The sequence below is a fragment of the Candoia aspera genome, chromosome 17 (genome assembly GCF_035149785.1).
Source record: "Candoia aspera isolate rCanAsp1 chromosome 17, rCanAsp1.hap2, whole genome shotgun sequence".
Classification (NCBI taxonomy): domain Eukaryota; kingdom Metazoa; phylum Chordata; class Lepidosauria; order Squamata; family Boidae; genus Candoia; species Candoia aspera.
In genome coordinates, this window is record NC_086169.1 from 9,750,935 (window position 1) to 9,872,552 (window position 121,618).

At 51.9% G+C, this 121,618-nt stretch overlaps 3 protein-coding genes across 5 annotated transcripts; 2 read left to right on the forward strand and 1 right to left on the reverse strand.

The window, feature by feature from the left end:
* The first annotated feature begins 242 nt into the window (after positions 1-242).
* Positions 243-13,184, forward strand: LOC134506803 (solute carrier family 22 member 6-B-like). Its single transcript, XM_063317158.1, has 10 exons — positions 243-653; positions 3,850-3,953; positions 5,254-5,408; positions 6,536-6,704; positions 7,478-7,601; positions 7,857-7,969; positions 8,217-8,431; positions 9,365-9,473; positions 10,250-10,453; positions 13,043-13,184. Exons 1-10 carry the CDS (start codon positions 243-245, stop codon positions 13,182-13,184), a joined length of 1,746 nt encoding a protein of 581 aa, XP_063173228.1.
* A 6,737-nt stretch (positions 13,185-19,921) lies between these two features.
* On the forward strand, positions 19,922-72,544 carry ATG2A (autophagy related 2A). 2 transcript variants are annotated; one of them, XM_063317264.1, is made up of 42 exons: positions 19,922-20,241; positions 25,311-25,470; positions 25,638-25,790; positions 26,683-26,788; positions 27,571-27,724; positions 27,877-28,005; positions 29,233-29,329; positions 30,677-30,844; positions 31,360-31,502; positions 32,301-32,376; positions 34,482-34,737; positions 35,833-35,983; positions 36,547-36,648; positions 39,392-39,559; positions 39,656-39,893; positions 49,653-49,755; positions 49,904-50,066; positions 50,382-50,524; positions 51,567-51,718; positions 51,938-52,095; positions 53,282-53,432; positions 54,710-54,903; positions 56,210-56,290; positions 56,510-56,616; positions 57,029-57,121; positions 57,896-57,966; positions 58,714-58,790; positions 59,917-60,087; positions 60,280-60,406; positions 60,770-60,978; positions 61,925-62,154; positions 63,146-63,281; positions 64,528-64,725; positions 65,502-65,603; positions 66,365-66,449; positions 66,704-66,836; positions 67,581-67,653; positions 69,357-69,439; positions 70,035-70,156; positions 70,270-70,424; positions 70,625-70,777; positions 72,152-72,544. In XM_063317264.1, the coding sequence occupies exons 1-42, from the start codon at positions 20,071-20,073 to the stop codon at positions 72,386-72,388; spliced, it is 5,979 nt and encodes a 1,992-aa protein (XP_063173334.1). In that variant the 5' UTR covers positions 19,922-20,070; the 3' UTR covers positions 72,389-72,544. The 2 variants fall into 2 exon arrangements, with proteins under 2 accessions (XP_063173334.1, XP_063173335.1); XM_063317265.1 differs by having other exon boundaries at positions 60,280-60,397; positions 72,152-72,543.
* Positions 72,545-75,886: 3,342 nt separating this feature from the next.
* Positions 75,887-93,986, reverse strand: LOC134506889 (inositol-trisphosphate 3-kinase B-like). 2 transcript variants are annotated; one of them, XM_063317269.1, is made up of 8 exons: positions 93,877-93,986; positions 90,301-90,788; positions 82,200-82,284; positions 81,401-81,614; positions 79,084-79,288; positions 78,889-78,990; positions 77,990-78,061; positions 75,887-76,932 (listed from the first exon to the last, which is right to left on the reverse strand). In XM_063317269.1, exons 2-8 carry the CDS (start codon positions 90,688-90,690, stop codon positions 76,693-76,695), a joined length of 1,308 nt encoding a protein of 435 aa, XP_063173339.1. In that variant the 5' UTR covers positions 90,691-90,788; positions 93,877-93,986; the 3' UTR covers positions 75,887-76,692. The 2 variants fall into 2 exon arrangements, with proteins under 2 accessions (XP_063173339.1, XP_063173340.1); XM_063317270.1 differs by lacking the exons at positions 90,301-90,788; positions 93,877-93,986 and adding an exon at positions 89,402-89,520 and having other exon boundaries at positions 75,895-76,932.
* Positions 93,987-121,618: the final 27,632 nt, after the last annotated feature.

The following is a 121,618-nucleotide window of genomic DNA, read 5'->3' on the forward strand; positions in this document are numbered from 1 at the left end:
TATTTATAAAAATAATAAAGGTGGGATATAAAATAAATAGAATAAATAAAATAAATAACACATAAACACACACACCCTGTTCATGGCTGCTTTCCCATCCGCTCCCCATGCCAGGGGGTGCCCGGTCAGCCGCAGCTTCCTGATGGTCATTCATTAATCCAAGATCCCTTCTCCATTTCCTCTCCTTGGTTATAAAAGGGGTACTTTCCTTGGGAGTAAAGGAAAAGAAAAGCTGGGCAGACATGGCTCCTGCGAAGGGTCAGCGCCGCCTGTCCCTGTGTCCAGGGCCTCCTGTGGCCACGATCCCTTTCGGGGACCTGCTGGAAGAGGTTGGTAGCATGGGCACCTTCCAGATTTTCTCAGTGTTATTCCTCTCGCTGCCCGTGCTGTTCCTCGCCAGCCACAACCTGGTGCAGAATTTCAGTGCGGCCTCTCCGGAGCACCGGTGCCGCTTGGCACACCCAGGAAACTTCTCCCAAAAAGAGTCTCTGGTGCCTCTCGGCCAGGACCTGAAGCCGGACAGCTGCCAACGCTTCGCCGGGTGGCTGGCACCTGACTCAAACGACACCTCGGGCAAGGGTGTGGAACTGGAGCCGTGCCTCAATGGCTGGCAGTATGACCACAGCACCTTCACCTCCACCATTGTGACTGAGGTATGTTCTGGGGTCACCTCTCTGTGACGTGCGCGTGCGTGCGCACACACACACACACACACACACACCCTGCTTGCCCCAATGGAGAAGTGTTGCGCTGGGTGAAAACCTTTTCAGAAAGTCCTAGTTATCCGATTCTCCCTCCAAAGGGCTAAGGGTGCATCAATGGTATTTCCACGCTCTTTTACATTATGCCCCTCATGGCCCTGCGAGGTAGTTTGGGAGAATGAAGCTGGCACAGAGGACCCACTGAGATTCAGGGGTGCCTGGGAGTTTGAATCTGGGTCCTGCTTTGTCCATCCTGGGCTTGGCATCACAGCAATGCTAGAAATCCTGGATCCCTTGAAAACAGGGCAGGGTTGAGACCATGAGGGCAGGTACAGGGGGGCAGAAAGCAGGGGGGGGGCACAGAGATATGGCAGAATAGTCCATCCCTGACCCTCAGCAGCTTTGGAAATAAGATGGGGGATCCATGGGGCACTCCCACAAGCTGGGGAGGGGGGAATTCTAATTTTCATGTATTGTTTTGAGATTTCTTCTCACAGCGGTTTATTATGGTTAGATTTTGGCTAGGTTTATATACAAAAATCATGGTAGCATCTAGTCAATCAGAGCTGAACCCACAAAGCTAAGCAAACAGGGTTAGTACCTGGAGGGGGGACCACTAAGAAACCCTGCCAGTGAAGTTGAAAGCTTCTGGAAGATAAAGGCAAATCCCTTCCATTTTGCTGCCAGTAAAACTACAGGAAGTCACCAGGAGTGGAACTCAGCTTGGGAGATTTATCTTTAGGTTCACACAACATGCTAGATTAGGCTAATCTAGGTCAGGTGGTTCATAATACTGAACTGTTGTGTGAAGCAGCTAACCCAGCATTTCTCAGCCTTGGCAACTTTAAGATGGGTAGACTTCGACTCCCAGTATGCTGGGAGTTGAAGTCCACCCATCTTAAAGTTGTCAAGGCTGAGAAACATTGGGCTAACCCCTTCTCTTATAGTTAATTGCCATTAGTTTGTTAACAGTTATTATGCATTCTTAACATGAAATGAGTAAGAATATCCCAAGATATTCTGCAAGAGAAATCGTAAAAGAGGAAAAAGTATAAGAACTTGCAAATCAGTGCTAAACAAATAAAAGTTTTCTGTGGTACACTAAAACTAGGCTACACATTCACCTCAATCAGTGACAGGATAACAAAAGTACAGATTGCAATTGATTGGTTAATCTTCCCACAGTGTCTTTTAGCTTTATGATTCTGTGCAGGGGTGTCCTCAGGGCATGGTCAAAAAAGTCAAGATGGCCACCCCAATGCTGCAATCAAAGCTCCACCCACTTAAAATGGGCAGGGCTTCAGTTCCACCATGGTGGCTGCCATGTTGCCTTTTTTAACCATACCCCAATGACACCCCTGGTTCTTTGTCTCAACATGTTATGTATATAGCTTAACTGAGGTATGCTAACCCAGGTTTAGCGTCCTGTGAGAATCCAGCCCTAATTCATTTCTGTTCCACTGAAGCCCTGTGTTTTCTTAATGAAGTTCAAGGGTTGTTCAAGGGGTTGTACTATATAATGTTAGTTACTAAATTCACCCACTTCTAAGGTGGGCCCTGTACTTTGAATCACAGTTTGAGCTAGATTTGTACAAGACATTTTTGACTGGACTGCTGCAACACACTCTACATGGGGCTGCCCTCAAAGACCCTCTGGAAGCTACAATTGCTCCAGAATGTGGCAGTGTTGGCAGTTATGGGTGCAGTTCGGTACACCCATGTAACACCAACACCTTGTGTATTGCTCTGGCTCCCTATCAGCTTCCGGATGCAGTTTGTCAGCCTTCCCATGAAACCAAAGCAGATGAGCTAATGCTACTTTATTATAAGGCTACGCTAACAGAATCTTGCAAGTCTGAAACTATAATCCTTCCGCTGTCTCCTTTGCAGCCCGAGAAGCTAGGGAGGGTCCCCTCTGAGCCTCTTTCTCCTCCCATTATGCAGCTGTGGGCTCAGTTCCCTCTTATCTGACCGTTCTCTTGGCTGCGTCTTTTGGCCCCGTCTCCCAAGATCTTTCCCACGTGCCATCACAGAGGGAGACACAAGAGTGCCAACCATCAGAGAAAGAAACGAGAAGGGATCTGAGGGAGAGTCTAGATGACCTCACCCACTTCAGGTTCTAGCTCCTCCAACTGCCTGCTTCAGTCCCACCCACTATGGGGCAAGATACCCCCTCCACACACACACACACCAGAACAAGCCTGTGGGATTGTGACTCCCAACAGAAGAACGGCTGTTTATCCCACCCAGCAGGGACGGACGTAAGGGGCTCTGGGACCCCAGGAGGTAGGGAGCTTATTCTCAACACCTGCCAGCCTTCCCAGGTAGACCAGGCAGGAGACACAACCAGGTGAGCTAATGCTACTTGAGTGTAAGGCCACATTGACAGAATCCTGCAAGTCTGAAAGTACAAATCTCCCGCCGTCTCCTTTATGGCCCGAGAAACCAGGGAGGGCCCCTTCTGAGCGTTTTTCTCCACCCATTATGCAGCTGCGGGCTAAGCTCCCTCTTATCTGACCGTTCCTTTGGCTGCGTCTCTTCACCCCGTCTCCCAAGGTTTTTCCCACATACATCACACAATTTGAGGTCCTGGTTATTGCTTATGAACCGGTTATTTGTGGGACTGCCTCTCTGTAAGGACATCTGCCTGTCCTACTTGTTGTAAGGGGGTAGGCATGCTTTGGGACGCCTCGTTGAAATGGTGCCACCTTTTTGGACCACGACAGCATGCCTTTTCAGTGGCGGTCACCTTGGAATGGTCCGCCTGATGTTTGGTCGCCCTGACCCTGCAGATGTTTAGGAAGGCCTTAGAAACACGGCTATTTCCCCCCACCTCCCCAAGTTTGGGGGCCCGGAGGAGGAAGGTCCGATCAAAAGAAGGTCTGAATGTGAGCCAGCTCACCTATCGTTGTTATTATTATTATGACTGACTGCTGTTTTTCTCTCAGTCGTTTCTTCACACTTCCCAGAGTCATGTTGTTTGAGGTGGGCGGCTGTATAATTTCTTTAAATAAATACCTGAATTTTCCCAAAGCCGATGTGGGTTAACAGCGGCCAAGTCGAGCCGGTTGCATGAATGTTGCCCCCGGCGTGTTCATTAAGCTGGCGGAGCGTGGTTGCAGCTCTTTCTTCTTCCTTGCCCTTGCAGTGGGACCTGGTCTGCAACCTGCAGCCCCTGAAGAGCCTGGCCCAATCCCTCTTCATGGCGGGGGTCTTGGTGGGGGCCTTCATCTTGGGAGATCTCTCAGACAGGTAAACAGCCTCATCTAAGTCATATTTCTGGGTCCGCAGCTGGAAAAATCTTCCTTTACTTGAACCTGCCAGTTGCCCTCAAGGCGGGACTGGGCAAGCCTACATTTTTTCCCCACCAGCTGACCTTCCATTTGAAGGAGAATTTGCTTTTATTTTAGATTTTTTTATCCTGCCTTAATTATTTTTATAAATAACTCAAGGCAGCAAATGTACCTAATACAGGTAGTCCTCGCTTAACGACCACAACTGGGACTGGAATTTTGGTGGCTGAGCAAAGTGGTCATTAAGCAAATCCAACTCGATTTTATGACCTTTTTTGCAGCTGTCGTTAAGCAAACCATGTGGTTGTTAAGCAAATCATGCAGTTCTCCACTGATTTTGCTTGTCGGAAGTTGGCTGGGAAGGTCGAAAATGGCGATCACGTGACCATGGGACGCTGCAACGGTTGTAAATGCAAACTGGTTGCCAAGTGCCCGAATCATGATCATGTGACCGCCGGGATGCTGCGGCAGTCCTAAGTGCGAGGACCAGACACAAGTTGGTTTTCCAGCACTGTCATAAGTCTGAATCATCACTAAACAAATGGTCATTAAGTAAGGACATTAACCTGTATTCCTTTCTCCTCCTATTTTCCCACAACAACAACCCTGTGAGGTGAGTTGGGCTGAGAGTCACACAGCTGGCTTTCATGCCTAAGGTGGAACTAGAACTCACAGCCTCCTGGTTTCTAGCCTGGCGCCTTAACCACTAGTGTTTCTCAACCTTGGCAGCTTTAAGATGGGTGGACTTCAACTCTGGCTGGGGAATTCTGGGGGTTGAAGTCCACCCATCTTAAAGGGGCCAAGGTTGAGAAACACTGCTCTGAAACAATTCAAAGCAATCAGTTTGCCAATCAACCCCTCTCCCTGACACGACATCAGTTTTTTGGCATATTCTTCCCTTTGGCACACCCAGGCTTCATCTCCTTATGGCAAGCCCTGTAGCACAGGGAATTCTGTGAGACAGAAATTCCACAAGGGGAAGAATGCAGCTTGCCCAATCTGGCTAGGAATACCGGTTGCAGAATTCTGCAAGACAGGAACGCTGGGGATAAAGAATGCGTTTCACATAATCTGGACATTGCAGTTCAGCCTGTCCAGAAGGGGCCAGTTTGGCTGAATAGAGGCAAGGGTGGGGTTGATTTTAAAGAGGTTTTTGACCCTCGCCCTTCCAATCACATGCAAGATTAATCTGGGGCCCCCGGAAACTGGGATCTATCAGACACATCCTAAGTCTGCTTGTAACCCTCTTGACCATACAGATTTGGACGCCGGCTGATCCTGATTTGGTCGTTGCTGATTGTGGCCGCCATGGGAACAGGAGCGGCCTTCTCAAATAGCTTTCTCGCCTATTGCATTTTCCGCTTCCTGAGTGGCATAGGGATCTCTGGATTCCTGCTGAATTACATTTGTCTAAGTAAGTGCTGCCTGGACAGAACAGAAAGCGGGGCATGCAGGAAGAGAGGGTGATGGTTGGATAAATCCGTGTTTCTCAAGCTCAGCAACTTTAAGCTGGGTGGACCTCAGCTCCCAGAATTCCCCAGCCAGCGTGGAATCCTGGGGGCTGAAGTCCACCCATCTTAAAGTGGCTAAGGTTGAGAAACACTGGGATAATGAGCTGTATGAACGTTAAATGTTCAGTGGGTTAAATTATAGGTTGGCAACTGGCATCCCTAAAGCCACCTTAGTCCTTGGCCCCGTTTCAAAAACTCCCTGCAAAAACTCCCTTCTCCAGCAGCTGGGAGGGAAAGGTGAGGAACAGAAACCAAAAAACCAGAAAAACAGCAAAGACAGAAAGTTAAGACTGCAGTTTTTACTTGGGATCCCAAAAGCTGTACAGTCGATACCCTTTGAATCAAGGCTGGAGTTTTGCATGCCAAACCACATTGGACCACTGGGCCTAAATTAGATTTGCAGTGAAGGGGCCAGTTCCTCCTCTTAGTACATGTTTCCCCAAATCATCTCCTCTCTCCCATCCTCATGACATCTCTCATCCACCGCTGGCTGCAGTGTGTCTGAGTTCGCACAATAGGCTTGATTAGACTCCCAGGCAATTAGTTTGTGGGCCAGCATGTTGTGGGAACCCACCCCTGGCCTTAGCCTGTGGGGTTGCCACTGCTGTACTCTTGTTTGCCGCGAACAGTTATTTTATTACTTAATTTAATTTAGGGACCGTTTGACTCCAAATGACTATGGGCAGCTCACAATAAAATACCGTGAAAACTAAGACTGACCAAAACAAGATGTGATTTGGGCATAATATATCACGAAACCAAAAATAACAGACCCAAGTGGCTTTTTATCCCACTACCTACTTTTTCCCAAGTTAGGGGGTGGTTTCTCAGGGTTGTACGATTACTACCGAACAGCCCCTGGAGGCTGGATTTGAACCTGGATTCCTGCAATGAGCAGGGGTTAGGCTGGTTGGCCTCGAGGGGACCATCCGACTCTGAACTGCATTTCAGAAAGCAGTAAGCCAGACATTGGTCTCCCTTGCTGGGGGCTGGAATTCAGCTTGCCTTCCTCTTCCTCTTCCTCTCCCAGGTCTGGAATGGGTGCCCACCAAATACCGGGCCGTGGTGGTGTCCATCCAGAGCTACTGCAGCACAGCTGGACAGGTGCTCCTGGGAGGCTTGGCATATGCCATCCGTGACTGGCGCTGGCTACAGCTGGCCATCTCAGCCCCATTCTTCGCTTTCTTCGCCTATTCATGGTGAGTCCCTGGTCCTGCCTTCAGGCCAGAACATTAGTTTAGCAGCAAGGAAAGCAGGCCCCCATGTCTTTCCAGATGTTCCTGGAGCATCAGGTCCAACCTCCCCAGGGCAGTAAGTGGGTTGCGGGTCCTGCCCTACGTCCCAGCCTGCTTGCTAGCTGAGTGGTGTCAGTGCTACAGGAGAGAAAGACTAGAGAGTCCTTAACTGTACAGGTACTCCTCAACTTACAACTGTTCATTTAACGACGGTCCAAAGTTATAAGAGCCTTGGAATGGGTGCTTTATGGCCTGTAAAGTACTTCCAAGTGTCACAAAACATCGCACCACCCCACTGCAGTCACATGATCACATTTTGGGCGCTTGGCAACTGGCTCGCATTTACAACCAGTTGCAGAGTCCCGCAGTCACGTGATCGCGTTTTGCGACATTTTTTGCCATTTTCTGGCAAAAAAACGCCCATTGGGGAAGCTGGATTGGCTTAATGACTGCAGTAATTCACTTAACGACCCGTAATTCATTTAATGACTGCCATAAAATGGTCATAAAATCGGGTCCGGTCACATGCTGTCTTGACTTGCGACTGCGACGACTTACAATGGAAATTCCAGTCCCAATCGTGGTCGTAAGTCGAGGACTACCTGTATATGCTTTTTAAAACAATGAAGCGGCTCAGCCTAGCCAACTAGGTTTCCCCGCAAGGAAAGCAGGATAGGACCAGGATCATACCATACCCCCATAAACAATTTCAAGCCCAGTCTGGACCTTCTGTTCAGGTGGCTTCCAGAATCGGCCCGGTGGCTCCTCATGAACAACGAGCGTGAAGCCGCCCTGCGCAACCTGAAACACGTGGCCAGGATCAACGGGAAAGCCGCTGCAGGGGAAGCGGTGGTGCTGGAGGTGAGGAGCAATGGGGTTTCCCCTGGCATTTGGGGCATGCCCCATGGCCTGCTCTCCATTCCCTTCCCAGTACGTCTCATGGATGGATTGCTCTGCACTGGCGTTTCTCAACCTTAGCAACTTGAAGATGGGTGGACTTCGAATTCTGGGAGTCGAAGTCCACCCATCTTCAGGTTGCTAAGGTTGAGAAACACCGCTCTACACGCAAAGGCTGCTGTGTCCATCCCTGCATAATCTCCTCCTCTCCCAATGCAGATGCTGGAGACGCAAACAGGCAGTAATTCTCCAGGACGGGGCAATCACTCGTGCCTGGACCTCTTCCGCACCCCCGGGCTGAGACGCATCAGCTGTTGTCTCATGCTCATCAGGTATGGTGAAGACGCCCTGGGGCAGAAAGCGGGGAGGAGGGTGGATGAAGTAAATCAGTCTTCTCCAAACAGGTGTCCTCTCAGATGGGGAGGATTGCAACTCCCATCGTTCCCAGACAATGAGGAGGCCCCCCTCCTGGCACCAGGGGGCAAAAAGGAGTGGTGGAGGTTCTGCTAAGCAGAGTTCTTGAGCTCGGCTATCGGACTCCAGGCGGCCATCTTTTAACCAGGTGTTCGTCCTTCTCAGCTTCTCCATAAACATGGCCTACTTTGGGCTCTCCATGGACCTCTCCATTTTCGGCCTGAACGTCTTCCTGGTGCAGCTGTTCTTCGGAGCGATAGACCTGGTGGCCAAGATGGCGTGCGCCTTGCTGCTCAGCTACGTCGGCCGGCGCATCATCCAGGCCATTTCCCTCATCCTTGCGGGAATGTTCCTGTTGTTCACTCTTCCTGTCCCTTCCGGTAAGAAGAAACAGGAAGGTGTGCCCATCTTCAGGGCTCTCCTAGCAGTTGTATTTTGCTCACCTTGAGCTACGTCTGCAGGAACGGGACCAAGGGGCTCCTGAGTGTTTGTAAGGGTAGGACCGACGGCCCTGAGTGCGCTGCAGCAAAAGCGCCTAGAAACCACCTCGGATGGTTCTGTATAGTTTGGCTGGGAGGAGATTCCCCAGCTCCCTGCCCAGGATGGCCCTGCATTTGCTTTGGAATTGCCAGTTCGTTCCAACTTTGGTTCATTCTGAAATGGAGGCCAAGAGGAACAAATGTCCGTGCGCCCCGTTTATTTCTTCTTCGTCATTTATTCATTATTATCCCGTGTATTATTTACCTGGGCCGCTGGGGAGTGAGGAAGTTGACCCAGTGAGACCGGGGTCCTCCCTGCTTCACATAAATACATAAAACCACCATTAAAATAGATCAAGAACAATTATGATTGGAGTAATTATGGCGATGGCCCAGAAGTCACTGTCCCGATGGAGCCATCACTTTACGCAAAGCCGGTAACCACGAGTCACCGACTTGGCTCACAGAGCATGCTTAAAACAGGACCAAACCAGTTGTCCATGGCCACTTTTCTTCAAGAAGGGGGAAATTATAAGAAAATTCACACCCCACAAACATAAAAACCAGGTGGAGCTTTGATCCCACTGTCATAACCCCCATCTTGGCTTTTTTTGACCAACCCTGCAGACCCCCTTGGTTCTGAATCAAATATTCTGCAATGGTAACTCATCTGGGCCCTGGACTTCAACTCTCAGAATTCCCCAACCAGGGGAATTCTGGGAGTTGAAGTCCACCCATCTTAAAGTTGACAAGGTTGAGAAACCCTGCCCTAAACGCTTAGGGACATGTTGGAAGAAAACTAACCAGCTCTCAACCCACCCCCATTTCTCACAGAGATGTTGATGGTACGTTTGGTCTTTGTGGTGCTGGGGAAAGGATGCTTAGCGGCGTCTTCCATGTGCCTCTACCTCTATGGAGGGGAGCTCTTCCCAACGGTCATCAGGTAAGCAAATGGGTGGAATATTTGGGGGGGGGTCACCCTTGGAAGCCAGGCCAGCTTCCCCTTTCAGAGCCCGCCTCTCTCCCTTTCAAGATCAACCAGCTCACAATTCTCTCATCACGGTCATGATCAAGCTGGCAGGGGAGGATAGGAGTTGTAGTTCAACCCCCTGGAGGGCATCTGCTTGGCATGTCCAAAAGAATCGGTTTAGAATTGGGGGGAGACCTAAGCTTGAGGCACGCAGGGGCTGCATTCATACAACACACTAGACCAGTGTTTCTCAACCTGAACAACTTTAAGAGGTGTGGATTTATATTCCCAGAATTCCCCAGCCAGCATGGCTGGCTGGGGAATTCTGGGAGTTGAAGTCCACACCTCTTAAAGCTGTTGAGGTTGAGAAACACTGCACTAGACACATGGGATGGGCTTTTTCTGTAGTTCTGTGTGTGGAGGAAACCCAGCCCTTGCCTGGGTACGTGTGATCTGCAGCTTGTGTGAAGCTAGACTGAGGATTTTATTGTTCTGCAGACCCATCCGGTTGATAACTGTGGGCTGGGTCACTCAGCCTAGCCTACCCCACAGGGTTGCTGTGCAGATGAAGTAGGTGGAGGTGGGGAAGAAAACTCCTGGTGCCATCTGGAGCTTTTTACCGGAAAGAGAAGGTACAGCAGTAATAAATGGGTAGGCAAGCAAAGGAGTCAGCCAAGCTAGCTCAGGGCAAGAGAACATGGCGGGAGCAATAGGGGGGGTTAAAGATCTCTGTGTTTTTTCCTTCACAGGCAAACGGGCACCAGCTTCACCACAATGATGGCCCGCCTGGGTGGCATAGTAGCCCCGGTAGTGTTGATGGCTGGTGACTACCAGCCTTTCCTGCCCCTGGTGTTGTTTGGGGTCACGCCCATCATTTCAGGCATTTCTGCCATCTTCCTCCCTGAAATGTTTAACGTCCCTCTGCTGGACACGGTGGAAGAGGTTGAAGAAAGGTGGGTCTCCTTCCCCCTCCCCATCTGCATCTCATCCCCTTTCTCCCTCATTCTCGTTCTCATTCTCCATCATCTCCTCCATCATTTCCTCCTTCATCTCCATCTCCTCCTTCATCTCCTTCCTCCGTCATCTTCATCTCCACCTCCTCCCAACCTCTTCAAAACAGCAGGCAACAATTATACCTAACCAGAATTATTTTATGAGCACTGTTTCAAAAACGACTGGGACAGTAGCAGATACCTATTTTCAATCCTTCCTACTGCTCAATAGCCCTACACTGTTTTTATTATTTCCCTACTTTTTAAAAATAGTTTTTGTACTGGTGAATTGGCTGATCCCAAAAAAGGTACACCAGACCTAATTAGTCTTGGGATGGGAGACCACTAGAAAATCCCAGGGCTGGAGGCTGGACCGTGAAGTTAAGAAAACATCCCGTAAGGAGGCCGTGGTGACCACTTCCATTCTGCTGCCATGGAAACAACAGGGACGGGCCCATGAAATCTCCAGGAGCCAAGCTCAAGTTGCAGATTGGCTCATCTTTTTAATCTGTGCAAAGAACTTTGGCTGTTGGGCAGACTGGAAACAGCACTATTAATATGCCTAGTAAATACCCATCTAGCTTGGTTTAGGCAACCCACATCTTCCTCAGCCTGGCCTCTCCAGGCATGTTGGGACAGCTGCTCCTTTCACCATGCTGGCTGGGGATGATGGGAGATGCAGTCTCCACGTCAGCAGGGCACATCAGCCTGTGGAAGGCCGATATCAAACACGGCCCCTTGTCTGTGGCTTTTTCGGCTGAGCCAGAGCAACAGCTGCGATGCCTTTTGTCTTTTTGCAATTTCCTGTTGCCCGTTGGTTCCTTTCTCAGCAGAAATCGATTTGCTGTCACCTTTCTTTTTGCAAAGGAGCCTCCACCCTGCTCGGGTGGGGTTTCCTTTCCCAGCTACGCTTCTCGCCTCCCCTTCATTCCTCTCGCTAACTAAATCTGTGGCTTTTAATGGCCTTTTAACATCTGTCTCCCCAGAGCAAGATGGAAGTCTAAGGCCATCCTCGCAGAGATGCCGGAGAAGAGCCCAGCTTGCGTCATTCAGTCAACCCGCCTTTGAGTGACAACGAATCAGGATCTGGGATCTGTCTCAAGGTGGACTTTGCAGGACCCTGAACATAAGTCCAGTCCTGCTCCATGGGCAACCATCTGCAATTGGGCCCTTCCAGTGGGTTAGCAGGTGGCCAAGATTGCTAAGCACCCATATCCTTCGAATGAAAAGAAACAGAAATAACGGTGGCATTTGCAATGGAGAAGGACATTTGAGGCCCAAGATGTTCTTCTGGCATCTTGAAGCAACCGGACTCTCCTGGTGGTGGTTCTCTCTCCTCCAGGAAGCCAACTTGGCTTCCATTTCAGTGCCAGGCAATCATGGCCTCTGAATTCTTAAAACGATGATTTTAATGCTGCCAGATGCGTTCTAGCGCAGAGATCGGTGTGTGTGACTAGTTGTGGGTCCCTAAGGCGGTGCCCGCACACCACCCTCCTCACCCCTACCTTTGTCCTGGCTAGTTCTCCATCTCGGTTGCTCCGACATGCTTTCAGCGCCGGTCATCTTGAGCACCAGGGGGATGCTCCGAGCCCTGGGGAGAGGCAATACTGGGCGATCTGGTCTTCAACGAACAGCAGAGGTGCTGGAAGCATTCTAGGGAAAATCTGGGATTCTGCAAACGCCGAAATGTGGGGCGACTGCTGGAAGATTCCCTGCAGGCTGTGAGCCAGTGTCGGTGAAGACACAAACGTCTCTTCCCGTCTTGCAGGGCAGAGGCCCCAGACTGCCTGGGGGCCCGCCTGCCCAGCTAGTTTTGAATGCTATTTATTTGGTGTCTTTTCTAGTGGAATGTCAATCAATAAACAGTGGCGTATGTTTTTTCTACTAAAGGGGTATCTGGAATTTTTGGGAATGTTGTGCCGAAGTGAGTTTGACCCTGACTGAATCAAAAGGAGATTCAACCTGGCCAGCCTTACCCAAAACTCTCCTATTTCTTCCTGTACCTGGTACCTATATCTGTCACTGTATTTTGTAACTTCATACAGGTGGTCCTCACTTAACAACCTTTTGTTTAGCGACGGTTTAGACTTACAACGGTGCTGAAAAAACCAACGTACGACTGGTCCTCACACTTATGACTGTTGCAGTGTCCACGGGGTCACGTGATCATAGTTTGGGGGCTTGGCAACCAGTTCGCATTTACGACTGTCACAGCATCATGTGGTCATGTGATCACCATTTTTGACCTTCCTGGCTGGTCAAAATCAGTGGAGAACTGTGTGGTTCGCTTAACAGCCATGGCGATTCACTTAATGACTGCCGCAAAAAAGGCCGTAAAATCAGGTCAAATTTGCTTAATGACCGCTTCGCTTAGCAACTGAAATTCCGGTCCCGATTGTGGTCGTTAAGCGAGGACTACCTGTAATGGTAGAGGATCACCTCCTTTTCTTTCATGTAATCCCCCACCTGAACAGGGAAGCCTTTAAAGGCTTCCGGACCAACATGGGGCTAATCTAGCCACCCAATCTTCCCTTGGCCATTTGCCAACAGTGGAAACTTGGTGGGAAACTTGGCGGAAAATGCCTCCATGTCCTCGTCCTTGCTTAATGCACGGGCAGAGAACTTCTGTGGGAGGCTCGATTCGCCTGGGAAGGACGAATTCTTCAACTGTTTCTCCAGAGCGGGTGGCTGACCCCGAGGACTGCAAAGCGCTTCCAGTGCAAATCGCTCCCTTCTGTCCTGGCTTGTAAAAACAAATTCCACTTTCCAACCTTCCTTGGCCGTTTTAAATGTCCTGGACATCAAGTTCCGTTTGGTCTTGTCTTTGCCATCTCGCCCATGTCTTCCAAACTCAAACGCAAGCTTGCGAGGCTAGGTTTCGGTTCCAGAACAACAGAGGTGGGATGCCCATCACGCACAAGACGCCAATGGGGTGGTTTCAAAGGACTGCAGTTCCCATCTATGTTTATTCCTTCCAACGAGGCTTGACTAAACCAGTTAGCCTTGGTGGTTTTCTCACACCTCCTGGTGCATCCCCATCAGAGTGCCTTTGCCTCATCCAGGTCACATGGAAACAATCTGGTTTTTTGGGGGATGGGGGAATAATACTTGGTGGACTTTCCTTTGAACTCATCACTCTGAACCTTTTCTTTCTTTTCACCTTCATGGCCAACTCTGAGTGGGTCTCCCACACACCATTGTTCATGCAAGTCCAGTTCAACCCAACGCCTGCCATGAAGTACCCATTACCACGCTGCACTGATGGGCATTCGTACACTGGTGCGCCAGTCATGGATAAATGTGGCTCATTCGTGGTCAGTCATGAATGAGGGTGGTTATGGCTGAAAAATATCCTGCCAAAGTGAAACGAACAGGAAATATCCATTCCCCCATTGTTCTCATAAGCTATTCCAAATTCAGATGAAAATTATGTGGATGTTAAAAACTCCATTTCCCCCCCCAAACCGAGTATTAGATAAAAGCACTATTTTCTGATTTTTTTAAAAAAACGAATGAGGGTGATTAACATATCCTAAAAGTCTCTGCTTGTTGCATTATTCTCAGCAGGGGCCACAAGAGGAATTAAATTGTAGGAAGTCCAGGGAGGCTGGAAAAGAAGACATCCAATCACTCAGTCACCCTGCCAGTTTTTAGGAAAACCGGTGAAATGCGGCTTTTCCAGACAGCCTCAGGGTTAGAACGGCCCCTTCTGATGGATTATTTCCCCTGCTTGTAAAGCTGAGTTGCTGGAATGCTCGGATTCTGGTCTTTGAGATTTAATCTAATCCAACCCACCCCGTTTTTACAGTCATTGACCAGCATCAAACAATATAAAATGGTAAGTTAAGCACCATGAACATTTACATAGACACTACATGAGAAAAATATACATTATAAGTCTTTAACCTTGCATAATGTTACTTAATATATAAAATGCCTACATGATGGATTAAGAGAAATAAAATACATTTTTTCCTAGACTAAGGGTTGGTGATAAAATATAAGAATAAACCCTAAAAGGCTAGACAAGGGGAGATAATCAAGAACGATACCAAGGCATGGCTATGACCTTTATCAGATCTCATTAATAATTCAAATCAAATATTATACACAATCATAGACCAAAGCAAGAAATAAAAGGGAAATGAATTTTATCTACCCCCTCATTGGTCTGTAGCTTCATTTGCTGCCCACAAATTTTACATGCCAATAATGAAAACTTAGCTATAGGGGGAGTTAGCTGTATTTTATTTTAAGGTCTTTGTCTAATGAAAGGGACTGAACATAAAATTCACCAGGATACCCAGGGGATATCTACTAGAAAGTTTCTAAGACAGCGTTTCTCAACCTTGGCAACTTTAAGATATGTGGATTGGTTGCAAAGTGACTTTTTATCACCGTCATAACTGCTAACGGTCACAAAATGAGGCAGCCACTAAAGGAGGACCACCTGTATAGCCATTGTTCCTCGAAATTAGCGATGGCGCTCGGTCAGATGATTACCTGAGCCTGTGCAGTCCAATCCTATATATGTTTAATCATAAGGATGCTCAGGGGCAGAGTTGAAGAGATGCTGTTCGCACTGCCAGCTAGTGAATGGAAGGTGGTACCCCAGGAAGAGCATCACAGCCAAGCAGATACACCTGGGATTGTCCATCAGCTAGCAGAGCACTGGTGCCGCAGTCTCCCTGCAGACACAGCACAGAAAAAGACAGGTGGAGCTTTCAGTGCACATGGTGGCTGGCATCTTGACTTTTTTGACCATACTTAGCAGACTCCCCTGCCAACCATAAATAGAATAAATGAAATCAAAGACTTTGAGCTGATATGGATGGCCAGGTGGGCGGGTGGGCGCATGGATATGTTCTTCCATTTGAGATTGATTCCTAGTGACATTGATGGATACGTCTGTGAAATTTTATGGCAGCAATAGAGAAGTGGGTCACCACGGCATTCTTCCAAGATTTTTGTTGCTGTTGTTGTTGTTGTTGCTTTCCAATCTAGCCTGAAATCCTTGATTTTCTGAACATCTGAATAGTGAACAGGGCCAGCTGTGCAAAAGCTGAACCTCAAAAAACCAAGATTATGGCAACCAGCTTGATTGATAACTGGCAAATAGAGGGAGAAATGTAGAAGCAGTGAAAGACTTTGTATTCCTAGGTGCAAAGATTACTGCAGATGCTGACTGCAGTCAGGAAATCAGAAGACGCTTAATCCTTGGGAGAAGAGCAATGACAAATCTCGATAAAATAGTCAAGAGCAGAGACATCACACTGACAACAAAGGCCCGCATAGTTAAAGCAATGGTGTTCCCTGTAGTAACATATGGCTGCGAGAGCTGGACCATAAGGAAGGCTGAGAGAAGAAAGATCGATGCTTTGGAACTGTGGTGTTGGAGGAAAATTCTGAGGGTGCCTTGGACTGCAAGAAGATCAAACCAGTCCATCCTCCAGGAAATAAAGCCAGACTGCTCGCTTGAGGGAATGGTATTAAAGGCAAAACTGAAATATTTTGGCCACAGAATGAGAAGACAGGACACCCTGGAGAAGATGCTGATGCTGAGGAGAGTGGAGGGCAAAAGGAAGAGGGGCTGACCAAGGGCAAGGTGGATGGATGGTATTCTAGAGGTGACGGACCCGTCCATGGGGGAGCTGGGGGTGTTGACGACCGGCAGGACGCTCTGGCGTGGGCTGGTCCATGAAGTCACAAAGAGTCGGAAGCAACTAAACGAATAAACAACAAAAATCAGCAGAATAATATTGAGGTGTTTTTGGGTCCTTGAATGAATTTGTTGGGCTCTTGTTTTGATTTCAGAATCATTAGCTCTCCCAAGGCCCTCTGTGAACCCTGCTCTTGTGACCGCCTCAGATCACCCCAGGAAAATTTCTTGGTGAAAGCGGATGAGTGCTTAGGACCAAATGCTTCTAGAATTCAGAAACAGCCAAAAATTAACAAGATTCACAAACAGACATAACTTGGTGATTGAATAAACCCATTTTCTATATTTCGACCGAACACTGAACCTCAAACTAAGCAGATAGGCTGGGTTCCTGCAACCCACTAAACCACAAAATAAATAAATATAAAAATAACCCATTTTAATCCTAAACTAAAACTGAGGTGTTCAATTGACCTGACTACATGCTGTGTGAATGCAGCCTCTATCTAGCAGAGATCCAAAAATGTGGCTTTCCAGAGCCCTTCTGCTTAATTTTCACCGGGCCACCAAATTCTTCACCTTTCCCTTTGCCAAGATGGACCTGCCCTGATTTGCCCTATGGTACAGCAGGGGTAAATAATCAGACGCCCTCTAGATGCTTTGGACTCTGGCTCCCATCGGCCCCAGCCTGTATGTCTGACAGCAAGAGATGATGGGCACTGTAGTGCACCTGTATGTCTGACAGCAAGAGATGATGGGCACTGCAGTGCACCTGTATGTCTGACAGCAAGAGATGATGGGCACTGTAGTACAACTGTGGTCAGGAGCAATTGCATGGGTGCTAATTGAGTAATCTGGAATAGGCTACAACTAGGAAGGCTGGTGTCCTGCAGATGCTTTAGACTACAATTCCCATCCATCTGAGCACAGGAAGGCTGGAAGAAGAATGAAGAATCTACAGCAGTGTTTCTCAACCTCAGCAGCTTTAAGATGGGTGGACTTCAACCCCCATGCTGGCTGGGGAATTCTGGGAGTTGAAGTCCACCCTTCTTAAAGCAGCTGAGATTGAGAAACACTGATCTACAGTAGGGGATGAAGTCAGCAGCTGCTGAGCTGTGTTGTGCTGCCCCCTGTGGCTGATCTCTGCATTGCAGGGGCAGATTCCCACGGTGTCTTTCCAGGCTTCACCAGATTGTCTTGGGCAGTGGTTCCCATCATCCCTGGCCACTGGAGAGGCTGGCGGGGTGGTGGGGGTGATGGGAACTGTAATCACAATGCTCTGGAGAGTTCTGGATTGGAGAAGATTGCTCTAAACTGCCTTAGTGCCTATTTTCCAAACCGCAAAAAGTAGCTAATTATGCAAAGGCTATATTATAATAATTATAATATTATATTAAAATATTATATTCTATTTAAATGTTATATATAATAACGATGCAAAGCTTTGGGAGTTGAAGACCAGAATTTTTTTTCCAAAGCAACTTCCAATGGACAGGAATGGTGAACTTTCTTCTTTGATGTAAATGGCAGGCAATCATTATCATCTCTAATTATTGTTATTTTTGTAAATATTTCTTGCCTTATCAAGAGGCGGTGTTTCACTTGAATATGGCATTCCTCTATTGCAAGCTTCCCCAACAGAGTGCCCTCCAGAAGTTGGATCACAACCCCCCTCATCCCAGATCTACTGAGTGGCTGTTTCATTGATTTTCCAGTCATGGTGGGTCACGCTGGATTTTAACATCACATTCAGGGCTTGAATGAGAAACTGATATACAGGTCAGGAAGCCACAGCATGGACAGAACATGGCAAAACAGACTGGCTCCAGATTGGCAAAGGAGTGCAACAAGGCTGTATACTCTCCCCTTATTTATTCAACCTATGAGCTGAATATATATTAAGGGAAGCTGGCTTGGAAGAAGATGAATGTGGTTTTAAAATTGGAGGAAGAAACATCAATAACCTGTGCTGTCTGATGACACTCTAGAACTAAAGGCAAAGAGCATGGTGAAAAATGGAACTAAAATTATTATTATTTTTTAATCCATTCAGTTGTGTCCGATTCTCGGAGACTGCCTGAATTAGCCCCTGCAGTTTTCTTGACAAGGTTTTTTGGAAGTGATTTGCCATTGCCTCCTTCTTAGGGCTGAGAGGGAGTGACTGGCCCAAGGTCACCCAGCTGGCTTTGTTCCTAAGGTGGGACTAGAAATCAGGGTCTCCCGGTTTCCAGACCGATGCCTTAATCACGACACCAAATTGGCTCTCCAAAATTAAATATGAAGAAGACCAAATTAATGACAGCAAGTGGGACAACCAGCCTTAGAACTGACACTGAAGATACCAAAGTGGTGGAGAGCGTCTGCCTTTTAGGATCAACCATCAACGGTCAAGGAACAAACAGCCAAGAAATATGCCACAGGCTGGCACTTGGCAGAGCAGCCATGAAAGCCTCGGAAGAGATATTTACAGGCCAGGATGTGTCCATACCTACAAAAATCAGAATTGTGCAAGCCCTGGTATTTCCTGTGGCACTCTCTGGAAGCGAAAGTTGGACTCTGAAGAAGCAGGAGCGGAAGAACATTGATGCTTTCGAACTTGGGTGTTGGAGAAGACTCCTGAGAATACTGTGGACAGCCAAGACAAAAAACCAATGGGTCATCGAGCAAAGCAAGCCATTCGCGGCACTAATGGCCAGGCTCATGCGATCCTTCTTCGGACACATTATGCGAAGACCCAGCTCTCTGGTGAAGGCTCTGATGCTGGGGAGGATGGAAGGAAAGAGGAGGACGACCGGCAGCAAGGTAGAGGGACTCAGTTATGGTGGCGATGGGAGCACCGTTGGGAGACCTGAAGGACCAGGTTAGGGACAGGTCATCACGGAGAAAATCTGTTTATGTGGTTGCTAGGAGTCGAAAATGACTTGATGGCACTCCATCCATCCATCAAAAAATCAGGGCTTGTGGGAGGCAGAGGTGCAGAATGGTCACCCGAGGGCTGGCTTTGCATAACATGTCAGCTTTTCTTGCCGATTTACACTCACAGGTACACACTCTGGCTGGATTCTGACAATACATTAGTCAAGGCTACAGTGGTGCTGGGCTGTTTGTGGGAATCAGCACACTGTGTACATCTGTGAATCCGGAATCTGGTTTATTCCTTTGGGGACTGGATGTTCTGCAATGACAGCACCGCAATCTGGGTTTAACATTTTGTGTGAACTCAGCCACTGAGCAGCTGATGATCCCAGCAGCTGAAATGAGAACTGTACTACGATGGATGTGCCGGGCTGGTCTCTGCTCTCCCTAACGACATTTCCCTTTTTCCCTCGTTTTTCAAAGAAAGACGGGGATGGCCATTTGGATAAATAATTGCAATTTTTTTTCTATTCAGAATTGATCACATTCATCCTGCCTTTTTTGCAGCCCAGGTCTGGAAGCCTTTATGTTTCAAGTTCGGAGTGATTACCGTGTTTGAGCAAGTATTAAGGCCAAAGGCCAAAAGCCAAACTTTCCAAATTACACCACCGGTTCTCCGAACACCCCTCTTCAAGGAACAGCACAACCCAGGCTGCATGAGTGAGCCCGGAAGTACCTTCTCCTACAGGAGGTGGGTTACTCTTCTACATTTTGTTTCTAGAGAACTTGTTTCACGCCCCGCCCCCCGGTGGTGTGTTTTCATCCCCTGCCTTCAGGTCTCCTCCTCCTCCGCAACGTCACGCGCGGGTTCCGCCGGGCGACCAATCAAGCAAGAGCAAAGGGGTGGCGCGGCCAATGAGCGAGCCCGTCTGCCAGCAGGTCGGGCCTAGAGGGCAAGAGAAGCCGGGCGCGGAGCCGGGGAGTCGCGTGATTGGGCCGGCCGGGCGAGGTGCCGCGGGCGGCGGCGGCCACCTCCCCCTCCGACCCCCCCGCCACTGTCAACATGTCCCGGTGGTTCTTCCCGTGGTCGAGCTCGATCAAGAAGCGGGCCTGCCGCTACCTGCTGCAGCACTACCTGGGCCACTTCCTGGAGGAGCGGCTCTGCCTCGAGCAGCTCAGCCTCGACCTCTACGCGGGCGCCGGCCGCCTCACCCGCCTCCATCTCGACGTCTGGGTGAGCCTCTCCCCGGCGGTGGAAGAAGGGAAGGAAAGGGAGCGGGCGCCTCGGCGGGCTTGGCTCTCGCTGGTTTCCCGGGCAGGCAGAAAGCCCACCGGTGGAGCTTCCTCCTCCTCTTCCTCTCTGCTCGCGGCCTACCGGGCCCTCCCTCCCCGCGGGGGGGGGGGGGTCCCTGGGATTACAAAACCCATAATCCCCGCCTTCCGGGCGAGGCAGCTGCCTAGGAGGTGGGGGTGATGGGGGGTGTAGTCCCGACTCATTCCCAGAGGCGGCTGTGTTGGGGGTACGCAGGAAGAGGTGCACGAATCCATGGCGTGTAGGCTGCCTCGATCATATTTGTTTTATTTATTATATTTATATAGCCGCCCATCTCACACGAAGTGACTATCATTTGCCTGTAAATACAGAGATCTATTGGGATGAACGGGTGTGTAGAAATCTGGGTGTGCGTGTTTTGTACATGTGCATATGTCAGAGAGATACATGCATACAGCATAACGTGTGCGTATTGATAGATTTGTTGGGTGTATATGTGTGTGTGTGTGTGTGTGTGGAAAGCTATTGAATGCTTATAAACATGTGTGTTTGTGTGTACAGATGTGTATACTTTTCTTTAGAGAGAGAGAACAGCTCTGTAAATATCTGCATCTCGCTCTGTGGGTGTATTCTCACAACAGCCCTGTGAGGGAGGCCAAGAACTCCCCCCACCCCGCTGCTGTTCACGGCAGTCCTGCATTGTTTCAATAACAGCTTTTTCCAAAAGGTGGAGATGAGTTGGCTCTTGAGCCTGCCTAACACCTCTTCCCAACAGCCCTGTGAGGTGGGCGAGGCCGATGGTCCCCCTTCCGCCTGACGGCCCAGGAGAGAGGCTGGTTGGGCTGAGAAAGGGTGGTCATTCTCACCACGGCCCTGTGAGGCAGGGGGTCCGGCAGAGCTGGACCTGCTGCCGTCTTTGCAACATGATGCGCCCTGCTAGGAATGTGCTCTGAGCCTCACTGTGCAGTTTCTCATGGAGTTTTTTCAAAGGATGAGGTATTTCCTGTTTATGGCAGCTGTGAGAGGAGAGGACAGCCGGGCTGGGTTTAGGTGACGGTAGTGGTGCAATCCGGGCTGTGTTCGCTGCAGGGCTAGGAAAAACACACACACACACCACACCACCCCTGGTCTGTGCAAGAATCAGCAAAGGGAGTCCCTTGCCTCTTACTGAGGATGTGTTTCCTAAAGCTCAATCAGAATTCAGTGTGAAATTAAAGGAGAGAAGAGACATGTCCAGTGAAAAGCAGCCTTTGGCTTCAGCTTTGGCCAAACCTTTGACCAACTTCCCCACCCCAGTGTCCTCCAAATAGTTGGACTTCACCTCCCAGAATCCTTACCCTCTGCTACTGCTTCCTAGTGGGCTGCCTGTTAGGGATTCTGGGAGTTGAAGTCCAATATAACAGGAGGTCATCCGGTCCACAGTCAGTCAATGTCAGTGTTTCTCAATCTCAGCAATTTCAAGACTCAGAATTCCCCAGCCAGCCATGGGGAATTCCCCAGCCAGCCATGGGGAACCCATGCTGGCTGAGGAATTCTGGGAGTTGAAGTCCACACGTCTTAAAGTTGCTGAGATTGAGAAACCCTGATCTATGTTCACCCAGTAAGCTTAAATTGGGGACAAAATGAACCTATTTTCTGAGTCTGGTCCATACACTAAATCCTAAACTACCACAATAGTTTGACTTTACCCAAAAAAACCCCAACTGAGGTTGACCTCAACCAGCCCGAAGGAGAGGTTTCTGGGTCTGTTGGAGAGATGGGAACTTAGTCTGACTTCTCCAAGTAGTTACAAGCTGATCTAGCAAATGCTGAGCTAATTAGATGCTTGTTTGGCCCTTTACACTCTTTCTGGACAGTGAGTTTATTCATTGGTTAGATCTGTTCATCTCTGGGTAGATTTCTGCCCTCCCTTTTGTACAGGAGTTCAGGGCAGTGTACATGCCACCCTTGGCACTATTTTTCTCCTCCACAACAGCCCCCTGGGGTAGGTTGGGCTGATTGGCTTAAAGTTCCCCAGTGAACTTCTGTGGCTGAAGATGGAGTAGAACCTGGGTCTCCCTGGTGCTTGCCCAGGCCCTATAACCTTACCCCTCACTGGCTGTTGGGTTGGACTAAGTGATTTCTAAAATACCTTCCGAGCATCTGGGACAACATGCTGAGAACATGTTGGGAAGCTGTTGTAGAGAACAACTCTGGTAGAACTTTAGACTGGTAGAACGAGCTTCTGGTCAAGAGGGAGCAGAGAATTGACTTGAAGTCCATTGACCTGGAGATGTCCACCTGGAGACAGCACGCATCTTGGGACCTGGTTCACACAGAGCCCTAAGCCCTAATCTGGGTTTGCATGAGTTGGTTAATGCAGTGTTTCTCAACCTTGGCAACTTTAAGATGGGTGGACTTCAACTCCCAGAATTCCCCAGCCAGCTGGCTGGGGAATTCTGGGAGTTGAAGTCCACCCATCTTAAAGTTGCCAAGGTTGAGAAACACTGGGATAATGAGCTGTATGAACCCAATGGGTATTGTTTTGCTTGGGAAACTATGGGTCCACCAATTGTGGCATATGGTAATGTGTGGACCTGGTCTGTATGGCCACCGGATTTCCTTGGCTCTGAAAACGGGGTCAACCGAAAGAGAAAAATGGGGGCTCTTTCAACGAAGCATTGAGCCTGAACGGCCATTGCTTTCACTCTGGCAGGGCCTTCTATGAAGTTAGAGCTTCATAAGAAGGGGAACCTCATTTAAGAAGGAAGGAGAACAAGGCACCCCCAAGTGTTTCTGATGCACCCTAAAAATAAGGGAAGTTGCTTGGGCCAGCTCCTTTCTTGCCAGGAGCAACTGGAGCATCTTGGCTTCCTCTCCAGATCACGATCCCCCCTCCTGTCCTCCAAGTCAGGGCGTTCCAAAAAAGGTAGATTCTTCTCCTGCCCCGTTACGGCTGCTTCTGTGCTGAGGCTCTGGTGTTGTGGGTGGGATGGTGCCAGCTGTGGGACAACTAACCTGATGAAACAGGAAATTTGGTGTGTCTGGGGTGGAAAGGGCAGGTGCTCACGCGCTGAAAGGTTCCTTGTCTTGTCTGGAGGAAGGTCACCCAAGCCTAATTATCTGGGCAAGTCATCTTCCTCACCTATTTTTAGGTTTCCGGAAAGAAGGGACGAGTGAAGACCTGAGGGTAGCTTGGGGTTAGCAGGATGGTGTCTCAGTGGCCTTCTGGTTTGTTTGAGAAGACTGGGTGTGAATTGGCCCTTGTTCCCGCTGCCTCCCAGCCCCACCTCCCTTCCCCGGCTGCGTTCAGGGATGGGACTGGGTTCATGGCCAAGTTTGCTCTATAAAAGCCAAGCTAGGTGGGGTGACAGGTTAGCGTGATGCGTGAAGCCAGCCGAATTCTGGCTCCGGAGCTGAGAGGTGTTCTGTGCCGCTCCCCTCGGATGGGGAGGCCTGGTCCGATTCAGCCGCCCCTCTGGCCGGCCTTGAGCAACCGAAAACAAGCATCTGATGGAGCAACGCTCCAGGAAGTGTCAAGTAGCTGGGGAGGAATTTGGGATGTTTGTTTTCATAGAACCAACACATGCGTTCTCTTTCCACGTGAGCGCTGTTGATCTCCCTGCCCTCGAGCAAAGCCAAATGTGTCCGCGCCTGTGTGCAAGGAAGAGGTGATTTGCCACCGAAAGGAAACGCCAGCGTGGAGCGACTGCTGCACATTTGGGTCTTCGCTTCTGGGCAGGCCTTTATTTATATTTGTGGCTGCCCAGGGTGATTGTAATCCTTTTTCTCTGCACCAGAGCCCTTCTCTTGCTATGTGGCAATAAGCTTAACTTGGTTACTCAGTTAACCCATTTTCTGGGTTTATACTGTGAATCATAAACAAGTAGGGGGAGTTTGCACAACGTGCTGAGCCCCATGCAAAGGGAGTACTGCTGAGCTTGGTATGTTGCGCAAATATTAGCTGTTGTGTCTTTAACAGAACTGGTTGAGCCTTTTGTGCAAACAGATGTAGTATACTTCTTTGGATTAATGGGTTGTGAGATCTCAGCTGTGACAGTCGATAACCAGGATTTATTGGTTGGATCAACCACGCCAATATTTTAACATTCCCCTAGCAGACAAAGTAAAAGCCATTTGTGCTCTGCTTCCTGTTTAGCATTAGAAGTTTCTTTGTAAAATTTAAAAATCATCCCCTTGGTCAATTTTTCTGTGGAATGTAGACAGTACTCAGTATGGTTTAGTACCCCACTTTGCGTTTTCATAGAGGAAAACACGAGGGACGAAAGTCTTGGTGGAATATTTGAAACATTCCCAATTTGTTCAGTGGACTATTTTAGGTGAGGCTTATTTTATTTCGGGCTGTCTGCGCCAGATGCTTAATGGAAAAGTTGGGTGTCATGTCAAGTTTCAGAGAAGATGGCACCAGCTCATCTTTTCCAAGTATCTAACACATAACTCGTATTGTGGCTCCCAGGCACTTCTCCAAGGATGGACAAAGCTTAGGCTGCCTGTAGCCCCCCAGCTTGATTTGTAACCCCCCATCCCTTGATTTTCAGCAATGTGATTTGCGTGTGTTGTTCCTGAAAATGTACAGTAGGCAAGTTACACTCTCCTTGGCTTAGCCAATCTACTTTTTCTTGATCTCTGCCCCCACCTTCTCAAAAGCTGAATTCAGCTTTGTCCTTCTCCAGAGATATCAGTGCCACACGCTGGGGGCCCTTGGAAGCTAAAAAAAATCAATATGCGTCCCACCTTGTTGGAACAGTTGGATGGTCCCCTTTTCTTCTCTGATTTCGCTTGCATCAGTGTTTGGTTTATAAGATCTGCAGGGCACCGATCATATAACGATGGTCATTTTTGCTGCTGGAGCGGGGTGGGGGGTGGGGACAGGAAATGACAGCCCTCCATGTGACATATTTGAATTCCTCCCTGTTTCCAACCCTTTTGCATCTCAGTAGGGTGCTTTGCTCAGATGAGTTTTGCTTTGGGCCTCTGGGCCCGCCCTCTGCTGCTTGACAGCCTCCCTGCTGCCTTGTCTCCCTTTGCAGTCCGTGAACGAGTTCCTGGAGTCGGTGGGGGCCCCGCTGGAAATCCTGGATGGCTTCATTGACAGCATCGCCGTCACCATCCCCTGGTCTGCCCTGGTCACCGAGAACTGCACTGTGGAAGTGAGCGGCCTGCAGGTCACATGTCGGCCCAAATACCGAGGTGGGAGCCAGAGAAGGGAATGGGGCTGCCAGGAGAGGCGCAGAGCAATCGGGGCCTGCTTGCTAGGGCTGAAGTGGCTTGGGGGGGGGGGGGTGCTGTCCTGCTGCCCTATCAGCTTCCTTGCCTGTGTTTCTGACCTTTCCTTCCCAACCCTCCTTCTCCCCCAGCTAACTCTGGCTCGGAGTCCCAAAGCTGGGCGTCATGCATGACCACCAGCATGCAGCTGGCCCAGGAGTGCTTGAAGGAACAGGCTGAAGAGCCATCGGATGCCACCCAGCCCCTGGAGGGCCTGGAGATGTTTGCCCAGACCATTGAAACAGGTTGATATGGGGCTAAAGGTGGGAGAGGTTGGGGGGAGGCTGGGAAAGGGGAGGAGACCGAAGCAGTCAAGAGACAGAGGGTGAGTCAGCTGGCCATTAAGCTCAGCCCAGGTGGCTGGAAATGGGGAAGAAGCATTTCATACGTTGCCTATCCATGGCAGGTGGACAGATGCAAGTGGGAAATTCCTCTTACTGTTTCCCAGATTCTGTATTTAACCCAGACAAGGGTTAGGGAGACCTGACTGAAATCTGTGTTGTTCTGGCTTCCATGGCCTTGCCCAGTCACCTGGGGCTGGACCAGAGGGGACGTGCCTTGAGCCCACACGCAGGCTTCAGCAGGTGGACGTTGGCCTCCTCTGATTTCCGTCTCTGGTCTCGTGAGGGTGCAGAGGGGCGTCTCTTGGTCTGGTACCCTCTGCTTGGGGATTTCCAGGATGCTGCTAAAAGTAGGGTTACCAGATGTCTTCGAGTTAGGGAAGGTGTAGCTCCGCTTCCTTAATCCGTGCTTCAGATTCCAGAATGCCTTGAAACGGCTCCCAAGCAAGGCTACAGCTTAGCATGATGCACCAGTGTGCAAATTTCCATCTCCCTGTTAGATCTTTTCAGTCTTGGTCCAGAGCTGCCATTTTTCAGCACCGGGAGCAAGCGCCGTGATGGGCGTTCTTGGTCTGGGGTGGTATCGTAGAAGGTCAGGGGTAGATGGGACTCCAGAGATCGCCCAGTCCAAGTCCTTGTCCAGTGCAAGAATTCGGTCTCGGTGGGGGCCACCTCCCCAACTGTGGTGCAAGGAACATCAGTTATTAAGTAAATAAGAGGCACCGAAGGGCAGACAGGGGTTGACTTTCCTAGCTCTGCAGCCTGGATCATCCTTGGCATCTTGTTTTTCTCCCAGTTCTGAGAAGGATCGAAGTGACCTTTCTGGACACGGTGATACGTGTAGAACACACGCCCAGAAGCGGGGAGGCAGACAGCGTGGCCCTGGAAATCCACATCAAGAGGTCAGCTTTCTTCCTCCCCCAAATTGGCTTGTGCTTTTAACCGTTTGCAGGCTCTTTTCCGGTGGAAAATATCTCAGGGTTTGGTTTGGTTGCTGTTTTTTTTTTTTAACTACTTCAAAAAAGGCACTGAGTAAGAAGGGAGGGACGCTTCTAGGAGCCATGTTGGCTGGGGGATTCTGGGAGTTGGGGCCTCAGTGCATCTGGAGGGCACCATTGGGGGAAGATAGTATCTTGGTTACCTGTAGAGCTACAGGAAGGGGCTTAACTGCAAAAGACAGCGGGGTCAAAGGGCACCCAGGGGGTGCTAAGCACTGCTTGCACCCCACGCCCGGCTCAGTTGAGAATGATCTGGTTCATCTCTTGTCCTAAGCCGTTGCTTGCTTCAACTGCGGCCTGTGGGATAAATGACGACTGGCCACAGTTTCAGGCAACATGTTAAATCCCAAACCCTGTTTTTTGCACCCCGAGGTTGAGTTCACACAATGGGTTTAACCAGGGCAGTTGGCAACCAAGCGGCTGCAGTTGCATGCCACGCAGAGCTTGGTTACTTTTCATCTGGGTTAGACTGAGGGGCATGCTATGTTGGGTGAACTCAGCCTGCCGGGTCAGGGCTCCGTTTAATCAACGTCCTGTGCAGACCCGGGAAATGAGTCAGTTCAGGAACCTGGGTAGGTGTGATGGGTGAACACAGCCAATGCCTGACCTGAACCACGGATGCCTTGACTTGGCGTGGCGGGATGTGGCTGGTGCCTTGTTCCGAGCGTCCCCCTCCTCCTTTACAGGCTGGACTACTGCGATGAAGTGGTGCGGGATCCTGGGCAGGCGCTGGCCGTTGACATCCACCAGCCTCCGCCCTTCGTGCAGAAGATCCTCCAGCTGAGCGGCGTCCTGCTTTACTATGAGGAATTTGGCAAGGGCCGTGCCCGGGGCCCCAAGGTATGGCCTTGCAGGAGATTCTCTTCCCCTCTTGGGGCGGGAGGGGTGGCGAGGGGTCTCCCGGGGGACCTGTCTGCCCCTGTTGGGCGGCGGCTGTGGTGCTGCAGGGCCCTTTCCCGCATTTAGGGAAGCTTGCTCTCCTGTTTACCCAGGAGGCCGAGCTGTGCGATTCTCCCGGGGAAGAGGCCGGACCCAGCCCGCTGCTTCAGATTGGAAGCTGCTCCGGGCACACCGAGATGCGGATTAAGCTCAAGCAGAACGAGGCCTTCCCTGGAGCCAAGGTCATTTGGGCCTGTGGGGTGTATCAGGACAACTCAGGCACGCGATGGGCAAAACTAGCGCATCCATTGACTGCTGCTTTTAGTCTGCCTTTCTGCCACTCCCTGATTTATTTTGCCAGCCCTGCGAGGTAGGCTAAACAGAGCTAGGGAGGGAGAGATGGGCCTAAGCTGAGCCAACGGGACCGCTGGGTGAGTGCGGACTTGGGCCCCGGTCCCCCTCATGTAAGTCGAACTGGCTATCCCTAGGCTAGGCATCTCGAGGCCACATATTTTAGACTAGCTCACGCATTGCAACAAACCATAATTTGTTTAAACCTGGATTGTTGAACAAATAGCAGCTTGCACAAGCAAGCCACCTCATAAGGACAGGGATGGTTCAAAGGAATTTGGGGCTGACCTTGGGGAAAGCATGAAAGGGCTATTAAGGAGGGACTCAGAGAATAGATTACCCAACCCAGGAATTGAAGGAACCATGAGAAAGAAACTCAAAATAACCCACCTTGATGTGGTTTGGTATAAGAGGGGAGAGAGAGAAACTTTCAAGATTGATGTCAACCCTTCTGGGTAGGCCAGGTCAAGAAACAGACGTAGGAATACTTTTTTTATCTTGAAAGTACAGGTAGTCCTCGACTTATGACTACAGTTGGGACCAGAACCTCCATTGCTAAATGAGATGGTCGTTAAGTGAGTCATGCCCAATTTTATGACCTTTATTGCCACAGTCGTTAAGCAAACGACCACAGTTGTTAAGTGAATCACATGGTTGTTAAAGGAATTGATTTTGCTTGTCGGAAGCCGTCTGGGAAGGTTGCAAATGGCAATCATGACCTGGGGATGCTGCGACCGTCATAAATACATGAATTTTGATCGTGTGACTGCAGAGATGCTGCAGTGGTTGTAAGTGCAAGGACAGGTCGTAAGTCACTTTTTTCAGCACGGTCATAACTTTGAATGGTCGCTAAATGAATGGTTGTGAATCGAGGACTACCTGTATGGAAATTTCTCTCTCTTGTTGTTTTTCTCCTGAACCCATGCTTTGTTTAGGGTCCTGGGTAAGGTGGGTCTCCTTTACGGGAGTTAGGCTGTGGGGTCAAGGGGGAGAAGGGCACTGAGAGTAGGCACCTGGGCCAGACCCCTGGATTTGTCCCTTTCCTGTCTCGTGTCCTCTCCCTGAATGGGCGGGGAGCTTCTCTTTTTGAAGTGGAACGTGGTTCTCTCCCCCCACAGCTGGAATTGGATGGGAAGATTGGGTCGCTGCACCTGCTGCTCGCCCCCCAGCAAATCTTGCACCTGGCGGACCTTCTGTCGTCCCTGAACCTCTCCGGTGAGCAGCCTGGGGCTGGAGGAGCCGAGGTGTAGATGGGTGGAGGGCCTTGTGGTGGTGGCCCCCACTCTCAGTCGATCAACAGCCAGATTTGCTTTTTGGAGGGCGCGCTCGGGCCCCTAGGCCAGGGTTTCTCAACCTTAGCAACTCCAAGATGTATGAACTTCAACTCCCAGAATTCCCCAGCCAGTTGAAGTCCACGCATCTTGAAAGTTGCTGAGATTGAGAAACACTGTTCTAGATAGTCTTGAAGCCCACACATCTTAAAGCAAGCTGGCTGGGGGAGTAGGTGGGCTCCCCTTCTTTGGATGCGTTCAAGCAGAGGTGGGAGAGCCATTGGTTAGGGGATGCTTTAATTTAGATTCCCACACCAAGCAGGGGATTGGACTAGATGGTCTCAAGAGTACCTTCCAACTTTAGGATTCTATGGCTGGGTAAATAATAATAATAATAATAATAATAATAATAATATATTGAATTTATGTGCCTCCCAATTCCCAGCAACTCTGGGTGTTTCACCCTGCACGCTTAACCAAATCCCCGCAAAGAGGCGACGGATGCATTCGTTTTTTGGGTGAATCCAACCTCTTTGGCTAGCCCATGACTCCAGGGGTTGTGTGAATCTGGAAAAGGTGATAATTGTGCCTCTGTGTCACTGCATGGAGAAAGGGCTGGATGGGATGCCTTGCAGGCTGCGCACAGTTCTGTGGTTTGGCCCAGAGGACTGCTCAGTATTCAATTGCATTCCTGTCCAGCGTCTTTTTGTCTGTCTGGGTTTCATCTTCTGCAACTTCCAAATTACTGATTCAAAGGTACAGCAGGTACCCTGGTTTAAGAACATCCTGGTTTACAGACAACTCCTGGTTAAGAATGGACTGTCATAAAGGCTATTATATTAAAAATTCAGGTTAAGTACAACATTTCAGGTTAAATACATAATGCTGCTTTGTGTATTATTATGTTTAAGATATTTTAGTGTATTTGGAAGTGTTTCTTAAGCGGTTTATATGTATAGAAAGGTAAAATATATACTATATAGCAGTATTTCTCAACCTTGGCAGCTTTAAGATGTCTGGATTCCAACTCCCATGCTGGCTGGGGAATTCTGGGAGCTGAAGTCCAGACATCTCAAAGCTGCCAAGGTTGAGAAACACTGGTATATACTAAGACAGACATTTGACTAATGGATGCTAAATAACTGTTCCGACTTACGTATGAGGACAGACTTAGGAGCAGAACTCGTTCTTAAATTGGGGACCTGCTGTATTGCGATGTCAGATTTCTTCGCGGAGGTTAAGTTCCCTGACCCCTTCTCTTCTCTTCCCCTCTCCCCCCACCCCGGCAAAGAATCCGGCATCCTGCAGGAACAGCTGAGCAAAAACCGCCCTCTGGATTCGGAGGATCTGAAGTTGATTGAGCAAGACCTCAGCCAGCAGCTGCATTCAGGGCTGGGAACGGCTGCTGCACATCTGGAGGGAATGGCGGCGGCGGCAGCAGCTGGAGTAGAAAATGGAGGTGATTCCTGGGCACGGAGGCCTTGAGCCCCAGGGAGACCCACCTCTCCTTTGCTCTCCACCGGGATCAGGAAAAAGCCAGGAGAACCCTCTGCAGTCCCGTCCACGAGATCTTTTAGTCCTCAAGAGCTGGTGGTGCCCTTCAGCACCTTCTGCCCCCTTCTTGGGCGGGAGGGTCCCAGCCATACCCCTCCCCGGTGCTTTCCCCAAGGACTAGGAGCTTGTGTTGACAGCTGCATACAGCCAGAGGTTGCCTTCCTGGTTCTGGGCAGCGGTCATCACACCTGGAGGGAGAGGGTTTCTGAGCAGGCAGGACTGGGCTAGGATTCGATCGCCCCTTCTTAGGTCTCTCTCTGCTGTTTGAGGAAGCTACACCCCCCGCCCCCAATTTGGGAATGCAGATCTAGAAACATTTGGCACTCTCCACCCGTTCAGTGTCCTCCTCGACAGACAGGCTGCGCTGCAAAGATTAAGCCTTCCACCCGTTGTCTCTCTCCCCAAACCACTCCTCTGCAGAGATGTTCTTCTCCATGGCGCCCCTGACAAGCAGCGTAGCGTCCCTGCGGTCAGTCAGCGACCTCTCTGACCTGGACCTCGATTCCTCCGTCCACAGCGACATCAGCACAGCCCCCTTGCAGCCGCCAGCCTTTGCCCCAGGGGTAAGAGCCTGGTCCAGCTGCTTTCTTCTGGGTTGCAATCCTTAAACCCCGCCGTTTTTCTCGATTCTTTCTAACTGCGTGGTGAATCTCAGGGTTGGTTCGCCTTCTCCAAGGCGCCTCTGTGTATCTCCCATGCTTCTGGCTGGGGAGAATGGGAACTGTAGGTTGGCCAAAAGGGCACCAGTTTGCAAACAGTTGGTGCTGTTGGGTGGGTTTGGTGTTTTTTTGAGAATTCCCTTTTGGTTATAGATCCCAGTTTTAGCTCTCCTGAATATTTCAGATTCTTCCTCCTCCTGTCTCTATGATCATATTATATCAGGTAGTCCTCAACTTATGACCATTTGTTTAATGGCTGTTTGAAGTTATGGCGGTGCTGAAAAAAGTGACTTGTGACCGGTCCTTGCACTTAAGACCGTCACAGCGTCCCCATGGTCATGTGATTGCAGTTTGGGCACTTGGCAACCAGCATGTTTTTATGACAGTTGCAGCATCCTGGGGTCATGTGATCGCCATTTGTGACCTTCCCAGGGGGCTTCTGACAAGCAAAGTCAATGGGGAAAGCCAGGTTCACTTAAGGACCGTGTGATTTGCTTAACGACCACGGCAAAAGTTGTAAAATCAGGCGCGACTCACTTAACGACCACATTGCTTAGCGACAGAAGTTGCGGTCCCAATTGTGGTTGTAAGTTGAGGACTACCTGTATATCATATCGTATATTATGTCATGTCATCTCTTCTGGAATAATGCTGTTTCATCACCAACACTTTGCCCTTTCCTCTGTTTCTTTCGCTCCACAGCTGATCTTGGGAAGCCCCCGGCATTACAGACGGTCGCCTTTTGCCTCAACCCTGCCAGGTCTCAATAAGATACCAAGTAAGGTGGTCTTTCCTGGAATTTCACTGGGAGGCTGGGAAAAGTTGGGGAGAAAGCAGCGGGGTTGTGCGACAATTCTTTGTTGTTTCATTTTTGCAGCCAGGGTGAGCATCTGGATGCCTCATGAAATACCATTAAACATCCTTTTTTGTTGTTTTTAACTGATAGAGGGATGGTGTTAAAAGAGCCTTCCTTAAGCAAGCATGGGCTGGGTGCTTGGGACATCCTGTATCACTTCACTTAGCAAGGTGGGATCGGATTAGGAGAAGTTGGTTTCAGACAGAGATGGAAGGTGGATTGGGCCCATTTACTCCTGCGAGCATGGCTGGGCTGCAGTAGTCTGGTTTAAAGCCCATCCTCCTCCATGGGTCTGTGCAGAAGGATTTTGTTTCTATCCATTCAATCGTGCATGATCTTGGAGACTGCCTGGACAAGTCCCTGCAGTGTTCCTGGCAAGGCTTTTTTTTTTTCAGGAATGGATTGCCATTGCTTCCTTCCTAGGGCTGAGAGAGCGGGACTGGCCCAAGGTGCCCCAGCTGGGTTCGTGCCTAAGACAGGACTAGAACTCACAGTCACCAGTTGCTAGCCTGGTGCCTTAGCCCCTGCACCAAACCGGTTCTTGACCCACTTCTCTCTAGTCCGCTCCAGCCAGACTTAGGCAAGGCTAAAATTGGGTTGGCTGGCCCTTCTCATAGCCTGTGAACATCCTGTCAAACTGTACTGGGGCTCATGTGTTTGAGTACAGGCTTAACAACCATTTGTTTAGTGACAATTTGGTCTTACTACGGTGCTGAAAAAACTGACTTACGACTAGTCCTCACATGACTGTCACAGCATCCCCACTGTCCTAACAGCCAGGAACCACACTGAGACAAGGAACTGGTCTCTAATGTTTTATTGCTTGTACATAACAGATGTCATGAGTAAGGATGGCGAGCAGGGGGCTCCCTTCCAGACTGTTAAGCGCATGCGTAGCACCGAGGAATTGGTGAGCCATTCCAAGAGGCACAGATCGGGACCGCCTTAACCTGCGGGGTTTATATGGCTGGGTTTTTCCCACGCTTCTTCAGTTTGTTAGGATTCCTGTTATGTACTAGCAATAAACATTAGAGAACAGTTCCTTGTCTCAGAGTGTTTCCTGGGAGTCAGGACAACAGGAATCCTAACAAACTGAAGAAGCGTGGGAAAAACCCAGCCATATAAACCCCAAAGGTTAAGGCGGTCCTGATCTGTGTCTCTTGGAATGGCTGCCCAATTCCTCAGTGCTACACATGCGCTTAACGATCTGGATGGGAGCCCCCTGCTCGCCATCCTTACTCATGACACCCACAATCACATCATCACAATTTCAGCGCTTGGCAACCAGTTCACATTTATGACTGTCACAGTGTCCCGTGGTCAGGTGATCTCCTCTTTTGACCTTCCTGGCCAGCTTCTGGCAAGCAGAATCAATGCGGAACCAGGTGATTCGCTTAATGACTGCCCCCAAAAGGTCATAAAATTGGGTCAGGTTCTCTTAATGTCCCCTTAGCTTAGCAACTGAAATTCTGGTCTCAATTGTGTTCGTTAAGCGAGGACTACTTGTATGGTGAGCTAGGAGAACATGGCCACTGTGCTTTGTTAACTCAGGTCTGGGGAGTAGCGGGGAAAGGCAGCTTTTGCGTCTTCCTGCATGGAGAACGGTAGTTCCTCTGCCTGAGCTGGGGAAGATGGGCGCCGGAAGAGCACTGAGTCACGGGGGTGGGGGGATGTATGACGAGCCTTAGTGCCCCCATTTGGAGCCACAAAGGAAGGGAGTGTGAAGATCATCTGGTCCAACTGCAGAAGAACGCAAAGCAACCTGATTGGTCCCACCACCCTCTGGAGCCCCTCCCAAATCGGATTCCCTTGCTTTGTTCTCCTGGGCAGACCCTTTGGCAATCGTAAGGTTGTGGGCTGTGTAAATTAAAAGGGTGCTGTAGATCTCACAAACGTCCTCTTGTCTTACCAAGAAAGAAGCTGCCGCCCTCCCCACCATTTTTCACACCGCCCAGAAGTCTCTTCTCAGCTCCCTCTTTCAACAGGGACTCTGCTCCAGATCGCCTTTTTCTTGCGTCCTCTTTCAGGCAAGGCCGGCCCCTTGCCACCCCCCTCCTTGGAGAGCCAGCGTCCTGAGATGCTGTTGCGGATGACTGTCGGGGGGCTTACCTTGACCCTGCTGCATCAGCCTCCAGGGCTTTTCCCATCGGATGTCCTTCCTCTCCTGGTGGCTCAGCGCTTCTTCTACCAGTTGGGAGGCCTGAAGGACTCGGCCTTCGGCGGCCGGGATTTCCACCCCCTGCGCCAGTGCTTCGAGGGGGCCATTCCACGCAGCCATGTCAGGTGGGTCCTGGGCACTATTTCTCAACCTCAGCAATCTTAAGACGTGTGGACTTCAACTCCCAGAATTCCCCAGCCAGCATCAGCTGGCTGGGGAATTCTGGGAGTTGAAGTCCACACGACTTAACATTTCTGAGGTCGAGAAACACTGGTCTAGGGAATGGTGGCCATCCGCTCTTTCACCCTGCCCAGCTGATGCTGACTTTCTACTTTCCTCTTGGTGATTAGCGGGGACCAAATGTCTAATCCCCCTTGCAAATGGTGGTGGGGAGGCAGTGAACTGCAGTGGGCTGTTGAGAGGAAGGATGGGGAGCATGGGTAAGGGCTACCCTTGGTCATTCTGGGAGCCGTAGTCCAGCTGGGTTGAAGGACACCAGATCTGTAATGGTATGTGGGAAAGACCTTGGGAGATGGAGCAAAGAGATGCTGCCAAGGGAAGGGTCAGATAAGAGGCGGCTTAGCCCTCAGCTGCATAATGGGTGGAGAAAAAGGCTCAGAAGGGACCCTCCCTGGTTTCTCGGGCTGTGAAGGAAACGGGGGGAGGATTGTGCTTTCAGACTTGTAAGATCCTATCAATGTAGCTTTACAATAAAGTAGAATTAGTTTATCTGGTCACGTTGCCTGTCTGGTCTACCTGGTAAGGCTGACAAGATCACGAAAGGTTGCCTTTCAAACACAGGCCGCGATGGGACTGTCGCTCTTGTTCTTAGAAGGTTGAATAAACTAGGCCATCCCATTACGTCAGAAAGACTGTTGGCTGTTTGCTTGGACCCCGCGCATTATGCGGGCCCAGCAGTTCCATTCGTTTAATCTGGCTTTGGGGTTTAATGTGGTGCAGGTGCAGCCGCTGAATCCTTAGATAAATAAACCAAATCCATGTGGGAAGGATAAGCTGCTGTTAACCTCTGGAGGAGAGCTAGAGGTTCTCCGCCTGACCATGGGAATACAGGATTTGGAGACAGGCACCCTCCTGTTCCACACATTCTGTCCTTGAATCCTGCAGGGCATCATCCTCTCCCTAGAGGGAACAGGCAGGGTTTGCCCCTTCGGCCTGGCTCTTTGTCGGAGGTGCATTCTGGGCCCCTTTCCGTCTTCTAGGCTCACCGGGGCTGCGGTCCAACTCACCTGCGAACGCAAGGCTTCTAGGCAGCTCCGTGGGCTCAACTGGGACGCCTCCTTTGGCCTTCTGGAGATCTTGGAATGCCTCTGGCCGGTGAACAGTATTGCAGGAAAACCCGAATACACTCAGGTGCGGAGGGGAGAGCGTCTTCGGAGAGGGGAACTGGAAGGGTTGGGGTGCTTTCTTCCTGGAAGTGGTATAGAAAGACACTTAATAAATAGAGTACTGTAATGGTATGTGGGAAAGATCTTGGGGGAGAGATGCTAGCAAGGGAATGGCCAGATAAGAGAGGGCATAGCCTGCAGCTGCATAATGGGTGGGGCAAGAGGCTCAGGAGGGGCCCTCCCTGGTTTCTCAGGGCTGTAAAGGAGACAGCGGGAGAACGGGACTTTCAGACTTGCAAGATGCTGTCAAGGTAGCCTTACAATAAAGTAGAATTAGCTCATCCAGTCGTGTTTCCTGTCTGGTCTACCTGGGAAAGCTGACAAGTACAGGGCATCCTGTACTTTCAGGGGTGGGGCTTTGATCCTGCAGTCCCAGCCCCATCTTGACTTTGTTGACCCCCTGATGAAGAACCCCAGAGAAGAAAGGGCTGCGTGCCTCACCCAGGCGAGGAAGAAGGGCGGGCGAGGACATTGCTGGCGGAGGTTGGCCACCTTTCCAAAGCTGATTTTCTGATCTTTCTGTGGCAGCTGCTGGTCTTTTCCACCCCGGGCACCGCTCCCTATGGCCAGTCGCCTCAGCCCTGCGCCCGTGTCCGCTCCAAGCACTTGGAGAAGCTGCCATCCTCCAAGGTTTGCATGCCAGTTGGGTTGGGGGGGTGGGGGGGGGTCTTGCTGGGCATGCCTGAATGGAACCTACTCGAGCCCTGGAGGGTCTGCGGCGTGAAAGATGGTGGCAGTGTTCACACAAAACAAAACGCGGGGGATGTCACCAAGCATGCATGGAACCAGCAAATAAACCAGGAGGTGGCATTGTTGAATGGCCTGCTCCTGAGAGCTTTTCAAGACAGCGTAGTAAACTATAAATACCCGGTTAGCCAAAGGGAGCCTACGGTGGCATCCAGTCCTGTTGGTGCCAGTCGAAGTGCTGCCAAGAGTTTCCTAGTTTTGTGGAACCGCTGCGTGACTCATCTGCCCCCATCAGCACAGCCTGGAAGCCCAGCAACACACTGATTTGATTTGCCCTTACCGAGGTTTCTGGGCGTTGAAGCCCACGCACCTTAAAGTTGCCACGGCTGAGGAACCCTGGCCCATGCCATGGTGAGTCTAACTGGCTTGGAGGAGCTGACTCATCAACCAGGGATTGTTTGTTTATTTCATTTATTGACGTATCAAATTTAGTCGCCGTCCATCTCGCTCAGAGATGGGTGGTGACTGCAGTGGCTGGCTTGTGCCAAGCCAAAACCAGCGAACCACGCAAGGGCTTAGCTTGGCACGCCAGCTCCCATATATTCCTTACCACGTGCCCATATTTATCACGTAGGCAATTTAGCTGTTGTACAAAGCCAACGGGGCATTTCGTTCTGTTCCGAAAACCTTACTGGCCTCTGATGTGGGGGTTAAAGCACGTGTCCCAACCCCCAGATCTTTTGGTTAGGGTTGTGGCAATGCAGACAAGGCGGAGCAGGTTTAAAGCTGTCGGGCTTTAAGGGTTTGGGTGTCTGATCTGTAAACCTGGATCAGGAAGAAAGGATAATTCTTCTTTTCCATCTCCAACCCAGCACACATCCTGATTTACCAGTTTCTGGTGTGGATAAAATGCAAGCTAGGTTTTCCTTAAGGCGGAGCAGCGATTAGGAAATCATTTCACGTAGAAGGAAGCTGAAATGTGCAAACTTCATGGCTCTAGTTGGTGGTTTCGCGTAATGTGAAGCCATTTCACCACCCTGGTCTGTCTTGATTTACAACCAGAGGAGCAGCCACAATCACAGAGCAGGTTTTTTTTGTGGCCCCGAGTCTCACATCAAAAATTGCTTTGTCACTCCGTCCCCAATTTAGCTGAGCAGAAATCAAAGTCCTTTCGGTTAAGGGCAGGAAGCATGAGAATCTGCCTTGGCATCTGATCCTGCGGTCTTTATAGACGCTTCGTGACTTGGTTTCAGGTTCAAGAGTAGAAAATCCTTTGGCTCTCAAAAGGATCAGGAAACTTGGTCGCTTTGGCTTTCAGACCAAAGCATTGATCCTGGTCCATGAATAAAAGTCTTGAGGAATTCATAGGCCAAAGATGGAGAGATCTCTGCATTCAAAGAGCTTACAATGTTACATCCTTTGCAGGATGAGACGGGGCAGCAATCTAGACACGGGTGGAGGGCAGAGATGTAGAAGGGTCTACCTGGAGTCTATCTGGCCTGTTAGCATCTTTTTACACCTTCCCCAGCGTGAGCGGGCCAAAAAGTGAGCCTTTTTTGCAGACTGAGGGACGTGGGGCTGACATAAGGCACCAGTTTTTCTCTCTGAAACTTCTGAAGCCCCTCCTGGAAGGGGTCCTGGCCTCACCACCTTTTGGGGCACAGCCCCCTCCCCCCATGCCTTGCAAAGTCCAGCATGGCCTTGAACCAACAGCTGCTTTGCACTCCCGGAAGGTGATCTCCAGCCCATCCAGAGGACAGCAGGCTGGGGAAGGTTGACCACCTTGAAGGCCACCACTGTGGTGAGAAAGCGTCAAGGCAGCAAGAACCACACGGGGGCTTTGATGCAAGGGTTGGGGGTAAAGTTGGAAGCTTGTCTTGGAAGCTGAGATGGGAGCCTCCTTGAACATTTTGCATCTGCTCTCCCTGGTTGTTTGCAAGCTGGAATGAGCTGTTGCGGATGAGGTAAGCTGCCGACCAAACTCCCGTCCTATCGGTAGATTGTTTATGCCTGAGATCCTCCCGTGCCTTCCTCGGCCCGCTCGCCTTCTCACACAGAAGCGTGGTCTTGGGAGAAAGCTCTGTAAGGCCAACGTTTCTACCTGCTTTTGTTTCAAAGCGCCTGGCATATAAGCCCCGCTCCACAACAGTACAGCTGGGTCCCAGGTAACGGGTTGGGTTCATGCCAGGGGTGAAACCCAGCCCCTCTGGTTCCCAAAACGCGAGGGTGGCGATTACAGGGCTTGAAGGAAAAGCCGCAGCCCGGCTGAGCGGTCGAGCCAGGTTCACAGGACACGCCGGCCCTCCACTTAGCCAGCCCCTTGGAAGTTTAGACCAGGTGTTACGGAGATAGCTGGTGAGGAGGAGGGGGGCCCCCTCCAGCGGGGAAAGCACACGGACAGCACTGAATCTCTTCGGTTAGACGGCCAGAAGAGAACCGCCTTAGCTTTCTGGGGTTTTATAGTAGTGTTCGCTAGTACCTTTTCAGCGTAGCAGGATTTTGTCTTGTAGAGTGGAACAATACACACTAGAGCTTGGTCTTCAGGTCTCAGCGTGGTTCTTTGCTATAAATCCTGACATCGGTGCTTCTCAGCCTGGGGAATTCTGGGAATTGAAGTCGGCACGTCTTCAAGTCGCCGAGGTTGAGAGGCACCGCTCTAGACTGGCATCTTGCCCCCTCCTTGCAGAGTGGCCTTGCCAAAGTCGTCTCTGCCAAGCTGATGGTGGAGCTGAGGGTGGAGCTGGCCGAGTTCTGCTCCGAAGTGGACCTGGGCACGCTGGATCGCCTCTGCTCCCTGCTGCCGCCAGCTGTGGTGCCCCCCAGGCCGGGCAGCCATCCTCCGGAGGAATCCATGGTAAGGGGGAGGGGAGGCGGCAGGCCCGGGATGGCGTCTCTCCCTCCTTCCCCACTGAGGTTGTCTTCTCTCGCTTTGCCCCCTTGCTGGTGCCAGCCAGGCTTCCCCCCGGCTGCCAGATGGCAGGCCAGCCTGCAGCTGGTGGCCCCCAGAGCCTCCCTGCGCCTGCAGTTCCCCATCCCAGACCTCCGAGCCTGGCCCGAGAGGCGTCCCTGGGCCGAGAAGGCGGTGCGCAAGGAGTGCTTGCGGCTGGACCTGGCCGGTGCCGAGCTGCGTGTGGATTTGGAGCCGACGGGCCCCACCCAGTTAGAAGTCACCTTGGCCGACTTGCACGGTAAGAGAAGAGATGGATTTTGTTTCTTCCCAAAGATCCTCCTTCCTCAGAAGGAAGTTACAAAAGGGCATAAATCTTGCAGCTGCCAGGACAATTCGGACTACAATCCCCATAATCTCTAGCCTTGGTGGGGTAGAATACAGAATATAGAATACAGAAGTACAGGTGGTCCTCACTTAACAACCATTTGTTTAGTGATGGTTCAGACTTCGGATGGTGCTGGGAAAACTGACATGCAACCAGTCCTCACACTTACGACCATCACAGTATTCCCCCACAGTCACATGATCACGATTTGGGTGCTTGGCAAGCAGTTTGCATTTTTGACTGTCGCAGTGCCCCGTGGTCACTTGATTGCTATTTTCAACCTTCCCAGCCTGCTTCTGGCAAGCAAAATCAATGGGGAACCGCATGATCACTTAACAACCACATGCAGTGATTTGCGTAACCGCTGCAAAACATGTCGTAAAATCAGGTCAGATTCGCTTAATGGCCGCTTCACTTAGCAACCGATCTTCCGGTCCGAATTGTGGTCGTTAAGCGAGGACTACCTGTACTTCAAACATACTAAGACTGCTGGGGATTAGCCCACAGGCACCATAAATGTTGGCATCTTTCTCGTTGACGTCACGCAGCATGCTTAACCAGGTCAGTGAAAAACTAGGGGCCGCTTTTACGCAACATGACGACTGGCTAGTTTTAGGTTTTTGTGGCTTAGCGTGCTGTGCAGACCCAGCCCGCTTGGTTTGCTCGTGGTTCACCGTTTGGTGCTGTAGAGGGCAGGGGGAATGGCCTTGAAGGACTTGGCTGCTACCAAGGCGATGGCCAGATAAAGGGGGCCTGAGCCCAGGCCAAGAAATTGGTTGGAACAAACGTCGCAGAGAGGCCGCCTCCCCAATTCACACAAAGAGGGAGGGGGAAGCGTGTTCAGACTTGCAAGGTTCTGTTACCAGAGCTTGCTCCGGTCAAAGGAGTCCTGAGCTGCACGGCGTGAGTTTCTTAGTCTGGCCTATCCTATGGGGCTAACAAGTGTGGATAGCGGGTCCATTCAGGAAATGTGTCCATTTAGGAAGCGGGTGAAGACCGTCTGATGAACATGTGCGACTGGGCCAGGGGAAGGCAAAGTTTTGGGTCGGTGGGTGCTGTGGGAGTTGGGAGATGTAACGGTTGAATTACAGAAGGCAAAAGCTCAGCAGACCGTTGTCTAAACAACCAGTGATTCTCTGCTGTCGGTGAAGAGAGAGGCCAGTTTGCCGGTTGGCAGGAAGATGGTTATAAAACACCGGCTCCTCCACTCAGGGCTCAGGCTGGTTCTAAATGGGAAGGGTCCCATTGCTGGAACGCCGGCAAGCCCTTCCCTTCCCTCTCAGTAAATCTTGCTGAAGAGGACTCTGAGGATCCCGCTTGGAAAAAAACGACTTTGGGTTTTATGCCAATGCCAGGGAGCTTGGCTGGAGAGCATGTTGTGGGCACTTTCACAAAATGGGGGGAAGGCATATTGGCAAAATGGTTGCCATGGAGGGACGTAGCGAGTCAAAGGGAGAATTTGCTTTCCGAGAAGTCTGAGCCAGATGGTGAGAAGGGGGTGGGGGGAGAAAATGTGGCCAGTCTTATAAATTACAAACTTCCAAAGCTTGTTGGGAAAAAAAGACAGAACTTACAACTCCTTCTGGGGAAAAGAAGCAAACAGATTTCTGGAGGGAGGGAGGTATTTTCTCCCTGTTTTTTCTGGCTTCTAACTATCTAGCCAAGGATTTTGGAAACTCAGATGTCTGCAGCGATATGTCTGTTGGCCTGGTACATATTTTGTGTATTCACACAACGTGCTTACGTTCATTTCTGAATTTCTGCGTAGCCTGCAGAGTTAGGCACTAGCCAAATGGCCTGGGTTTTGCGCAACAGGCTAAGCCAGGAAAAGACCAACCAAGACTAACCCAGCTTAGCGTGTTGTGCAAACACAACCGCTCAGTTTTTCACTGACCTGGTAAGTTGGTTGTAGGAAGACAGCCGTTGCACTGTTGCCTCAGGCACCCCAGGCTTGGCGTGGAGCTGAAGACCTATTCCCTGAATTGGGAGAGAAAGAACTTAACCTTTGCAAAGGTGGCTTTCTGCCTACCTGAAAACAGGAATCACACAGCAGTTCAGGCCAAAGCAAAAAGCGTTTATTAAGGGGTTGAAGACCTTTTATAGGGTGCAGAAACAAACGGCACGTGCATTCGGTATATGTGATACGCCATAAAGCAAGTGACCAAACAATGAAAGACACTGATCACACGTGAGAATCTGTCATGAGTGCCGTTGAGCTAAAGTCATCAGCGCAATGGCACTCATGACAATGACAAGGAAATAAGTGAAGGGGCACAAGTTAAGTAGCCATCAACCCACAACGACTAACGGCTAACAAACAATAGCTAAACGAATCACGGAGCCACCCAAGCCATCAGCGGCAATACAACGGGGATCGCCCAGCTGAAAGCAATCAGCAGAAGAATGGAAACCTGAGGATGGGCGATCCTGGAAACCCTCAACCAATGGCAGGGCAACGCATGGGACAAAGGGGGGTGACGTGACCGTGAGCGAGGGGGCGCTGACCGGCGCGGGGTATTTAAACCCCGCACCGGCGCGCTCCTGTCACTCTCAGCTTTTTTCTACCAACGTTGTACCTGCCCTGAAATAAACCAGAACCTGATTTGCAAACCAGCGTCTGAACGTTATTCAGAGGTAGGCAGCGCATGACATAAAGCTGAGAGTCATAAACTCAGCCTCGCCGAGCCCCACCGGACGACAACGAGCCGCGGGAGGAGTAGACGGCGAGAAGACCAGCAAGATGAGGCCGGAACGGCGCGGGCAAGGAGGGCGAGCCGCGCGGCAAGAGACAGAGGAGGACCGACCGAGGCCAGAGGCACCGCGGACTCCCGGAGCCATGGACGCCCACCCCACCCGACCCGAGCCTCAGCTCCAACCCCAAGGGGAGATGGCGACGGAGGCAACCCGACCGCGGGAGGGAGCAGCACGACTTCCGAAACCAGCGGAGGACCCCGCGCCCCACATCGCACCCCAGCAACGGGCGTGGAGCGACAGCCCCACGGTGCTCGACACGGAGGAGGACGACGGAGACACCCATCAGACGGAGGAGGAAGCGGACCCGCGGCGGAGGGACGATGAACCCCACCGGCAACCCACCCCCGAGGACGCGCCAACGGAACCGGCCCCAGCGGCGGCGCGAGCTGTGGACGAGGAGGCACGAGCTGAACTCGCGGCCATGCGGGCTCAGCTGACGGAACTCCGGACCATGCTCCAGGCGCTTATGCCCCCCGCGCCACCCAACGACGTCCCCGCACAAGCCCACACCCCGAGCGAAGCACCGAACCCACACGGGCCAGCGGAGAGCCAGCAGACAGCACAGGCGGCCGACACCACACCCCGGGAAGCGAGAGGCGGGGCCGCGCAAAACGCCCGGGCCCCAAAGGACTTCCCCATCTTCTTCGATGGGACCCCCTCAAAACTCTCGTTTTTCGTTACCAACGCTAGGGAGTTCATGGGGAGGCACGGACACTCCTATGACTCCGAGGCCGACAAGATCGCCGCCGTGGCGATCAAACTCCAAGACAGGGCGGCGGACTGGTACGTCCAACTGTACGAGTCCAGCTCCCCCGCCCTCGCCACCTTCCCTGCTTTCATCAAAGAGATGAAAAACTACTTCGAAGACCCCCTAGCTAAAGTACGGGCGAAAAGCGCACTCCAGAGACTTAAACAGGGCACACGCACGGTCCCTGACTACGCCCTGGAGTTCAAAGCCCTCGCGGGAAAGGTCTGCGACTGGTCTGAGACCACCCTGCTGGAAATCTTCAAAAGGGGGCTCAACCGCGACGTTCTCCAATGGGCCCTCTACCGCGACGACCCAGAAACGTTACACGGGTGGATCCACCTCGCGGGGAAAGCCGAACACGCGCACCGCACCTTCCTTATGACAACCACGGAAGACACAAACTACGTCGGGAAAAAGGTACCCGCACCACACGGGGGGATGGCCGGCCCCATATACCCAAAAAAGAAGTTCAACCGGGAGCCCTGCGGGAGGTGTGGCAAATTAGGGCACAAGACGGCGGATTGCTTCGCCAACCGACCGCCGACCAGCGCGCCCAAGCCCGCCCCGAAAATTAGCCCCAAACCACCCAACCCGGGGCCGCCCCCTCACCGCCGAATGACCGTGGCCACAGCGACACCGGAAGAGGGCTGGGACGCTTACTGGGGAGAAGAGGACAATACCGACCCCGACCAGCCGGCGGGAAATGCTCCCCGCTTGCCCTGAGACGCGTGGCGAGGCAGGCGGTGGGACAGCAACGCGGACCACCTCAACGAAACGACAAAAGCTCCGTAATATTGGCAGCAATTCAACTCTCTGCCGGCAACGGAGCCACCACGGCCGCGGCACTAGTGGACTCGGGGTGCTCAAAAAACCTCATCCACCCCGACCTAGTCGCCAAACTCGACCTCCGCTGCTTCCCCCTCCCCACGCCGCTGGCATTCCACCAGCTGGACGGCTCTACAGCGGGAGGGAAACCAGCCACGCTACAAACCGAGCCGGTCACCCTGCAAATGGGCACTCACACCGAGCGCACATCGTTCGTAGTCACGCCCATCGGACGGCCCATTGCAGTCCTGGGGATGCCATGGCTCGCGAAAAACAACCCGCGGATCAACTGGGCGACCCGCACCTTCACATTCGGCGACGGCGAGTATCGAGCACCAGTACCAGCTGGCAAAAGCAACCCCACGGTAGGACGAGCGGAGGCGACCACACAAGACAACGCCGCTACCACAGCAGACCTACCAGAACAATACGCCGACTTCTCCGAGGTCTTCGGAGAGGCAGAGGCAGACCAACTACCCCCCCACCGCAAGACGGATTGCCGGATCGACCTACTGCCCGACGTCCCCCTACCTAGACCAAAGATCTATTCGATGACCCCGAAGGAGATGGCAACCCTCCGGGAGTTCATCGATAAAAACCTAGACAGGGGATTCATAGAGCCAGCATGCTCACCGGTCGGAGCCCCCGTCTTATTCCGGGAGAAGAAAGACGGGACCCTACGGCTCTGCACCGACTACCGGGGCCTAAACGCGGCTTCCCTGTCCAACAAATACCCCTTACCCCTGGTGAAGGACATGCTCGCCCACCTGTCCACGGGCAAAGTCTTTTCCAAATTGGACCTTCGCGAGGCGTACTATCGCATCCGAATCAGGGAGGGGGACGAATGGAAGACGGCGTTTAACTGCCCCCTAGGCGCTTTCCAGTACAAGGTACTGCCCTTCGGACCCGCGGGGGCCCCTGGGGTGTTCATGCAGCTCATCAATGAGGTACTGCATGAACATCTGTTTAAAGGGGTCCTGGTCTACATCGACGACGTCCTCATTTACACAAAAACACACGAGGAACACGTAACCTTAGTCAGGCAAGTCCTCGACAAGCTCAGAAGGGCGCAGCTCTATGCAAAGCCTACAAAGTGCGAGTTTCACAAAGAGCGCCTAGACTATTTGGGATATCGAATCTCCGGGGACGGCATCGAAATGGACCCCGCAAAAGTCGAAGCGGTGCTAAACTGGGAGCGGCCCCGCAACAGACGGCAACTACAGAGCTTCCTGGGATTCGCGAATTTCTACAGGTCCTTCGCCCGGGGGTTCGCTGAGATAGCCCTCCCCTTAACGGACCTCCTCAAAACCAAAGGGGTGGGGGACACCCGACGCGCCAAGAACCCAGGCACAGTGCTGAATTGGACTCCCGCGTGCCAGACCGCATTCGACAAGCTGAAAGCGCTGTTCACGACGGAGCCAATCCTCGCGCACCCGGACCCAGAACGGCCGTTCGTGGTCCAAGCCGACGCCTCAGACTTCTCCCTGGGAGCCATCCTGCTACAAAAAGACTCCACGGGGCTCCTGAAACCATGCGCCTACCTGTCAAGGAAGTTCTCCGAGACAGAGAGGCGATGGCACGTCTGGGAGAAAGAAGCCTTCGCGGTGAAATCGGCACTAGAGACATGGCATCACCTACTCGAGGGAGCCACCCAACCATTCGAGGTCTGGACGGACCACCGGAACCTCGAGGCCCTACGAACGCCTAGACGCCTTAGCCCAAAACAGGTCCGATGGGCCCAATTCTTCAGCCGCTTTGATTTCCAGCTGAAGTTCATGCCGGGCAAGAAGAACTTCCTGGCCGACGCCCTCTCCCGGCTGCCCCAAGACGAAGAGCCCGCCCCAGACACCATTGGGACGGTCCTATCCGCCTCGCAACTGGGGATGGCCGTGACCACCCGAAGCGGCGCACGGAGGCAGCTCGACGCTACGGCGCAGCCGACGGCGGGACAACCGGCGACGGAAAGAAGCCAACCGCAACTACCAGGGGGAATGCGCACGGACCTCGCCGCCGCCCTCAAAACCGACCCCTGGTTCCTGGCAAACCCCGACAAGGTAACGATGGCGCAAGACCTGGCATGGGGGGAAGGCAGAATCTACGTCCCGGACTCGCAACGCCAGGCGATCTTGCATAGGTCACACGACGCCAAGCAAGCGGGACACTTTGGGTTCCTCAAGACCCTACACCTAACACGGCGCCAATTCTGGTGGCCTGCGCTCAGGCGAGACGTAAAAACCTACGTGGCGTCCTGCCCAACGTGCGCTAGGGCCAAACGGGCACCAGGCAAACCCGCGGGGCTATTGCAACGGGTGGCAGAACCCTCCCGCCCATGGGAGGAAATCTCTATGGATTTTATAGTGGACCTCCCACCCAGCCAGAAGAAAACGGCCATTTGGGTGGTGAAGGACTACTTCTCAAAGCAGGCCCACTTCATCCCCTGCACGTCGGTCCCATCCTCACAACAACTAGCCAAACTCTTCCTCATCCACGTGTACAGGCTACACGGATGTCCCGCACGTGTGGTGACCGACAGGGGCACACAGTTCACCTCCAAATTCTGGCGGGCCTTCCTGAAGCTGACGGGGACCCAACAGGCCCTATCTATGGCTTGGCATCCGCAGACGGACGGAGCCACTGAGGTTCTTAATGCCACCTTAGAGCAATTTATACGATCATATACGAACTACCACCAAGACGACTGGGCTGAACTGCTCCCGTTCGCCGAAGTCGCATACAACAACGCCGTCCACACGAGCACGGGGAAAACCCCGTTCGAAGTAGTCTCGGGGCGCGACTTCGTCCCCATACCGGAGCTACCTCAACCCCCGGAACCCCAGGTGGACGCCAGCGACTGGGGACGGAAGATCGCGGAAGCATGGCCAGTAATCACGGCGGCGCTGAAGGAGGCACAGGCTGCTTACAAAGAGCAGGCCGACAAGCACCGGCGCCAACAACCGACGTTCCAGGCGGGGGATATGGCCTATCTCTCCACCAAGTTCCTAAAGTCAACCCAACCCTCGAAAAAACTGGGGCCTAAGTACATCGGGCCGTTCCGAGTCACGCAAATAGTGAACCCGGTAGCAATACGCCTGGACCTGCCACACAACCTCCGGAGACTCCACCCGGTGTTCCATACCAGCCTCCTAAAACCGGCAACCACCTCCCGATGGCACCCAAGCACGCCACAGCCCGCACCGCTAATGATCGACGGGCAACACCACTTCGAGATCAGGGACATCCTCGACTCCCGCAAGCAACGAGGAACTCTACACTATCTGGTCAGGTGGAAACACTTCCCCCACCCGGAATGGGTGGCGGCGCACAACGTTAACGCGCCTGACCTGACCAGAGCATTTCACCGGGCATACCCCGACAAACCGCAATCAAGGTCAGCAAAACCAACCCCCCCCCCCGCAGGCCCCCCCCGCCTCCCGTGCCCCAAGGGAAAGGGCCCCCCCCCAAGCCCGCGACTTGGGTGGACCTTCCCCCCCCCGGGACTCACTCCCCCCGCCCCGGGCCCACGGGGTGGTGACAAACGATCGCCAGCACCCTCCCCCCGCCCCCCGGCCGCGGGGGAGTGGCAAGCAAGTCAACAGGGCAACCTGGGGGCAACGCCCAGGAGACACAACAAAGGCGACGCACTCTAAATAAGAAAAGAAGGGCCCTACCTGGAGCTGAGCAGCACCCGACCAGCCACGCCTCTCGCCTCGCCGAACTGAGCCAAACAAACAGGGTGTGGTTGGAGCATGCGCACGCCAGGTCAGAACCCGAGCATGCGCACCATGGACACACCCTGGGAAGGCACGTGGTAGAGGGAGGAGCAAAGGGAGGGGCGACAACTACTCCGGCGGGAACTTTGAAAAAAAAAAAAAAAATGTGGCGTTTTGACAGCTCCACGGGGAAAACCAAGAAAACCGGGGGAGAACACTATTCGAAAAGGGGGCAGTATGTCATGAGTGCCGTTGAGCTAAAGTCATCAGCGCAATGGCACTCATGACAATTACAAGGAAATAAGTGAAGGGGCACAAGTTAAGTAGCCATCAACCCACAACGACTAACGGCTAACAAACAATAGCTAAACGAATCACGGAGCCACCCAAGCCATCAGCGGCAATACAACGGGGATCGCCCAGCTGAAAGCAATCAGCAGAAGAATGGAAACCTGAGGATGGGCGATCCTGGAAACCCTCAACCAATGGCAGGGCAACGCATGGGACAAAGGGGGGTGACGTGACCGTGAGCGAGGGGGCGCTGACCGGCGCGGGGTATTTAAACCCCGCACCGGCGCGCTCCTGTCACTCTCAGCTTTTTTCTACCAACGTTGTACCTGCCCTGAAATAAACCAGAACCTGATTTGCAAACCAGCGTCTGAACGTTATTCAGAGGTAGGCAGCGCATGACAGAATCGAACAAAGGAAAATCACACGGATTCTAGATGACATTCTACAAGTGGCAAATTTACGGGTGACGTCAGTCCCTTCCCCAGCGGGGCTTGCTTCTTTTAAAACTGGCAAGTGCGTTCAGGGACTTCCAGAAGACGCTCCCTCTTGTAGTTGCTGAAAGGGCAAGTTCTCACATCCCAGAAGAAATGGCCGTGTCCCAGAAGAAAAAATGTTTTCCTAAAGTTAGAAAAGAGGCCCAGACTGCCAGGTTAGAAATGCCAATATCGCCTTTCCTTAACAGCTAATAACGAAGCCTAACAATGCCAGGCAATAGCACCTGCTGAATGTGGCGATAGCCGGTTGGTGAGACTTCTTGGGATGTGGAAGTTGGTCCCAAGTGAAATAATAAAATGCTGAAAGAGCAAAACCAGCACTGGGCTCCCTGGGAAGAGAACCCCAAGGTCACCCCCCAAATCCTGAACTTGGTCCTCTCTAGTGCACTAACATGGCCAGAAGATCAGCAAACAGGCCGTCGCAACTGTTGTGCGGTCTTATTTTATTTTATTTTATTTAAAAGATTTCTATGGACGCCCACCTTAAAACACAGCTCTGGGCAGCTCACCACCACAGTAAAAGATCCCCAACTATAAAAACCATAAAACCTTAAAACACCACCCAAAGCTGGCACCTCGGTCATCGCCTTGGGGTGCCCTAGCAACCGTCCGTAGCTCCCACTGATCTACCCCAGCACCTGGGGGAAGAGGAGCTGGGCCTTCCAGAAGGCTAAGAGGGCGGGGGCCTGCCGGATCACCTGAGGTCCCACTCGATCAGCGTTTGTCAACCTCGGCACCTTTAAGTTGGGTGGACCTCAACTCCCAGAATTCCCCAGCCAGCAAGCCTCGAGGGCTGCGAGGCTTCTGACATGCAGGAAGCAGGCATGAACCCTCCCCTGTTACTCCACAGGCATCTATGAAGATGGCGAGAAGCTGTCGGTGCCTTGCTTTCGGGTGGGCAGAGCCCCCGACCTGCTGGCCAGAGGTGTTGGGAAGAAATACCTCCTTCCGAAGTAAGTCCTTCGTGAGCAGAGGAGATGGCGGTTTGCGGCTACAATGAGGGGGGTTCTCCCCCACCCCCCACGACCGAGACTACAGTAGGAGGCGGGGCGGTGGTGGGGACCCTGGCGTTCCTGTCAAGCACTCTCCCCTCCTTGGCAGACTCACCCTGAACTTCTGCCCTGTGCCCGCGGATGGCCCTTGGGATTCGGTCCTGGCAAAAGCCGAAGAAATGGAGCTCTCGACTGTCGAAAGCCCCTGCGAGCTGAAGCAGCCGGAGCCCTCGCCCTTCTCCTCCAAGCGGACGATGTACGAGACAGAGGAGGTGAGAGGCTCTCCGGCCGCCCCGGCCGTCGGGGTCAGAAGTGCCCGGCCAGGGGACCGGGGGCTGCAGAAGAGGGTCTGAAAGCATAAAGCTGTGGCGGCAGCTGTTCGATGCAGACTGGGCTCCACCAAGGATGATTTTTAATTGTATTTAGTGGAAAGGAAACCCAAGGGGATCCTTGCTCTGGCCTCGCCTGCTCCTTGGGGAGCAGCCCCCCCGCCCCCCCAAAAGCTGCGCCCCCTGATTGAGCCCTTTCTCCGGGCTGCTGGGGGTGCCTTTCCTCCTCGTTTCTCATCCTCTCCTCTTCCTCTGAAGATGGTCATCCCCGGAGATCCCGAGGAGATGGCCGAGTTCCAGAGCCAGACGCTGGCGGCCTCCCGCTACACGCTGGAGGTGACCTTCCCCACCATCCACGTCTCCTTCCCGAGCAAGAAGTTCTATGAGAGCATCTACAACAGGTCAGGCTGCCTGGCTTGGGGAATGTGGGTTGGGTGTGGGGGACGCAGGATGCGACCGAAGGAGAGCTGGGATGTCTCTGAGAGGCTGCTGCGGGGTCCAGACCCCAGGCAGTGGGTTGCCTTGTGCGAAAGCAGAGCGTCGGTCAGTGTCTCCAGTTTTGCGCGCTCCAACTGGCTGCCCCTATTCTTGAGGAGAGAAAAATCCTGATCCTTTTTAAGCGGAGATGCCGCAGTTGCCCTTGAGACTTCCCACAAAGCGTATCTTCTCTCACTGAGGCACAGGAGGCCTGACCCCCACATACTTCGGAAAGCGGAACCTGGGGCTTCTGCCTGCCCCACGTTGGTGTTCATAGTGCCATGGTGAACCTGTTGGATTTGGCTCTTCCGTTTGGCCTACAGGTAGTCCTCGACTTACGACAGTTTGTTTAGACGGTCTGGAGTTACGACGGCCTCAGAATGGGTGCTTGACGGCTTGTGAAGCACTTTTGAGCGTTACAAAACATCGCACCACCCGGCTGCAGTCACGTGATCGCATTTTGGGCGCTTGGCAGCCGGCTCGCATTTACGACTGGTTGCAGCATTCCGCAGTCACGTGATTGCAGCGTGTGACTTTTTTTGCCGTTTTCCAGCAGAAAATGCCCATTGGGGAAGCTGGATTCGCTTAACGACCACTGTAAGAATGGTCGTAAAATCGGGTCCGGTCACTCGGTGACTCAGCTTACAACCGCAACGACTTTCGATGGAAATTCCAGTCCCGGTTGTGGTCGTAAGTCAAGGACTACCTGTACGTCAATCCAGAACTCTCTTGGGGGTAACCCAGAATACCAAAGATCAGGCTGGGTTGGAGAATCCTGGCGTTGCAATCCTAAACCCTCTGGAGACTGGGACAGAATTTAGGATCCCACGTAGTTTGAAGAAGCTGGTGGAAGAGTTTAGGAGCATGTCGGTATGTGATTTCTCATTTTACCCTGCACGCAGTTGGAACGTTCTGGGTGCGGAAGACGGGCCGTTTGCATTCACTGTCTCTTCCTCCCCCCCCCAGGATCAATAATGACCTCCTGATGTGGGAGCCCTTCAGCCCACCCCCGAGCCCCTCTGATCCTCCAGGGGGGGCTGGATCAGCATCCCCCTTTGCCCCTGAAGGGCCCCGTTGGCCAGAGAACTTCCAGATGTGCAAGTCAGCCTTTAAACTGGGTGAGAAATGGCATTTCGGGGGGGGGAGAAGGACATTGGGTGGACTTGGGGGCCATTCTAGAGGAGGAGGGAAGCGGGAAGGGCTGGATTGCGACCCAGTTGCCGTCCGATTGGCCGTGCCTGCCTGCCCGCCCCTGGCTTGGAGGAGGATGAAATGGGCATAGAGGGCTGGCAGTTGCTGGACAGGAAGAAGTAATCCTCGACTGCCCGCTCTTGCAGATTCAGACTCGGAGGACGAGGACTCCCACTTCTACTCAGCGGGTGAGACGGGCCCGCAGCAGAAGAGGGGGGAGCAGGGAAACGTGTTTCCCCAAAGCTGCATCTCGGTCGTGCTTCGTGTGGGCAAGGGACGGATTACGGCTCTCTGCGACGCCCAAGTGAGAAACCGCGGTCATTCGGTCGACCTTTGGGCTGAGGGCGCGGTTTCCAGAGGAGTCAGCCGAGCCCCCCCCAAGTATCTGCGTTCCCTGCCATCACGCCTCACACAGCATCTTTACATGCCATGCACGTGTGCGCATGGGCGCTCCCTCTCCGGCTTTTGTCATTTTTCTTACTCCCTCGCGCACTATTGAGAAAATCCGTAGAGGCGCCCCGAGTTTGTGTGTTAGTTGGGTGGCCATGTACGTTGCCAGAATGAAACGAAAGAGCTACTTTTAAAAGAGTGTCTAAAACTAGCCCCTTTTTGAAAAACCGGGCTGACCCATACGAGGAAACTCTGGCGTGTTTTCTTGCAGGAACGAGTTCCTCCCAGCCCCAAAGAGAAAGGAGGGCAGGTGTTTTAAAGTTACTTTTTGCAGCGTGGCGGTGACACCCAAGAGGCAGAATTTTAAGCCCTTCCTGCGTGGTTTGTCTGTTGGGGTGGGGTGGGAGCTTTTAAAAAGAATAGGACTTGCTCCCCTTTGACCCTTCCGATCCCCCTCGAGAGACAGAAGGGGATTACGACATTTTCTAGGCCAGATGCTTAATAATGTACTTGTAGGGCGCTTAACTGGGTAGAAGCCCGGTGGCTGCGTTCGTGCAACTCGCGAAGTCTGCTCATTGCTGGTTGAATACTCTGAATAATTTGTGGCTCGCCCTGCCGTAACAGCCTAGCTGGCGTGGCTTGTTTGTGCTCTGGCGTCTTACAGCGGCACCCCGGCTTTGACAGCGTGATCAGGGCCTACCCTGGGAGAGACGTCGTGCGTTTGCAGATGCTGTTGAAAGTCTTTTTCAGCCCTGATCTGCCCAGGCCAGCCCACGGATCTTTCTGCACAGGGACAATTCTCCGAGCTTCCCCTTTGATTTACATGTCGCTCAAGCAACCAGGAGTGTTTAGGGCTCAGATATCATAGCTCCCTCCTGGTTCTCGGGTCCCCTCAATCTGTTACCTTAGCCCCATGTTCCTCAACCGTGGCAGCTTGAAGAGGTGTGGACTTCAACTCCCAGAATTCCCCCGCCAGCACAGCTGGCTGGGGAATTCTGGGAGTTGAAGTCCACACCTCTACAAGCTGCCACGGTTGAGAAACGCCGCCTTAGCCCAACTCTCCCAGCCAGCCCTCCCTCTGAGCCAGTTCTTCTCTGCAGGGCGAGGAAGGCAAGAAGCTGGAAGTCGCTCATGGGGAGCTCGTCCTGGACGTGGAGAACGGCAGCCTCTTCAGCGTCTCGCGCTACAAAGGCCGCGAGGACATTGGCTACTTCTGCATCGAGGCGGAGAAGGTGGCGCTTTATCACAAAGGTAGGGGTCCGGCTGTGGGGCCAGCGTGTGTCTGCTGTGAGGGAATGGGTCTGTCGGACTGGCCTGTGGAGCAGCGTTTCTCAACCTCGGCCACTTGAAGAGGCGTGGACTTCAACTCCCAGAGTTCCCCAGCCAGCATGCCGACTGGGGAGTTCTGGGAGTTCAAGTCCACTCATCCTAAAGTTCCCGAGTTTGGCAAACTGCTCCCATCCGTGTCTCAGCCTCCTCCCTGTCTCTCACACCAGTCTCCTTCCTTCCAGAATCAAGAGATCATCCAAAGACCTAATTCCTCTTTTCCCAGGACAGTGCTCAGCCAGGTCCTTTCGATTCTGATAAATCGCTCTCCCTGTTCCTCTGAATCCCAGCAGAAAAATTCTGACTTCTCCGTTCCGTGTCTACTCCCTGTTCCTATCCCTCCCCATCAGAGCTGGGGGCGCTGAGTCAGCTGCAGTCTTTCGCAGTTTGCTGCTCTGAGAGCGGGAATCCGCTTGAGCATCCCATGGTATTTCAGCGCCTTCTGAAATACAGGTAGTCCTAAACCCATGACCGTTCGGCGACCGTTCCAAGTTACGATGGCGCTGAGTGGTTACGACCAGTCCTCGGAGTTCCGGCCATCCCCTGCAGTCACATGATCACGATCCGGGCACTTGGCAACTGCTTCGCGCTTACGATCGGTTGCAGCACCCCACGGTCGCGTGATCGCCCCAGTCAGAGGGGAAGCCGGCAGGGAAGGTCGCAAGTCACTGGGGTGGGTCTCCCCTGCCCGCACGCCCTCTGCGCTCACGCTGCGCCAGCCTCTCGTGCACCTCCACGTGCCTGACCCACTCCCTCACACACTCTCCCCGACCCTCCTTCGTACCCCCAGAACCCCCTCGCGGGGGGCCTCACATCTTCCTGCCAGCTTCCCCACTGACGTTGCTTGTGGGTAGCAGGCAAGAAGTTGCTTTGCCTAACAACTGTGGGATTTGGTTAATGACCGCAGCCAAACTGCAGGGATTGCCATCGCTAAGTGACGCAGTCCCATTTCACGACCTCATTGATTAGTGACAGAAATTCCGGTCCCAGTTGCCGTCGTAAGTTGAGGACTACCTGTATTCTCCTGCTTTGGGGAGGCGTCTGACTGTTTTCGTCTTGACTACTGGATGCCCTTGCTGCTTTTGCTTCTGCTGACTGTTGGAGGGGCGGAGAGAAAAGGGGGTTGCGAAGGGACGAGGTCCAGAGCAGGTCCAGACCTCACAGCGTTTTGACCCGTGGCGCTTTCTCTCTTGTCCCCACAGCTGTCGTGGAGGACTACCTTACAGCTGAGCGTCTGGAAATTCCCAGTTTCCTGCCCCCCGATGGGCTACACCCCACCATCTATGCCTCCCAGGAAGGCCCCATCAGCTGGCCTTTGGGGGCCAAGAAAGACGGGCCCTTCAAGATGCTGTCTGTGGCCATCCAGATCAATCTGGACTTGAAGAAGAACATAAAGGTGTCCTGGGTGACGGGGAGATGGTGCTCAGGGCTACCGATTTTCGGCACGGTCCTTTCCAGTTTTCCCTGTGGTTTGTGGGAAGAACCGGACTGGCTAGTGGGTGGGCTGGGCAAACGCTGCCTGTATTCCACCGGAGGCCCCTTTGAGCTTGTTCTGGCCCAAGGATTATACCCGGTACACACGACACGCTTAACCTGCTCACGGAATTGACCCATTTTATGGGTTGGTATAATGCCTTGACCCATGAGCAGGCTTCGTATGCGAAACCACCAGCCTCCGCTCAGTGAAACCTAACCAAGATGGTACACTGCAAAAAAGCAGGTGCTGGGTTTTGTGCTTGTGTGAACGTAGCTGTGGAGGATCCATAACTGATTCGTGGATTATCCAGATAATCTGATTTTTCAGGGTTCTCCCAGCACATGTGATTATAAATGAACAACGTGGGTCAGTTTTGGGCAACACCCTGGAAGAGAATCTGGCCGGAAACTGGTTTCCGGTTCAGGGACTGGGTTTGCCCGCACCTGGTTACCAAATGAACTCATTTTCTGGCTTTGCTCACCGTCATGAACTAACCAGACAGGCTGAGTTCACACAATGCATAAGCCACAAAAGACAAGCCAAGATTAAAACTGACCAACCTTCACATGTAGAAATGCAGCTGCTCATCTGTCTCTGACCTTAAAGTATTGTGCTGTGCAGACCCAAACTCATTTCCGTTTTTGATTTCCTTTTAAGGAGAGGACTGTTTGTTAAAACCCCTCTTAGAGCAATATCTCCCACAATTTTTTCCGCAAGCCCCAGGGCTATTTTAACATTTCCCAGTCCCAGGAAACTGAAGCCGACTTGCATGGCTCCGGAAATGTCTCCTGGATCCCACTTTGTTGATTCCTGGGGTAGTGCCAGCCTTCCCAGGCAGACCAGACAGGAAACACGACAAGATGAGCTAATTCTGCTTTAACGTAAGGCTACATTGACAGAATCTCGCAAGTCTGAAAGCACAATTTTCCCGTCGACTCCTTCACAGCCCAAGAGACTAGGGAGGGCCCCTTCTGAGCCTCTTCCTCTGCCCATTATGCAGCTGTGGGCTCTGCCCCCTCTTGTCTGACCATCCCCTTGGCAGCGTCTCTTCGCCCATCTCAAGATCATTCCCACGTACCGTTACATCTAGAGCTCTCTGGGTTTTTTTAGAATTCCTTGGCTCCCTTGGGGTACCCGGACCAGGCAAAGGATGGCCCAACACACCTTGGGAAAACGTAGGGGGGAAGGCTGAGCCGGTAACCCGCTTTTTGCTCCTTGGTTTCAGGAGTTCCTGGTGACGCTGCGCCTCGAAGGCGCCACCATATGGCACCGCATGGCACTGGCGCACCAGAGCTGGTACACACAGGTGAGGCCAGGTCCCCCAAAGAAGGGTTTGTGCATTCTGGTTATAGGGACGGGGGTTTGTTGAGCTGGTGGGGCCTGAGCAGCATCTGGGAGCAGCCCCTTTTTCTATCCTTTCGTAGACCGGGCTGAGGTTAACTCCCGGGCGCTGGATTGCCCGCGGGACAGGGCAGGGCTCTGGGGCTCTCGGTTCGCCTCTCATGGCAGCATCTCCTCCTGCCAGTTGATCGACTTCCTGGACGTTCTGGACGACCCCATCCTGGGCTTTGTGCCCCCCGCCATCATCACCGTTTTGCACACCCACCTCTTCAGCTGTGTGGTGGATTACAGGTACCGGCGTCAGGAGCCCCCCAGGGAGGTTGCCCCGCTTGGGCTCGCCTGCGCTGTTTTTGCCAGTCCTGCCTGGGGAAGGAGGCTGGAGTTTTCGGGCTGGGTTCCCACAACATGCTCAGCCCGGGTTAAACAGAGGGCACGGAACACGCCGTTCCCCAATGAGGAGACACTGACTGGTCTGGGTCCCATCAAGCGCCTAGAGAGGGCTGGGTTCTTACAACTAACTGGGTCCCCAAAGTCTGAGACATCAGTCGAGTCCAGGGGGTTGTGGGAATCCAGCCATTATGCACAGAGCGCGTGCTCTGCCACAGAGCTATGGGACCAACTTGCCTAGAGCGGGCGGTGGCGGGGAGACGGGTAACCAGGCTAAGGAGAGATGGCCTGGTTTATTGCTCCATCTTTGCTGCAGGCCTCTCTACTTGCCCATCCGGGTCCTCATCACGGCCGAGACCTTCACACTTTCGAGCAACATCATCGTGGACACGTCCGTCTTCCTCCTCCGGTGGGTGCCGGGGCTGGGCCTCCTGAAGCTCTTGGGGCGGGGCGCAGCAGCAGGCAGCAAGGTTGGGGGAAGGCCGCAACTTCACGTGGGAGGGGGGCTCCTGCAGAGAGGTAGCTTTCGTGGAAGTGGGCCCGGCGCCCCCCGGGCATTGCCCCCTCCTTTATAGAGAAGGACAAAGCCTGCATCCACAGCAGGAAAGGTGCATTTGACCCAGTGTGGGTGCACTTGCCATACCTGTCGGTGCGCTGGATCTACTGGGTTCCACATTTGACTTGCCTTTCCACCAAGAAGCAGGAGAGGTGGCTTTCCTCCCTCATTTGCTGCTTACAGTGACCCTGCAAGATACTTCAAGCCAGCATTTCTCAACCTGGGCAACTTTAAGCTGCGCGGACTTCAACTCCCAGACTTCTTCAGCCAGCTATGCTGGCTGGGGAATTCTGGGAGTTGAAGTCCGCACAGCTTAAAGTTGCCCAGGTTGAGAAACGCTGCTTTAGGCTAAGAGGTTCAACCGATCCAAGTCATGGTCTGGGGGAATTCTCGGGCCAAGGATATCCAATTCCAGCCTGCCTCCTCCTGGCTGCCCAGAATCGGTGGGATGCTGTTTCCAAGGCCAAAGATAGCAGGAGTTTCCCGGCTGGCCAGGCCGTGGATCCATCCCTTGTCCCTCCGCCACCCAGAGGAGATTCCCTCCAGCGTTCAGTGATGCAGGCAGAGGGCAGTCCTTGTGTTTGCTGGGAGGGTGGATCCTAACCAGCCCACTTGTCCCACCCCCAGGTTCATTCTGGATAACTCTACTCTGTTCCTCTCGAACAAATGCGAAGCAGAGACGGGCGACCTGAATAAAGGTACCCCCATCACCTCCCCTTCCCCCAGGCCTCCGGTGGGGATTGTCTTTGGCAAATGCTCGCAACATCTCAGGAGAAAGAGTGGGCTCAACCAGCCTGAAAACAGGGGAGATGGTTCAGCCAGGGACTGCATTTTTAATATTATTTTCACTGTTGTGACACTTTTATTACAGCCCCCAAAGGCCATAATGCTGTGATTTCCTCCTGTCGGCAAGGGTTGGAATTTTCAGCCTATTTTTCCCCCTCTGAGGTTTTTTGAAGGTGGGTGGAGGAAGGTCTGGTTGTAAAATGTGTGCGCCCGGGAGCCGAATGAAGCCTCTGGACACATCTTTGCTTCCATTTCCTCCCCGCCCCCCAGCAAAAGTTTCCGGAAGTTGTACCACCATTACTGGGTGGCAGCTGGCCTGCTTGGAGCTGCGTTCATTAAGCATTTTAATGTTTTTTTTAAAAAATTGATAATATTTATGTTTTAATGATACCTTTGTAACGATTGTTTTTTTTCATTTTGTCGCTGTTTTATCTAATTGTTGTACGCTGCCCAGAGTCACTTTGTGTGAGGTCTCGGCCATATGAATTAATTAATTAAATAAACAGATACTCCCTGGTACGTGGTCCCTTGCCACCTAGCTTGAATTCCCCCTTGGAGACCTGATCCTCTTAAACTGAAAATCCCAGGGTTTAAACACGTCTTCTACCACCATGTTTCTTGTTTACCGAGCTCCAGTTTCCTCTTTCCTCTCGCTCTAGATTATGTCTGCGTGGTGGACGTGGACCTCCTGGAACTGGTCATCACTACGTGGAAAGGGGCCACAACCGGCAAACTGGTGCGTTGCTGGAGGCGGTTTCTGCAACGTGGGGCCCGTGGGCACCAGGGGGTTCTTGGTGTTTGTCTGGCTCCGTCTCCCTGGTTTTTTTCTCCCTTCAGTTCTTTAATTTAAAAAAAAGAAAGGAAGATTGGGAAGGTAGCAGATAGCCATGCAAAACGCTGGCTTCGAGCCTATTTTCTGTGTCCAGGAGTCTCTGTAGGCACCAGGTAGAGGCAGAAAACAAAATGGAGGGTCCCAAGCGCAGCTCGGAGTTTTCCTTAGAAGCGTCTCTCACCAACTCAAAAAACAAAAGAGACAGAGATGGTGCCCAGCATCCTGGACGGAATGAGAATGCAATCAGTGTGAAAATTAAATGTTCAGCCCTGAAAATGGGTATTTTGTGATAGATGAGACTTCCCTGTCAGTCTTGAATGTGTTTTCAACTTTCCCCTTACGTGCACTGGTCCAAGAAGTCGTCACCTGGCAGGGACCAAAGGCCTGAAGTTAATATGTCCTTAGGCACATGCCGCACATCACTGCCCACCTCGTCCGTTTAAAAACAGGACAGCCGCCCTTCAGGATGAGAGTTCTCCCTGGGCAGCTGACCGCATTTTGGCTTGTGTTCATGCAACATGCTAAGCTGGGTGCCGAATGCAGTCAGCCGTTCTCTAATTCTGTAAGCCGTGTGTGAGTTGGGCAGCCATATACATTTGTTTGTTTAATAAATAAATAAATAAAAATTTTCTGGGAATGTAAACTGATCTGGTTGGATTTGCATGATTCACTAAGCCTCAGCTTGGGGGGCGGGTGTTAAAACTAACCTAGATAGCCTGTTGCATGAATTCAGCTGCTCAGTTTCCATTAACCTGGTTGAACTCCGCCTTCAAAATACAGCTGGGTGGTGACAAAGACAGGGCTGATGGAGCTGGTAGGGGGTTGCCACCCCCTAGTGCGGTGTTTCTCAACCTTTAAGCAGTGTGGGACTTCAACTCCCAGAATTCCCTGGCCAGCAATTCTGGGAGTTGAAGTCACACAGAGCTTAAAGTTGCCGAGGTTGAGAAGCATTGCCCTGGTGTATCATGGAAATCTGGTGGTCCCTGCAGTAAATGACTCGCGTCCCTGTCCCCCCTCTCCCTCGGTGCAGACTCGGCCCCTCTTTGAGCTGCGCTGCTCCAACAATGTGGTCCACGTGCACACGTGTGCCGACTCCTGCGCAGCGCTCGCCAACCTCATCCAGTACGTGGTCAACAACGGCGACTTGCACCCACCACCTCAGCACGACAGCCCCACTGAGATTGCGGGGCAGAAGGTGCAGGTAGCTCCTAAGGGCAGGGAGGACCCTGGCCCTCTTGGGCCAAGATGGAAGGATGGCCCTTCCCTCCCTTGGCGGTGGATATCCAGGGACATCCCTTTGGGGTGGAGGGGGGCCAGCTCAAAGAACGTCCCCCCTTCCCTCTCCGTCCCATCCCTTCACCGCAGCCTCAGCTTCGTTCTTGTCCCCTGCCAGCTGTCAGAAAGCCCTGCTTCTCTGCCCGCGTGTCCCCCAGCGGAGACGGCAGCCATCAACCAGCGAGACCTCACAGATGCCCTCATAGACACGGAGCGCAGCCTCCAGGAGGTGGCCGGTGAGACTGGTGAGAAGCCAGGAGGACAGGTCTTTGCTCGCCCCCGGGCAGCCCTCCATAAGCTCGGTGGCATTGCCGTTTGGAATTGGTTTAACAAGAGGAAGTGTCCAAGTTTTTGATTTCCCAGTCTATCTTCCTGCATCTCCCCTCCAAGCCGACATCGGTGCGGTGCTACCGCCTAGCTGGGCTTAACTCAGCTTCTGAGTGAAACCATTTTCTGGGTCTGTGTGACGCACGGAGCAGATCCAACAGGCTGGGTACTGCCAAATGCTGAGCTGCAAAAAAACGAACCAAGCTTAAAATGAAGAGAGTGGGCGTGAACGCAGTTTGTGTGAACGCAGCAGCTAAATGCTCTTTCAATAACTTTCCCAGGTGACTTTGGGATGAGGCGGCAGCCTTCGCCGGTCTCGGTGTATCTCTTCCCTGGCGAGAACGGAGCAGCCTGCCAGGGGGAGGCCCCGGCCCCGCCGCTGGTCCCGGTGGGCGAGGGGCTTGATTTCAGCCCTTCGGAAGACAGCGAAGGCGAGAGCGAGGCCACGGATGACTTCTGCATCTTGGACGCTCCGGGAACCGGCATTCCTGTAAGGACTGAGTCCCCTTTGCATCTCCTTCAGCACTTTTTTGGACAAATCACAATCCGGCCTCTTTTGAACTTCCCAGCAGACGGCCAGTCGCGGCGTTCAGACAGCATGCTCAACCCTAAATCCAAGTTAACAGCATACAGTTGTACTGACATTACATTTTTGCCCAGACAAATAAACCATGTTTTGGTTTAAGGAAAAGGCCTGATTCTGGACTCCAAACTGTCCAATGCCATCTTAGCCAAGTGCAGATGTTGTGGGATAGTGCCAAGCCTTTTGCCCCAAGACCAGTATTTCTCAGCCTTGGCAGCTTGAAGACGTGTGGACTTCAACTCCCAGAATTCCCCAGCCAGCTTGGCTGGCTGGGGAATTCTGGGAGTTGAAGTCCACACGTCTTCAAGCTGCCAAGGCTGAGAACCACTGCCCAAGATGGAGCCTTCCAGACGTGTTGGGATAACGGTTTTCCAAATTACTAGCCAGAACTAATGGCTGGGACCCCCAACTGTTCCTTTGGAGAGCATCTGATTGGGAGAAGTTGAACATCAAGCAAACGAGCTTGAAATTTCCATGAAACTCGCTCTGCTGCCTCACTGTCTCACTCTCCTGCCTACCTCGCAGGGTGATTGTGGGGGAAGACGGAGAAGGGAACTCAACGGGCACAGCTTCTCTTAGTTGTAAGAGGAGAAATGCCAGGGGTGACATTTCTGTGCCTCTCAGCAGAGCAGTCGCATCTAAACTCCAGATGGAGTTTGGAGTGGGCTGTGAGCTGCAGAGATTTGAGTCACGACCCAAAAAGAGGGAAGAAAATTGAAATGGGCAAGGTGGACCTGGCTGAGCAGAGAATTGATGTTGGGCCGGTGTTTTCCCAGCCCCGTTAGAAAAAAGGCGTTTTTCCTGCACCCCTGACTCTTGCAAAATCCTGCTCATTGGCCCTCTGTCTCTGCAGCCTCGGGACGGTGAACCGGTGGTGACCAAGCTTCTGGAAGGGCCCGTCCATATCCAGGAGGGCCACTTCTCCCGGCCCCTGGGGAGCACGGATCTGTTGAAAGCCCCGTCGCACTTCCCTGTGCCCGAGAGCCGAGTCATGATGCGGGAGATTTCAGTGGTCTGGCATCTCTACGGGGGCAGAGATTTCGGGCCAGGGCGCTCAGCTTCCGGCCACACGCATTCACCCAGGTGATCCTTCCCATCCGTGATCTGCTCCCTGCATTCATTTTATTTCCTGAGTTATTTATTTACTTATTTTTCAGATTTTTATCGCCGCCCATCTCCCCGAAAAGGGGGACTCCCCCAAAAGGGGGAAGTTTCATTTCAGCATTGACCGGAAACTCAGTGCTTGCTGAGCAGGGATTGCTCATGGCACCCTGAACGTGGGGAGGGGCCTGGGGATCCTGGAATGAACGGGGGGCCACTTCATAAATGTGGGTGGAGTTGAATGGGGGGGGCTTTTTTGCATTTTGAACAGCGACGTGCATATTGTAGGGCTTGTGTTCCACTTTACAGCGTACATTACATTATGCGCAACATGCAGTGAAGTTGTGCTGTGAATTTGCTGCAGTCTTGCTTGGAAGGGAAGGCCACTAGAAGGGACTCAGTGGCCACGGATTTCCCCACCCCACCCCGCTGTCCAGGATCCTTGGACAAATTCAGTAGGAACTCAGATTGTGAAATCCGTGAAAGGATCATTCAAACGCAGCCAAGGGAATGGCAGTTTTATGGACTGGGAAAAAAAAACCTTAGAAAAAGTCAACCTTGTTTGTCAGCAGTTGGAAGCCATGGCTGGGGGTTGGGGGGAACGGTCCTGAAATATTCCTTGCAGTCCCTGAAAAGTAGCCAATCTGGAATTTAGATCAGTCCCCCCACCAAAGGGGAGATTAGACCAACCTAAGATCGCTTCCCCGTTTTGAAGATAAATTGAGATAACGGTCTTCCTTTCATGTAGATCAGCTTTTTTCAACCTTGGCCGCTTTAAGATGGGTGGACTTCAACTCCCAGAATTCCCCAGCCAGCCGTGAATTCTGGGAGTTGAAGTCCACCCATCTTAAAGCGGCCAAGGTTAAAAAATGCTGGTATAGATGAAATTGCCTAATGCTGGCAAGAGATCAGCCATATCTCTTGGGGGACATTAATTAACAAGCGATAACCCCCCTCCACATCTCAATTTCAGGACGAAGTCGAGTCTTTCCGGCACCCGATCCTCCCCGTCTCGGTCCTCAGTCCCCAGCCGGCCCCAGAACTCCTGGCGGGCTCAGGGGGGCCCTGGCCGCGTCCACGACCTGCTGATGGAGATCCAGCTGACGAAGGTGAGATGGGCGGGGGCTGCTCTGCAGGGCAGGGGGAGCCTGTTTCCCCCGCAGCCTTGATTTTGGCTCAGCTCAGGGGCAGCCAGGAGAAGCAGCCAGGAGCCACGTGCGTCGGTGGGGAGGGAAGGGAAGAGGGGAGGACCGCTGGAAGCAGATTTCCAAAGGGCGGGGGCGCTATGTTAGATATGGTGGCAAACAAGACGTAATCTTGGTCAGTTCAAACTACCGCCTTTATCTTCAGAAGAGCTTAGATAAGAATAAACACGCAGCTTCCTAAGATTCTCCAGCTGTGTTCACACAGTGGGCTAGTTGAGGTCAGGAAAAGACCAAGCAGCTGCATACACCAAGCTGGGTTAAAGTTTGCCTGTTGTAGGGGTTTGGGTGGCTTAGATGATTGTCTGAGCCCAACCATTTACAGTTCAGCTTAAATCCAAAAGGTGGGTCAATTTGCTCATCGGGTTAAGAATTCGTGGTCGAGCTTCGCATGAACCCTTAACGAAGTTAGTGGAAGACCTGGCAGCTGCGTTCACACACCCTGCTAACCCGGATTAGTTTTTTGTGGCTCAGCTTCTTGTGCAAACCCAGCCTGTTGGGATAGCATGGGGCTCAGTCTATTGTGTCAAACCAGAAAGATGGCTTAACTCAGTGAGCAAGTCAATTCTCAGGCTTTTTTTCTTCACTGTAATGCAGTGAAATGTAAAAGTAGGACTGGAAACCCAGGATTCAAATGCTGCCTACAGGTAGTCCTCACTTAACAACCACAACGGGGGACTGGCATTTTGGTCACTGAGTGAAGCGGTCATAAAGTGAATCTGACCCATTTTATGACCTTTTTGGGGTGGTCATTAAGCAAATCACCAAGGGCGTTAAGTGAACCACAAAGTCATTATCTGAATCACACGGTTCCCCATTGATTTTGCTTGCCAGAAGCCGGCCGGGAAGATTGAAAATGGCAATCACGTGACCACATGATGCTGACCGGTTGCCAAGCACCCAAATCATGATCATGTGACGGTCGTAAGTGTCAGGACTGGTCACAGGTTGCTTTTCCCAGCACTGTCATAAGTCCAAACTGTCACTAAACGAATGGTTGTTGAGCGAGGACTACCTGTATTGTTGAGCTGAGAGTAATCTGTCGAGCGTGCTAAGCCACTTTACAATGTACTGAAGGTGCCCAAACCCAGCCTGTGCACGTCGCTTGTACTGTGTCGGTGATGTTGCCCTCTTCCCCTCTGCCTGCGTCCAGGTGAGCTTCCAGCACGAATCCTATTCGGGTGGCACGCCAGAGAAACCATCCTTAGAATTAGAGGAGCAGCCGCTGGCCAGGCAGGTGTTTGTCGTCCAGGAGCTGGAGATCCGGGACCGCCTGGCCTCCTCGCAGATCAACAAGTTCCTGTACTTGTACAGCAGCGAGCACATGCCCCGGCGTGCCCATTCCAACATGGTAAGGGCTGGGTCTCCCTTTAGGGCAGTGATCTGCCAGCGCTCATCGAGGAGTGGTGAAGCTGCCCTGGGAATTCTGGCGGACCAGGGGGAAGCAGCCTCGTTGGGGGTAGTGGGCACGGCTGTGACTGGGAGAGGGCGTGCCAGGCACCTCCACAACATGACTGACAGGGCAGCTGCCCAATCCCCAAACTGTTTGCTAGGAGGCCTCCTGCCCCCCACGTCACTGGTGCCTCTCCCCCCGCCAGAAGAGGACCTGGCCTGCAGCTTCCTGCTGCCTCTATACCCTAAGAGTGCCCACGGGAGCATTAATGGCGTTGTCGTAAACAAAGATGATGCCGGAAGCCGGGGTTTTGTTTTGCAGAGTGCGAATTTCCACTTGATTTTAAAAATATTAATGTAATCTAAGAGTATAGGTAATACAGACCTGCCAGGTGCCAGGGGCAATGTCTGGTAGGTGCCAAGGAAAACTGGTGCCATCGTATTTACCCGTGGATTAAAACATCTCCTGGTTTTCTATTCAAACGTAGGGGTGTATTTTCCTGCAAATTTGGGGGGTGGGTGAGCCTCCAGCACCGGCATTGTGGAGAAGACAGGGAATTATCTGCAGGGATCTTGCTTCCTCGGTGGGATTTGAGCAGTTTCCTCTGGTGTGCCAGTTGGGAGCACATCTGGAAAAAGAGGTTTAGTGCCCAGGGAGGGAACCAACCTCAGGATGTCCCCCCCCCCGCCACCCCCCAGCTCTTGGTTGCTTCCCGTTCTCTTTCCTCTTTGCAGCTCACCATCAAAGCTCTTCACGTCTGCCCTGAAGCTGGCCTGGGGGGTCCCGAGTGCTGCCTTCGGGTCTCCCTGATGCCTCTCCGGCTCAACATAGACCAGGTAAGGGAAGCGTCCCTGTTTGTGGGGCCCTGGCCCCAGGTGGGAGTTGGGGAGGATGCATTTAGCTCCTTGCAACTCAGCTAGCTCCCTGCACGTGGTTTGGACAAAGCCAGGATTGGGGGAGGGAGGATCTGGATTCCTCCTCCTTGCAGCTCTAGCTGACGTGCCCCAGCGTAACGGCAGGTGGGAAAGACCTTGGGAGACGGGGCCAAGAGGCGCTGCCAAGGGAACTGTCACGAGCACTGATGGCGAGCAGGAGGGGGCCCCGATCCAGGGGGGAAAACGCACGCGTAGTACTGAGGAGTTGAGCAGCCATTCAAAGAGACACAGAACAGACCCGCCTTGGCTTTTGGGGTTTATCTGTCTGGGTTTTTCCCACGCTTCTTCAGTTTGTTAGGATTTTCTGTCTAATGTAGCAGTAATAAACACTAGAGACCTCCTCCTCGTCTCAGCGTGGTTCCTGGCTGTTAGGACAGGAAAGGTCAGATAAGAGAGGGCAGAGCCCACAACTGCGTAACGGGTGGAGAAAGAGGCTCAGAAGGGACTCTCCTTAGTTTCTCAGGCTGTAAAGGAGACAGCAGGAAGATTGTCCTTTCAGACTTGCAAGGTTCTGTCAGTGTAGCTTTACAGTAAAGTAGGATTAGCTCATCTGGTCGTGTCTCCTGTCTGGTTTGCCCCGCAAGGCCAGCGCCCGGGCTTCCTCAGGAGGCCCCTCCAAGGGAGGAAACATTTCTTGATCTCCTCTCTGCTTGTCCTTCCAGGACGCCCTGTTCTTCCTCAAGGACTTTTTCACCAGCGTGGCGGCCAGCATCAATCCTGTCGTGTCCGTCGAGGCCGGACCTGAAGGTACATCCCCGGCCACACGGCGCTCCTGGATTGGCCTGGGCTGAGCTAGGCAGCCAGGTTGGGAGAGAGGAATGCTGGGAAATGTAGTTTGGCCAGACTGGGAGGTGAGTTCCAGCTTCCCGACCTCCCGGTCTGGACTGCGCTTCTCTGCATTCTCCTCTTACGAACCGGCTGGGGATGGTGGGTTGGGAGGATGGTCCTGGAGGCCCCTGCGTGTGGCAAGAAGGGCTTTCAAGGGGAGGTCACCCCTGCAGGTCGTGTCGAGTCCCCTGGGAAGGAGCCAGAGGGAGCCGAGGGGATGATGGCGGCCTCGGTGGAAACCACAACCAGCGAAAAGAGCTCCGTCTCTGACGCCTCCTCTTCCTCGGAGCAGCCCATCTATTTCCGGTACGAGCATGAGGCGGGCAGGGCTGGGTGGTGGGAGGGCAGCCCTGGTGACAGAGTTGACGGGGAACTGGGTTGAGAAGCCCTCCAGGAGTCCAGACCCTGCTTTTCATCTAGCAGCATTTCTCAACCTTGGCCGGTTTAAGGTGTGGACTTCAACTCCCAGAATTCCCCAGCCAGCAAAGCTGGATCCATGCTGGCTGAGGAATTCTGGGAGTTGAAGTCCACACCTCTTAAACCACCCGAGGTTGAGAAACACTGATCTAGCAGGTCCCAACTTTTGAATCTTAGCATTTCCAGACAGGGCTGATTAGTCAAAAAGGTGGATGCCGTCGTGTAATCAAAGCCCCACCCCTTTTTTCCATGCGCTTTGGGTGTGCGAGAGACACTTTCAAAGGTGGTGGGGTGTTTATTCCGCCATTTCAGCCACGCTCTGGCCTTTTTTTTTTAACCACCCTCCAATCTAAAACCCCAGGAGTCTCTGCCGCCGGTCAGTGGCGTGGCTGGCACCCCGGTTTCTTTTTTAACCGTGGTTAGTGCTGAGGTTGCCCATCCTCCCGGTTTCCCAGGCTGCCTTGGCACAGGGCATGAAGCCCAAACAAAACAGGCCGTGTTTGTGGTTTGGCTTGATGCGGGACCCCAGACAGCAAAAGCAGGTTCTCCATTGAAGAGCGGGGTGAAGCTTTGGTGCCAAATTCCCTGTGGGAAGCACCGTCCCATCGGCTTTTTCTCTCTCTTCCTCCCCAGGGAATTCCGATTCACCTCCGAAGTCCCCATTTGGCTGGATTATCATGGGAAACACGTCACCGTGGACCAGGTGGTGGGTAGCTCAGCCCTTCGATGTCCCAAGTGGGATGGGTTTGCCCTGGGCACTTAAAGGCCGGCCTGGGGATTGGAATTAAAACGGTTGCATTAAAATGGCAAGCGTCAAGGGGCAGAGGGTGTGGATTTATGCTCGGTGGCATGCAAGGATGAGACGAAAAGCAATGGGTGGAAGCTTAACAGAGAGAGATCCCACCTTGAAATAAGGAGGAATTTCCTGACTGGGAATGCTCTGAACAGCCTGTCCCCTGGAGTCACAGATGGTCGACGCTGGGTGCTTTCGGAGAAGAGTTGGACAGCCGTTTTTCTGGGATGGTATGAGGAATCCTGCACTGAGCAGGGGGTTGGACTAAATGTCACCTAAGGTTCCTCCCAGCCCTATGATTGTGATTCCGTAACAGTTGACATTAAAAGAACCAAGTTTCAGGCTGCAAGCTAAGAAATGTATGCTGGTGGTAAGAATGCTGGAGCTGGCTGTCCTGTTGGAGAGTTGTCCTGTTTTTGTCCTGTACTGAGCAGGGGTTGGGATGGATGACCTCTGAGGTCCCTTCCAACTTGTCCATTTTATGAAACCTCCTCTGAAAAGGCCTGTCTCAAAGGACCATTTGGAATTAGGAATCTCTCCAGGTTTAGGCAAAGTAGTCCTTGCTCTGGCTTATTTTTTTCTTCTGGATCGTCCCTTTTCAACATAAAGACCAGGTTTTGTGGTTTGTTGTATTTATATACCGTCCCACCAATCCAATCCACGTTCATGTAGCCCTCCCAGATGTCTCGGCCAGCCTGGCCAGTAAGGAATATCACCCTGGTTGCTCAGCTGCCCCGGGACGGGTGCAGGTTCTCTAACCCAGGTTGCCAGTTCAGTTTGCTGTGGGAACTGAGCCACTGTGACTTGTAAACCCAGCTGTTGTGGTTTAGTCAACAAGCCAGAGTACACACAGAGTGCTGTGCTGGACTGAGTACACACATGCTGTGTTGGACAAATTGCAATTGTTAGGGTTGGCTGGGTGTGTAAAACCAGCTACATGTAGTCCTTGCTTAATGACCCCAATAGGGACTGGCATTTCAGTTGCTAAGCAAAGCTGTCATTAAGCGAATCTGACCCAATTTTACAACCTTTTTTGCAGTGGTTGTTAAGTGAATCACCACAGGCATTAAGCAAACCACATGGTTGTTAAGCAAATTACACAGTTCCCCATTGATTTTGCTTGCCAGAAGCCAGCTGGGAAGGTTGAAAATGACAACCTTCATTTTCACTGCGACGGTCATAAATGCAAACTGGTTGCCAGGTGCCTCAATTGTGATCATGTGGTCATGGGGACACTGCAGTGGTCATAAGTGTGAGAACCAGTCATAAGTCATTTTTTTCAACACTGTTGTAAATCTGAACCGTCACTAAACAAATGGTGGTTAAGGGAGGACTACCTGTAAAGCAGTGTTTCTCAACCTTGGCCACTTTCAGGTGGGTGGGCTTCAACTCAGCTGGGGAATTCTGGGAGTTGAAGCCCACCCACCTGAAAGTGGTCAAGATTGAAAAACACTGGGTCAAGTATTAATACTGATTCTTAAGGCAAATCCTCTCCATGATAAATCTGTTCTTCAGGGACACGTGGGAGGGTGAGGGCTGGGGGGCTGCGGGAGATGTGACCCTGCCTGGAAGCAGAAGTGGGGGGCTGGCACAAGCCTTGCTTCCTGTCCCGCCAGGGCACCTTCGCTGGCATTCTGATCGGATTGGCTCAACTCAACTGCTCGGAGCTGAAACTGAAGAGGCTTTGCTGCCGCCATGGGTAAACACCCTTCTCTGTTCTTTAGGGGTCAGGGAAGCTGGGGGGGGGGCGCTTCTACGGCACTTGCAAGGAAGGAGGGCATTGATGGGGTGGGATTGCAAAGGAAAGACCATTTGACCAACCGCCCCAGCCTCAGCTCCTATTTTAGGTTCTTTTTTTCGATCTCTCGGCTAACGTTTAACCAGGGTGCCTCCCCCACACCCAGTTTGGTGAGTTTTAACTGGGGTTGGGCTCTTTAAGCACCTTGGCATGTTGTAGGCGTGCGCGTGTGCACACACCCCCCCACCCACTCACAGGTTCATTTATATTCCAGCGTTTTGTTAAGCACAGAAAACAGTTCTGTTCTGTAACCAGGGTAAGGGTGTTGTGTGAACAGAGTTCTTTGGCTTCCTGCATGACTGGCTGCAGTTCAGATGAGGCTGTTTGTGACACTGAGTTGCTGACCGTTAGGGAGCTCGGGGCCACCCGCCCCAAGGCTTGTGTGCCCCATTTCGACTGACACGGGGGTGGGGGGCTGTCCAAGTTTATTGAAAGGCGTGGAGGCTGGGTAAAAATTATGTCCTGCCCTGTCTGCATTCCTCCTTTCTCCTTCCAGGCTCCTGGGGGTGGAAAAGGTGGTGAATTACGCACTGACCGAGTGGCTGACAGACATTCGCAAAAACCAGCTGCCGGGCATCCTGGGTGGCGTCGGACCCATGCATTCCTTTGTGCAGCTCTGTAAGTTGGCCCTGGAGGATGCTGGCCATTGTTCAGCGTTTTTCCAAGAGGATATGGGGGGGTGGGTTGGAAGGCTTCCTTCTCCTAACACCCCCCCTTTCTCTCCCCCCCAGTCCATGGCCTGCGGGACCTCTTCTGGCTCCCGATCGAACAGTACCGGAAAGACGGGCGCATCATCCGTGGCTTGCAGCGTGGCGCGGCATCCTTCGGCACCTCCACAGCCTCAGCCGCCCTCGAGCTCAGCAACCGCCTGGTGCAGGCCATTCAGGTTCCTGGGGGCATCCGGTTGTGCAGGGAGGGGTCTGCCAAAGCCCACCCCAGAAGGGTCGGGGTGGGGACAGCTGAACCTAGATCCACAGTCTGCCCTTCCCATCCTGGTGGATCTGGCTACCAGGCGTCTCTGTCTCCCGCCCTGGGGCTGGAGAGGGCAGAGATGGCATACCTCCCCCTCTGTCTGTCCCCCCCCAGGCCACCGCCGAGACCGTCTACGACATCCTTTCCCCCACGGCTCCGCCATCGCGCACCCTGCCGGACAAGAAGTATGCCCGCAAGCTACGGCGGGGTCATCAACCGGCAGATCTACGCGAGGGGGTGGCCAAGGCCTACGACACCGTGCGCGAGGTGATGCTGCCTGCAGGGATCTCCCTGGGGCGACGGGCGAGGGTTGTGGGGAGAGATCTGGTCCCATTGCTGGCTAGCAGGGCGAGGCGGCGCCATCTTTCCCACCGTGGCAGGAGATTGCAGCGTGAAGTCCTCGGCATCAGCGGCCTCTGCGGGATTCTGTTCTGTTCCTCCATTTCTTCCCCAGCTCCCAAACAGAACTCTCCTCCCTCAGCAAGCCATTTTCCTTAGTCTTTCTGTTTTTAATTGTTGCACACTTGGGCATTTGCTCCCTTGCGGCTATTTTGCATGCAAGACCCCCAGTGTCAGCCCTTTTTAAAGAGTTCGCTCCACACCCTCTCCACTGGTGCCCCCCCCCTTAAGACTGTGGTCTTCCCCCCCCCTTTTTAATTAATTAGGTAAAACAAATCACAAAAAAGCAAAAACAAAGAAAAGGGAAAGGAATCCACATACGTTCAGAAAATAAACTTTGCGCTGAAGTGAAGGTTGAAGTGAAAATATGATGATAAAACAATTGAAAAAAGAATAACCAACAAATGGAAAAAAAAAAGAAAAACATTACAGGAAAAGGCATTCTGGTATCCCCCCCTTTTCCCCCCTTCTTCCCCCCCCAACTGCTACTTAAATGTTTTATACTCTGCTTTGGACCTCTGCAATTATTGCTCATTTGCATTTGTATGGTTTTTATTATTTTTTAAACATTGTGACTTCAAAAACCATATCCTAAGTGTCAGCTTACCTTGCTGTGTTATAATAATAATAATAATTTATTAAGCTTGCATGACGCCCAACTCCCAATGACTCTGGGCTGATCGCAACGAGTTTGATCAGGGAACCGTTCCGACTTGAATTTGGTTAGACTCCTGCTGTGGACATACACATTCCATTTTCCCACTGCTGCATATTCTCCAGTTTTAATCTCCCAGTCTTGTACAGTAGTCCTTACTTAACAACCACAATTGGTCACTAAGCAAAGTGGCCATTAAGCGAATCCAACTCAATTTTACAACCTTTTTTGCAGCAGCTGTTAAGCGAATCACCGTGGGCTTTAAGTGAACCACATGGTCGTTAAGTGAATCACGTGGTTCCCCATTGATCTTGCTTGCCAGAAGCTGGCTGGGAAGGTCGAAAATGGCAATCATGTGACCAAGAGACACTGCAACAGTTGTAAGTGTGAGGACCAGTCACAAGTCGGTTCTTGGTACTGTTGTAAGTCTGAACCATCACTAAACAAATGGTCATTAAGTGAGGACTGCCTGTATTGTCAGCAAGGTTAAGACCCTGCTCTTAATCATCCTGGAGGGCAACCGGAAAGACCCTTCCTTTCCGTTGCTCCCCCCGCACCCCAATGCTTGTTTTCCTGTTTCTCCCCAGGGCGTCATAGACACAGCCCAGGCTATCTGTGACGTGGCAACTCGCGGGCATGAGCAGAAGGGCATCACGGGGGCCGTCGGCGGCGTCCTGCGGCAGATCCCCCCCACTGTCGTCAAGCCGCTGATTGTGGCTTCCGAAGCCACCTCTAACCTCCTGGGGGGGATGCGCAACCAGATCAAACCCGACGCCCTCAAAGAAGAATCTCTAAAGTGGCGGTTGGAGGAGGGCCAGGAATAGCGGGGCCCTCCTTGGCCCCAGATCCAGACCACGGGCCCAGGCGCTCTCCCTGTCCCCGTTCGACATTTGCACAACCACGGAGGAGATGACCTCGGCCGGGATGGCCACAAGCCACATTGTGGACAAGGGGGCGGCCATATTACTGCCTGACAGCTCAGGACCTGCGGAAGCTGAACCCCTGGCGCACCCAGCACAGGGCGCAGAGGGGCTGCGGCCATCTCCTCTCGCCCCGCCCTTATTTTTGTACTTTTTGAGGTGTCTCACTGCCCCCCCCCATGTTTGATGCATGATCTGCAGCTGTGTTCTCCCCACAAAAAGCAACTTGGGGGGTGGAAGGGGGAGAGAAAAATTACTGAGCATTAAAGGACGTGACTTGTTTTCAGCTCTTGCTTGCTTGGATGTCACGGACGGCCTCGTGTCTCTCCTGGGAACCCGGACTTGGTTTCAGGCTGTTCCTTTGATTAGGACCAGCCCAGAAACCCAAAAGTTCGGACCGGGGGTTCGCAATTCACCCTTGGTCTTTTGGGGGCGATGTTGAAAGAAAAGACAAGGAACAACCGGACGCCTGGTGCCCTTGGTTTGGCTAACAGGTTGTGACTGTGCAAAGGAGGTGTCTGGAGGGGGGTCAAAAAAGCTGAGCTGGCATTCCCGCAGTTGCACAAACACCATCTTGACTTTTTTGACACTCCCCGAAGACACCCCTGCTGAGCCTATTCTGGGAACCAGCCCACGAGGTCAAGGCGAAAGGTGGTTTAGTGTCTGGGGCTGAATGTGTCATGTATCCAATTGAGGTTTTTTTTTTAAACTGAGTTTCTTTCTTTTTTTGATCCATTCAATTGTGTCTGATTCTCAGAGACTGCCTGGACAAGTCCCTGCAGTTTCCTTGGCAAGGTTTTCTAGAGGGGTTTGCCATTGCCTGCTTCCTGGGGCTGAGAGATACTGACTGGCCCAGGGTCACCCAGCTGGCTTTGTGCCCAGGTAAAGGTAAAGGTAAAGGTTTCCCTCGACGTAAAGTCCAGTCGAATCCGACTCTAGGGGGCGGTGCTCATCTCCGTTTCTAAGCCTTGGAGCCGGCGTTGTCATAGACACTTCCGGGTCATGTGGCCAGCATGACTCACGGAACGCCGTTACCTTCCCGCCGAAGCGGTACCAATTAATCTACTCACATTTGCATGTTTTCGAACTGCTAGGTGAGCAGGAGCTGGGACTAGCAACTGGAGCTCACCCCGCCGCGCGGTTTCGAACCGCCGACCTTCCGATCGGCAGCTCAGCGGTTTAACCCGCAGCGCCACCGTGTCCTTTGTGCCCAAGGCGGGACTAAAACTCACGGTTTCTAGCCTGGGGCCTTAACCACGACACCAAACTGGCTCTCAAGTTTCTTTAACCATAGCTGAGTGCCTTGCATAAATCCAAACCGTGGCTGGTTAAGTTTGCCAGGGCTTACTCTACCTGATTTCCTGGATTTTGCAGGATCTTCCAGCTTGCGCTCTAAATCAAGACCCACAACTGAAAACGTGGTGCACTCGCTTATGGCTGGAGGACAGCGTTCCCACGATGTGCCCCAACCCGCTTCCTGAACTGACCCCCTGGGTTAAGCAAAGGTCCTGGGTTCATTCTGCAGGCCGAGCAGCCTCTGAGCTAACCGAACTCAGCCCGCTGTGCAAACACAGCCGCTAGGCCTTGGACCTGACCTGGTTAAGGTGTTGTGCAGACATAGCCAGGCTTTGAGCAGATGCAGGAAGGGGTTAGGGGAGGGACGGGGTGGTGATTAAGGAATAGCAAGGATTGCTCTGGGGGAGCCTTGTTTGAAGGATCTACAGTACAGGTAGTCCTCACTTAACAACCACAATTGGGACCAGAATTTCAGTTGCTAAGTGAAGTGGTCATTAAGCGAATCCAACCCAATCTTATGATCTGTTTTGCAGTGGCCATTAAGTGAATCACCACAGGCATTAAGCGAGTCGTGGTCATTAAGCAAATCACGCAGTTCCCCACTGATTTTGCTTGCCAGAAGCTGGTCAGGAAGGTCAAAAATGGCAGTCACCTGACCACAGGATGCTGCAACGGTCATAAATGCAAACTGGGTGCCAAGCATCCAAATCACGATCACTTGACCATGGGGAACACTGTGACGGCTGTAAGTGTGAGGACCAGTCGCAAGTCGGTTTTTCCAGCACCGTTGTAAGTCTGAACCATCACTAAATGATTGGTCATTAAGCAAGGACTACCTGTAGTGATTCTCAACCTTGGCAACTTGAAGATGGGTGGATTTCAACTCCCAGAATTCCCTAGCCAGCAAAGCTTTATGCAAGCCTGGAAGAGCCAGCAGAGGGCAGCGTGGTGCCGTCCCTGAAGTGGCTGGCGAACAAGCTTCTGGTTTCCGGAATGCAGCAGGGGAGACACCCAGCCCGCACCGCCACCGCCCCTGTGCAGTCGCTCGGCCTCTTTCCTGTAAAGGCAGGCTTCGGAAGAAACCCAGAAAGCGCCATCTCGCCGCTGCAGCCCTAGCTCAGCCAGCACAGGCTGTCCACGCTGGAGCTTTGCAAGTTGCATGCCAGGAGAAGGGGGAGTTGACCTTGCTGCGTGCAAAGCTCACCTCCCCCAGCCTCTGCTGCCTGGGCAGGGGTGGGCTGGCCCTGCTTCCACGCTCCTGGGCCCACCTCTGCTGCTCCCCAGCCGGCAATGGCACGGGCTTTGAGCCGCCGCCTCTGTCCCAGCAGACCATCCCCACCTTCACAGGTGCTGGGTTTTCTCATTCCTCGAAATGCTGTCTCGTCCTGCCTTCCTCCCCCCACTTCTCTTTTCCCCTCTCCCCTGGCTGTCTTCCTCCCACTCGATCTTGAGAGACAGGCGCACCCGTCTCTCTGGCAACCCCACGCGTTGGAGTTGGCTGACACGGGCACACGGGCGAGGCTGGTAAATCTGCAAAACCGAGAGCAGCAAGCAGCCCAGTTCCTGGAGCCAGCTGGCCCTGGATTGGGCGGCGGGGAGGAGGAGAGAGACTGTCCCTGCCAGCCCCTTGCCAAGCGAGGCAGACGCGGGCAGAAAAAGCGGCGTTCTGGGCCCACTTTTGCCGGCAGCGTTGCCAAACAAGCCAAGGAAGTAAGGGGGGATGGCTATTCTCAGGCCTTTTTCCTTTTCACCCGTGATCTTTAATGCAACCCTTTCCCCCTTTCTTCACGGGGACTAGAATCTTGGCTTTTTGCAGCACTACCAACAGAGCATCCGCTACAGTACCCAAACTCTGAAGGTGGGCCCGCATGGTCCAATTCAGGTTGGGGGTTTGGCTGTGGCAGAAGGGCTTTCTGAAGGGGCTGCAGAACCTGCGCGGGGCTTAGGAGGAGCAGGTGGGATTGTGCTGGACAGAAGAAAGCCGACATCCTGTGGAATCTGGAGCCAGAATGGTGAGCTTGGAGCCTGTAAACCAAACGGGAGGGGGGAAAAGGCAGTTGATCCTCTACGTCAGTTTCCGTTGATATTAACAGGAGCAGGGCGGCAGAGAGAAAAGATACTGGAATGTCCTCCAAATAAGAACCGGAAGATGCATCTGTGACCCGGTTTTATTTTTCTAAACTCAATGTTACAAAAGGAGGTTGCGTTCCTTCCAAGCGCACAGTTCCAAACTTTACACAGATGCAGCGGCTTGTGTTTGCCCAACACGCTGAATCACCCACCGACCCACCGCCGTGTTCTGTGAAAGCCCAGCCCAGCAGTTAGCCGAGGCTTCAGTGTGCTGCGTGAACCCGGAAAGCTGGGCTAATTGAGCAAACCTCGGTTCAGTTAACCGCAGATAGGCGCAGGCAATCACAGCTGATTTCCCTAAAGCCAAAGTCCGGGCTTTCACCAACATCTGAACCACGCCCAACCTCCCGTGCTCGCAGATTAAGTGTAGTATTGATCCTGCTCGCCGCCTCGTTGCCAGAGCACGGCCCCTCCACCGAGGGGGCTGGAGATGGCCAAGGAAACGGAAGGCCCTTTGGAGAGCGGCTGGGGCGTGGGCAGGAAAAGGAATTCAAAAGGTGGGGAGGAAACGCAGTTCCATTCATCATGCCACGCCCACAAACCCAAACTCCTTGCATTGTGCTTCTGTTGGTGTTTCAGGCTTGCCGTGGGCTTTTCAGCAAGAACAGGGATTTTGCCACCCGCCCTGGCGCCGCCATTGGGCCAGGCAGGGCAGCCCTTCCACGGTGCTCTGGCTGCCCCCCACAGCGCGCTTGCCCTTCCCGGGCTGAGCGCCCACCAGTCGGGGCAGGTCCTCCACCGCTGCTCTTGGCTCGGTCTAGACTCGCCCGAGGGGGGCAGGCTCAGGAGGGCCCCGGGACGGGCTCCGGCCTCTGCTCGGCCCTGTCCAGACTCGCCCGGATGGTGCTGGCGAGGTGCTGCAAGCCGATCAGGAAGCCGTCCTCGTGGCTCCCTGGGGTCCAGGCCACATTGTGGCGAAGGTGGCTGTTGGCTGGAGCTGGGAGGGTCTTGCCAAAGTCGATCATCCAGATGCTGGTGTGGCCCTTCTGGTCGTGCAGGAAGAGCAGAGAGCTCCCAATCACCTGGTGGGAAGGAGGGGGGGGAAAGGGAGGAAGGGAGGAAGGAAGGAGTAAAGGGAGGAAGGAAGGAGGGAGAGAGGAAGGGAGGAAGGAGAAAGAGAGGAAGGGGGGAAGGGGAAGGAAGAGATGGAGGGGAAGAGGAAGGAAGGAAGGAAGGAAGAGATGGAAGGGGAAGGAAGGGAGGGAGGGAGGGAGGGGGAAGAAGGAAGGAGAGATAAAGGGGAAGGAAAGGAAGGAAGGAAGGAAGGAGAGACAGAGAAGAGGGAAGGGGAAGGGAGGAAGGAAGATCAAATAAACTTCCCCAAACTAGAAAAACTTGAGGCTTACTTTTCAGGACTCAGAATAACATGCTAGGATTTGAATCAAAGCCTTGAAATGCTGCCCGCCCTGAGCAAAAAGTTTTTCTTTTTTGGGAAAACCAAATGTAAATATTACTATACATGGTATGGCAGATAAACAAATAAATGGAGGAGCAACCCCCCCACCCCCCCACCGCAAAAGACGTACATAGAAAGGGTTCGCCCATGGTCCGCCCCAAGATTTCTCCTTAAGTGCCCGTGTGTGGCGAGACTCTGCTTCTACATTAGGGCACTGCCTGCTTTAAGCGTTGTGTGTGTGTGTGTGTGTGTGCCACTGAGCAAGCATAAAGTTATTTCTCTCACCAAGGAGCACTGCTGGATGCAGGGATCTGCTTCTTTCCAGCAGCAGCATCTTTCAGCCCAGCTGGTGGGGCATCCTGGGAGTCAAAGCCCACCCATCTTCCAGTGGCCAGGGTTGAGAGCCGCTGCTCCAGAGGCTTTCAGCCCCCAGCCATTCGGCAGGAGGAACCCTAGTTCAAGAGCAAGTTTCCTTCTCGTTTCCAAACTCCCAGTCCAACCAGTGTTGGTAAATTCTCAGAATGAGGGTAGGAGCAAACCAGGTTGTTTTTAACAGATGGTGTGTGTTGGGAGGCTGCTAGAGAATTTTTTCAGAGCCGCTTCAATAGAACAGGGTGCCTCATTCCCTTTGGATAACTCTGAAACCCTGGGCTTTCCTCCTTTTGGGAGGGGGCAGCAATCACCTCATGCCTCTTGAAGAAGATGGACTCGGCCAAGGCCTGGCGCAGGTTCTCCAGGCGGGTCAGGTAAGTCTTCTGCAAAGCAAGGCGAGCATTAAAGCAGGAAAGCTGGGTGCCAGTTCCCCCCCAAACCTGTCTCTTCTTAGAAGCATCCCTCACTAGGAAAAATATCAAGATAAAGGTAAGAGTGACTTTAAAACAATGGCTTTGGTGACAATGATTTAAGGTGTATTTACAGAAAAGGCAAAGCGATTGTTTACTGAATACAGGTAGTCCTCACTTAACGACCATTCATTTATCGACAGTCCAGACTTATGAAAGTGCTGGAAAAATCAACTTGCAACCGGTCCTCACACTTATGACCATCACAGCATTCCGAGGTCATGTGATCACAATTCAAACGCTTGGCAACTGATTTCACATTTACAACCAATTGCAGTGTCCCACAGTCACGTAATTCCCATTTTCGACCTTCCCAACCAGCTTCCGGCAATCAAAATCAAAGGGGAACCACACAATCCACTTAATGACCGCCACAAAAAGGTCATAAAATTGGGTCAGATTTGCTTAATGACTGCTTCACTTAGCCACCAAAATTCTGGTCCCAATTGTGGTTGTTAAGCGAGGACTAACCTGCACCCCTGACTGTTTCAATTCAAAGCACAGTTTGCGTGGCCCAGCTAGGGCAAAGGCCTGCGCCTCCTTCCTCCAGCGTGGAGTCTTCCAATGGTGGGACTGCCACGCCCACGGGAGCTCAACCCAAGCCAACCTGAAAAAACCGGGCGGAGGAGGAAAGGCGTGCGCTAACAGAGGAGCCCAAATTTTCTCAAGGGTTGCATCCACACAACAGACTCGGCCTGGTTGCTGAATTCGCCAACGTTTTCTGAGTGGATTGAGCTCACCAGAACATCCACACGGTTCTTCACAAACTGCAGAAAAACCTCGACAATCTGATCCTGGCTCCGCGTCTGCTTGAACTCCCGTTGCACAGCGCCCCCCTCGATCTGCAGGGAGGGTTTGGAAAGTTTGGGTTTCCTGGCCGGTTGAAGGAGGACCTGCTCCTCCAACAACCCCCACCCGGCTCTTCAGCCCCTCACCGTGACCCCCTCGATCCGGAAGCCCAGGGAAGCGCTGGAGCTGATGTTCTCCCTCCACTGCATGTAGCGGGGCTTGGTGACGGCCCCTTGGCCGTGCTCCTCTGCCGTGGGGGCCCAGGGGTCGACCTTCACCATCTTCTGGTACAGGTCTCGCCGGGGGGCTGGCCGTTGCGGACCCTTGCACACTTCGTCCTCCAGGTACGTCCTGGGCAGCACAGACAAAGGGAAGAACAGCCCCGTGTGTTGGTGAGTTCGGATTCTCCCTCCAAGGAACTCAGGAACTTCCCGATGGATGGAAAAAAATGGGGGGGGGGGCTTCTGTTGGGATTCTGCAAGGTTTGAAAGGGGGATTTGGAGTGAATCTTCAGGCAGCCCTTGGGGGGGACAAGACCTGTACAGGTAGTCCTCTCTTAACAACCACAATTGGGAACAGAATTTTGGTTGCTAAGCAAAGCAGTCATTAAGCAAATAGGACCCAATTTTATGACCTTTTTGCAGCGGTCATTAAGTGAATCACTGCAGGCGTTAAGCAAACCACATGGTTGTTAAGCAAATTGCATGGTTCTCCATTAATTTTGCTTGCCGGCTGAGGAGGTCGAAAATGGTGATCACATGACCATGGGGTGCTGCGACGGTCATAAATGTGAACCGGTTGCCAAGCACCCAAATCATGATCATGTGACCATGGGGAAATGCAGTGACGGTTGTAAGTGTGAGGACTGATCATAAGTCAGTTTTTTTCAGCACTGTCATAAGTCCAAACCATCACTAAATGAATAGTCATTAAGCAAGGACTACCTGTAGCTCAGTGGCCATGGACCTTCTTTATGTGCAAAAGGCGACTCCCACAATCCCTTGCCACCAGGCACGGCAAGAGCAGAAGGGCCCTGAGGTTGCCTCCCTTTACATTCAAAGTGCACCACCTGAGCCCCCTCTCCAAATCTTGGGACCTCAGGAAGTCATCACTAAACAATTATCTTTAATGAGGCAGAAGGGAAAGAAAAAAACACAACAAAGAAATCATGTTGAATTAGGTTCAAATGAAATCAAATCCACCTGCTCTGGAGCCTCACTTGTGCTGCAGATTGGCTTTTTATTAAAGCTTTTAACCAAGAAGATTAAAAACGAACACAAACTAATACAAAGTTTATTTTTCAAAGCCTGATTATGCCAACCCTTTGTTTACAACCATGAGGACTAGAACCTTCTCTGATACTGAGAAGGGATATCAGCTACCGCCTGCTGTTTCCAGATTCTTAAGGAGTCAATACTTTGACCCGGTTTAGGTCAACACCTGAAGTTTTGGGGCCGAGGAGCAGATGAGGGAGCCTTCATCCTCCCTCAAGTGAGGGAGACGTTTAGCTCCTAATCAGGACGGTGACGCTGTCTGGGTCCAGTCCCCCAAAGGCCGTGCGTTTCATTCTCAGCCCCTTGAAGAACTCCCAGAATTCCCCAGCCAGCATGCTAAGCACACATCTTGTAACATGCTGGCTGGGGAACTCTGGGTGTTGAGGTCCACACACCTTCAAGTGGCTGAGATTGAGACACACGGCCCAAAGGGCTGGTTTGGCACAGGCTAAGCTGCAAAGTGTTAATAAAGATTAACGCTAACCAAGTTTAGCATGTTGTGCACAAGTTCTGCTAAATCTTTATCTGATCTGCTTAAGCCTGTTGTGGTATCAGAATCAAGTATTCCTTCGAGGGTAGTAAAATCGGGAACTGTTTGCAGCTGGGCTTTATTTAGGACAGGGGTTTTCAAACTTGGCCGCCTGAAGATGGGTGGACTTCAACTCCTGGAATTCCCCAGCGGCCAAGTTTGAAAAACACTGATTTTGGACCTCTCTCTCTCTGCAAACAAGGTGCATTCAGACTGGGCTGTACAATGCTTTCGGGGTTCCAGAGCCTAAAGCCTGTCTGTTAACTGTTTAAAACAACCCAACAATCCTGGGAAAAGAGGAGACTCTTTTACTGTGTAGCAGACGGATGCTACGTTCACCTCCGTGCACGCTTGGGAGCACCTTCGGGGACCGAATCCAAGCCTGGCTTGCTCTTGCTCGGATGCCAGGGCAGGCCTTCAAGGGGATTCTCTCTGGACTTGCTCCTGAGCTGCCAAATTGAGGTTGCAGCTTCCTGCCCGCCCCCAGGCCATCCCAAGGCGCAGCTAACGTGTCTGCAGATGCCCTCTTCTGCTCCTGGAGGTTGAAACCCCCCAATATATTCTCCCTCAGTTAACAGCCCCCCCCCAAGACTGACTTGCTGGCACCAAGACTGGCTCAATCCCATTTCCCCCACTCCCTGCCAGGCAGGCCGCTCCGACCTGGTGCCCATCTTGCAGTCCATGATGCTGGGGTTCTGAAGGCCGCGGAGAAGGTCGTCCATCTGGATGTAGCGCTCACCGCCCAGCTCCACCACGCCGTGGTAGGCGGGCACAAAGGGGCGCAGGACGTCCGTCATCAGCTTGGCTAGGCATGCCTCCTCCACAGCGCTGAACTTCTTCAGGATCTGTCCCCCTTCGCTGGGTTTGAAGTTGCCTGGAAGGAGAACGGGGGGTGGGGGGGGACATGCATGGTAGTGAGATGCGACATCTGTCTCCTCCCCAATGCTCCACCGTCCCGACTGTCTAAGAGATGCTGAAGTGGGTTGGAAGCTGCGCCACCCAAGGGTGGCCGGCCAGGGCCCCTGGTTCCCTGCAGGGTCCCGAGGGCACTTTCAGGGGGGGGTGCTGTGGTCAGCTGCCAGGCCGGGAGGGGGCGAGACTCGCTTTTGAAGCTTTTACAGAGCTGGGTGAAGCTGAAGCAAAGGTTTCGGTTCGGAGAGGGAGGGGCAGTTGAACTTTTCTGCCTGCCTCACTCTCCCCCAGGGCCCCACCAAGATGAAAACTGTGTCACACCCACACCCACACACAGAGACACTTCAGTGTGGTAAAGAGGAGGATGAGCCAGGAAATAGGAGACGTGCTTTGCACACCTGCAGAGACAAAGCTTTCCCGGGCCAGGTTTAAAGAACGTGGCATCCAGCGGCAGGGGAGGGAAGCCTGATGGGTCTCCAATTCAGCTACTGATCGCCCCTCCCCACCCACCCCCCAGGCACCCCGTAGGTCCTTGTGCGATGCAGACCTTCGTGTCCGGCCAGTTGCACCCAGGAGCTGCGTCGCCGCAGGGACCAGTGCACCATTGTGAAAAACGTCTTCCAGGACTTGGTCTAGAGGGAAGCCAGAAAGCAGGTTGTTGAAAATGTGGAAGCTCTGGGGGTGATGCCAGAATCCCTGGGCAGTGAGGCCCCCAAACACAGACACCTCAAAACGGAACTGGTTCGGCCATCGCATGGACAGGTTCACACAACCTGCTGGGCCAGGTTCGAATGCAAGTGGTTCAGCCACTGGGCACGTTTGTTCTTGGAGCTCGACATGCAAGGAGAGCACAAGAGACTGTTTCTTTGTCAATCCATGTTTAGCACAAGCTACCAAGAGCAGCATGGAACCCAATACAGGTAGTCCTCAACTTACGACCGCAGTTGGGACTGGAACTTCCATTGCTAAGCGAGGTGGTTGTTAAGTGAGTCACATCTGAATTTATGACCTTTTTGTCACAGTTGTTAAGCAAATTACCAGGGTCGTTAAGCAAATCCCGCTTCCCTCACTGACTTTGCTTGTTGGAAGCTGGCTGGGAAGATTGCAAATTGCGATCATGTCACCCTGGGACGCTGCAACCAGTGTGTGAGCCGGCTGCCAAGCACCTGAATTTTGATCATGTAACCACAGGGACATTGTGACAGTTGTAAGTGTGAAGACCGGTCACAAGTCACTTTTTCAGCACTGTCATAACTTTGAACAGTCGCTAAACAAACAGTCATAACTCAAGGACTACCTGCTTAACCTTCTTGTTTAAACTAATTATTGGGTCCACATTATACCTTGATCTACAGTTACATACAAACTAACCAAACGGGCTGCTTTTGCACAACACCTTAACTAAGCCACCCCAAACAAACCAAGGTTAAAACTAACCATGTTTGGCACGTGCAAATGTGGCCATTAGTTTTGCAACTGACTGAGTCACACATGTCATGTGAACGCGAGGACGGCTCTGCGGCATTGAAGGATGGAGGGCACCTGATTGCTGAGTTTGCTGAGCCACTGCTTTAATCATGGTTTGTTGAATAAACCAGGCAGCCAGACAAGCCTTCTGATGTGCAATGTGTGAATGTGGCCATGTTGGGGTTTGCTTGGCAATTGTGGGTTGTGACTGCTCTGGGACAGAGGAAGAGGCCTCTCGGGACACTGGATGATTCTTTGGCACTTGGAAAACTGGCCTTTGAAAATGTCTTTCAAAAGAAAAAGTCTCATTAGTGCCCTTCTGGAGCTCACACACCACATTTACTCCAGTTATTGAATTAACCTCTTTTCTAAGCTCGCACGGAAGACTGAGCCAGCAACACGCCCAGGGGGGCACGGGTCTGCCCGACCTGCCAAACCACAAAAGCATGATGGTTTTTAAAGCCAAGCTTAGCCTGCAGGGACAACCAAGACACTTGCCTCAATGTGCAAATAGAGGCGTCGGCTGGGTCAAAAAAGTCAAGATGGCAGCCACACCCGCATGATCAAAGCCCCACCCTTTCGATGTGCACGGGCGCAGGTAAGCAAGGCTGCCATCGTGCGCTGGCAGTTCCATCTTGACTTTTTTGACACCCCTCCCTCAGCAGACGGCCCTGGGTGCCACGCAGCCAGCAAACAATGCGATGGCTGAAGGGGGGGCTGCAAACACCCCCTCCTCCGTGCACAGCCCTTTCGCCTGCGGTCTGCAGCCTCCCTGGGGTGGCTTCAATGGGAACGTCTGGCCAGCCGGGGAAGTGATACGGGGATGCAAAAAAGAAGCTGTAACTCAGCAGCAGCAGCAGCAGCAGCAGCTCGGGGGCCTCCCTCGCCTGCCACAGCCCGTTCAGCTCAAAATCCACAATAAATGCTGCAGTGCTGAGGAAAGGAAACAGAAGCCGCTTCTAAAAGACAGGTCATTCCGAAAACCTCAGAAGAAATCTCCTTGCCGCTGCGTTACGAGGGCCAAGGATGGTTTTCACTGGCTCCTTGGCTGAGAGGCCTGCAAAACGGGCCGTTCCCTTCTTGCAGCCCGGTGTAACGGTTGCCTATTCCACAACTGCAGACATGACATGTGAAACGTTACGAGGAACCATAAACATCGGAACGGGAACATGACACCCGGGGGCTCCAGGGCCTTTGCCCCACAGGCAAGGAAACCGAGGCAGGGATGTCAGAGCTGCCCGGGCGGGCTAGCCAAGATTCCCAAAGGGCGGAGGAAGCAGGAACTGAACGCAGGAAATCTCAGCCGGGTGGCTCTGCCAAGGGACCGCCTTCTCCTGCAAAGCTGAGCTGGAGATGCAAACAGGCCTTGCACACTTGTCGCGCTGGCAACGCAGGCCAGCCAGTCAGCTGGCACGGCCACGCCTGGCTACGCCTGGCGACCGCAAGAACGAGGGCTCCGCCAACGGCATTTGGCCTCTGCGAGAGCACGGGAACCCCCTGCGGTCTGTGCAAAGGCAAGACGGCAAGTGTGCAGGGTTGCCTTGGCACACACCGCTCCTCTCCACCAACACTCGGGCACGTTGGTCGTCACGTGGCCGATGCACAAAATGTTGTCTCGATCTATTGTGGCAACACAGCGGCTCTCACACAGTGCGCGTCACCCGGGAACACCAAACAGGAGGGCATTTCTCGTACCCAGAACCACCAAGCGGCATTTTGAAGCATGTACCCCCCCAAAGTTGATGGGTCTTTATAAACTAAACCTGGCTGGTTCCAATACAAAAACGATGGAAATCAAAAACAGCAGAGAGGATTGCGCTGTTAATTTCACCGCTTTCTCCGCTGTCGCCTTAAAACTGGCAATTTGGAGGCCAGCTGAGCATCGGAGAGCTTTGCTGTGGCCAGCTCTGTCTGAGCACCATCTCACAATAATACAGGGCTAAGTAAAACAATTAAAAGTTTTTCTTTACATGCCTTCATTTAATCTTAAATAGACGCTCACTGTAGGAGGAGAGCTGGCAAAAAATCCAGAGTCTGGTTCCATCTGAGCACCAGCTCACCATAATACAGTGCTTATAAAATAAATAAAAGTTTTTCTTTAAATGTCTTCACTTAATCTTAAACAGATGCTCACTGTAGGAGGAGAGCTGTATTTGGTAAAAAATCAGGAGTCAGGTAGCCCGTTTTCTGACTGAGAAATTTTGAAAAAAGCTGCTGCCTTTTTAATAAAAATTTGCTGGTCAGGAAAGAGGCAACCAAACTCCTAAACAGATGCTCAGAAATTTTTAAAAAGTGCAGTGAGAAGTAAAAGATTTAATATTTCAATTTGGACACTCAAATGTTTGATGGTGGGGGGGGGGGAAAGATGGATCACACTGTCAGTATTTGCAGAATGATATTTATTGATCTGTCCAGCTAGCTAGCAAAGAGATAAATGGGACTTTAGAGAATAACCAAGTTGTTATCTGTAGCCTTAAAAAACCCTCAACGGTATACTCATTTGCTGTTCCTCAGGAATCAAACTTCTAACTCAGCTTCCACAACCAGCTGGACTGGAATTTAACTCCCATAATCCCCAGCCTCTTCAGCAAAGGATCGTTACCTTGTCGTGGTGCTGGAGCTTGAGCACCTCAATGACGCCATGAGCTAAACCGTGAAGGGCCACCCAAGACGGGAAGGTCATGACAGAGAGGTCAGACTAAATGCGATCCCTGGGGAAGGTAATGGCAACCCACCCCAGTATTCTTGCCATGAAAACTAAATGGATCAGTACAACCAGAGATATGTCGGTATACCATCGGAAGATGAGACCCCCAGGTCGGAAGATGGTCAAAATGCTACTGGGGAGGAACAGAGGATGAGCTCAACTAGCCCCAGACGTGATGACGCAGCTAGCTCAAAGCCGAAAGGACGGCTAGCAGCCGACGGTGCTGGTGGTGAACGGCGAATCCCACGTTCTAAGGATCAACACACCACTGGAACCTGGAATGTAAGATCTATGAGCCAGGGCAAACTGGATGTGGTTATTGGGGAGATGTCCAGATTAAAGATAGACATTCTGGGCATCAGTGAACTGAAATGGACTGGAATGGGCCACTTCACATCAAATGACCACCAGATCTACTACTGTGGACAAGAGGACCACAGAAGAAATGGAGTAGCCTTCATAATTAATAGTCAAGTGGCTAAAGCAGTGCTTGGATACAATCCAAAAAACGACAGAATGATCTCAATTCGAATTCAGGGCAAGCCATCTAACATCACAGTGATCCAAATATACGCCCCAACCACAGATGCTGAAGAAGCTGAAGTAGAGCAGTTCTATGAGGATCTGCAGCACCTACTGGACAACACACCTAAAAGAGATGTTATTTTCATCACGGGAGACTGGAATGCTAAGGTGGGCAGTCAAAGGACACCTGGAATTACAGGTAAGCATGGCCTGGGAGAACAAAACGAAGCAGGACATAGGCTGATAGAACTTTGCCAAGACAACTCACTCTGCATCACAAACACTCTCTTCCAACAACCTAAGAGACGGCTTTATACATGGACTTCACCAGATGGACAACACCGAAATCAGATTGACTACATCCTCTGCAGCCAAAGGTGGCGGACATCTCTACAGTCAGTAAAAACAAGACCTGGAGCTGACTGTAGTTCCAATCATGAACTTCTTCTTGCACAATTTAGGATCAGACTCAAGAGATTAGGGAAGACCCACAGATCAGCTAGATATGAGCTCACTAATATTCCTGAGGAATATGCAGTGGAGGTGAAGAATAGATTTAAGGGACTGGACTTAGTAGATAGGGTCCCGGAAGAACTATGGACAGAAGTTGGCAGCATTGTTCAGGAGGCGGCAACAAAATACATCCCAAAGAAAGAGAAAACCAAGAAGGCAAAATGGCTGTCTGCTGAGACACTAGAAGTAGCCCAAGAAAGAAGGAAAGCAAAAGGCAACAGTGATAGGGGGAGATATGCCCAATGAAATGCAAAATTCCAGAGGTTGGCCAGAAGAGGTAAGGAATTATTTTTAAACAAGCAATGCGCGGAAGTGGAAGAAGACAATAGAATAGGAAGGACAAGAGACCTCTTCCAGAAAATTAGAAACATTGGAGGTAAATTCCAGGCAAAAATGGGTATGGTCAAAAACAAAGATGGCAAGGACCTAACAGAAGAAGAAGAGATCAAGAAAAGGTGGCAAGAATATACCGAAGACCTGTATAGGAAGGATAACAATATCGGGGATAGCTTTGACAGTGTGGTCGGTGAGCTAGAGCCAGACATCCTGAAGAGTGAGGTTGAGTGGGCCTTAAGAAGCATTGCTAATAACAAGGCAGCAGGAGACGATGGCATCCCAGCTGAACTGTTCAAAATCTTGCAAGATGATGCTGTCAAGGTAATGCATGCTATATGCCAGCAAATTTGGAAAACACAAGAATGGCCATCAGACTGGAAAAAATCAACTTCTATCCCCATACCAAAAAAGGGAAACACTAAAGAATGTCCAAACTATCGAACAGTGGCACTCATTTCACATGCCAGTAAGGTAATGCTCAAGATCCTGCAAGGTAGACTTCAGCAGTTCATGGAGCGAGAATTGCCAGACGTACAAGCTGGTTTTAGAAAAGGCAGAGGAACTAGAGACCAAATTGCCAATATCCGCTGGATAATGGAAAAAGCCAGGGAGTTTCAGAAAAACATCTATTTCTGTTTTATTGACTATTCTAAAGCCTTTGACTGTGTGGACCATAACAAATTGTGGCAAGTTCTTAGCGGTATGGGGATACCAAGTCATCTTGTCTGCCTCCTGAAGAATCTGTATAACGACCAAGTAGCAACAGTAAGAACAGACCACGGAACAACGGACTGGTTTAAGATTGGGAAAGGAGTACGGCAGGGCTGTATCCTCTCACCCTACCTATTCAACTTGTACGCAGAACACATCATGCGACATGCTGGGCTTGAGGCATCCAAGGCTGGAGTTAAAATCGCTGGAAGAAACATTAACAATCTCAGATATGCAGATGATACCACTTTGATGGCTGAAAGTGAAGAGGAACTGAGGAGCCTTATGATGACGGTGAAAGAAGAAAGTGCAAAAGCTGGCTTGCAGCTAAACCTCAAAAAACCCAAGATTATGGCAACCAGCTTGATTGATAACTGGCAAATAGAGGGAGAAAATGTAGAAGCAGTGAAAGACTTTGTATTCCTAGGTGCAAAGATTACTGTGGATGCTGACTGCAGTCAGGAAATCAGAAGACGTTTAATCCTTGGGAGAAGAGCAATGACAAATCTCAATAAAATAGTTAAGAGCAGAGACATCACACTGACAACAAAGGCCCGCATCGTTAAAGCAATGGTGTTCCCCGTAGTAAGATATGGCTGCGAGAGCTGGACCATAAGGAAGGCTGAGCGAAGGAAGATCGATGCTTTTGAACTGTGGTGTTGGAGGAAAATTCTGAGAGTGCCTTGGACTGCAAGAAGATCCAACCAGTCCATCCTCCAGGAAATCAAGCCAGACTGCTCACTTGAGGGAATGATATTAAAGGCAAAACTGAAATACTTTGGCCACAGAATGAGAAGACAGGACACCCTGGAGAAGATGCTGATGCTGGGGAGAGTGGAGGGCAAAAGGAAGAGGGGCCGACCAAGGGCAAGATGGATGGGTGATATTCTGGAGGTGACGGACTCGTCCCTGGGGGAGCTGGGGGTGTTGACGACCGCCAGGAAGCTCTGGCGTGGGCTGGTCCATGAAGTCACGAAGAGTCAGAAGCGACCAAACAAATAAACAACAACACAATCCCCAGCCTGCCTGATTGGGGATTAGGGGCACAGAAGTCCAACCCCGCCTCGAGGGCCTCAGGCTGGGGGAGGTTGTCCTAAATTGCTATTTTAAGTCTTCCTGACTTCCGGTTAGGATCGCCCACCGCAGAGTTCAGTTCTTTCACTTTTGCAAAGATTATATTGTCAAACATTCCTTTTTGCTCATCTTGCAAAAATCCAGGGTTGGTATTTTGCAAACAGCAGCATTTTAGCTGAACTGGCATTGCACTTCCTTCCCATTTTAATGCCAGGCAGACCTCTTCACCTCCCTCTAAGGCAGTCTTTCTCAACCTTGCAGAAATTCAATTTAAGTCCCCCTAGACATGTTGCTGCAACATATCCACACTCTGTGTTTCTAATATTATCATCTAACATCAACATAGCTTTCTAACTTTTGCTAATATTAAGCTGAAGCTTTCAAACTGAAAATACAACTATCCAAAGCAAATAAACCACAGGTAAACCTTCATGATTCATCGGCCGGATTTCAAAAGGCCATCCTCTGCAGAATTAGCTCAGCTTCATTTAACTTCCCTGCTTCAGGATCATAATGAAACTGCAGAGATCTCTCTGCATCAATAAATCACTTATTTGCAACCGGGCTCTGCCCAAAGCAAAGATCTTTGGACTCGAGATCTTTGAACCGCTGCAGAAGAGTGCTGAGAGATGAAATGCAGCAACCTTGGTTGAGCTCCACCATTCCCAGCAGAATGAGGTCTGGTTCGGACTTGGATGGGGGACCACACAGAGATCTCAGTGCTGCGGAAAGGCCGTTGCCAACCACTTCCGCATACTTGCCAAGAAAATTAGACAGGAGTCCAGTTTGACTCATCTTCTGTGCCTGGCGACATGGCCCCACCCAGCTAAACCGTGGCTAATCTTGAAAAAAGGGAAGTGGGGCCAAACTTGGCTATGCTGGATTGAGAGGCCACCAGGACTAGAAACTAGTTTGGGAAGTGGAAAAAAAAAAGTCGCAGAAGACAGTAAGCCACTTCCACCTGGTTGCCAAAAAATCAAGACAGATGTTTTCAGGAAATCTAAGCGCAACTCAGCGAGAACTTTGTCCCTGTCTGATGAAGAATGCCTGGAATCCCAAAAGCTTGGCTTGATTTTTAACCTCCCTGGATGGATTGGGGGGGGGGTGTCCCCCTCTTGTGCCACACGTTAAAGCAGAGTTTCTCAACCTCAGCGACTTTAAGATGGGTGGACTTCAACTCCCAGAATTCCCCAGCCAGCATGGCTGGCTGGGGAATTCTGGGAGTTGAAGTCCACCCATTTTATAGTTGCTGAGGTTGAGAAACTCTGCTTTAAAGCAAAGATCCCCCCCCTTTGCCCTCCAGCCCCCTCCTCACCTTCCTCAGCACCCGCTTCTTCTCCGGCGTGGCCCTTCCTTCGGCATCACTGAAGACTTCATCCGACTCCTGTGACGAGCTGGCCAGGGATGAGCAGGTGGAGGAGCCCGAGATGGAGCGGTCAAAAGGCAAGCCGGGGGCTTGGCTTCCGTGGGAGGGAGACGGCCCCGTGGGCTCGAGAGAGGCCGCCCTGCCCGCCTGGCAGGGCGAGGGCCCCTGGCACCTTTGCAAGTCGTTGCTGGAAAAGGCCCCGCGGCACAGCGGCAATTCCACCCTTCCCTGGGCGGCCTCGGCGGCTCCTGACCGGTCAGACGTTTCTTCCACCGCCTCCCACCTTTCCGGTCCGGCGGGCTGAACAAGAGATCCGGAGGACACTGGGATCCATTCCATGAGGAATCGCTGCCCTGGGACAGATCGCTGGATCCCAGGCCGGGAAACTCAGCGCGACGGCCCTCAGATGCTCCGGGTTCGGATTCCACCAGGGCGGTCTGTGAGGAAACCCAAAGGGGTGGCCAAGAAATCAGGAAACTGATGGCACCTTTTCTGAGACTCCAAAGCAGAAGCTTTTGTAAGTTACAGGTTTCATCAAATGCACAGTGTGGCTAAGCTGATGTAGGATTTAAACTAGGTTGGGGGGGACAAATGTGTCCTGTGGTCACGTGATCGCCATTTTCAACCTTCCAGCCAGCTTCCTGCAAGCAAAATCAATGGGGAACTGTGTGATTCGCTTAATGACCACAATGATTTGCTTAATGACCGCTTCGCTTAGCAACCAAAATCCAGGTCCCAATTGTGGTCGTTAAGTGAGGACTACCTGTACAATAGTTCATTGATGAGGTACTTGTGATCTGTCTCACATTTAACCTGTATCTGCTTCCCCAACCTGTCTGCCCCTCCTCTTCCCTCATGGCAAGTATTTCTACTCCTCGGCACTGCCGTGCCACCCTGCTCTGCCCTTAACTTTTCCGATTCTCCGAAAGAATTCCATCTCCATGTGACTTGCCCAGGAGAGTGCCCTATTCTGCAGCCAGATATTCATTTTCCATGGTCTGCTAGACTTGGAATGAAAATGGTGGCGCCACATTTATGATCTATTTATTTACTTCAAGCATTCTTTAAAAAAAAAAAATCCCATGCTTTTACCAGAAAGTGGGGGGGAAGGGGCGAAAGCTACATGAGAGAGATAGTATACAATCTAAAAGACCCAGCATGCAAGGAAAAAGGAATGGGGAGGGAGGAGGAAAAAAAAAGTTTAACTTCCCATCACTGCACTCTTCTCTATTCCCTTCTTCTTAAAGCAATTATTTTTAAACACAGCAAATCAGGCCTAGAAACAGTTTAAAAAGCTTCATTCTATATATGGTTATCTGATGTGTCTTGGTTCTGAAACTCAGGAACTTGTCAAGGTTCAGAAAATAATGCATTTTTCCATTGAAACACTAGGAGGAAAGCCATAGCGAAAAATCAGGAGGAGCCTGGTGGCACCTTTTCCAACCGACAAATTCAATTAAAAGGCAGCAGCTCATGTTGCAGCTCGTGAACTCTTAAAAGAGAATATAATAAAAGCATCTTAATAAAGTGTGTTAGTCGCAAAAGGTGCTGCCAGGCTCCAGATTCTCCCTTTTAGTGGCCTTTGAATAGCATGTTTCCTGTCCTGGCCCAGGAAAGAATGTAATTAATTGAGAAATCATTTCTCAGACAATGGTAACAGGAGAACAAAGGCATTCCACTGAATCAAGATGTTTGCAGACTGAATGCACCCTGTTCCAAGTGACCTGAGAGGGCTCAGAAGCACAGGAAGTGGGAACGGGTTTAAAGGGGCAAGCAGTTGCCCGCCCCGGCCCTTGAAGCTCTTGCTCCTTGTTAGCAAGCTTACTTCATTGTTTAGGCCCCCAAGAAGGCTACAGTCAGTCCTCACTTAACAACCACAATTGGGACCAGAATTTCAGTTGCCAAGCAAAGCGGTCACTGAGGGAACCTGACCCAATTTTATGACCTTTTTTGCGGCAGTCATTAAGCAAATCACCACAGGCGTTAAGCGAACCATGTGGTCGTTAAGCGAATCACGTGATTCCCCATTGAATTTGCTTGCCAGAAGCCAGCTGGGAAGATCAAAAATGGCGATCACGTGACCACGGGACTCTGCGATAGTCATGAATGCAAACCGGTTGCCAGGTGCCCAAATTGTGATCACATGACCTTGGGGACGCTGTGACTGTTGTAAGTGTGAGGACTGGTCATCGGTCTGTTTTTTTCAGCACCTTCATAAGTCCAAACCATCACTAAACGAATGGTTGTTAAGCAAGGACTACCTGTAAGTGGGTTAAAGGCCCCCGTGAAAATGGAAAAAATTAAGTAACTGAGATTGGCTCTGTGATGCTTCTTTGGAATGTTTAAATGAGAATAATTCTGGTTTAATGCAAAGCTCCACCTTGGGAAGGAATAGAAAGGAAAACCTAAATCAGATTCCAGGGCAATTTCCCGCCGCCCTGCCCACAAGGCGTAGGGCTGCTTCCACAGCCACCCTGCTGCTAAATTATCAGCTTTACGGGGGGAACGTCCTAGAGACTGCTGACAGTAACTTATCTTTGAAAATTCTAATTTTACAGACTTTGAATTGATGCGGAGTAATGAAATCAGAACCCCCTTTCCGCACTGCATTTTCCGCAGGGCGGTTTCTGGTGGGCCACTCCAAAACCGAACGGGGGCCTTCAGCCAGCGACCCCCCCACCCGCCCCCAAATAAACCCCTCACATTCATACAGTGAGCTTCACTAGTGGCTGAATTAATCCATTTTCTCAGTTTGCACAATATTTGGACAGGTCTGTCCAAGACACCATGCAAAACACCAGCGAAGGGGAAACCAGTCTAGATGTGGGGTGAATGCAAGGAGTAGGCTTGGCACGGGGTTTGCAACAAGGTTGCATGTTTGTTGCACACAACCTACTTAGCCAGGTCACTAAAAGGCCTAGTGGCTGGATTCACACAACCCGCTCTGCAGGAATCACATGGGTGTGCTTGTGGCGGGCAGCTGGTATGTGGTTCGGCAGGTCAGCTTCAGGTGCATCGGGCGCAGTAGTTCAACCCTCACTTCCCAACACGTGCGGTTGGCTGCCATCGAACCAGGAGTGGGAGCACTCTGCATATGCTCAGAGGAGCTCTGGTCGGGACAACCAGAGCACAGATTCCTTCCCCTCGAAACCCGCCTGCTTCCGATCGGCAGGCAGGAGGAGACCCAGGTAGGGAAGCGAGGCAACCCCACCCACACTGGAACCGGGCGGGGGGTGAACCCCTCTCGAGCCCGCCTCCCTCCCGGATCTTGCTCGCGCCCCGGGTTTTGCTGCAGATGCGTCCCTCTCGACGCGTGTCTGGCGCGCTGCTTTGCACGGGAGAGGGAGCGACGGGGCAGCTGCATCGGGCAGACCCCTCCCCGGCTTTTTTGCGCCCCCCCCATAACAAAAGAGGCCTGGAACGACCCCCCTGCGACTCTGGTCGGAGCCCCGCGCCTCCCCCCGCCCGCGCCCCCGCCCGCGCCCTCTCCGGCTCCCCCCCGAAGCCCCCTCCTCGGACCCTCACCTGCAGAAGACGGAGCTCCGGGGGGCTCCTCCCGTCCCCGCGTCTCTGGCCCGCGGAGCACGTCAGAAAGGCGGGGAGAAAACCCGGGCAGCGGCGGCGAGGGAGGGGGGGACACGGTGGAGGAAGGAGGACCCCGAGGAAAGGCTGGTCTCGTGCTGCCCTCTGCTGGCCGCGGGCGGGAGGGCAGCCTCGCCCCGGCGCGTGCCCCAAGGGCGAGCGCTGCCCCGCCAGGAAGCGCCCAGGGAGGACTCTGCCCATGCTCAGAGGCACTCTCCCCACCTTGCTTGACCTATTCGGTTCCCAGGGCCGGGGCATTAAAAGAGAGAGAGAAAGATGCGCCGGCCTGCGGTCAGGAAATTACGCAGAGGAACTGGATGCAAAATTATGCTCAAGCCAGTACAGTGTTTTTCAAACTGGGCCGCTTGAAGAGGGGTGGACTTCAACTCCCAGAACTCCCCAGCCAGCATGCTGGCTGGGGAGTTCTGGGAGTTGAAGTCCACCCCTCTTCAAGCGGCCCAGTTTGAAAAACACTGATTTACAAGCTACCAAGAGTGGACTAATACAGCATTGTGTGTATTTCAGCCTGCCCGCAGGGTTGTTGTGAGGGCCAAGAAAGGAGGTCACTGGCTGGAGAAATCTCAGCAATGTGCCGTTCTTTCCTTTGAAAAACCAAGTCTCAAACCCCGAACGTTAGTGCACGAACCAGGATAAGAGATTCAGGGCTTCCTTCCTTGGGTTGAATGCCAGGAAGAACAGTGAGGAACCTTGGAAAGGAGATCCAGCCCTGGTTTATCACGGGCACCTTAAGGAGGGATCCCTGGCTTCCTTAATCCCCCTTCCAGCCAATCCTCATCTGCCTGATCCCGAAAGCCCCGTTTCTCTGTCCCAGCCTCTGAGAATGTCCTTAACGCTGGGCGACTGTGGCTGCATCCACACAGCATGCTAGGCTGGGCTAAAAGGGAGTTGGGGGGAGCTTAAGGGGTTGTGGGCACCAGCTGTCTTGGCAAGTTGTGGGAGTGACGCCGTTGGGCGTGGCCTGCGACGTGAACCAGCAATTGTAGCTTGTTCTCTCCGGTTTGGGAGTTCGGCATGTGTGAATGGGAAACTGCGGTGGCATTACCAGGCTGACCGAGTTACTAAGCAACCGTCTTTTAGCGAAGGTACAGAATTGGGGGGGAGCGTGCCAGGCAACCCCGGTGTGTCAAAAATGCCCGTTGTTCTGCCTTTACTATTGGGGCAGAAACATCTTCAAGAAGGCAAATAGAAACAAGACATTGCTGGCCAAAACATGCCTGGCGAGCCGAAGCAGGATAAGGTGTGGAATGTGTGCACTTTTTCTTTAACACCTTGGAAAGAATAAACCTAAAGTCCTAAGAAGAAAAGCGGCATTAATAACAATACCTTTGGGGGAAAATAAAGGCCACGCTTTCAGCCGGGACCCGGTGTGGGCCTGTGATCCCACCGGGCTGACCTCTCTCGGTATGACAGGAATATCGCAAGGGCAGCATTACTGCGTGATCACCTGGGCTGTGCATGTTGCTCTTTAACTTTGCCAGCAACTGCTTTAAATACGTGTCGGGGCAGGGTTTGCGTGGGACTGCAGCTCCCATAACCCCCAGCCAGCCTGTATAGAAAGCAGGCCACCCCAGACGTCGAGCGTGCACAGAGTTTATTTGCGCCCTCTGCTCCCACCCTGTCTTCGCCGGCCCCGGTTGCAAGAGGCGCTGGGGGGCAGCTGGCAGATGATCAGGTGCATCCTCGGCGGGCTCTCCGTGGAGCCCGTGGGCCTCGGCGTCTCCTCGGCTGGGGCGGGCGGCGCCTCTTGCGCTGGGGCGGGGCTCGGGGTCTCTTCCGCTGGGGGGTTGGGGGCCTCTGTGGCCGGAGGGGCTGTGACCTCCTCGCCCGGAGGGGCCTGGGACCCCTCGCCCAGGGGGCTCGGCCCTGAGGAACGGCAAAACCGCAGGAGCTGCAGCAGTCTTTCCAGCTCTTTCTCCATGATGGCCCAGAGCTTGCCACATCTCTGGTCTTCGGCCTTGTCCGGCCCAGAGGAGGTGGGTCCGTTTTCTCCCTGCAGAGGGTGGCCGATCCCCTCTCTGGATCCTTTCATTTCCAATAGGATCCCCATCCCCTCTCTGGGTCCTTTGATTTCCAGTTGGTTCCCCATCCCCTCTCTGGATCCTTTGATTTCCAGTTGGTTCCCCATCCCCTCTCTGGATCCTTTGATTTCCAGTTGGTTCCCCATCCCCTCTCTGGATCCTTTGATTTCCAGTTGGTTCCCCATCCCCTCTCTGGATCCTCTTCTATCCAGCTGGCTCCCCACTTCGTCTCTAGATCCTTTTGTTTCCAGTGGATTCCCAATCAAGTCTTTCGATCCTTTGCTTTCCAACAGATTACTTTGCTCATTCATCTCTTTTGGGGTGTGCTGTGGGTGGAGAAAAGATGCCACGCTTAGAGATCCTGAAGGCCAGCCTTTCGGCAGACAGTCATCTTCCGCAGTCATGGGTCTCTGCCCCACACAGACCCCAGTCCCCCCAGCCCTCTTGTCCTCGGAGCAAAATCTCTCTTGCACCATCCCAGTTTGCACCTAACCTTGAGATGAAGCCCTCTTCACCTTTCAGATGTCCAGCTCCTATCATCCCCAATTGACTAATGCAGAGTTTCTCAACCTTGGCAACTTTAAGATGTGTGGACTTCAACTCCCAGAATTCCCCAGCCAGAATGGGGAATGGGGAATTCTGGGAGCTGAAGTCCACACATCTTAAAGTTGCCAAGGTTGAGAAACAGTGGACTAATGCCCTGAAGACATTTTAAATGCTGGACTGAATGTTTCAAGGGAAGGAAAGTAGCATAAAATTAAAGCAGTTTAAATTTCTTAGTTATTCCCCCGTAAAAAAAAAATCAGTTTTTCTACCTGATTCTCTGGAAGAACTCTGTGTGTGTGTGTTTCTTGAGATGGTGATGTGTTAATTTGGCTCTGGCGATGTGTTAATTTGACTGTAATCTCGTATTTTTTATTATTGCTGTATTTGGTTGTTCGCCACCTAGGGTTCTGTTATGTCACATAGGTAGCCATAAAAAACATTCAGATAAATAAGCTCCAGTAAAGTTTGATTCTCTGGGCACAGCATATGCCCAGAATGCAGCCACGTTGCCTTCTTAAGCTGTGTGTGGGGTTCAACGTACTGCCTGAACCCAGTCCTGGGTAGTGGTTAGATCTTTCTCCTCTTGGCTCCAGGAGGACCCTGGATTTTAAGGTCCGCTTCTTTACCCCCCCCCCGGAATGCCTTCCAGCATCTCCCCCTCTCCCCCCCGGCTCACCCGGCTGGGGACCCCCTCCTCCTCCACGCTGGGGATCTGCGGGAGCGTCTTCCCTCCCCGGTGGCCCACGTCGTAGGCGAGGAAGAGGATGCTCCAGGCCATGGCGCAGCAGCCTCCCAGGATGATCATCAGGGGCACCCAGTAGGCTTCCCACTGCAGGGAGTCGAGGGGGGGCTTCCGGGAGCGCAGTTGCGGCTCACAAGGGGCCTTGGCCCCCCCAACCAGGAGGGACATGAGCAGGAAGATGCAGATGTGATTTGGAAGGCTTTGGGCGGCCATGCTGGCGGCTTTCGAAGCCAGGAGGTGGCCTTGCTGGTGAGGGCTCGGTCTTTCCTGCCAGGCAAAGGCCCTCCTGGCTCTCCTCCCCTCCCTCCATTGTGGCATCATGGAAGAGATGACCTCCCCCCCCACCCCTTGCATCAGCAGCTCTCCATCCCCTTTTCAGGGAGTTTGCCAGCACAGGGCACCTTGTGGCATGCGCAATCTCCCTAAAAGGAGGGCGGCAGAGGTGCACCTTGGCAAATGAGATGCGATGAGATGAGACTTCTAGAGAACCATGTTTTCCCTGTTGGCCCTCACCCCGCCAGATTTGAATCTGGCCAAAGTGGCTGCAGATTTTAAACACTGGATTCCTGTGGGGCTGCTTCATTGCAGTAGCTATTTTGCGAGGGGGCCCAGAGTCACTTACCATTTCTTGGAATCTCAGGTGACCCCAATTCTTGGCTCCGTGTCTGGCTTTGCACACCACTCTTAAGCCGGTCACTGTGCGAACCCATTTTCTGTGTGGGCACAAAGCTCCGAACTTCCACTTGTCATGCAAAGTGAAGCAAAAAGAAGAGAAGAAAAGGAGAAGAGAAGAGAACCGGGATTAGCATATTGTGAGAATGCAGCCTGAAAGACTTAAAGACTTTGCTGCTTAAGCAGGTTGTGTGAACACAGCTTGTACAGCTTTGTACAAGAAGTGCACTCTTCCCCATTCTGCCATGCTTCCTGGAAATTATAGGTGCCTAAGACCAATACAAGAGGGCCGGTGTGGTGTCATGGTGAAGGCCCCAGGCTAGAAACCGGGAGGCTGTGAGTTCTAGTCCCGCCTTAGGCACAAAGCCAGCTGGGGGATCTTGGGCCAGTCACTCCCTCTTGGCCCTGGGAAGGAGGCAATGGCAAACCCCTTCCCAAAAAAACTCACCAAGAAAACTGCAGGGACTCGTCGAGGCAGTCTCTAAGAATCAGACACAATTGAACAGATTAAAAAAAAAAAGACCAATACATCTCAGGATGCTGGGGAGATTGTCTCAAAACTACCATGGCGGTAAAGCTTCTTAAAACCTGGAAATCAGGCAGCCACTCTCAGAGCATCCTAGAATGTCAGGGTTGGAGGGGATCTTGATCATTTAGTCCAATGTTTCTCAACCTTGGCAACTGTAAGACTTGGACTTCAGATCCCAGAATTCCCCATGCTGGCTGGGGAATTCTGGAAGTTGAAGTCCACCTGTCTTGAAGTCACCAAGGTTGAGAAACACTGATCCAGCCCAACACCTACCACAGTGTTTCTCAACCTTGGCGACTTTAAGACGGGTGGATGTCAGGGCTTAGGCAAAGAAACTACGCTGAGCCAGAAATGAAGCTCTAGTCTTTACTGTTTCTACCATACAAACAGAATCTTGCCAAGCTGAGCAAAACTAGCAGGTTCTAAGGGAAAAACTCCTGAAACTCTAAGGTGGGTCCTGTCTGACCTTCTTGGCCAGGCACTCAGGGTCTTCCACACTGTGAGTGCGTTTCTCCCCCTGGAAGGCGCCCCCTCCTTCCTCACCTGCGATCTGCATAACGTCACCTTCCCCCTCAGAAACACATTCCATCACAGCGGACCTCAACAAGTGAGAGAGGCTCAGAAGGGGCCCTCCCTGGCTTCTCAGGCCATAAAGGAGACGGGGGGAGATCTGTCCTTTCAGACTTGCAAGATTCTGTCAATGTAGCTTTACATTAAAGTAGAATTAGCTCATCTGGTTGTATTGACTGGCTGGTCTACCTGGAAGGCTGACATCAATCTTGCAAGTCTGAAAGGACAATTCTGCGCCCCCCCCATCTCCTTTATGGCCTGAGAAACGAGGGAGGGTCCCTTCTGAGCCTCTTTCTCCTCCCATTAAGCAGCTGTGGGCTCTGCCCTCTCTTATCTGACTGTTCCCTAGGCAGCATCTCTTCCCCCATCTCCCAAGGTCTTTCCCACATACCATTACAGCTGCTCCGGAAGAAATAGCTTGTTAAAGACTCAAAAACCCAGACAGTATAGTACTTGAATTTAAGGCTATGCCTGCCAGATCGAGGACGTGAGGACATCTGGTGACCCCACTTGCTGGACTTCTGTTGATGTGCTGGGATTAAAACACTTCAGCATCAACCTGTCTTACACGTGATGTGCACAGAGCCACAGTCTTGTACCAACCTTGATTTAGGCTTTAACTGGTGGTGGGAATCCAGGCAAATGAACTTGGATGCCCAGAGAAGGTTCACTGATGAGGAGAGATGGCTCGTGTTGATTCATCTCTATGGTGGAGGAGGAAGAGGTAAGATGAATGCCACCCAAAGTCACATGACGTGAGATGGGTGGCCATGTAAATTTGCTGAATGAATGAATGAATGAATGAATGAAGAAAAGAAAGAGATTCAAGGCCACAGAGGGGACCTTAATGGGGCACGAAGGGAAAGTTCACTGGAGATGCTTGAGGATTCCACTCTGAATCATAGAATCACCGAATCAAAGAATAACAGAATCACAGAAACATAGGATCATACGGTTGGAAGGGACCTTGGAGGTCTTCTAGTCCAACCCCCTGCCCAAGGCAGGAGTCCTCCTCATGCCATCTTGGACACATGGCTGTCCAATCTTCTCCTGAAAACCGCCAGCAATGGAGCACCCACCACTCCGGGGGGCCAGCTCTTCCCCTGCTTGATGGTTCTCACTGTCGGGAAATTCCTCCTTGTCTCCCGGTTGGGTCTCCCTCTGATGAGCTTTCACCCATGGCTCCTCGTCCCACCCTCAGGTGCCGTGGAGAGTAAGTCCGCGCCCTCCTCCCTGTGGCAGCCCTTCGAGGATGGGAAGACTGCTGTCATGTCTCTTTCCGTCTTCTCTTCGTTAAGCTCAACCTACCGGGTCCCTTCAGCCGTTCTTCGTAGGATTTACGTCTTCATAGGATCGAAGTGTCCCCAAACCTTCGCTAGCATCATAAAGTGAAATGGCTTCACGTGGCCCTCCACCCGTTTACACTCACCTTGTGCACACACATAGGGAGTTGGTTATGGAATTTATTCCCCACCTCAACCTCTTTTTGTGTTGACTGAAAATACAGAAACAGTAATACAAAGATAGTACTAAAGTCGAATACGGTGCAGTCATGCATGTTTTGGCCTCGCTGGCTCCAGGAGATCGCCTGCATGAACCGGAAGAGAAACCGGAAGAGGGGGGCCATCTTTGCTTCAGGGGGCAGTCTCTTCCAAGAAAGGTGAGTCCCCCGCCCAGGTCAGTCCCCCATCACGCCTCCTGGTAGGTGGGGACACTTAGCAGCCTCTTTTTGGTCATCTGAGCCAGTGGCCACAGCCACTCTGGTCTTTTAGATACCCAGCCCTGAGCCAGACAGGTAGTCCTGGCTTAACAAACACAAGTGGGACCAGAAATTCAGTTTATTTATTCATTTATTAATCAAATTTATCACCGCCCATCTCCCAAAAGGGACTCTGGGCAGTTTACAATAGAAGATAGATAAAAATATAAAACTATAAAACCCTATAATACAAATACAATAAATATAATAAAAACCTAGATGGTTAAAAGTTCTTTATGATTTGCAGGCAGAGCTGGGTCCTTCTAAGGAACTAACCATCCCCAGGAATGGCTACTCTCCCTCCCGCCCCAGGCATGATGACAGAACCAGGTCTTGAGCTGTTTCCTAAAGTCCAGGAGGGAGGGAGCCACTCACTTCCGGGGGAAGGATATTCCAAAGGGCAGGGGCTGCTGCAGAGAAGGCCTGCCTCCTGAACCCCGCCAGATGGAATTCTCTTGCAGACAGGGTCTGCAGCACGCCCTCTCTGCATGACTGGGTGGGACAGGCTGATGTGATGGGGAGGAGACGGTCCCTTAGGTAACCTGGACCCGTGCCATATAGGGCTTTAGGTGATAACCAACACCTTGAATTGGACCCGGAAGCATACTGGCAACCAATGCAGCTCACGGAGCAAAGGAGTGATGTGTGCTGATCTTGGGAAACCCAAGATCGCCCGCGCAGCTGCATTTTGCACCAGCTGTAGCTTCTGGATACTCTTCAAGGGTAGCCCCATGTAGAGCGCATTGCAGTAGTCTAAATGGGAGATAACCAGGGCATGAGTGACCGTTCGAAGGGCCTCTCGCTCCAGGAAGGGGTGTAACTGGCGCACAACACAAAGTTGCACAAACGCCGTCCTAGCCACGGCTGCCACCTGCTCTTCGAGCAGGAGCCGTGAGTCCAGGAGGACCCCCAAGTTACGCACCGGGTCTGTCTGGGGCAGTGCAACCCCACCCAGAACTAAAGATGACAATTTCCCAGAAATCGAGGAGCAATTAATCCACAGCCACTCCATCTTCCCCAGGTTCAGCCGCAACCTGTTGTCCCCCATCCAGGCCTCCACAGCCCCCAGGCACTCGGAAAGGGTGGCCACAGCATCACTTACTTCACCCGGGATGGAGATGTATAATTGGGTATCATCTGCACATGGTGATACCTCACCCCGTAGTGATGGCTGATCTCGCCCAGTGGTTTCATGTCGATGTTAAAAAGGAGCAGAGAGAGTACCGAACCCTGCGGCACCCCACAAAGGAGGGGCCGCGGGCCGGATCTCTCGCTCCCTATCGACACCGGCTGGGACCGACCCTGGAGGAAGGAGGGGAACCAGCGCAAAACCACGCCACCCACCCCCAACTCCCTAAGACGGTCCAGAAGGATGCCATGCTCGATGGTATTGAAAGCCTCTGAGAGGTCAAGGAGAGCAAGGATGGATGCACTCCCTCCATCCCACTCCCGCCAGAGGTCATCCGTAAGTGCGACCAATGCCGTTTCCGTCCCATATCCGGGCCTGAAACCTGACTGAAAGGGGTCTAGTTAATCCGTTTCATCCAGAATCCTCTGGAGATGCAAAGCCACCACTTTCTCAACCACCTTCCCCAAAAAGGGGAGGTGGGAGACTGGGCGAAAATTGTCCAGTATAGTAGGGTCCAGCGATGGTTTCTTGAGGAGGGGGCGCACCAGCGCTTCCTTAAAGGCTGCTGGGAACACCCCCTCTCTCAAGGATGTGTTTACCATCACCTGGACCCAGCCACCTCCCATGCTGCTTTCACCAGCTAGGAGGGGCATGGATCTAATTGGCAAGTGGTGGCATTTATAGTCCGGAAGATCCTGTCCACTTCCTCGGGTTCAACAGGATCAAACTGGTCCCAGATAACATGGTAAGTACATTCCCTGGGTATCTCCTCCGACTCTGTATCACGCTTGGAGTCTAACGCGGTCCGGATCCGAGCGATTTTATCCTGCAGGTGCCCCAAAAATTCCTCCGCACGGCCCTGTAGATGGATTTCTGACTCCCCTTTCCCCAAAAGGGATCGGGTAATCTTAAACAGGGCCGCCGGGCGGCAATCTGCGGATGCAATAAGAGTGGAGAAGTACTGGCACTTCGCCGCTCTTACCGCCACCAGGTAGGGCTTAATCGCGGCTCTGGCTTGTGTTCGGTCGGGTTCGGTCTTTGTCTTCCTCCAGTGGCGCTCCAGGAGTCTCTTAACCCCCTTCAAAACCCTCAGCTCCTCCGTAAACCACAGAGAGTGCCGGGCTTGGGTGGGCAAAAGAGGCCGCACAGGCGCGATCCTGTCCAAGGCTCTGGCTGCCTCCCTATTCCAGGCAGCAGCCAGGGCCTCCACTGGACCAGTTGCTAAGCGAAGCAGTCATTAAGCAATTCCAACCCAATTTTATGACCTTTTTTGCGATGGTCAAGCAAATCACCACAGGTGTTAATCGAACCATGTGGTCGTTAAGGGAATCACATGGTTCCCCATTGGTTTTGTTTGCCAGAAGCCAGCCAGGAAGGTCGAAAATGGCGATCGTGTGACCATGGGATGACGCAATGGTCATAAATGTGAACTAGTTGCCAAGCGCCCAAATTGTGATCATGTGACCCTGGGGACACTGCAACAGTCCTAAGTGTGAGGATCGGTCGTAAGTCAATTTTTTTGGCACCATCGTGAGTCCGAACTGTCACTAAATGAATGGTCATTAAGCGAGGACTGCCTGTACAAGGCTTGAAAAGTAGTGACTCATATCTTGAATTGCAGCCAGAGACACACTAGACACCAATGCAGCTCTGCAGCAGGGCCACAACAGGGCAGCATCAGGACCAGCCAGGAAGTATGCAGGCTGGAGCCGCTGAAGTTCTTCAATAGTCTTCAAGGGCAGCCCCACAGGCGACAAATTACAGTAGTCTAAGCAACAGATGACGAAGGCGGGAGGGACTGTCCTTGGTGCATCCTGTTCCAGGTAATGAGGCTAAGCAAAGGCCCGCTTGGCCAGTGGGACCCATGTCCCTCCGTTGGGTAATCAGAATCTGAAGCCAACCACTGAAGCGGGGTGTGACAGGATGACCTGATTCCCACTGTGCAAAGCCTCTTAAGTGAGGGATTGCTGAATTAGCCACAACCAGTTTGGCTGATGCTGCGCACTCAGCCCTACACTGTGCCACCAAGGGACCAAGTTCCCACATGAATCCGAACCCAACTCATTTGTGCACGCTGGCTGGGGAATTTGGGAGCGGATGTCCACCCACCTCAAAGTGGCCAAGTTTGAGAAATACCAATTTAAGAGCTGCCCAACTCCATGAATAGGAGACCACTAGGGGATCCCAGGGCTAAGCTGGAAGTCATTAATAGTAGTGATAACAACCACCACCACAGTAATAATAATAAATTATTGTTGTTGTTTATATCCAGTTTACCAGATCTGGTACTTTAGACTATTGGATCCTATTGGCAGCTGACTCCTTATCCCAAAATAATAAGAATAAAAAGAAAGAAACAGATCGTAAGCGTCCAGAAATCAAACCGAATACAGCAGTCCCCAGTTGAAGAACGTCTTGGTTTACGGACGACTCCTGGTTAAGAATGGACTGCCATAAAGACCGTTATATTGAAAATTTGAGTTAAGTACAATGCTTTGGGTTAAATGCGCAATGCTGCGTTGTGTGTTATTATGTTTAAGATGTTTTAGTGCATTTGGAAGTGTTTCTTAAGTGGTTTACATGCATAGAAAGGTAAAATATATACTATACAGCAGTGTTTCTCAACCTCGGCAGCTTTAAGGTGTCTGGACTGGGGAATTCTGGGAGTTGAAATCCAGACACCTTAAAGCTGCCGAGGTTGAGAAACACCGCTATATACTAGGACAAACATTTGACTAACAGATGCTAAATAACTGTTCCAACTTACATACAAATTTGACGTAATGACACACTTAGGAACGGTCCTCGTTCTTAAACTGGGGAGCTGTACACGGTGACCAACGAGGGCTGACCGCCAGCCTTCCCAAGGCCTGGGATGACACCCAGGTTTGCAATGACTTGAACGGGGATGGAAGAATTCTACTGGGACGAATGTAGCTTGGATTCATAATTTATTTCTACTAAACGCGGGAAGACAAGATCACGACGCCCGGCTGCTCTTGGGCCCGCTCCGTTTCCACTGCCGGCCGCCCCCCGGGCACGCCTCGGAACTCCCCTTCTCTACGTGACCTTCCTCTTGCGTCCTCTGGCCCACGCCCGGCCCGGCTGCTCGCAGTCGGCAATTTCATAGACGGTGATGCGCAACTTGTCCGCGCCCCACTTCTTCAGGGTCGGGGGGTCCCTCTCCTCTCCTGCCTTCTCTCCCAGGCTGCCCTGCCGGTTGCGTACCTCAGAGAGAAAATGCTGCAGTTCGTGCTCCATGGAGGCCAACTGGTGGGCATAGGCTTGGAGAACCGGGTTGGAGTCCGGCAGGCTCGAGTCGAACTCAGGCTGGGTGGGGATGAGGACCTGAGACCGGTAACTGGAGGACTGGTCCATGTCTTCTTCTGGGCAGGCCTCCTGGGCAAGTGAAGGAGACTTAACTGATGACTAATTTCTTACATCCCTGCATAATTCCCTGCATAATTCCTTAAGTGAGGTAGTCCTCACTTAACCACAATTGGGACCAGAATTTCAGTTGCTAAGTAAAGCATCATTAAGTGAATCCAACCCAACTTTATGAACTTTTTTGCAGTGGTCATTAAGTGAATCACTGTGGTGGTTAAGCGAGCCACGTGGTCATTAAGTGATTCACATGGTTTCTGGTTGGATTTTGCTTGCCAGAAGCCAGCCAGGAGGGTCAAAAATGGTGATCTTGTGACCACAGGACGCTGCGATGGTCATAAATGCAAACTGGTTGCCAAGTGCCCAAATCATGATCATGTGACCGTGGGGACACTGCAACAGTCATAAGCATGAGGACTGGTGGTAAGTTGTTTTTTCCAGTACTGTTGTAAGTCTGAACCATCACTAAATAAATGGTCATTAAGCGAGGACTACCTATATGTCAGTCTTGGCTTGCTGTTGTTCCTAAACTGACCAGAATGTCCACAAGGTCAGAAAAGTTAAGATGGCAGCCATGACGATACAACTGAAGCTGTTTTTTCTGTGCATTGCGAGCAGAGCTTTGACTGCACCCTGTAAACTGAAGAAACCAGAAGTCCTTGGGAACAACTTCCCCAACTCTAAAGCTCAGCAGCTCAGATAAGGTTAGAACATGAATAGGAGACCACTAGGGGATCCCAGGGCTAAGCTGGAAGTCATTAATAGTAGTGATAACAACCACCACCACAGTAATAATAATAAATTATTGTTGTTGTTTATATCCAGTTTACCAGATCTGGTACTTTAGACTATTGGATCCTTCCCAAGGATCTAGAATAGTTTAAAGATTTTGTAATGTCTCCCCTATTCCAAGTAATGCAATTCTTTGCACTTAATGAGTTGGGATTCTATCCAATCCTATTGTGTCCAAGTGCTTTTTCTGATCTTGTGGTGGTGGTGGTGGTGGTGGTGGTGATTATTATTCAACAAACCGCCATTATTATTATTCAATCATTAGGACCTCTAACAATGGAATTGTCATAACAGCTGACATAATTAGCATTATTTGACCTCGTCTTATCTGGTTTACAAAAAGCAGCTTCGCCTTGAAACCACATGTATATTATGGCGCTATTTGGACAATTCTTCTGCTTGGCATAAAGGCTTGGACTGACCCTAAGTTATCAGCATTTGTTGAGCATTCTTCAGCAGAGATGAAAGAACAACAACAACCACAAGAAAAAGAACAGAAGAAGGCAGACCGCTTTGCTATTGATGCTGAAGAAAGAGCTTGGACACATTCCTAAACTCACCAGGGGTTGAGCATGACTTGAAGGAATGTCATTGTTAAAGAAGCCACCCACTGCTCTTTTCTAAGATCGGTTAGCTTTACAGAGAAATCTGGAGAAGTGATGGCTCAGTAATCCATAATCAATAATAATAATAATAATTATCAATAATAATTTATTGAATTTGTATGCCACCCAACTCTCAATGGCTCTGGGCAGCTCACAACAATCAAACAAAGAAATTACAATCAAATCGATAAAAGATAAAAGGCCCCAAGAAGCGAGGGGCCTTCATTATAGAAATAGTGATGCTCATTAACCCGGTGTGGTTATGCCACAGCTGTACAGGACGCCATCAATCATCCCACTTGGCCTGAACTGATTTTCCTTAAAGAGCCCAGAGAGCGAAATCGCCTTTTTGCACAAGAGACGGCGGCCTTCGCACAAGACGGTGCCTCAGATCATAAACGAACCAAGCTCTGAGTTTGCCCCACATTAGAAGTCCCCCATACCAGCCCACCCCCCCACTTAACACGCGGACCACCACTTTTAGCGTGTTGCACGGGTGCATCTGCTGGGTCTTCCCCTGACTTGGCTAGGTGGGTTGTGCGAACACAGCCGTTGGAGGTCATAGACCTTTTGTTATCTCAGCCGTCCAGCTGTCCCCCCACCCCGCCTTACCTCCCAGCATTTTTCCGATCTCTCCGACTCCTGAGCGCACTGATTCCTCCTTGCGCACAGGCAGCGGATGGCGTAGAAGACGAACAGCCATATGGCACCGATGCTGCTGAGCAAAGCCAGGGTGGAGACCCAGGGCCCCCCGGTCTCGGCGCTGTTGTGCCGATATCTCAGCTGCTGCTCGCAAGGGCCGTTGGCGGCAGTGCCTTGCCCTTTGCAGAGGGACCTGTCCAGTAGCGCCCAGACCAGGAACAGGGACCGTGGGCCTCTCTGGGCATCCATGGCCACTACTGGGCTCTTGCTGAAGCATTCCGGAAGTGGAGAAACGCTCCCATTATGAGTTGGCTGCCCCAATGTTCTCCGGGGGCAACCGAGACCAAGAGGTTCCAAGCCAGCATTTGACCTGGGGCAAAACCAGGGGATGCCCTCTCTGTCCTTGAGGAGCAAAGCCCATCGGGGGGCACTTTAAAGCACTTTAGCCGTGCTTTCTGGAAGCCCCAGGACCCCTCAAGCTTTCTTCCTTTCTCCCTTTCATGGCTCCAAATTTGACACGGAGGCTGAGCATCAAAAATCAAGGGGATGTTGGAACGTGCAGCTAAGTTTATGGGAACAGCCAGCCAGTCAGTGCCTTCTTTCAGCCTGCTCCGTTCCCTGCTTCCATGTAATGGCGTGTGGAAAAGACCTTGGGAGTCGGGGCCAAGAGATGCTGCCGAGGGAACGGTCGGATAAGAGGCGGCTGAGCCCTCGGCTGCATAACGGGTGGAGGAAGAGGCTCAGAAGGGGCCCTCCCTAATTTCTCGGGCTGCAAAGGGGATGGCAGGAGATTTGTACTTTGAGACCTGCAAGATTCTGTCAATGCAGCCTTACGATAAAGTAGAAGTAGCTCAGCTGGTTGTGTCTCCTGTGTGGTTTGCCCTGCAAGGCCGACATTCCATTGCAAAATGAGCGTAATTACCACGGGCTTGTTTGGGCCATCTGCTTAGGGTTTTTCTTCCCCAATTACTGTTCTGTTTCTGCAAGTCTGAGAGTTCACCTAAGACTTGGGGTAGCTCAGCATTCTCCAAGGGCAGCCCATGAGGACTAGAGAGTTGAAGAATGGCGTTTCTGAAATGGCCGTTTGAAAGCATGGGTTTTATTCCAGACGCTGATCAGCAGTTTCCCTTTCTTTATAAATCAAAGACCCGGCCTTTTAAGGCGACTGTTGTACAGAGGTATGGAGAGAATGTAAAGTCATTAAGTCAATTACAACTCAGTCCCAGGAAAGGAAGAAAAGGTGAGAAAGAAACTCAAGATAACCCCGCCTTGATTTTATTTAGTATAAGAGAAGATGCTCCGGCCAGCTTTCAAGGGCCTTTTATTATACCCCATAACAATAAAGAATTGATTGATTTCATTCACACAACATGCTAAACCTAGGTTAACCAAATTGCAGTGTTTGTGGAATGTGTGACAGCCAAAGAAAGAAACCATTTTCTGGCTTAACCTGCTAAGTCAAGGGATGGATTCCCAAAACACACAGCCCCACAAACCTTATTTCACATGTCTAGTTCAGTCAGAGTATAGATAACCATTTTCCCCTTCCATCAGCTTAATAAAGACAATTCAGGGCCATTTATAGAACAGGGGGCATAGACTGTGTGCATGTCTTGCTGTGAGGACACATGTGGCCCAGATATTGCAGATGGTGATCTTGGCTTTAGGGCAGGCAGAAATTCAAGTGGTCAAGTTTGCTTATCAGTTCCTCCCTCCTCCGAGCTTCAGTCTGTCCATTCTGCCCGTTCTGATATGCCCAAACGCTCCGGACAGAACAGGGGAAAACACATTTTAAAGTTTTAAAGCTCATTTTGAAGAAATATACAGTCTAAAAGTTGGGAAAGTCACTGCGATACTGTAAAAGCCATCCTGGGTGCTGTTCAGGCCCTGAATTGGATATCAACAGCACAGGAGATCAGAATGAAATTTTTCTGCAGCGACATGTGGCAGAGTGCTGGAAAGTGTTTGGCCCGAGAGATCAGAAAAATCACACACCAGGCATTTCTATAAAAATAAATGTATTTACAGAAAGCTTCCTACATAAACATATTTACAAGCTTATGCATTCACGCGCACTCAGAGAGGACTGGGAGGAAGGCAGATAGAAAGGAAACCGAAACTAACAAGCCCAGGGAAATACCTCTCCAGGACAATTTACCTTATATGGTCGCCTTTTCACCCCCAAAACTAAGGATACTTAAGTTTGACCTTCTGACTCTCCCAGAGTGATTTGTTACCATAGTAACTTAATGGCTTGCTCCTTGCAAAAAACAAGGAAATGCCAACACAACACAGCCTGCAGCTCCTGTGAGTTTCGGCCTGAGCCTCCCAACCACTCTGGGCTTGCTGCTGCTCCCCAGCCAAAAATCCTGCATATGCGTACTGGTAGTCCTCGCTCAACAACCATTTGTTTAGTGACAGTTTGGACTTACAATGGTGCTGAAAAAACCGACATATGACTGGTCCTCACACTTATGACCATCGCAGTGCCCCTGCTGTCATGTGATCACAATTTGGGCACTTGGCAACTGGTTCGCATTTATGACCGTTGCAGTGCCCCATGGTCATGTGATCGCCATTTTTGACCTTTGCAGCCGGCTTCTGGCAAGCAAAATCATTGGGGAACCGTGTGATTCGCTTAACAACTGCTGCAAAAAAGGTTGTCAAATTGGATTGGATTTGCTTAATGACCACTTCCCTTTGCAACCAAACTTCCGGTCCCAATTGTGGTTGTTAACTGAGGACTACCTGTACCAGGTAAGGAGTTGCGCGAAAGACCCAGCCGCTGCCCAGTTGCTGGGCTCATCTGAACCTGAGACGGCTTAGCCTCTGTGTTAGGTTTTATCTTCTTGTTTAAAAGCTTGAAGAAAAATTATTGAAGAAAGAAGACGAAGAAAAAAAAGGTGCCACCAGCACCCTCCTCCCATGTCTCAAAAGTAGCCTAAAGGTGTGAACCTGTGATTTTACCTATAGGAAAAGTACAGGACGGAACCCGACACAAGTGATGAACCTCCAGCGGTTTCTTCCAAAGCGGGGGGGTGGGGGGGGGCTCCTCTGTCTCTTCATTCAGGTCTGCAAACTTGCAAAGCCCCCCAACCACCGGGGCTCCAGACCACAAGCGGTTGGACCCACAAACACAGCCACACCCTCGACGACATCCGGATAAACCTGGTTCTGCTTCAGCACCTGGCCTGACCTGGGTATGCGTCACGGTCTTCTTCCCATAAATGCTATTTATTTAACACTTTCTGAAGACAGGCCCCGTGCCATGAGGGCTGCTGCTTGTGCAGACAAGTTCCGTCTCTGGTACAGGCTTGGGGGAGACCTTGATTTTCCTAGACCGGTGTTTCTCAACCTCAGCAACTTTAAGATGGGTGGACTGCAACTCCCATAATCCCCCAGCACAGCGCTTGGAATTATGGGAGCTGAAGTCTAACTCATCTGGAGGGGGGCCAGGATGGTAGAGGATTTCCCCTGAATTGCTCCAGATCAGTGTTTCTCAACCTCGGCAACTTTAAGAGGGGTGGACTTCAACTCCCAGAATTCCCCAGCCAGCCATGGCTGGTTGGGGAATTCTGGGAGTTGAAGTCCACCCCTCTTAAAGTTGCCGAGGTTGAGAAACGCCGTCCTAGACTCAGAACTGATATAAAGCTCCAAAAGGAGGAGGATGGAGCAGCCAGCAAAATTGGGGGACGGGGAGGTGCAGCTTTTTTCCCTTGGAGAAAAACCTCTGATTTTTATCTGGGCGGGGAAATAAAACCACGGAGGACGAGATGAAGGGGCTCACTCAGATCAGGGGACTGAATGGGTTTTGTATTAGTAGCTCTCCGTTTTTAATTTCTAATTTAATGTCTCGTTTTGTTTCTCAGATTCGGTCAGCGGCCCGCAGTGGGTCTCTGAGCGGAAAAGCCAGGAAGTCGTTCGATGTGAATCAATCGTTCCCCCTTTTTGGAGGAGCCCCCGAAGCCCCCGGGTGGTCGCCAGGGAATTTCGCCGGTGCCGCAGCAGCACCCTGGAGGCACCCATTCCCCGCCCCTCCCCCGCCTTCCTGGGTGCTGCTCTCTGAATTCCCCCCGCACTTATCAAATATTTGCAGCAGGGCTAATCATTAACCTGCCACCCTTTAGGAGCGAATGTCCCTGCGGGGTGGACTGGGGTGGGGCAGACCTGACTTTGTCTGCTTCCTGGGTGGGGGGGGCTCTCTTTATCCAGCAGCAGCAGCAGAGGTGCAGCAGCAAGCTGGGGGGCCTTGGAGAAGGTAAGATGCCCGTGGATGACTCTAACTATTGCTCCTTCCTTCCTTCCTCCCTCCCTTCTCCTTCTCCTTCCCCTTCCCCTTCCTCATCCCTCCTCTCTCTCTCTCCTTCCTTCATTCTTCCTTCCTTCATTCTTCTCTCCTTCCTTCCTTCCTTCCTTCCTTCCTTCCCTCATTCCCTTTCCCTCCTCTCTCCTCCCTCCCTTCTCCTTCTCCTTCCCCTTCCCCTTCCTCATCCCTCCTCTCTCTCTCTCCTTCCTTTCTCCTTCCTTCCTTATTCCTTCTCTCCTTCCTTCCTTCCTCCGTCCCTCCCTCCTTCCCTCCTTTCCTTCCTTCCTTCCTTCCCTCCTCTTCCCTCCCTCCGTTTGGCCCTTCTGTCTCATTTCCTCACTTTCTTTCCTCTAGACTGAAGTTGCCTCGGCCACCAGCTCAGCGTTTCACCCCGTTTGGAGGCTGCTTCCTAGGGGGGAGATGGAAACACCCCCTTTCTGATTTTCTTCAATTGGGAGGGGTGAAACGGAGAAGGGGAACGTTGTTTCCAGAGCTTCCCTTGGCTTAGAAAAGGAAGTTTCTGCCACCTGCAAATCTCCCCTTTAGGGCTCTGTTTTTAGTTGCTGGTGAAAAATCAGCTGAAAAGTGGTGATTGGGGTGGGTGGAAGAGCTCCCCCGTTCTCATTTTTTCCCTTACAACGTCCCTGAGAGGTAGACTAGGCGAAGGGTCAAAGAAATTATTTAATTATTTAATTAATTAATTTTCTATCCTGCCTTTATTATTTTTATAAATAACTCAAGGTGGCGAACATACCCAGTACTCCTTCCTCCTCTTGTTTTCCCCACAACACCCCTGTGAGGCGGGCTGGGCTAAGAGAGAACAACTGGCTCAGGGTCACCCAGCTGGCTTTCGTGCCTAAGGCAGGACTAGAACTCACAGCCTCCTGGTTTCTAGCCCGTTGCCTTAACCACTAGACCAAACTGGCTCTCCAGAGATGGCCCCCCAATTGCTTGGGTTCAAACCCTCTTGGCCAGAGTTGATCTCACCACTTCACCAGCCCTCCCTGAGTTGGTGCCCTCTTGATGGGTTGGGGCAGCAATCTGGAATTCTCAGCCAGCCTGGGGATTATGGGTGGTGTAGTCCCAACAACCATGGGACCACAGGCAGCGGGAAGTGGCATTGGTGGCACTGTGCTGGCTGGCTGGCATCTGAGCAAACTTTGTGGAGGATCAGAAAGTTTTTCCCTCCTGCAGGGCATCCAGTCAGTAAAAATTCAGGAAATGGGCTGTGAGGGCGACAAGCGGAAAGGCCCCACTTCTAAGGACTTTGCAGTCAACTGTGAACAACCCCCGGTTTGGCCCAGGGGTGTAACTGGGTGGTGGTGGGGCCTTTCCCAGTGGGACCAGTAAAGCCGCCTCGTCAGATCAGGCAGCAGGTGCCCCATTGTTGCCCACTTGTCCTTCCAAAAGTAAGCAATTAAGTTTAAGGATGAAGGATCAGCTTTTATGCGGGGCGGGGGGGGGGCTGCAATTTCTTTTTTCGGGCTGTTCCGATTGCCTGGGCAAATAAAGGTTCCCAGCTCCGGTGCGTGAACCCAGCGTAAGACTCCGGCTGAGTGGAGATGGGAATCTGGTGGACCACGGGAAGTTCTCAGGAGCTCAATGGGTCTCTATCCAGCCATCAGGAGGGGGATGCTGCTGTGGACCCCTTTTCTTCCAGAGATCTCCTTGTTTTGGCCATACCCTCCTGCCGAACTAACCAAACCCAAGGGTTTAAAAAGCAGCTTAACCACATTGATCTGCCCAGGCAGAGATTCCCCAAAGTCACCTTCAGCAGGATCAATGCCAGGGCTTAGCAGGGCTCAGCTGTCCAGCTGGTGGTGACTAGTGCACCCAAACCAGGAAAACACGATGCCCATGATGCGCATGACGCCTGCAGCGTGGCGGAGGAAATACGGCATCTTTCCCGCCTTCCTCCCACCGCCTATTCCAGCTTCATCGGCCATGCCAGTTTCGCCTTAACCCGGGTGCTCCGGGCCATGCGCACTGCAGGGTCAGAGTCCAGTGGCAGGGCTGTTGGGAATGGAGGGCAAGGTTCTTCCGGAGAACCAGGCGTGGCCCTAGAGAGGGCTCGGCCTGCCTGGGTTAACATCCAGGCAGGTCAGTCGGCCAGGATGGAGAGAGGGAACACGGTGGGGGTTCCCACTCAAAGTGACGGAGCGCCAAGGAGGGTCTGCTTGGAGTGCCGCCTTTGCCCACAAAACAGAATAGCCTGGTGTGGTTGGGCCTGGGACGGGGGAGAGGGAGGTCCAAAGAGTCAAGAGGCAGCTGCCATCGTAGGGTCAAAGAGACTGTTAGCCCTGTGAGGTAGTCAGGACAAGAAGCCCACCACGACCTCTAGCTTGATCTTTATTGGAAGGTCAGAGCAGTGTTTCTCAAGCTTGGCCGCTTTAAGACGGGTGGACTTCAACTCCCAGAATTCCCCAGCCAGCCATGAAGTCCACCCGTCTTAAAGCGGCCAAGCTTGAGAAACACTGCTCTAGGCGGCTTGCAATAAAATAGATAAACTAGATAAAATACACAATATAAAAAATAAACATAAAATACATAGCAGCTGGGCGTTGTCCAGCCAGTTATCCACACAGTCAGGAGATGGGCTCTATCCCACGACCAGGGCCCAGGCTCGGGCACAAAACCAAGTTTTCAAGGCCGTATGAAAGGCCAATGGGGACGGGGCCAATTTAATTTCGGGGGGATGATGTTCCAAAGGGTGGGTGCCTGGGCAGAAGAGGCTGTCCTTCTGGGCCCGGCCAGCCAACACTCCTTAGCCAACAGTACCCGGAGCATGCCCCTCTTGCCGGATTGGGTAGGATGGATAGAAACAGCTGGGGAGGGATGGTCCCATAAGTAACCTGCGTGGCTCAGCTGGAGCAAGAGTCGCTGGGTACCCCGTGTCTAAAACCACCCGCCAGGTCAGAGTGGGAGAGAGATTGTTTCAAAGGGAAGGTGAAAAACTGTTTTGCAGAGAGAACGAACTCAGCTGGGTGCCTGTCGTCCCTCTTCTACAGGTGCGCATCTCGGAGAGGCACACTGCCTGCAGGGCCTCGGCAGAATGTGAAGACGTGGCCCCAGAGGGGTTTTGCCCAAAGAGGATGGTGTCTATCGGCTGTAACAGCAACTCCATGTGGAAGCATGAGGCTGTTCCCGTGGGGGGGCTGTTATTTTGGATGGGCACTTGAATGCTGCCTTGGCACCCCACCTGCACAATGGAGGAGACTGGTCAAGGAGGGGTGGCCGGCGACCGTCCCGTGCAGGGAAGTCAGAAGCCATCCGAGGACTGGATCGACCCTTGCCAAGTTGGGTGTCCTCCCGCCAAGAACCCCGAGGGCCTTCAGCTGGGGGAAGGCGTGACCTGGGTGCCACACTGACCCATTGCACGATCCACTGGATCGTAAATCGATGCAAAGGGTTGGATTGGTACAAGGAAGGGGGAAGTGGGGGGCATTGCGAAACAGATTAGTAGAAATTGAAGCTGCCGAGGCGTGTAGAAAATTGACCGGCAGCGTTTCTCAACCCTGGCAGCTTAAGATATGTGGACTTCCACGCCCAGAATTCTGGGTTCTGGGAGTGGAAGTCCACATACCTTAAAGTTGCCAGGGTTGAGAAACTCTGGACTAGAAGGTGAAGGGTCTGGAAAGGAAGGTGGATGAGGAGCAGCGAAAGGCCCTGGGTGTGTTTTAGCTTACAGAAAAGAGGATGGAGGGAGATCTGCTGGCAGTCTTGAAATATCTGAAAGGTGGTCAGACAGGAAAGGGGGCAGGTTTATTCTCCCTCGCTCCAGAGGGGAAGTGGGGTGGGTTTACCCTGAAGTAAAGAGAGCAAGGGATGGACTAGATGGCCTCTGAGGTCCCTCCAACCCTGGTTTAAATCAGCCACTCATCCATGAATCTCAGTAGTCAACTCTGGCTGCATTCCAGTATGCTTAGCCTGGTTATTGAATTAACCCGTTTTTCTTGGATTGCCCGACAGAGTGGACAAATGGGCTGGTCTCATGCAAAGTACTAAGCTGAAAACAAAGGGAAGATTAATACCAACCAAACATCAAATACAGGTAGTCCTCACTTAATGACCATTCGTTTAGCAATGGTTCAGACAACGGTGTGGGAAAAACCAACTTGTGACCTGTCCTCAAACTTATGACCATCGCAGTGGCCTCCCAGTCACATGATCACAATTCGGGCTCTTGGCAACTGGTTCGCATTTGTGACCATCGCAGCATCCCACAGTCATGTGATTGACATTTTCGACCTTTCCAGCCAGCTTCCGGCAAGCAAAATCAATGGGGAATCATGTGATTTGTTTAATGACCACATGGTCCGCTTAATGACCACGGTGATCTGCTTAATGACTGCTACAAAAAAGGTTGTAAAATCTAATCAGTTTTGTTTAATGACCACATTGCTTAGCAACCAAAATTCCAGTCCCATTTGTGGTCGTTAAGCGAGGACTACCTAGTAAACGCCATTAGGAGGACTTTAACTGCCTTGGTTAAATATAGTGTATGAACACAGCCTTTTCTGGGTCACTCCAGCTGAACCTACCCCACAAGGTTGTTGTGAAGGTGAAATCAGGTATGAGAATTGTAGAGGAAACATGCTGACTTCATCTGCTTAGCAAGAGTGAAGGCAAGTCATCTTAGCTACATGAAGAGGAGTCAATTCTCCACGTCAGCCTCAGATCCTGGTGATCTCATGAATGCCTCCAACATCCTAGAAGTCATCTCCTTCCCAAGATACTTACAACTTCCCACTTTAGTTCAGCCCTAGGATCTCCTGGTGGCCTCCCATCCAAGGGCTGACCCACCCGGCTGTGCAATGATTTGCATCTGAGGAAGAAGAGACTCAAGAGAATGCAGAGGGCAGCCAGGCTCAACTAGGTGCTGCCACCTGGTGGGGCAGAGAGGAATCGGCGTAACAAATTGTTCAATTGAAATAAAAGCGTTCTTGAATCTGGACCGGTTCTTCGGTCTTTTCTGGCTACGGATGACCTCAGCTCACGTATCCTTTTGGTTTCAAGCCTTGCGGGTACGGGTGCCTTTGAAAATGCAGCACTGCGGGTTGCGTTGTGTGTGCGTGTGTGTTTCTTAAACTGAACTCAGGCATGTGACAGATTAATAACTGACTTAGTAAAATGCTCTGTTAGGAAGTTATGTCCCCTTGCGTTTTGTTTTCTCTCGGAAACGGCAGTCAGAGTTAATGCTTCACTGTGTCCTTAAACCAGGTTGGAGAAAAACCTCTGAGTTCCTGCTTTAATGTAACAGTCTATTGTAGTGTTTCTCAACTGTGGCAATGCGAAGATGTGTGGACTTCAACTCCCAGAATTCCCCAGCCAGCCCTGGGCTGGCTGGGGAATTCTGGGAGTTGAAGTCCACACATCTTCGCGTTGCCAAGGTTGAGAAACACTAGCCAGGGGTTAGAATTTGTATCCTCTTCCATGCGGGACCCCAGCTGAGGACCCTGCAGTGATACGGACTCCAGTACACGTCACTGTCAGACCTAGCCTTGTGGTTAGGTTCACACATGCTAACATGTTCACACAGGTTAGGTTCACACATAAATCCTCTCTCTCTCTTACACACCCACACCCATGCCATGTGTTCAGTCATTACAGTAAGCCACAATTGTTTCATTTAGTTTTGGCATCGCACGATGTGAGTGGTTGATTGGCTTAGTGCACAGGTGAGCACACCAACTGTAGTTTGGTCAACAAACCTTGGTTCAAATAATCATGGCTTAATGGTACGGATAAAACTAATAACACAGGCTAACACATACGTTGGCTGACTTCACCCATAGCCCTAAACCATGGGTCACAGTGGCCGAGTTCACACAACCTGCTAAACTAAAGCCAAGCTGAGCCGGGCACCGTATGGAAATTGAGTCAGGAGTCAGTAATAAAAAAAAGCTAGAGAAGATACAATCTCCTTCCAGTGTGGCTGAGCTGTTTGTGCCTTCCTGTATTTTACTTGGCAATTTTACGGACTTGGTACGTCACCGCATCCTCCCGGATGTTTTTTCAACTGCCTGGTGGTCTCCCGCCCAAAGACATCCAGTCCTGACCCAGCTTAGCTTCTTGGAAAGGTTGCTCGGGTCTTTGAGCCAGCTGTCAAAGTTCAATTCAAAAAAACAGAAGGGCCTGAGGACCCTTTCAGCCGTCCAGAAGGAGGATGCCGCATTTTTGCCCAAGGAAGAAACGACATCAGACCTCCAAAGGGTCAGCACTCATCTCCCTAACTCAGAAGGAGCATGGATGGGGTTGACGAAAGGGCACGCTGGCTGTGGCCCCTTTGCCAGGGCAGCTGTGCCAAGTCAAGGGGCACCCTGGGATTTGTGCCTTGTTATTGGCAGAGAGGCAACTAAACTGGGAGTCCCGGCCGATGATGCTTCTGCCTTCCCTACGGCCCCCACCGGGCCATTGGCACTCTTTCTTTTGCACCTTCAATCCCAGCAGCCCCGCTTTCAAAACATTGTTCCCAACGCAAACCCCCAACGTTTGCCATCTCCAAGAGGGATGGTCCTTATTCTGTTATTGTCCTGATCGCTGTGGGCACCTTAGTCTAAGTGGTTCGCCCCAGGTCCCTTCTATGCCAGTTCGGGGTCTCCTGGAGATGCAGTGGGGAAGCCCCAATGCAGGGTTTCTCAACCTTGGCAACTTGAAGATGTGTGGACTTCAGCTCCCAGAATTCCCCAGCCAGCATGTGACACTGTCCTAATGCAATCAGCCTCCTGCAGGCAGGATGGGATGGGGGTCATTCAGGGCAGAATCCCCTCTCCAGCTATTGCTTTCATCTCTCCAGCCAGCAGCGGCCTCATCCTGGGAGGGGCTGGCTTTGCCAAAGAGAAGAGATGTGTCCAGCTGGGATCTCTCTCTCTCTCTCTCTCCTGGGGCACTGTCACATGGCATGAACTCAGCTGCAGGGCAGGGAGGTGAGAAGCCAGATGTTCAGCACTGCAGTGAACTGTCCAACCAGCTCAAACAGAGTCATTTCCCTCCAGGTCCAACTGTGCCCGTGTTTTTCTACCTCAGCAACTTTAAGCGGGGCAGCGTTCATCTCCTGAACTCAGAAGGGCACTGATGGGGTTGGTGAAGGGGCATGTTGGCTACTGCCCCTCTGCCAGGGCAACTGCAAATTTGCAGCCAGCCTAAGCAAAAGAGTCCTTCCTAACTTTCTGTCATCTCTATTTTCAATATCTCTGTCTGTCATCTATCTATCTATCTATCTATCTATCTATCTATCTATCTATCTATCTATCTATCTATCTATCTATTTATCTATATCATCTATCTATCTATCTATCTATCTATCTATCTACCTATCTATCTCTATACAGGTAGTCCTTGCTTAACAACCACAATTGGGACCCGAATTTTGGTTGCTAAGCAAAGTGGTCATTAAGCAAATCCAACCTGATTTTATGACTTTTTTGCGGTGGTTGTTAAGCAAATCATGCAGTTCCCCATTGATTTTGCTTGCCAGAAGCCAGCTGGGAAGGTTGCAAATGGCGATCACATGACCACAGGTCACTGCGACAGTCATAAATGCAGACTGGTTGCCAATTGCCCAAATCGTGATCATGTGACCGTGGGGACACTGTGACGGTCATAAGTGTGAGGACCAATTGTAAGTCATTTTTTTCAGCACCATCGTAAGTCTGAACCATCACTAAACAAATGGTTGTTAAGTGAGGACTCTCCCTCCCTCCCTCCCTCCCTCCCTCCCTCTCTCTCTCTTGAAGCTCTGCCCACGACTGGGCTAACCAGGCTCAGTCCCTCTTCACTTTCAAACTGGTAGAATCAGCCAGGGCCAGTCATCTGCTAGTACTTCTAATTTAATTCATTTTATTTAATTTTCATTTTTGATCTAAAGAGGCATGGGAAACATTATTCACTCTTGGATTAGATGATGCACATGTGTGTTTGCGGGTGCAGGTTACATCCTTGTCTGGAGCAGCAGGAACAACCAAGCATCTTGCACACTTCCAGAGGCAGGACCAGAAGCAGTGAACCCAGAAGTGGGAGACGAGCCAAGAAGACCCTTAGCTGAGTTCCTACCACTCACTCAACTTGCTTCTTCGAGGAGCCCATTTTCTGAGTTCCCACCATGGATCTGTGCCCCACACCAAGCCCCAAGAAAACAGAGGGCAACATGGGGCAAATGCCAGCACGGGGTCTTCGACGGGCCCGCTTCAACCGGTGGAGCCTGCCTTCCCTCACGCTCAGCCCAGCTCCCCCTTTTCAAAGTCTGCAATCAGCAATCAATTTTTATTTCAGTCATAGACCAGCATACTTCAAAGTCTGCAAAACAGCCACAGCAGTAATTTTCTAGCTGGCCATTTGCCACCTTAATTACCAGGTATTTGCAGAGAGATGGAAAATGATCCTCTTTAGATCTGATTGTAGTTTCTGTCTGCCTGACGCAGGGGATGGTTAGCCGAGTGGCCCAGAAATCCTCTTCTGGGGCATCCCTCCGCGGTGAACAGCCTATTCCCAGATTTTTGCATCCCGTGTCCGTTTGGTTGACGGGCCTCCATCAGCGATAGGCATTTGCGTCACCCCCACCTGCGGTGGCCTTTTACCAGCAGTTGTCCTAATAAGTCTAATTTAAGTTGAATATACCTCTTGACTGTACCCCTAACTGCACAGGACCTTCGGTTGTTCCACATGTGCTGCACTGGATGCCACGTACGCTTGGCTCACTTGGGGGGATAACAGGACCCCTTTGCCATTGGAAGGGGCCCAGCTGGGGATCCCACAGCTGAGAGAGAGCCACAGACCCTGCTGGGCCCACCAGAGGAAACCAGGCGGGCATCTATAGGCTCCTGCTGACATAGGTGCAACTTGGCATCAGGGGATTCCTGCTGCTGGCAGCTGGCGTTAAATCATAGGGGAAAGAAGGAAAGAAGGAAGGACAGGGAGGAGGAGAAATAGGGAGGGAGGGAGGGAAGGAAGGAAGGAGAGAGGGAAGGAAAGGAGAAAGAGGGAGGGAGGGGGAAAAAAGCTACATGAGCTGTACTTTTTAAATTCCTTTCAACGAGTGGCCTTTCAATCAGACTCTCTGGAAGATTTTAAGCCCAAACTGTCAGTCCACCAACCCCTCCTTGGCTGCTCTTGGATGGGCAAAAAGAGACCGGCCTTTCCTTTGGAGAGGGAGCTCTGGAGGGAAGTGGTGTGGCTCGCTGGTGACCCTGCTGGTGGCGCTTTGTGGAAAGGCCTGCGCCACGTCCTGATGCGCCCTCTGGGTAGGAGGGCCTGCCACCCCGCCACCACAGCAGCCTGGCAAGCCACCCAGGAGGGGGGCAAGGGGAGCAGGGCTGAAGCAGCCCCAAACCACCCCAGCGAAGCGATGTCCACCTTGGTGGCAGGACCCCGCTCTCCCCCTCACCCCCATCCTGCCAGTTTTTTTCCCTCCCCAAAATTTCCCACATTCCCTTCCCTCCCTTTGCACTGGAAAATATGTGCTGAGGGTCTTCTGGGACTTTTCAGGACATTGCTCTTCCCATATTTGGAAGGAAAACTTCACCCTTTTCCTTTCTCCCCCCCAGACTTCCCTTCCCGGCTTCCTTGCCGAGCCCGGATTGGAGCGCCCGGCCCAGCCCGGCCCTGATGCAGCAGATCGGAATTCCTGGCTCCGGTCCTTGGAATGTAGAGCAAACAGGCGGGCGCAGCTTAGCAACGGCCCTGGCAGCCTGCCAGTTTGGGAAGGACAGATCCCGCCGCCCAAAATTGGGGCGAGCAAGCCAGGGTTCTCCTTTCCGACAGCCTCCCCATCCCCAAGAGTGGTCGCAACGTCTGTTTTGGAGAGGAAACCCATCCCCAAGGAAGCAGCTTCTAGCTGGAGGTGGCCTAAATGTCAAGATGTGGGTGGGGTTTGCATGTGTCCCTAAGGCAGTGTTTCTCAACCTGGGCCCCTTTAAGATGTGTGGACTTCAACTCCCAGAATTCCCCAGCCAGCAAGGGTTAGGGTTAGGGT

Coding starts and splice junctions, on each gene's coding strand:
- ATG2A (XM_063317264.1), top strand. CDS start 20,071: ATGTCCCGGTGGTTCTTCCCGTGGTCGAGCTCGATCAAGAAGCGGGCC. Junction 20,242..25,310: donor GCCTCCATCTCGACGTCTGG/GTGAGCCTCTCC, acceptor CTCCCTTTGCAG/TCCGTGAACGAGTTCCTGGA. Junction 52,096..53,281: donor CGGCTCTCTGCGACGCCCAA/GTGAGAAACCGC, acceptor TCTTCTCTGCAG/GGCGAGGAAGGCAAGAAGCT.
- LOC134506889 (XM_063317269.1), bottom strand. CDS start 90,690: ATGGAATGGATCCCAGTGTCCTCCGGATCTCTTGTTCAGCCCGCCGGA. Junction 78,062..78,888: donor AGAACCGTGTGGATGTTCTG/GTGAGCTCAATC, acceptor CTTGCTTTGCAG/AAGACTTACCTGACCCGCCT. Junction 76,933..77,989: donor TCTTCTTCAAGAGGCATGAG/GTGATTGCTGCC, acceptor CCTTCCCACCAG/GTGATTGGGAGCTCTCTGCT.
- LOC134506803 (XM_063317158.1), top strand. CDS start 243: ATGGCTCCTGCGAAGGGTCAGCGCCGCCTGTCCCTGTGTCCAGGGCCT. Junction 3,954..5,253: donor TTGGGAGATCTCTCAGACAG/GTAAACAGCCTC, acceptor TTGACCATACAG/ATTTGGACGCCGGCTGATCC. Junction 10,454..13,042: donor GTGGAAGAGGTTGAAGAAAG/GTGGGTCTCCTT, acceptor ATTTGCCAACAG/TGGAAACTTGGTGGGAAACT.